General features: G+C 40.2%; 2 protein-coding genes across 2 annotated transcripts; one reads left to right on the plus strand and one right to left on the minus strand.

Annotated features, from left to right (window-relative positions):
• Positions 1-25,185: 25,185 nt before the first annotated feature.
• Positions 25,186-69,087, minus strand: hectd3 (HECT domain containing 3). The gene is made up of 22 exons (XM_052011404.1): positions 68,986-69,087; positions 66,013-66,336; positions 65,039-65,199; positions 59,937-60,029; positions 58,716-58,851; positions 57,418-57,533; positions 55,946-56,059; positions 55,340-55,422; positions 53,302-53,467; positions 51,701-51,782; positions 50,490-50,672; positions 47,729-47,781; positions 42,414-42,478; positions 41,746-41,849; positions 40,314-40,433; positions 39,267-39,356; positions 37,435-37,641; positions 36,888-37,017; positions 31,397-31,471; positions 30,261-30,342; positions 29,436-29,507; positions 25,186-27,473 (listed from the first exon to the last, which is right to left on the minus strand). The coding sequence occupies exons 2-22, from the start codon at positions 66,328-66,330 to the stop codon at positions 27,389-27,391; spliced, it is 2,535 nt and encodes an 844-aa protein (XP_051867364.1). The 5' UTR covers positions 66,331-66,336; positions 68,986-69,087; the 3' UTR covers positions 25,186-27,388.
• Positions 69,088-69,166: 79 nt separating this feature from the next.
• Positions 69,167-120,799, plus strand: urod (uroporphyrinogen decarboxylase). The gene is made up of 10 exons (XM_052012929.1): positions 69,167-69,271; positions 78,744-78,856; positions 85,590-85,669; positions 86,375-86,437; positions 87,223-87,420; positions 88,148-88,309; positions 90,877-91,014; positions 112,724-112,824; positions 120,352-120,418; positions 120,498-120,799. Exons 1-10 carry the CDS (start codon positions 69,249-69,251, stop codon positions 120,660-120,662), a joined length of 1,110 nt encoding a protein of 369 aa, XP_051868889.1. The 5' UTR covers positions 69,167-69,248; the 3' UTR covers positions 120,663-120,799.
• Positions 120,800-133,466: the final 12,667 nt, after the last annotated feature.

Raw genomic sequence — 133,466 nt, forward strand, 5'->3', positions numbered from 1 at the left:
TAATCACAGCTTCAAGGTAGGTATGATTATAAATAATTATCTTTTTTATTTGCTTATTTGAGTTCATGTACATTAACATACACAATCTTTGTCCACATCTTTCCTAATTGTAAGATTTCTCCAACGGGACAGTGAGTGGTTGGTGTAGTAGTTAGCCATGAAGGGAAGAATCGTTAAGGGACTCTGTGCTAAGTTCAGTAATTTTAGTTTAGGAATTTGTGACGTTCTACTATGGGGCCCAGTGTTCATCAGGTATGTAAGCTTAAAATATCAGCCAGTACTAGTTGCCTTTTTGGCCCTTAAGAAGGAAATCAGGAGGGCAAAAAGAGGACAAGAACAGAGAGACCTAGACGTACAGGTACATTGTCCCCTGAAAGCGGAGGTACAAGCAGATAAGGTAAAGGAGAAGCCTCAGAGATTCTACAAATATATTAAGAGCAAAGGGGTAACTAAGGAGAGAATAGGTCCTCTTAAGAATCAATGTGGTTGTCTATGTGTGGAGCCACAGGAGATGGGCAAAGTCTTACATGAATATTTCTCATCTGTATTTACTGTGGGGAAGGTCATGGAAGCTAGGGAACCAAGAGAAATGAATAGTGATGTCTTGGAACATATCCACAATCCAAAGAAGGAGGTGCAGGCAGTCTTAAAGCATATTAAGGTGGATAAATCCCCGGGGTCTGACCAAGTGTAGCCTAGGACATTATGGGAAGCTAGGGGAGAAATTACAGGGTTTCTGGCAGAGATATTTGCCTAGGGAAAGGTACCAGAAACTGAAATGTGGCAAATGTTGTGCCTTTATTTAAAAAGGGCTACAAAGACAAGCCAGGTGAGCCGAATATCAGTGGTGGGAGAGTTACTGGAGGAGATTTTGAGGTACAGGATCTACCAGCATCCAGAAAGGCAAGGACTGATTAAGGATAATCAGCATGGCTTTGTGCATGGGAAATAGTGCCTTACAAATCTGATTGAGTTGTTTGAAGAGATGACGAAGAGGATTGATGAGGGCAGGGTAGTGGATGTTGTCTACATGGACTTTAGAAGGCCTATGACAAGGTCCCACTTTGTAGGCTAGTCCGGAAGATTAGATCACATAGAATCCAGAGTGAGCTAGCCAACTGGATACAAAATTGGCTTGGTGGAAGGAGTCAGAGGGTGGTGGTAGAGGGTTGTTTTTCAGATTGGAGGCCTGTGACCAGTGGAGTACTGCAGGAATCAGTGCTGTTGTTTGTCATCTACATTAACGATTTGGATGAGAATGTAGTTGCATGGTAAGTTTGTGGAAGACACCAAAATTGGTGGTATAGTGGACAATGAAGAGGGTTATCTAAGATTACAACAGGATTTAGATCAACTAGACAAAGTGGGCCAAAGAATGACAGATGGAATTTAATTTGGATAAGTATGAAATGTTCTGTGGACTTAGACAGTAGATGGTAGAACAGAGAGACCGAGGTGTACAGGTACATAGTTCCTTGAAAGTGAAGATACAGGTAGACAGGGTGGTGAAAAAGGCATTCGGCATGCCTGCCTTCATTGGTCATGGCATTGAGCACAGGAGTTGGGACACCATGTTACAACTGGACAAGTCATTGGTGAGACCACATTTAGAGTATTGTGTGCAGTTCTGGTCACCCAGCTATAGCAAGGATGTCACTAAGCTGGAAAAGGTGCAGAAGAGATTCATGAGGATGTTGCCAAGTCTGGAGGGCTTGAGTTACGAGGAGAAGTTGGACAGGCTGGAACTTTTCTCCCTGGAGTATGGCAGGCTGAGGAGTGACCTTACAGAGGAATATAAAATCATGAGGGGCATAGATAAGGTGACTAGTTATAGTCCTTTTGGCAGGATAGGAGAACCTAAAACTAGATGTCATAGGTTTAAGGTGAAAGGGGAAAGATTTAAAAGGGACCTGTGAGGCAAGTTTTTCACGCAGAGGGTAGTGGGTATGTGGAATGAGCTGCCAGAGGGAGCTGTAGAGGCAGGTGCAATTGCAATGTTTAAAAGACATTCAGACAGGTATATGGAAAGGAAAAGTTTAGAGGGATATGTACCAAGTGCAGGCAAATGGGACTAGCTCATGTAGAAAACTTGGTCAGCATGGATGAGTTGGGCCATGCTGCATAATCCTGTGATTCTATGACTCTTTGGGACCCTCAATGTAAAGTGAGAGTGGAGTTTTGACTATTTTATCCACATGGTTATGTAACACCAACACTCACATACGCAAGTACACATGTGATGAATTGGGTACTTAGGAGAAAAGAAGGAAGTGGCACTTACATAGTTCCTTTCATGACCTTGGGACATCCCAAAATGCTTCACAAAATAACCACCATTTTAAAAAGAACAAGAATTCCAATTTCTAGGTTGTGAGATCCCCCAGGTAATGAATATAAGCAGTTTTAACAAGGTTGAGAGATAAGTGTCATCAAGAACATGAGAACATTTTACTCTTGTATAAAAAGTGCCATAAGATCTTTTACAGACTTGTAGTGCAAAAAAGCCTTCAGCTGAACATGCCATCAGCAAACCTACATTGTCAATAATGTGGCACCTTCTCAGTGCTGCCTAGATTACATGCTGATGCCTCTGGAGTGGGACTTGAACCTGGCATTTGTCAACCCATGTATATGCCGCCAAGGTCTAGTCTGATGTCATTGTATTGGTGGGAAACAAGTACCTGTGTTTTCTGGGAGAAGGAGAGAGAAAATAAATCCCACTTTTATGTTGAGTGTTGAGCCTGGACACTGACACCACATCAGACTTGAAATTCACAGCTAAAAATGACACTCCAAGCCCAGGTTAGGTTCCTCATTCAGCAACCCCCTCCCACCCCCCAGAACAGATGTCATCAACTGACCATGACCCTGGGGAAAGCACAACATATCCCACCTGCATTGCCTTGATGAATATTGCAACCTGTCTCAAGCACCAGGCCAAACCTAATGATGAGGCCTGCAAAACTATTCCAAGTCTGTGTGATATCCCTTGTGCATTCTCCATGGGTGGATGTCACCTCCTGACCATGACAATTAAATATGCACCTGTGAAACATGCCCCAACCATGGGCAAGGTTCCTCATCCAACCCCTTGATGGGTACCACAACCTACCTCTGCCAACTTGAAGCTGATGTCTAGGATTAGCTCCCTGAGCATGGGTGTAATTTCCTATTCACTCTGTTGCCAGATGTTACACCTTACCACCGTTAGTTGAACTCAACACCCAAAAATCACCCTCCTGTCCCAAGTCAAGTCCCTTGTCTGCTCCTTGGCAAAGTGTCTATCTAACAAAACCACTGCCCACTGACACGGAGTCAAACTAATCCAGATAAAATGCTGAGCCAAAATGACCCAACCCATATTTTTCAACGGAATATATACCCAACCTGAACCAATACAGATCAAAGGATCCATTCAGGCTCAGGTCAGGTAGCCTGGCTTTAGTCAGGTATATGGTGAGTGATTGATCCATTTCACCAATTTGCTCTCCTGTTAAAGCTGACAGATCCAGTAAATTATTTTTACTTCCTAAAATTTAAAAATGAAATGTTGCTTCCTTTGATATTCAACACACTTATGTTACAATTGAACCTTCAAAGACAAATAGAGCTCAGAATTCCAATGAGCAGCAAGGCATAGAATGCTACAGACCAAATGTAGGACTAGTATAGATAAATAGAATGGTTAGAATGGACATGGTGGGCCGAAGGGCCTGTTTTGTGCTCTACATCTCTATGAATCTATGAACAATATCATAAAAAAGATTCAAATCCAGTCATGGCTGCACGGTAGTGTAGCAGTTAGCGTAACGCTATTACAGTGCCAGCGACCCGGGTTCAATTCCCGCCGCTATCTGTAAGGAGTTTGTACGTTCTCCCCATGTGTCTGCGTGGGTTTCCTCTGGGTGCTCTGGTTTCCTCCCACATTCCAAAGACGTACAGCTTAGGAGCTGTGGGCATGCTATATTGGCGCCAGAAGAGTGGCGACACTTGCGGACTGCCTCCAGCATATTCTCAGTAACGCAAAAAGACACATTTCACTGTGTGTTTCGATGTACATGTGACTAATAAATAAATAAATACTATGTAATCATATTAATGTACATCTTGTTGGGCCTGTAAATTACAAAACAGTCACTTTTGCTTAACATGGATGATGTGACAATCTTAATTCAAGTCATAACAGTGGAATGGAAAAATCCTGACATGAGTATGTTGAGGCTTATGGTTCTTGGGGATGTCTATGTGCAATGTGATGTTAAAGGAATAAATTCTCCAATGGCATCCTCCTTAAAACCACAGTCTTCCCATAGGGGCTCCTCTTTTGAGAAGCACTTAGGAATAATCATGATTAACTTCAGCATCATGCCTTTGTGAAATACTGGTGAAGCAGAGGGATTCTTTTGTTTGAAATTGAAAGTTTAGCACTGACAACACTTTGGTAATGAAGTGCCTTGTGGGAGAAATAATCCTTTCAATGTGAGGCAATTCAAATTAATAGCAAATAAGACTATTAAATTAGGTAGCTGCAACAAATGTATCACTGAAATCTCTGTTCAGTCCTCTACTACTGAGGATTGCTTCCTCAGAGTTCACCATTTGAACCAAAATATCAAAAATAGTGCTGCAATAAAAGTAGGATTTATTTCTTTGGGATATATTATTTGGAGATATATATTTTTCAATGTTCACTAGTTTAACTGAGATGCAAGAATAAAGCAGAGAAGTTAATGAAATAGACACTATAGAAAATACCTATTGAATCGTAAGAAGAAAAAAGATAGGAGCAGAAATAGGCCACATGGTCCCCATGCCTGATCCAACATTCAATGATGTCTTGGCCTCAACTCTACTTTCCTGCCTTTCTCCATAAACCTTGACTCGCTTATAATCCAAAAATCTATCTCAGCCCTTTATATATTCAATGATGGACTCCGGAGCCCTTTGCAATTGAGAATTTCATAGCCCTCTGAGAGATTAAAAAACCCTCCTCCTTATTGTTATGACTTTGAATGAGCTACACGGTGATCAAAGCTGTAGATGTAAAAAGTCTTTAACCAGCAAATGCAGGCATTTAGGAGGAGAGTCTCTGAATAGAACCTCATAAAGAATCTCTATGAACTTAAAGTACATTGAGTTTTTATACTTTTTAAATATAAAAATAACAGCAGGTGAGTGGATTCAATTTCAAGAGTTTGCAATTGCATAGATCAGTTTAATACTTTGGGTATAGACAAGTAGTTCCATAGAGTTGGCCATTTACAATGGGAGAGCACCTTAACTGACAAGCCCAACTCTGAATACCTTTCTTGGGATGAAGTAGTTCACAGAGTTGGTGTAAAATCTTTGGAGAACAAAAACTCCAGATGCTCAGAATATCCTTCCTTTATCACAGCATTGTGAGGCTGACTCTCTGGGTACACAAATACCCCAAGTATTGATCGACAGAACAAATGTAACTATGACCACGTTTGATGTGCTAGATGGCAAACCAGCCAGTCTGGAAATAAAAAAATCTAAAACAAAAACAGAAAATACTGTAAATACTCATCAAGTCAGAGATCCTTTGAGACTTGAAACATTAACTCCATTTCGCTTCCCACAGATACGGCTTGATCTGCTGAGTATTTCCAGCATTTTCTGTTTTTAGCCAGTCTGGACGCTTCCTTGATCTCATTCTGGGCTTTCAATGTAAGCCAATTAATGTAGCTCCATGGTCTATACATTTTGGCACTGAAGAAATATGTTTCGGAAACTGATTTGCCCAATGTCTCATGGTCAAGTCAGTTTCCAAAGCATGTCTCTTAAGTGGCCTCCTGTTGTGAACTGGTAGCCAGCTCTCTTCAGACAATGGTGTTCATTTATGCATCTGTTATTTTAATTTCAAAACTGATTACTGTGTATGTTACACTTTGAAGTAGTTCATGAAGACTGGTTCTCCTTCGTATAGCTGCTATATCTTACATTTATACATTTTTTACATTTATTTTATACATTCTTTCTATGGCTGCTTCTTCCTAACACTTATCTCCGCATTAAGAGGACAACCTTTAGAATCCCCCTCTGAGCGTCTACCCTGCCATGCCCCTCAAAGTCACCTCTCATTCTTCTAAACTGCAGTGGGCAAAGGACCACCTGGTCAATTGTTCTTCATAAAACAATCCTTTCACATCAGAAATCAACCAATGGAATCTGCTCCACAGTAGCTGAATACAAATTAATTCCTTAAATAAAGTTACAAAAACTTTACCCAGTACTCCAGATATGGTATCTCCAAAACACAGTACAGTAGTAGCAAGAGTTCCTTACTTTTATATCACTACTACCTTGCAATAAAGGCCAGCATCGTATTTGCCTTTCTAATGACTTGCTGTACCTGCATGTCAACCATCTGCATTTCATGTACGAAGACGTGAAATGTTTTTCTCCTTAAGCCCATTCCTTGTTCAAAATGTCAGATTGCTATGAAATACTTAAGAGCACATCATGATGATTCTCCTTATTTTCCTTTCCTGTGAAGAACTGCCAGGATTCCATTTATCACCTCCGTGTGCGGCGGTGTATTAGCTGCTCCAGTACTCTTCAGGTATCAAAAGCCCAAATGGCTACTTGCTACATGAGGAAATTTCACTCAACTAATGAATCCCTACTCACACGTACGATATTTCCAGAAACTTGTACAGTTTTACTCCACTGAGCAAAAACTTATTCATACTGTTGCACAGCAACTGTGACTAGCATTTTAACTACTATCCTGTTGCACAGAGTGGGTAAAACTTGTGTTAATGACAAAGCAGTCCTTGTACCTACACAACAATATTAGAACTGATGCTTCCTGCTCTTCTAACAGAAAATCCCACAGTTATGGAATCATAGAAAATTAACAACATAATAGGAGACCATCTGATTGAAAAAGAGCAAAGCGGGCTAATCTTATCTTCCAGCACTAGGTCTGTAGCCCTGCAGGTCACAGCTTTACAAGAGGACATTTTTAAATGTGGTGATCGCTGGTTGAAAAAAAATCTTTTCCTCATTGATCTTCCTTGTCACCTCCACAAAAACACATTCAATTTATTCACACTGGACCTTACCTTAACAAATCCATTCTGACCAGTCAACAATCTCTGCTTTTGCAATTGAGGGTTTATAATGTCCCTTGGCAATCATTACCCTACTGGATAATAAATAGCAGTATGTAGTTGAATAACAACATTCTACAACCAGTACCCTTAATGAAAAACAAAATCTTTAAAAGCATTTCTTCAAGTTTGCAATTACTATAGACTAGCTCAGTAACAGTTTAACAAACCTATAGCTAATTCTTGAGTGTTAAAATGGGAGTATTGAAGATGCAATGAAAGACAACATTTTGTAAATAGTTTTTATAAATTAAAATATTTCTTAACATTAAGAGCATGAATATCACAACAAAAAAACTGCTGCAGTTTGAATGGCTTATTGTGACTTTTTTCCTTTCACTTTTATTATGAACTGAAAAGTTTACTAAAGAAGTGGAGAAATTAGGGATTTTAGAATTTGTTTAAAGTTAGATGGGCGAACATATGCTCGTACAATAAAATCAATCTACAAAAGTTTAAGTAATCTAACATATACCAGTTTATAACTGAACAAACAAAAGCAGTGAGGTCTGAGCTAATATTAAATGTGGATTTAATCAGTAAGTTTTTCTGGGGCTTTATAATTATAAACCCAAAATCAGTCATTTAATTCCCTGTTTGGGCTACTTTGCTTATTGATGGTGATACGACTTGGGTCAGGGCTTATGGGAGAGGCCGTAGAAATTATCCATGTGAAAACTCATTCAGACACCCAGGTGTTCATGCCAGTGAAATTTATTTGGAATTCAATATAAATCAGAAGCAAAGCAAGAATACTGAAATTAAGAATAGTTAACAAAAATAACATTCATTCCTGAGGACTGGATCAAATAGTTAATTACAATGAAATGAATAGTGTCATTTACTGAAGGGTTACTAAAGGACGTAATCAGTTTGAAGAATTAGTAAATACTTATTGTATCATCATTTTGTTCACCCCTGTTCTGTTTCTGGTTGCAAGTGAAATGAGGATATAGGTAAATTGATTTATTATTGTCACATGTACCAAGGTACAGTGAAAAACTTGTCTTGCATACCTTTCATACAGATTAATTCATTACACAGAGCATTGAGGTAGTACAAGGTAAAACAATACAGAATGCAGAATAAAGTGTTATAGTTCCAGAGAAAGTGCAGTGCAGGTATAAGGTGCAAGGTCATTACGAGGTAGATTGTGAAGTTACAAGTCCATTTTATCGTACTAGGGCACCATTCAATAGTCTTATAACAGGGGGATAGAGGCTGTCTCTGAGCCTGATGGTACATGCTTTCAGGCTGTTGTGTCTTCTGCCCAATGGGAGAGGGGAGAAGAGAGAATGTCGGGGGTGGGTGGGGTCTTTGATTATGCTGGCTGCTTTACTGAGGCGGAAGACTCAACTTACTTTTCATCCCTGAGAAGGTAGGGGTAATCCATACCTTTGGACCACTGAGATGATTGTGGCATTCCCAGGAACAATAAAGGGATGGGACTGAGGAGGGGAACCTGTTCTGCTGATTGCTTTTGCAGTATTACAGGTTGATGTTAGATTGACAGGTTGCTCTAGTGCATTTTGTAAATAGTTCAAACTGCAGCCATAGCATGCTATATGCTGATATTGGAGTGATGTACATCGAGTTCAGTGAGACAGTTATAATCAAATGCATTGTTTTATCTTGGATGGCACTGTACTGTATTGTGATTGGATCTACTCTGTTGTTGTGACCAGGTAAGTGTTTGGTTTATAGAAATCACAGTACATTTATAGTGACTGTTTCTCTTCTTTGAAGGGTATTAGAGAACCAATTGAGTTTATACATGAAGCTACAAGGAGCTATCCGCAAGGTGATACTATATTATTTCCTTTGAGGAAAGGATTATTTGGAATACATAAAGAAATCTGACATCCAATGCCAGTTGCTTGATTGAGGATGAGGGGAGTATTAATTCCCTCCATATTGATACCTTCTTCTTAAAAAGTGATTGAATCACGAAGGCAATGCATGAAGAAATCAAATTTGCTGAAGTAACTGGCTAACCAACCCCTCTGTACTGATACTGTTGCACCAGTAGCAAGATTTATTGGCAGTGGAACAGATTATTGGCTAAAAATCTAAGCTGGTTTACCTACAGTCCAAACACATCCATGTGTTCTTAATGGAGCTGGAGCCAGTTAACTGTCACAATGCCAATACGTCTGACTGCCGGTGAAATGGTAACAGGATTGATTATTAAGTCTGCTTGGTTTCATGATTTCCATGTGTATGTGGTTTTTAGAAAGCCCCTGAAAAGAGCTTAATTTATATAATTGTTGACTGTGTGTCGGTGGTTATGCATGTGTGTGGGTTGACCAGTTCTTGTCAATAAAATACTACTTAAGGAGATGATTAGAAGAAATCAGATTTTGATGTAAATATACCATAAAATCAATGTTATACCTATGGGTTTTATCACTGGGGTAGACAGTAAACTTAAGTAAAACCTCCACATCTACAGGTAAGAATAGCATAAATGCTTCCAGATTTAGAAAAGTAAACACAGATGATAAAGAATTTGATTCACCCAGTTTCTACTGCTCTCCACAAAATGAATGCTGCAAGATCATGAGGCGGGGGGTAGCACAATCATGTCAATCACAAGGAAAACCTTTCTCTGGAAGAGTTCGGTCAGAATGTCTACACTCTAGTCATGGGGAACTACATCAGTACTATTGCCCTTCTCCATGATAATCAATAATTTTGAGGAATGTATTGGATGAAGGATCCTTAAGTTTATGGATGGGATAAATGTAAAACGGATGACTAAGCCAAAGATGAAAAAAGATTTAAAGTTAATCTAGACACGATGATGGAATTGGTACATGTCTGTTGATGGAACCAATATGAGCTGGTTGCTTTTGGACTGACATAATTCCAAAGGGTGAAGATATCATGGAGTGATATTCAGGGTTTCCAAACAATAAGAATATCTAGAGGTTATATTACATGTGATACTGGAAGTACATGGCATGTTCCTGATCTAGAGTACTTGGGTCAATTTTGATTGCCTGACATGATGTAGGATATCAAAGCCTTAAAGAAGTTTCAGAGAACTACTTGATTGATGCCTCGTTTAAGGCACCTGATGAGACAAAGGACTGCAGATGCTGGAATCTAGATGAAAAACACTCTGATGCTGGAAGAATTCAGCAGGCCAGACAGCATCCGTGGAGAAAAGCAGGTGGTCAACGTTTTGTGTCAGGACCCTTCTTTGGGAGGCACCTGATATTTGGGTAGGCTAAAAGAAAGAGGACTTTTTACTTTGAGAGACAACAGTCTTGAAGGGGACATGATTGGGATCTTTAAATAATGAAGGGATTTGTTTGGATTTGTTATCTGAATAACATAGAGTAGAACAAAATGCCATCATTCAAGTTGGAGAAACAAAGAGCTGGGTTAGATGTTAATAAGCACTTATCACAGAGGTTCATCATCTTGGTATGAGTTGCCAGTAGTTGCAGTGACCATGGATTATTACAAATGTTCAAAAAGAGCAGTTGACAAGTTTCTGTAGCTGAAATCTTTGAGGGTCCATCATTAAGGACCCTCACCATCCTGGACATGCCCTCTTCATGGTACTACCATCGGGGAGGAGGTACAGGAGCCTGAAGACCCACACTCAATGTTTCAGGAACAGCTTCATCCCTCCGCCATCAGATTTCTGAATTCATGATTCCATGAACACTACCTCACTATTCCTCTTTTGCACTATTTATTTATTTTTGTAACTTATAGTAATTTTTACGTTTTGCTCTGTACTGCTGCCACAAAACAACAAATTTCAGGACATATGTTGGTGATAATAAACATGATTCTGATTATTCCCATTAATTTATCTATGGAAGGCCATTGACCTGAAATGTTAACTCTGTTTCTCTTTCCACAGATATTGCCTGACATAGTGTTTCCAGCATTTTCTGTAAAGAATTTTTTAAACCTCTCTTGGGAAATTGAATGACAGCAAGGAGTAGAGGCAAAGTCATGGAGTGGACACAATGGATTAACGATTAGCTGCTCGCAATCAGAGTATGTTGAAAGATATCTAAGAATTTGCTGATTCACAGAGTTAAGCATACGGCAAATCTGATAAAGTGGTGTACATTGCTAAACATATAGGCAATAGTAAATTGGTAAGAGTAAGAATTTGGTGCAATGTAATTTAAATCAGGAACCAAGAGTAAATATAAAATCAGAGTACGTAATTAGATCTGAAGAGATAAGACTAAAATGGACTTAGAATTATGCAAACAATAAGAGGATTTAAGAAGTTTTGAATATAAATCTGGTATATATGAATAATAATTAGGAGTAAATTGGTAAATCAGTTTATTATTGTCACATGTACCGAGGTACAGTGAAACACTTTGTTTTGCATGCCATCCCTACAGATCATTTCATCATATCAGTGCATTAAGGTAGTACAAGAGAAAAATAATAACAGAATGTAGAATAAAGTGTTACATTTACAAAGAAAGTGCAGTGCAAGTAGACAAAAAGGTGCAAGGCCAAACGCGGTAGATTGTGAGGTCAAGAATCCATCTTATCATACTAGAGGACCGTTCAATAGTCTTATACCAATGTAAGGGATTAACAAACTCAAAACATATATGACAGAAGTAGATGGAGTCTTAATCAAAATGATGGGATAGCCAAGATGCCTGCAATTTCCGTGCCATGTGGGAATTTCAGGATGCTTTGCATAATTTGTTTAAGAACGTATGCAAGAAATGCTTCCAGGATTAAGTTTAAAACATGAAGTAATGCAAAGAATTGATATGTATATGGACTTTCAAAAGGCCTTTGATAAAGTACCTTAGCAAAATTAAAGTCCATGACATTAAATGGATGTGGCAAACTGCAGACAAAATGGGTTAACAGAATGGAGGTGAATAGTCACTTCTCAGACTATAAGGAGGTGAAATATTATATTTGCCAAAGGTCTGCATTAGTGTCATTGTTTTTCGTTAGGCACGAATAATCTGGACTTGGATATATAGGATATAACTTTAAAGTTTGTAGAGAACAAGAAACCAAACTGTAGTAGGCAATGAGGAAGTTTATAACAAACTTCAGAACACAGTCAGACTGGTAAAGTTGTCAGACACACAGCAGTTGAAATTTAATGCAGTCAAGTGTGGAATGATATGTTTTAGCAGTTGCGATGAGGATAGACAATGTCAATCAACCTGGTATAATTTAAAGGGGAAGGGGGCAGGAGCAGAGAGACGGAGGGGGGGGGGGGCATGTGTATACAACTCTATGATTGCTGGAGGACAAGCCGAAGGGCTGTTAAAAAAAAGTATGGGATCCTTGGTTTTATTAATAGATACAAAGTCCAAGAGAAAAAACATCATCTCAAGCATTTTAAAAGCCTAGTCATGACTTAACTTCAGTATTCGGTCCAATTCAGGCACCAGGCTTGAAGGACTTCAGTTACATGGGAAGCTTGGTGAAGCTGGAGTTGCTCATGTTAGAACAGAGAAAGTGAAAGGTACATTTGAAAGATGTATTCAAATCCATAAATGGTTTTGACAGAATAATTAATAACAGTTTCCAGCAGTAGAAGACTTAGGGGAAAGGATACATATTTAAGGTAAAGGATGAAAGAAGGTAAGGAGAAAAAACTATGCAGGAAGTTGCTATGATCCGGAATGCACTTCTGAAAAACGAATGAAAGATAAAAAAAGTAATTTTCAAAAGGAAATCAGTTAAATACTGGAGGGGGACAATTTTGCAGTGTTATGATATAGGAACAGGAAAGAGGAACTAAATGAATATCTCTTTCAAAGAGTCACACAGGCATAAAGGATTGAATGGTCTCCTTTGTGCCATATCTTTCTATGATTCTCCTTATGTTTCATGGATATTGGAATCAGAGTGCTCTTTCATTGAAACAACTTCATTTTTATTCATTTAAAAAAGACTAATAACTGGTTGAGCCTTGTGGTTTTAATTTTATATTTACTTTGAGAATATGGGTGGAGGACTAAAGCCCATCATGCAGGACCACCAATATTGAAAAAGACTAGGAGGGATGACAAAATACACCAAGTGGTTTGGGTTTTTACCAAATTTTAAAACCTTGCAGATTATAGGGAGGAAACAAGGCAGAAGCATGAGGAGTTCCACAGCTCTGAAGTCCAGAGAAAGTGAAAATTACAACAAGAATCAATGATATGAAGATGAAGGAAGAGTATGAATTGCATCTTACAAGGTAAAGCCAGAGAGAAGAACGTGTTGAAAATTAGGGAAAGACAAAAAGGTCTTGATTATTAAGACATCTTTTTCTGCAATAGAGTCACAGAATTATACAGCATGGAAACAGGCCCTTCGGCCCAACTCATCTATGCCAACCAGAGTGCCTTCCTGAACGAGTCCCATTTGCCTGCATTTGGCCCATATCCTTCTGAACCTTTTCTATCCATGAACCAATCTAAATGCCTTTCAAATGTTGTAATTTTATTCATCACTTTTATATTTTATATACCACTTCCTCTGGCAGCTCGTTCCATATACCCACCACCCTCTGTGTGAAAAAGTATCCCCTCAAGTCCCCTTAAATCTTTCGATTCTCACCTTAAACCTATGCCCTCTAGTTTTGGACTCCCCTACACTCGGCAAAAGATTGCAACCATCCACTTATCTATACCCCTCATGATTTTATAAGCCTCCATAAGGTCACCTCTCAGCATCCTCTGCTCCAGGGAAAACAGCCCCAGCCTATCCAGCCTCTCTTTCTAACTCAAGCCCTCCAGTCCTGGCAACTTCCTAGTGAATCTTTTCTGCACCTTCTCTAGCTTAATCACAATCTTCCTATGGTATGGTGACAAGAAATGCACACAGTATTCCAGGTGCAGTCTCACCAGCGTCATGTACAGCTGTAACATAATATCCCAACTCTTGTACTCAATGCCCGTCTGATGAAGGCAAGTGTGCCATACACCTTCTTCACCAACTTGTCTACTTGTATTACCACTTTCAGGGAACTATGTACTTGTACCCTTTGTTCTCTAGGTGTTAAATTTTATCTGCAATTCCTTTGTCCACTTTCTCAGTTGATCTAGATCCTGTTGTAACCTTAGATAATCTTCTTTACTACCACCAATTTTGTTGTCATCTGCAAACTTAATAATCAGGCCACCCACGTTCTCATCTAAGTCATTAATATACAAGATCACAAGACAAAGGAGCAGAAGTAGGCCATTCAGCCCATTGAGTCTGCTCTGCTACCTCACCATGAGCTAAACTATTCCCATCTAGCCCCAATTTCTGGCCTTTTCCCCATATCCCTTGATACCTTGACTAATTAGATACCTATCAATCTCCTCCTTAAACACCCCCAGTGATTGGGCCTCCACAGCTGTACGTGGCAAAGAATTCCATAATTTCACTGCCCTCTGGCTAAAGAAATTTCTCCTCATTTCTGTTTTAAACTGGTACCCTCTAATTCTAAGATTGTGCCCTCTAGTCCTGGACCCACCCATCAAGAGAAACAGCTTAGCCACATCTACCCTGTCCAGTCCTTTCAATATTCTAAATGTTTCTATGAGGTCCCCTCTCATTCTTCTGTACTCCAGTGAGTACAGTCCAAGAGCGGACAAACACTCATCATAAGTAAGCCCTTTCATTCCGGGAATCACCCTCATACATCTTTCCTGAACCCTCTCCAACATCAGTACATCCTTCCTAAGATAAGGGGCTCATTGAAGATCAAAATTATTACCTGCAGTCTCCACCATAAACTTTGTCTGCTTTCCCTTTCTGTGCAAAACCTTGGGGCTGTATCATACGTGATGCAGAGAAAAGCTCCTAACATATCTGCTCCATCAATCAGAACACCCATTTATAACTCCATAACAGTACCCAACTACCCCTGTTTCATCTTATTTGCTGCTGAAATAGCTTCATTAACTCTAGACTTGACGACTTCATTGTGTCATTGGCAGATGTCCCATATTATACCCCGTAAACTTAAGATCATTCAAAAGTCTACAGCTTTTAGTCAACCTTGCATCAAATTTCATTCACTCATTACTGTACACCAATTACTAGGAAACAATGTCTTAATTCTTGTTCTGATTTTTAATTCCCTCTATTGCTTGGCCCGTCCTTTCACCAGAATCCCCTCCACTCTTACAATGCTCTAGTGTATCTGTGTTCCTCTATTCCTCTTGAGAAATTAATCCTCCCAATGGTGGTCATACGTTCAGATGTTAAGGCCTCAAGTTCTCGAATCCCTTCTCAAACTTCTCTGCAGATTTTTCCTCCTAATATAGATGACAAACAACAGGGACCCAGCACTCTGTGGCACAGTACTGGACACAGGCCTCCGATCTGGAAAACAACCCTCCACCACTACCCTATGACTCTTTCTGCTGCTAATTTTGCATCCAATTGGTTAGCTCACCCTGGATCCTAAGCAATCTCACCCTGGATCCTAAGCAATCTCACCTTCCAGACTAGTCTACAATGCAGGACCTTGTCAAAACACTTGCTAAAGTCCACATAGACAATGTCTGTCACCCTTCCCTCGTCAATCCTCTTGGTCACCTCTTCAAAAATCTCAATTAAATTCATGAGACATGATTTCCTATGCACAGAGCCATGCTATCCTTAATCAGTCCTTTCCTTTCCAAATGTAAATAGATTCCGTCTCTCAGAATCCCCTCCAGTAACTTTCCCACCACTGATGTTAGGCTCAGTAGCCTGTAGTTCCCTGGTTTGTCCTTGCAGCCCTTCTTAAATAAAGGCACAACATTAGCCACTTTTCTGGTACCTTACCTGTGGCTAAGGAAGATACAAATATCTCTTTCAGGGTCCCAGCAATTTCTTCCTTTGCTTCCCACAACCTCCTTTGATCTATCCAGCTTCATGTGCCTCAAGACTGCCAACACCTCCTCTTTGATAATATTGATGTTTCAGAACATCACTGCTCTCTTCCCTGAATTCCTCAGCTTCCGTGATCTTCTCCACAGTAAATACAAATGAGAAGTATTCATTTTAAACCTCACCCATCTCCTTTGGCACCACACTTAGATGACCACACTGATCCTTAAGGGGACCTATTCTCTCCCTAGTTACCCTGTTGCTCTTAATATACTTACAGAACCTCTTAGGATTGTCCTTTACCTTATCGGCCAGGGATATCTCATGTCCCTATTTTGCCCTCCTGATTTCCTTCTTGAGCATATGCCTCAACCCTTACATATATATATGTAATGTGCATTATATTGTGCAGAAAACCATTTGATAGGTGGTACAAATAAAATGAATGATAAGGCAAAGGAGAAATAACAAGGAGTGACCTAAAGCGAGTTTAATACAGTATGCTGTAAGAACAGCGATAGGTATAAAATAGTTCAGAAAGGGAGAATGGGCCCAAGGCAATTGTACTCACTGCTAACAAAGGTGGTGCAAAAGGATGGGGTGTTGCACAAGTTATCGGATGAACTCAATGTTTAGAGGATAGGTTTGTATGTCTGAGGTGGTTTCAGAAATATGGAGCAGTTAAACCATGGGTGGATTTAAATGCAAAAAATAACAACTTGAAATTTGAGGCATTGGGACCTAACTTTGGACAATGCAGTGATGAACAATTGAAATATGGCCATAGTTTTAAATAATCTGAAATTTTTTGAAGAGTATAAAATCGTAAGTCAATTAGGAGAAATTTGGAATAATCATTCAGAGATTAAAAGGAATGATAAGACTGTCAGTGAATGCTGAGACAATAATGGTCAGAAGCAAGAAATATGTTGCTGTAAGTGAGTCCAGATGAAGGGTCTCAACCCAAAATGTCCATTATCCATTTCCCTCCTCAGATGCTTTCTGACCAACTGAGTTCCTCCAGTTTTTTTTGATCATCTTCAAAGATCAATTCCAATGTCAGGAGTAGCCCAGACCCACACTGGTACACTATTCAGCCTGGGATTGCGGCAAATCTGTGCTGCATGTGATTCTGAAAGGCTGCAGTCTACATTAATCCCATTTTCCTGCATTACATAAAACAGTACAGCACAGTAACAGGCCTTTCAGCCTACCATGTCTGTGCCAACCACGATGCCAAATTAAACTAACCCCATCTGCCTGCACATGATCTATATCCCTACATTCCCTGCCTGTTCATGTGCCTATCTAAATGCCGCTTAGATCCAATCAAATTCATGTGTTAGGATCTCCCCCACCTGATTAGCCTCTTCCTTTCCAAATCTACACAAATCCTATCCCTTAGGCTTTGCTCCAATAATTTCCCTACCACTGACGCAAGGATCACCAGCCTATAGTTTCCTGGCTTTTCCCTGCTGCCCTTCTTAAATAAAGAAACAGCATTAGTAATCCTCCAGACTTCTGGCACCTCACCTGTAGCTGACAAAGATGCAACAATGTGTCAGGGGTCCAGCTATCTCCTTCCTTGCTTCTCATACCAACTTGGGCTAGATCTCAACCAGCCCTGGAGTTTTATCAACATTTATGTGATCCAGGATATCTAATATCTTCTCCTTTTTACGACTGACCTGCACCAGATTATCCATGTACTAGCTTCCATGTCCTTCTCCTTGGTGAATACAGATGAAAAATATTCACTTAGAACCTCACCCCACACATAGATTACCCTTTTTGTCCCTAAGCAGACCCACTGTTTCCCTGGCTACCTCTTACTCCTGATATAGAATGTCTTGGGATTCTCCTTAATCAACCTTACCAAGGATATTTCATAACCCCTTTTTGCCCTCCGAATTTCTTTCTTAAATTCTCTCCTACACATTCGACATTCCTCAAAAGACTCCCTCGATCCCAGTTATCTACACCTGCCATGTTTCCTTTTTGTCCCCCCTGGACAAACCTTCAATAATCCTTTGTCATCCAAGGTTCCCTAATCTTGCCATCTTTACCCTTCAGCCTTACTGGAACATACTGGCCCCAAATGCTTACCAACTCCTACTTGTCAGCTGTTGTTTTACCGGCAAGCGTTTGTTCCCAATCTATTTTATCCCAATCTACTGTTGGAACCCTTTAAATCCCAGCTGATTTACTGAGGCTTTTGTACTTTCTTTAATATCATTTAAGAAGAGCGAGTTATAAATGAAGGTGAGAGTATGTGTATTGCTTTAATTTGTCAGTAAGGCACAGATGTGTGATGTGATTAAAACATGCATTAAACTGTTTTACATGTGATTTGCACATTAAAAAATGGTGGAAACACGATCTAATTTCTACATTTAAATTTATTACATGACATTAAATAACTGACATTGTAGGATTTAAACTCATATTTTCAGATTAATAGTTCAGGTTTTTGGATATCAGTCCAGTGACTTATCCATCACAGTGCTATATCACATGCACATTGAGAAGGAAGTGCATTAGTAGAGATGACAAGGCTCTCTCTTTACAGCTGAAAGCAGATACAAAAAGACAGTCACATAGAGCTATACTACAGAGAGGAAGTTGTGATCATAATGACTGATCAAACCTTTAATTTCCTTTGTCATCCAAATTTCCCTAAAAATACAGTCTAAGAAGAATAAGATGCCAAAACATCATCTAGTTCTCAATTGTGAATTTCCCTGGTTGCTCTTCATTACAATATGGTCTAGTTGTTTCTCTAAGACCTTATCATAGCATAAAATAGTGAGTTTAACATATGGAAACAGACTGACTTCTGATTTAAAATGAGCTTGTACGTACCCATGGAAAATACTCCATGGGTATGTACAATTGTTCCTAGATTGTATTTTTTCTGAAACTTTAGTGTCAGAGGAACACCTCTGCCAATGCTGAAGTTCACCTTTGGTGGCAGACAACAGCATCCATCTATTTAATAATGAGATACTTCACAAAATGTAACACCAGTTAAGGGAGAATATGGGATTATATTCAAGAATAAGGCACACACATTACAACAGGTTCAAGTACGAAGGCCAGGAACTGTCTCAATATTAACATAGCCTTATTCCTTTCTCTTTCTCTCTGGGGGAGAAAAAGAATTGGAAACAGATTTGATCTTTCTGACAAAAATGTTCTAAATATTGGCAATACTTCACTCTTTTTGTTGACTATTTGGCCTCTGGACTCCTCTTTAGTCTTACATCATTGCATACCATTCCTGCATTCCGCATGAGGAAGTGACAGATAGGGTGCTAATTGCAATATCAGTGAGGGTCAAGGGGAGAAGGGTAAATGGAGTTAATGTATAACACATGGTGCTGCTGGCAACATGGGAAGATGACATTGTCATCTGGGTGAAGGTGCTAGTTTGAATCCAGAATTAAAGACTAGTAATCATTTGGCTGTCTGCTTTGTAATTGAGCTAGATGAGCTGGCCTGAGGGAGGAGGACGAGGCAGTGAAGGAGGAAGAAGTGAAGCGAAAGGGAAGTCTGTGAAGCAGGTAATACCACACACAGAGATTGAGGCCTAAACTGTGCACACAGGAAACAGTTGCAGTAGGCCTCACGCTGAGATCAGTTCTTATGGCTGTTGCGGCCATCTGTTTTATTTTTTATCTTTTAGGGAGGGGGAGGGGAGGAAAAATTTTAAATGGACTCAAATATTGAAGCCTTCTACCTACAAAATGCATTTAAAAATGTTAATGTACTCACACACTTATAAAACTGCAAACAAATTAGAGTTCTTCAAACTGCATTGCTCCTCACCCCCACAACCTTTGTGAAAGGCCAAAAGGCTTTAATTACTGGGCCGATCAATTATACAGACCAAAGGCTTAAATTAACAGTGTACAATATAATCCTAAATTGTGAATATTACATCGTAGCATGTTAATTATATGGAAACAAATGTTTTTGAGTAATTTGATATTTTCCAGCATGCTACTCCTACCATGTTCTATAATTTCCACTAATTATAAAGAATGTACAATTCCCAGTTCTAATTTATTTCTTCTGATGAGCTATTACAGCCTTAATTTTTATTGTATTCATTCTTGTATTACAAGGATGGGTGACAAGACCAGGATTTATTGCCCATCCGTAACTGGCCTTGAGGGGGTGGTGGTAAGATCACATCTTGAGCATATGGTGGAAGTACTCCCTCTATTGGCCAGGTCCCTAGATACTCTTACCTTTCTTCCTCACAAACAGATCCCCCTTGGACTCATCGAATTCTCTGTACCTGAGCCACTGATTCCATCAACCTGCCTAGCCATAGTCTTAGACTGTTTGCAAATATAGCACCCTATTTGGTCCTCATTTGAGTTTCCAATCAAATACCCTCTTCATCACAAAGACTGTGCCTTCAGACAAAAAGCCTTAATTTCAACAGCAAGGATACAATGGTGCATTGGAACAGCGAATTTAAAGATAGCAAACAGAATAAGGATATACAGAATACTCAAGTGCAAAATCATCCTGGTGTTGCATGTAAATAAACAAACAAACAATCAGCAAGTTCCACCAATCTATTGCCAAATGACATCTGGAGATTTTAATCAGTTCCTACGAAATCTGGTCTTATCCAGCATTTCCTATTTGTTTTGTTGAATTAATGATTAACAAGCTGCAGTAGACAGCTTTGCCAGTTATCTTCTCTCTCAGGTTTATGGAATGCTTGAAGCAACTGGGCAATTTCTTGGCAAACCAGCTAGATTCCTATTGATGAGAAGCAAAATGCTGGCCCTTGTTTATCCAAATAAAAAAGTTAGTGGCTATGATTGGGAAGGCTCTGTTACTCTGATTTTATCTGACAATTGCAAATTTACAATCAGTTTGCAAGGCTGCATTTATACTCAATAGCGACTTATATGACTGTCAAGGGGTTTTCATTTACTTCTACAGAATTTTTTTTATTTTAAAAAAGACAATTTAGATTTCAGCTCTCATCTCCTATAGCATTTACACAGTAAATTACAGAAAATTAATTTTCTTCTGGCTCTGTTGTCTTCATGTTGCATCATCTCTCTTTGGCTCTATATTTGATGCAAAAGGCATGACAATCTAAGATGGGTAGATCAATGATCAAATATGAAGAGGTGAATGTTGCTGTTAGAGATGCAGTACTCAGCTAGTGACTTCCTGAAAACAGTATCTCACTACTTCGCTCCTACTTCTTCACACAGAAGGTTGTAAATCTTGGGAATACTCTATCCAGAGAGTTCTAGATGCAAACTCATTAAGAACACTCAGAGCTGAGACAGATTTCTGGACTATTGTGAAACTGAAGGTTTATAGGGAACAGGTGGGAAAGTGGAGTGATGGCCAAGAATAAGATCAGCCTGGATCTTATTCGGTTTTGGAGCAGGGTCATGACACTATATGGCCCAATCCTATTCACTTCCTTACTCAAATCTGTTTAATATAATGAAATAATACAAGGAAGAGGGTTTGAAAGCAGCCCCTTGAGCCTGAATCACTAACCAATAACATCTAGGCTGATCCTGCACGTAAAATCTACTACCATACTTAATCTCATATCCTTTGAATTCATTAGCTTTCAATAATCTATAGCAATCCATATCTTGAATATATTCAAATGACTGAGAAGCCACAACCCTCTGAGAATACCAAAGATTAAAACCCTTTACTTGAAGAATTCTCATCTCAGATCTAAATGCCAACCTCGCAAAACTTACATGTTCAGCTAGAGAAAGCAGCCCCTCAGCTTCTGTTAATGCTTCTCAGAATCTTCTGTCTCAATGAAGTGACTATATTTGCACTTTAGCTATGGAACAAATTTAGCACAAAAGTCATTTATGTCAAAGTACTATAAAAATGACTGTTTTTTTTCATCCAGCAGTCCATTTCTCTGATGCTGAAAATGAACTACTATAAATGTGGAATCTCATCCCTTCAAGTTTTAATTGTTGTTGAAGTTTAAGAGTTTTGTTTTTTTATTCTAGTCTTTGATATTAACTTCACTATTCTAATTGTACTTCCCAAACTACAATTCTTCAATCTGTTTCTCAATATATTTTGCATGGCTTTTTGCTAGTAAAATGACACACAAAATATTATGGAGATTAAACAGGTGAATTTAAGTCTAACAAACTGCAGTTGCCATATGATGGCTGATTATATGAATATTTGTGCGCAAGTGTCTATTCCTTTGGTACTATCTTTTTTCAGCTTCAATTTTTTTGATTTTGCTTTGCAGTAATATTTTCCTCATATTCCCCTTCTGGTGGAAGTGCAGTGATAGGAAAAATGAGGCAACAATGTCAAAAGTAGTCAAAATGAAGTCTATTTTGCTGCCTTCTCTATTTAGATGAAACTTTTTCTCAAGAAAGGGATCTAAAACTTATCCCGTAATGTTTAATGCAATAATCAGGAGGAATAACTGCTCAGAAATGCTGAAAATTAAATCAAAACAACTAAGGATACAGCTGACAGAATAATGCTGTTGAATTCAGTTACATTGCAGGTCCCTAGATTTAAATTCAGCTCAAAGCTTAGGTGATGAAGCTTTCAAGTAAAAACAAAATTATGTGAAGTAATTAACAAACATAAAATGGCTATTTCACCAGATAAGTTCAATTATGTTATCGTGAGATATATTTGGCTTATTACATTATACCCTTATTGGATATTGGAGATTTTATTTAAAGAGAAGAAATGCAACATTTCAGAAAGCCTCAAGAGTAATTTGAGTGAAAAGACAGATGGGGGAGTGACGAAGGGGTGGTGGAGAGAGATAACAGGGGGTGTCACCAGGGAGTCATGGAATGCAATAGTAAAGTACTTCACTTCCTAGGTTATCTTTTTTTTTAAACAACTAGAATCCATCTAAGAAAATGGTGACGGAAAAAATATTTGGGTAAGTATAATAAATAAATTTGACAACAGGAAGTTTTGTAGACAGGAAGTGAGTGCAGATAAGCCTTTTAGTAAAGAAGTGTAGATAAATTAATTAGTAAGTATTCCTCCATATTCTATAGCTTCATGGCTTCTCTCCAGGATGGGACTAATGTGGAATAAGTGCGACAGGGTTGCCTCATTTAATTTGTTTTCTCATTTATACCTGATTTTTCCAAATAGTCATCTCTGGATATCCCATTTTTGGTCACTCCATCTTGCCAACTCTCTGCCTATGCTCAAAAGACTCCATAAAGCCAATTTACTTTGATCTCTTTCATACAATCTTAATTTTCCCTCTTCTTTCACACAGCATCCATTGTCTGCCCTCTCCACTGCACTGGACTTTCAGAGATTATTCTGTACGGAAGAAGATACTCATGTGAGGACTCTCTTTCACCAAATAACTCAGGACATTCAAAGGAGTATTCTGTATCACAGTATTATAAAAAATATTATTAAATCATGATGGTTTGATTTCAGTATTCCATAATTGCCTATAATTTATTTGACAAGCATTCTGTATGCCATTATCCTTAACTTTTATGCAACAGCTGTCATTCAGAGTTGCCCCTGAAAGTATCTGTAACTTAACAGTTGTGCACAGAAGCAAGAGTTAGCAATACCTCCTTCCCAACTTGGGGTGTTTAGAGGAATCGCATTATTACTAAATCTCAATTCAAGCACACAAGTACATAGACAAGAAGGGGCAACCTTCATTGTATGTCAATGCACAATAAATCACTTACTGGAGGCTGCTATATATTCATTATAAAGGCATCCACTATGTCTGCATTCCAAAATAAAAATGAGTATTTCTGGTTAGCTCCACAGATCAAGCTGTGACTATTAACTGCTGTATTTCAGGAAATTATTTGGATCTTTTCAACAGAAATATTGGAGAAGAGTTATAATTAACTTCTGGCTTTTAAAGCAAATACATTTAAAACAAAACAGACATAATGTGAAGAAAACACGCATGGATTTGATAGTTCCAAAACAATAAGCAATTTGTCAACCTGGCTCAATAGTTAAGAAACTAGGTGTGTGGGGAAGTTCCTAGTCCCAAGCTCTCAGCTGCAGTTGTTTGGCAGAGGGCCTCAGCTAAGCTTGGAAACCCAGGGAAATAAAAATGGAAAGAGAAATATATACTGCCAAATTTAAAAAAAATCTATAGGGACAAACTTTCACGATGTTCAGACAGTTAAGGCAGTTGGAAGTTATTCTGTTTAATGAAGCAGGCGGATCCACTGACATGAGCGATGTCACGTGTTTGCTATGTAGTTTCATTGTGCAAAGACAAGTTGTTCTGACTAAGTTGAGCACGTTGATAGCTCTGAGCAGTCATTAACCTGCATGATCATAATTCTGAGGTCATTAAACCGAATCTTAATAGTCCATCTCTTCAAAGATACTGACCGACCCCATGAATACCCTCAAATTCCTGTTTTATTGCAGTTTTGCAAGAGCCACAGTTTTTTGCTACTGAATGAACATAATTGTTACTCTGAAAGTTTGTTAGCTTTCAAACTCCAGTTCTTCTTGCGTCCATCCACCTAAGTAACTGATACGATGGACAGATTGGGATCTTGCCAAAGCCAATTCACAAAACGTGCCTGACCTACTTTCAATATGTGATGGTGTTCCATGTATGTCTCTTCCTGTAATCAAGGGTCTTAGACACTGTAATGCAGTCCCATCCCACCATATCAGCTCTTGACTGGTAGACTTGAGTAAGGAGATAGTTTATGACATTCCAGAAGGTCCACTTCTCCTTTGCCCCCACAGAGAGCTGTTCAGTTGGTCCAACATTTGTGCTAACACGTTGTCAAGGCCCATAAGTCATGCCTACTCAGTTCCTCAGTACCGCAGAAACATCCATCCCAAGCTCTTCAAAGCTTTTTTGAATGTCAATCCTGTTGTTGCCATTCACTGAATGAACCAACCTCGGACTCTGCTATCCGTGTTTTTTATTAATCCTCGAACATTTAGTGCACATCCACAGGACAAAAATAGACGACACAGCAAACAGTTAAACCAATGAGCCAGGTTAATGAACATTATCCACAGAAATAATTCTTTTCTTCAATTTTGAGAGCAAATTACTTATGATGCCAGGAACTGAGATGAGGCTGGCTAAGTCATTTTACTAAAAACACTTCTCACTGCTATAGAATTCTGAACCTACCAAGGGATTCTTAATGCAGTTTCACTGAGCATATATATTGACAAAATATCGTTTCACAACTTAAGTTTTTAACATTTTAATGTAGTATTAAACATCTTAAATTACATATTTCACTGAACAAGCAATTTGTGAAGATGAACTGTACAAACTAGGAGATCATACCTAACTAGGTATTAAATAGGTAGAAAGAAGTAGGTCACATGAACTTCACATTTAAGTAGACCGATTAACTTGTATTTCCTTCCATTAGGTCTCATTGGCATTACCTATAATAGCAACAATTATTTCAGCAGGAAGGTGGGGGGGGGGGGGGCGATGGTCAAGATTATCATCACTTACACAAACTGTCGATTTTTTTCTCACCATGAACAGGACTTCTCCTGCTGGATTTTGCTCATAGTTGAGACTCCCAATGCTGTACTCCCATCTACTGGTCTATCTGAGAGATAGCAAAACACACTGAACGAAAAGATTCTGAAATGCAGTGCTCTCCAGGCTCAAAGGGAGTGGACAACACACGATTCTTCAACCCAAGTTTCTTTATAATGTGGGTTGCCACTGCAAATACAGGAGCTACAATATTTTTTCTGGGTAACAATGCATATTTTGAAATGGTTTAGGCAAATTTTAGCAGAAAAAACAAATGTCATCTTGGATGATTACTTAAACTGTACAGAATATATTTAATACATTTTCAGACACTGGACACATTGCATTCATACTTGAATTCTTGCATGATCTAGGATTAGTACTTAGACAAAAAGGTGGCGATACATTCTCACACAAGGCCAGAGTCTTAGTAGCAAAGTGCATGAAGTTCCATTACTCTAGGGAGACAAATACTCAAAATCTAATTACCTATGCAGTAAAATCCAGGTATCTGGCACTTCATTAACTGGTATTTCATTGGGGCAGCACTGAAGGAGCAGTCTGGTAGACATTGGGGCAACACCGGCTAATTGACAGTATATTTGACATGTAAAGTCCAGTACATGCCAGGTAACTGAGCTTTTACTATATCTCTAGCAATGGAAAAGTTCCAACCATTTCTGCCATTTCAGTTCATCTACCCTACAGGAAGGATATTCAGATAAAAGGCTGATGGAATCTATCTATTCACATTATGGATCAGGAGTGACTAGATTACCTTGCCAATTCATCATTTGTGAACTCTGAAGCCATCCTGTCACATATACCATAGAACATCAGTTTCAGTATGATCACTTAAATTATATAACATGTTTATCAATCCAACTCATATAAGATTACAATATTCACTCTCCTCCAAGTGGAGCACAGCATTTGCTGCTGTTTATTTGTTAGAATGCATTGTTCTGCAGTAACATATTTTAGTCATGTATTTTCCCTGTGTATAATTCAAGCAAATATTCCTTTAAAAATGCCGTTCTGGAACAGGTTGCAAACAGAAGCGTATTTCTATTTCAGATGGCTGAGGGCTCAAGACTCATTGATTAGGCATGAGTAAATAAGGACTTGGTGGAGTAATGTTTGCAGTGAGCCATGGCTATGACACATATTTTCCAGACATTTAAATTAAATAATGGAAAGTCAGGTGACCAGATGCACAATTTCCTGGCCAACAACTTGTGCAAGATCTAACATCAGCCCTATAGCATGGATTGATAGTAGTTTGCAGCATGGAGGAAGCATGGCCTTTCCAGTGATTCAAGTGAACCTTAAAATATCTCAATTAACACCAAAAAAAACATTTTCTAGTTATTCATCTCCTGTGATGTCGTGGAACACTGTGCATAAACTGATTGCCAAAGTTACACACAGAATAACAGTGATGACACTTCAAATACAATTCATTGGCTATAAAGCAGGTTATACATGCAAGTTGTTTCTATAGGCTTAGCCAAGAACAAAGTGTTCATTTTACATTTTCTGCAAAGAATTGCCCTACCCCCAGGCTTAAGAAAATATTTTTCTCCATCTAAAGCAGTGATCTCAGGAATACAAGCCTTGCAACCACATTGCTCTAAATGAAAACCACTGCAGCATTGGAGAGCTTCATTGGTCATTTTGTGACTCACACATGAAAGCTTTTTTGTTCCAATTGGTTAAAGTGAATCACCATGGAAACCCAAATATGGGTTAAAAAGAGAAGAAAATAAAAAGGTAAATTGCCAAATCTCAAGGAATCAGCATAGACAACATAAAACTTTAAGGCAACTGTAAGTGGACCACAGATTCTTTCACCAGCCACAATGTTCTATCCAAATGCAGCAGATATCTGGTGTCACTCTTCCCAGGGTACCATGTCGGTGTCTATAGCTACGCAGTTATAGGCTGCATATCGTAACTTCTCTTCGCAAAGCTTCGCACTACAAAAGAAAGTGGAGGTTTTAAAAATAAATTAGAACATACTTACAGATGTGTAGAACAGTATACATCTATTAGGCCTACATTTTTGCTATTATTTAGGAATCTTAAAACTTTGAGTGCTTTACAGATTACTCCTGCTGACCACATAATAAATGTACTTTGTTTATAAAGGAAAATAACTCCTGGCCAAAATAGAGCAGGCGAGTTCAAGAAGATGTTGTGGCAGTTTCAAAGGGAAGGTCTCCTCAGATTAATTGTTCAGAACAGATGTACGTATATATTTATAATGTCAAAGTCAAAGTCAAAGTCAAAGAGCCATTTTAATTGACATACAGAAAACTCAATTCATTGAAAAAGTTACAAAGAGTCAAATTACCCAATGCATTGAAATTTCTTGTTTTATTTAAATTCATATTTTTTGTTTAACAATGCTTCCCTCCAAATTCATATGCAGCAAAGTTGGGGAACAAAGATTTTCCTTTTGGGACACGCTGTCAGCATCACAGCAATAAAATACAGGTGGCTACATGCCTCAGTGCTAACACTAAGACAGCAGCTCTGAGTGCAACAGTGGCCCATTTCATACTGGCCTACCACCCACTGGATTACAGGAAGGATGTGGAGGCTTTGGAGAGGGTGCAGAAGAGATTAACCAGGATGCTGCGTGGTTTAGAGGGTATTAGCTATAAGGAGAGGTTGGATTGTTTTTTTCTGGAGTGTCAGAGGCCAAGGTGTAACTCAACACAGGTATATAAAATTATGAGAGGCATAGATAGAGTAGATAGAGTCGTTCACCAACGCACCCCCACCCCCCCAAGGTGGAAATGTCAAATACTAGAGAGCAGGTGAGAGGGGGAAAGTTTAAAGGAGATTTCTGAGGCAAGTGCTTTTCTCCCCCCCCACAATGTAGTAGGTGCCTGGAACATGCTGCCAGGGGAAGTGGTGGAAGTAAAAGCAATAGTAACATTTAAGTGGCATTTAGACAAGCACTTGAACAGACAGGGAATGGAGGGATATGGATCATGTGCAGGCAGATGGCATTAGTCAAAATTGGCATGGTCAGCACAGACGTCATGGGCCGAAGGGCCTACTCCTGTGCTGTATTGTTCTATGTTCCAAAGTTTAAGGGTGAATGATAAGGGGGAACAGGGTTAAGATGACTAGTAAAAGAACCCGAGTACTTAGAGGAAAAACGTTAAGGCAATGACTTGGATTTGGAATGAGTGGCTTGAAAGGATGGTGAAAATAAATTCAACAACTGCTTTTACAAATGAATTGGATAAATATACAAAGGTGAAAAATATTCAGCAATATTGAACTGACTAAATTGCTGTTCAAGACAATTGGTGCAGTCTCAATGGGCTAAATCACGTGCCTCTGTATTAAGCCATCATATAATTTTATTATCATGGATGATCAGATCATTGCAAAAATAAATGGCAGAATCAACCCTCTCCCCCATACAACTGTACCTCAAAAGGCACTAAGAAAATGCAAATTGCTGCAGTTATTGAATCATATGGCTCTGCTCCTACATAGGTCACCACTTGGGGAGACAGTAGATTGCCCACAGACACAAAATTAGATCTCATGCATGGATTATCACACAGGAGAAGAAACTGAAAAATGTCACTCACCAAACTACAATAAGTGTTGTTATAACTGAAGTACCACATTTTAATTGAAGCAGCAGATGGGCACTACAGTTCCACAAGAATAGATAGGGCTTCTGAACGGTGTCTTGTTACTCTGGAGAATTCATGTACAGACCTCAAGGGAGTAGTACTTTGGGTTTGACCGTAATGTGCCAAAAGTTTGTTGATACTGCAGATTTACTATCAAGTGAATATTTAAGCAATGCATGCAAGGACTGGCAATATGCTTCGAAGTAAAAGAGTTAACACCTCCAGAAAACAAAAGGGAGAAATATAAGAGAAACTAATTTGGAAAAAGCAACTGACCTGGAATAATTTGGTAGAAAAAGTGTACTGGAACACGTGGAGGATTCTGGGAGTGCATCTGTTTTCTCTGATCTGTTAAAGAAATAAAACAACCAAATTTCTGCAGTAAATGTTTTAAATTATAGTATCTTAAAATGGATATTTGCTATACGAAATAAAAGAAACATCTGCAACTTATTTCTCTCTAAAGTGACATCTGGACCATCTAGATAAAACAGTCTAACAAGAAAAAGAGACTGTTAATATCCTGTCTAGGAACAAAATTAGTCTGGGAATTATGACGGGACGTGTCTTAAAGTCATGTGGATTATCAAGATAAGGTACTTCCTCACTGCTCCACCCCTTCCCCACCAATATACATCTCAGGTTTCGGTCTCAGTCTAAGTTGGGCTAAAGGAAAGCAGATAAACTCATTCAGTTGTTACATTTCTCTCGTGAGACCGTATGCTACACATTGCTGTTCTGCCCCTTTCACTTTTTTCAGATTCTTCTTATGACAGTTTTTACTTCTGGTATCAGATACCAAAGGACAAGCTCCTTAGCTAGGCTCGACAAGGAACAAGAGCACTTTCCAGAGATTGTTTCATTCTTATGCATCCAACTGTGAATTAGCATTTAGTGTCAGTTGTCTCCAAACAAGTGGCATTGAGATGATTAAGAATTTCTACAACGGCCAACTACTGGTCTAAGGCATGTTTATGAATTTTTTCCACCTATGAATTTTAGTTTGCCCCCAGTATGAAAGTTGGAGTTGTGGTTTTTTACCATTTGATGTACATTTTTCATCTTCCAGGGGAATCACCAACCAAAATCCAAGCCACTTACCCTGACTTGTCTGGGTAGATGAAAATAGGGGCTGGCAAACGGCTTCTGCCTGTAACAAACCTCAAGAATCGGCTACGATCCTCTGAAAGGCAAAGAAGAAATTAAAAAGAAAATACCAATACATGTTCCTTGTCTTCTTACCCCACCTGAACATTTAAACCAAACAATATTGAGTTGTATGTATTGTTTGCTCTAAGACAATGGCTGTTACCTCACAAATCATTATCTTATATTATGCACACGAACTAAAACAAAGAATAAACAAGATCATCTGAGGGCTGGTTTAAGTGGATTTGCTAGTTGTGGGATTGGGACAAGATTCACCAATGCCTTAACTATAGGTGGAAAAAAATCATTTTATATCCTTGCATGCAACTCTTCCTGTATTAATCTGATGGGAATAACCATTCTCTGATTAATTAGTCTGACAGTTAATTAGGGCAACCAAGAATCTCGCTGCACAAGTAGCCCAGTTCACATGCATCAACCAGCCAAATGCACTGGTGTAAAAGCAAAGAGCATCTTATTAATGGCAGGTTACTGTCGAGGTCTCACATAAAGAACCAACTGAAACTGTCTCAAACTTACTTCATTTCAGATTCAAGCCAACAGAAGGAATTCATCTGTATAATTGAATTCATCTGTGTTGGCCATATTTAAAAAAAATCTTTGGAACATCTTTCACACCCTTAGAATTCCCCAAAGTGACTTACAGCTAATGATGGACTTGCAGAATCTTACCACAAACAACAAGATAATATGTTAAATGATTTATTTTGAAGTGATGATGATTGCAGGATAAATATTGGCCAGGACACCCTGGCAACCCCCTGATTTTCACTCATATGGTATTATGCTTTTAGACAGAGCAAAATCAAACTAATGTTATCATCGCCTTTTGTGGATTTAGAGAAATTTCAATCATTTAGAAATGGCAGAAGTATTTCAATGCCCCATGGCTGACAGATAGTCTAAAGATCATTGTCAAATTGTCTAGAAATGGAATTATATGTTTTAAATACAAGAGCAAAGGATATCATAAAATAATTTCTCATTTAGGATTCATGCAAAAATTCATGGGCACTCGTGTAGATGGTTTAATAAGTCTACTGACGGCAGCCAATAAAGTCACTTACCATTAGTGAAATTTGTGAGTGCTTCCCAAAGATATTTGACTCTGGTATCAGACTGCTCCAAATCTTCAAATCGAGCTTAAAAAGCAAAATGTAGTCAAATGAAATGTACTGACAGACAAAGTCTAAGCACCTTGTTTTTTTGACAACTGACTCCAAATTTTCACATGAAACATAGGTGTTGCTGGCAAGGCCAGCATTGATTTGTTCATTCCAAATAGCCCTAAACAAAACTAGTCCAAATAGTCCAAAACAGTCAAAAATAGTCCAAAACAAAACTAAAGAGCTGGTCATTGACTTCAGGAAAGGGGGTGGTTGTACATACACCTGTCTACATCAATGGTGCTGAGGTCGAGAGCTTCAAGTTCCTGGGTGTGAACATCACCAACAGCCTGTCCTGGTCAAATCATGTAGATGCCATGGCCAAGAAAGCTCACTAGTGCCTCTACTTCCTTAGGAGGCTACAGAAATTTGGTTTGTCCCCTTTGACTCTCACCAACTTTTACCGATACACCATAGAAAGCATCCTATCTGGATGTATCACAGCTTGGTACGGCAACTGCTCTGCCCAGGACTGCAAGAAGCTGTGTCCGCAAGAAGTTGTGTCCGCAAGAAGTTGTGGACACAGCCCAGCGCATCACAGACACCAGCCTCCACTCTTTGGACTCTGTCTTTACCTCTCATTGTCTTGGTGAAGCAGCCAGCATAATCAAAGACCCCACCCACCCGGGATATTCTCTCTTCTCGCCTCTTCCATCGGGTAGAAGATACAGGAGCGTGAGGGCACATACCACCAGACTTAAGGACAGCTTCTACCCCACTGTGATAAGACTATTGAACAGTTCCCTTATACAATGAGATGAACTATGACCTATGACCTCACGATCTACCTTGTTCTTACCTTGCACCTTATTGCACTGCACTTTCTCTGTAGCTGCGACACTTTACTCTGTACTGTTATTGGGTTTTTTTTTTTTACCTGTACTACATCAATGCACTCTGTACTAACTTGATGTAACTGCACTATGTAATGAATTGACCTGTAAGATCGGTTTGTAAGACAAGTTTTTCACTGTACCTTGGTGCAAGTGACAATAATAAACCAATACTAATACCCTGGTAAGGTGGTGGTTTGCTACTTTCTTGAACAACTGCTATCCATGTACCTTAACTTCAACTGAAATAATCCCCAATCTCCTTAGTTTACATGTAGTACCACTAGTGGGTCAGTAAATATATATATTTACTGCCCTCACTTAAGCCAGAGGAAATGTCAAGTGTAGACTTGACAGCTCAAAACTGGGATGGGAGGAAGAAATACCTGAGGTTAAAAAAAACTCTGCACCACTCTTGCACATGTCCTAAGACAATGCTTGAGAACTAGGGGCAGGTCACTCTCACACACTTACTTGTAAATAAGATACATTGTTTAAGGATACCTAAAATGGTAAGCATAGGTAGTAGATTTCATGTTTCACTATCAATGCTGGAGAATATTCAGCGGAAAAAATTCATACATAAATTCGAATGACTTCATGACCCTAAAACGAACAAATGCCCATGGAAATAAGAAAATAGAAAGCAGAAGCATAAGTAACTCATTTACATTTGTTAAGATTCTACATTCTTTATCTATGCATAAGTTTTCATCAATAGAGGTTTATAAAATCATGAGGGTCATAGATAAGGTGAATGGTCACAGTCTTTTTCCCAGGGTAGAGGAGTCTAAACTAGAGGGCAAAGTTTTAAGGTGAGAGGGGAAAGGTTTAAAAGGGACCCGAGGGACATTTTTCACACAGAGGATGGTGATTATATTGAATGAGTTGCCAGAGGAAGTGGTAGAGATGTGCAATGTTTAAAAGACATTTAGACAGGTACTTAGATAGCTGGTTTAGAGGGATATGGGTCAAACACAGGTAATTAGGACTAGCTCAGGTAGACAACTTGGTCGGCACAGACAAGTTGGGTTAAAGACCTGTTTCTGTGCTGTAAAAGTTTATGACTCTAAGGCTCCAGTATTGCCATTATCAAACACAGTACTATTTATTGCCAGTAGATGACAGTGCTACACTGCTTAACTGATGCACAAAAGCATATGATTGGCGACTTTAACAATTTAGCAATTACTTCTTACAAACATCCAGCATTAATTTGCCTTTGTGATTATATGCCAGACAACCTGAGGAGCTAAAAACTAATGCAACATTAAATCAAAACTGAGAAGTGAACTGACAGCCAACAACTTGGATTCATGGGGTAATGTTTGAAGAATCTTCACTGGAATGTAACCAGACATTGATGTTTAAACAAAGGAAAAGCTATTAGAGTGAGAGAATTCAAGACTGGTCAGAAAGCTAAAGAAATAGGAAATGGAGAGCCAGAGATGTTTGCGCAAAGAATTCCAGAGTTTAAGAGCCCATCTGTGATATCAGTGCCATTGTACAATACTGCACAGGACAGCGACTTTCAACTCACCGAGCCTGTGCTGGTTGAAAAAGTGTTATTCAACTAAGATAAGTTGAATAACACTTTTTCAACCAGCACGGGCTCGGTTCCTTCCTAATAGCCCCATAATTTAGTCAATATACAACTCCAAATTTAGATTTTTTAAACAATGCAAGATTAATAAATACATTCTACCTCATTTATTTAAGGGTCTTATTTCTTACTGATACTGGACAATTTATTTATATAGGATCATGTCTGAAAATATTCCATGTGCAAATAATTACTTCTGAAGAGCATGCACTGCAATTTTATAAAAAGATTTGCATTTGTTTAGCCTTTTATATCCACTTCAGGACAACTCGGAGTACTTTAGAACCAAGGAAGTTAGGTTTTGAACTGTACTCAACATGGTAACATTGATAACAGAACAAATTTCACTCAAGCTCCCAAAAGCATCAATGCAATAATGACCACATAACATATTTATCTTTTAGCAACAAATATAGATAATTTTCTATCTCTAACTTCCCTCATTAAACTATCAACCTTCATTCCTACTGCAACCCTGGTCTCACCCTATCAGAGATAATCCTTTTGTCCTATGCACTCACCCCCTCTGTAACTTAAAACTAACTAATTTTCTATCTTACCCAGTTCTGATGAAGAGTCTTCAACCTGAAACATTAGCATTGTTACTCTTTCTGCGGATGCTGCCTGACCTACTGAGTGTTTCCAGCATTCTTCATTTTTGTTTAAGATTTCCAGCATGATAATCAAGGGATCAGGATATTGAGGATAACTTCCCTAGCCTTCTTCAAAACTCTCCCAAGGAACCTTCAAAATCCACCCGAGTGGGCAACAAACAATCTGCTGGAGGAACTCAGCAGGTCATGCAGCATCTGTGGGAGGAAACGAATTGTCAACGTTGCAGGGTTTTCACCCGGCAGGTCGACAATTCCTTACCTCCCACAGATGCTGCATGACCCGCTGAGTTCCTCCAGCAGATTGTTTGTTCCTCCAGATTCCAGCATCTGCAGTCTCTTGTGTCTCTGAGTACAGTGGACCACTGCTAACATCTCATTTAAAAGAAACCAGCGCTGACAGTGCAGCACAGTTTCGTTACTGTGTTCAAGATCACACAAATGTAAGGTGTTACAAGTCGTTGGAGACTTGAGCACATTTCCAAATGGGCCACAGCTAATTCCACAGCATAAAGACAACTGTTTTGAACGTAGCAAACTGCTCAAATGGTTTTGAGATGAACATCCAACTCATTGATTTTGTAATGATAGTTGAGGGAAGAACTCTGGCTAGCATAGCTGCAAAAGTTCTTGATCTTTATTGGTTTGTGCCAAAGCAGTTCAAAGCTATGGAGCAGTCCGAACCCAAGAATGAGACTGTTAAATTCCAGGGTGTTGGTGGACTGGGAACCTTTGTACAGGGGGGATGTGATGAATGAGCTGGACTTGATAATGTACTATTAGAAAATGGGCTGTAGGGTTTTAAATGAACTCAGGTTTATGGAGAGTTCAAGATGGAACAGCCAGGAAAACACTGGAATACTGAATGTGGATGAAAGTTCCAGATGAAAGGAATATCTCTGATGGGCTACAAAAACCTCATCCGGTGATACAAGACCAAAAGAGATACCAAACCTCCAGTTCTGATGAAAGGTCATCACCCTGAAACATTAACTGTTTCTCTCTCCACAGATGCTGCCTGACCTGCTGAACATTTCTAGCATTTGATGACTTTATACCAAAGTTTCCATTTTCTTACATGCATTTCTTGAATATTCAACTATTTATATTAGAACCAGTTGCTAAAGACAAAACTAAAAAGCCAAGACTTATCCAGTGATGGAACACTGCAATTTTGTTTGCAGATTTTCACAAGATCACTAGAGTCCAAAGCCAGCTCTGGGTTAATACAGACCCCCTACATCACAACTATAGGGGATGATGCAGGCAGGTTAAGACAGGAGAAGCAAAGCTTGCCACCCTAGCTCCTCATTTCTTCCTTTTTGTCTTGGAAAATCCCAATTAATGTTGGGATACAATTCCACAAGTTGTGGGCATCAGCAGACTATTCATTGACAGGAATAAGACAAAATTCAGCCTACCACAATACTTATAGGGATGTTGTTATTCTTGAAGCACCTACCCCATCTACTCTTATTCAGGTGATGAAGGTAATTAATGATATCGCTACTATCACATCTCAACTAGCTTACACAACCAAAGCCATGAACCAAGCCTACGATTTCCTTCATTCGAATGGTTCTGACCTACCAGGCATATGCCTTTAACAACTGTATTATCAAGCAAAATAGGTGATACATAATGCTGGAAGTCCACGCGTACACTTTCAGTACATGGGCCATTGCTGTTTCATTGTTACATTCTGTGGCAATTTAAGAAGTCTGCGTAAAATACCAGCAGTGAAGCTTCATTCAATATTCCCTGGCCTGTGAGACTTCCAACAAAAATGTGCAGTGCCCCACAGCAGCAGCTCCTATAGGTGGAGTTCAACCACAGCTAGTCATCATCGACTGAAATAGATTGCTGAATCATGTACAGGATTGCGGGAAGCTGTTGCTCAATGGTTCTTCAAAGTCATTTCTGTGCTTCCAGCTGGCACCAGGGTCACAACTGAGAGGTATCATCCTCATTTGTTATATCACTTACCATACAAAACATTAGTAAGTACAAAATGGTATACCTCCATGATGCAAGTTCTCCTGCAACTACAATACTGAAGCATCAGATACACAGTCATAATTAGGCTCTCAAGGGATGCTCTATTTTTGGTGGCATCCATTTAGAAGCTTCCCTGACTGCCATATTTTGCTACCTTGTGGGGACAAAAGAAATCTTCGAGTTACAAAGTAAGAAGGGAATTTTTCCTCTGTGATTTTTTTCAATGCTGTAGATGATATAATTGTTTATCCAGAACCGTGGCTATCTATCACTCATCACATTCAGGTGTAAAGCAAAAATGAAAAAAAATAACTATAGATTGGAAGAGAGGAACTTTTATTACTCACTTAAACGTTTCAGAGCTTCCACTGTAATTTCAGGGTCACCGCAGACTCTCTTCTCCAGTTCCTGCCAGGTCAGCAAATCAAGAACAGCTTGGGGAACCACCTTCAGTAAGCCAACCCTCATTGATTGAATCTGAGAGACATGCAAGCACAGGCACCAGTCAGAGATTTTATAAGCTGTGCCTATTTGGGTGCTGATAAAGAAGCCAAATATATTGAAAGTAAGAATTAATTTAGTTATATCTGCCATGTATTTGCCATCCAAGGTAAGGAGCAATAGATCATGCTTTCTTCAGCAAAGGATGCAAGAAAAATGAAACAAATTAAGCCAGAGCACATTTTGAATATCCTTCAGTAAAATTTCCCTCTATTAGTAGCAGCTCTCAATGGGCTGAAACTAGGTTACCTGTTAGCATGGAATATGGTGCATCAGACATTTGTTAATAAAAGTATAAATAAATTATATGAAACAGTTTTTCCAGCAATTCTACATCATAACCCCCTCTATTCCAGTTCTTTCCTTTTCTCCCCCATTGTGAACTCCGTTTACCTGCTCCTTGTTCTCTTCCAGTTTTGCTTTCTGTACCAGTTGAATGAACTCCATCCGATTCTCATATTGAACGACAGTGTTACTGCCATCAGGCTTCAGATCTACTACAGAGTGATCACTGAGTACAGTGGTATAAGTTAGCTCATTCCCAAACTTAAATTCAAATGTCTCTTTGTCCATTGTTTCCATGGCTTCCAATAGTTTCACCTGCACAGAAGAAATGGGACAGGCCGTGTTTCAAACTATACAAGTAATTTATGCAGCCTTGCTCTATGTAAAAAAATATAGATACTTCGAAGAGGAATGGGCCATCAAATAGAGTGCTTATTCCCATCAACAACTTGTACCATATTACATTTAAAAAGTGACAATAAAATAGTAGTAGTTATCTGCAGCCAGATTATTGCCCTTTAAAAATCCTGAGTAGTCTGCATATCCACATTTCCACCAGAAGGCGGTCCACTTTTTTCTTTTCTGGGTAGTGTACACTAGCGAGCATTGACATTACAAGGTACATGAGCAAACGCGTGAGCGTATATAAGAAACACCGGCATTATGAACAATTTGCATGCACCACAAATGTGATGGGCTTCAAAGTGACCACTATTTTGAATTTAAACTACCAAAAAGTGCAAGTATTACTTTTGTTAATCCAATGTGGTTACAAATTTAGTTAGCCAGGCTATTGAGGGCTGATGGGTCATCTATTTGTCCTATTTTTGCAGTTCATAGGACACAACTATTACAGTTGTATAGGTTATGGGGGTGGGAGGGACGGGTGGTGGCAACTTTTAACTTTCTGAAACACTCATGGGTGGGTAGTAGAGGCATATACTCTCATAATGTTTAAGAAGTATGTAGGTGAGCACTTGAAAGGCTGTGGCTTAGAATGCCACAGGTTGAGAAATGGGAAATGGATCAGTAGAGATGGGTAATGGCTGGCATGGGCATGGTGGGCTGAAGGGCCTGTGTTCATGCTGTATGACTGTTATTCTATTTTGCTGATAGGCCTGGTAGACTTTGACCAAGAGTAAATAACACCAATTGTCCTTGCTGCCTTCTCTTTCTCCTTTCATTTCCCAGATTCTCTGTACAGCTTTTACATTCCATTGATGTTCATATTTTCCTTATTCCTCTCTGCTTCCCATGCTGAGAATCCATCACTTTTTCTTCCTTTTTGGAGCAGTGCAAAATAATGTAGAACTGTCAAAATAATTAATAAGGTAGTACTGAAAAGAGAAAATGTTTAGCCTGAAGAGGCTTCAGAAAGACAGCAACTGTAATGATCCCATGCTTTTAAGAAACTATTATCTGAACAAAATGTTACTACTGCCTTTAGAGGGGGTATAGTACAGATTTTCCAGATGATACTGATCTCTTCTTCACCCTTTAAGATGATTATTAGAACCTCCCACTTTGACCAAATGTTTGGTCAACTGCACTGATTTCTTATGTAGTTTGGAGTTCAGTTCAATATGGTAACAGTCAGTAAATCATCCAAAATAATTTGTATCTTATTAGGTGCTAAACAAGTGCAAGCTATTGTTGAAACTGTCCTTAACTCCATTCACATTGATCATCACAGCCAGAGGGAAAAAACAATTAAGACCATTTATAACAATGTCAAGATTCAAAGCAAAGATTCAGAAACAAAGTGCATAATTTATGTACATATTGGCACCAGAGTTGCAGTGTGTGTTGTGGACTAAAGTGGGAGAATTGAAACAGTACCAAATATTTTCCATAAAAGCAAGCTTTCTACATCCACCCCTCAATAAATTGCACACCAATCAAGAGAATGTAGGCCAACTTTCAAAATGTCAGCAACTCACCAAGACAGAGTCCACTGCAGGAAAGTCCTTGGACCATTTCACCTCCTCCCCTGCTAGTTGTTTCCATACAATTCCAGGAAGAGCCAGCACCTGACAAACATGTGATATTCTCATTAGCCTAGATTTGGTGTGCATCTTCAGGTTTGAGATTACTGCAGGCCAAATTCATTACCGGCAATCCATGAACACTGTGCATTGGTCTAGAGTCTGCTGGGTACATTGATTGACGTCATTTGTATATAATTCTATCATGAACACCTGGCCTACGAAGCAGGTTTAAATCACAGACTTGAAGCCCGTTTTGGTATTAGATAAAGGATTCAACCCTATATATCTCTATTTGAGACAGTCCAACATGTCCATCCATCTCCATGTTGGTGCTTTCTTTCCACAGCTACTGATCGTCACGCCCAATCCTAACCAACTCCCTTGCTGGTAACTATCTTCCCATTAACCAATCCTAATCTCTGCTTGATCACCCTCATCAGCACCAGCAACCCCCAGTATCTGCCTGAACCAACCTCTATGAACCATGAACCTCTTTCTATCTCATGATCCTCTCCAGACACTCTGAAAGGGTGAGTGATCATGGGGCATAGGTCTATCAAAATAATTGGCTTAATGACTTATTGGTATTCCAGAAAATGTAGTTTCCTGTTTCTTCATCTCCTTGCCCAGAAATACAATGGTACAAGAAATGAAAATCAAAGAACTGCAGATGTTGGTCTTATGCTCTTGGAAATCTGAAATAAAAACAGGAAACACACAGGTCAGGCAGCATCTACAGAAAAAGAATCAGAGTTAACATTTCAGGTTAAAGTCTTTGACCTGAAACATTAACTCTGTTTTGCTTTCCACCAATGCTGCCTGACCTACTGAATGCTTCCAGCATTTTCTGTTTTTACTACAATGGTACAATGTGGGAAATGACATACTTAAAAACTTAATTCTCCAAAGCTTGCCTTATGATGATAACACACATCAAAAATCCTTTGATAAAATGCCAAGGGTTTACCATAGAAAAAACAAAAAAAAGGAAATGATTACCAAAAGCTCTCGCCCTCGTAATGCTGCCCCCATCAGCTGGCCTATCCATTCATACTTCCCAAATTCTTTGCAGGATGGGTTAGGAACATATACATCTCTTGCTTCTCCAGTTCTGTTGCCCTATTGCAAGAATAATAAGCAAGAAATAAAACATATTTATATTACCTCCATTTTCAGCAATCCCAGTTATACAATTGTGATCTCCAAAGGTAACCTTTCCAACTGCCTTCCATTTATACAGCCAAGTCCCTACAAGTGCACACAGTAATTGTTGGTACACAAAGGGATTGAAGGAATCATCACTGCAACTGTCCAACTTATTTCATAGTGTGCTTTTATTGTTGCAAATTCTGTACTATTTAAAGCATTCTTAGCAGGGATGAATATTGGTTCCAATTTCTTACTGTTCTTTGAAAGAAAAATGCTTTGGAGATCTCTCACAACCACCTGGGCAGATTGTTACTCATCTTATATGAACAACAGCACTCTCATGCACTACTGCCCTTGTACTTCAAGGTTGTAGAAGTCATGGGCTTGACAGGTGCTGTTGAAGAAGCATTTATAAGTATTTGCAGTGCACTTTGTAAATAGTATACACTTGAAGACTCTGTTTACTGGTGGTAGAGGGAGTGAATGCATGGGCTGAAGAGGAGGCGCAAATCAGGTAGCCTGCTTTACCCTGGACGGCATTGGATAAGTAGAGAGCATTTCATCACCCTCCTGGTGTGCCTTATAAGTATTGGAAAGGCTTTAGGGAAATCAGGAGGAGGGTTCCTCATCATAGGATACTCAGCCTGTCCTCGTGGCTGGTCCAGTTAAGTTTTTGGTCTGGTATTGTGATGGTTGACCAAATACGACGCTTTATAAAAGCGTAGTGACACAGCACAGAAACAGCTCTTCTTCCACACTGACCATTGAGCGCCCATGTATTCTAATCTCATTTTATTCTCATATTCTCATCAACCCCCTGCCCCCTCACCCCCAACCCAGATTCAACCACTTATGTACACACTAGGGGTAATTTACAGAGGCCAATTTCGGGTATGGGTAGATAACAGGGCACCCAGAGGAAACCCACATATTCACAGGAAGAAGTTGCAAATGCCACATAGTCAGCACTGCAGGTGAGGCAGTGGCTCCACTACCTGCAACACCATGGAGGGTACAACTCTGTGTTGAGGACTGTATAGTGCACAATGAAATATTCCATCATTCCTCCCACGCCACATTTTTCTTTTTGCTCGAGTGTATTCTGCAATCCCTCAAGTAGGTTTGTTCATTTAGTGTCATGTGTTAAAAATTTTAGTTTAATTTTTGTCAGAAGTTTGAGGACCAGAGAAACATACAAGTCCATTCCTTTAAAAGATGAAAAAAAAATGAAAATCAAAAGAAACCCAAAATATTAATTTCTCTGAACATCTTTGCAACAAACCTGATTGGATGTTCTTACAAAAAAGGGCAAAGGCACAGGACTGTCTCCAGAACTTGGGCAAAGTTCTTCGGAGATATCAGAGAGACTGTCTCGGAATCCACCACCTGTTGGTTTAAATAGATGGTCCATTTAAAAAGTCTTGTCTAATTTTTAAATAATTACCAGTGTTGAAACATAATATCTGTCATTGTTACAAAACAGTTTATGCATTGATTTGCCTATTTTCCAATGTCAACTGGAGATAATTATTTTGCATTGGATCACAATTATTCAATGACAGTATTATGAGTTACAAGGTGGCAAAATATGAAATAAAGTTCTACTTAAGGCAGCATATAAATTATCAAAAAAACATTCACAGGGATACCCATCATGGATGGCCTGGTTCCTTCAAGGCTTATGATCTCAGTCAAACTGTTGATTAAGATTGCTATCTTCTAATTATTATTCAGTATTCTTTCTTTTCTGCATAGCTCACTGGTTTATCTTTTTAAGATTATATGTTATAGGTACCACTGAGATACAGTATATTTAGAAAAACATTTAGAAAACTTATAAATGAATCAGCAGATGCTGCAAATCTGAACTATAAATACACAGTTGGAAATACTCAACCTAATCTGCTTCTGTGGGGAGAAGTGACATGTTACTGATTGCACAAAGCTTACCTTGATCAATGATTCCTTCAGAGATAAATTTACATTCCCACCACTGGTCGTAGCGTGCTGGCCACCTTCAGATAAATAAATGTTAAAACTGCTTAAGATTATTTTTGGAAAGTGAGTTTGCATTTCAAAATCAGCCCTAAGACCATAAGAAAAAGAAACAGGTGATCATTCAGTCCCTTGTGCCTGCTCTACCATTCAAAAGGATAATGGCTGATCTGACATTCCTCAAGTCCACTTTCTTATCCTTTTCCCACACACTCAATTCCCTTACTGATTAGAAATCCATCCATCTCAGCCTTAGATACGTCTAAGGACTCTGCACCCTCTGCTCTTTGTAGAAAGGAGTTCCAAAGACTCACAATCTAAGGGAAGAAATTCTTCCTAACCTCAATATTAAATGGATGCCCATACTCTGAGAACATTTCTGGTTCTGTACTCTGCCATGATGAGGAACATCTCTATACCTGGGATAATCTGAGTGAATTTTATCTGAACTGCCTCCAACGAAATAATACCTTTCCTTAAATAGAGGGACCAAAATTGTTCTAGGCATGGTGTCACTGCAACTGTACAAGGCACTAAAAGACTTCCCTACTTTTATACCCAATCCCCCTTGAAATATGGGCTAATATTCCATTAGTCTTCTCATTAGCTGCCACAGTTGTGTCTCTACTTTTTGCTTCATGTACAAGGACCATCCAAATCCCTTGTCAAGCAACTTTTCTCCATTTGAATAATAATCCTCTTTTGTTCTTTCTTCTAAAGTAAACAACTTTAGATTTTCGTATTTCATACTCTGCTAACATTTTGCTCACTCACTTAACCTAATAATATTCCTCTATAAACTCTCTGTATCCTCCTCAAAACTTGCCTTTCCGCCTAGTTTTGTGTGGTATGGAAATTTCACAATGGTTCATTTGCTTCCTTCCTCCAAGTCATTAACATATATTGTAAACAGTTGTAGTCCCAGCACTGATCCCAGTGGTACCCCACCTATCAAAGGTTGCAACCTGTAAGTAAAGCCCTTATCCCCACTTGCTGCTTCCTGCCTGTGAGCCAATCCTCTATCCACGCCAAAGTTATCTATGAGAAAATGGGCACTTATCTATGACTTAACCTTTTGTGAAGTACCTGTCAAATGCCTTCTGGAAGTCCAAATATAATACATCCACAGAGTCCCCTCCATCCACTCTGGTCAAGTACCTGTCCCTTTTTAAATAAGGGCATGACGTTGGCAGCTTTTGAATCTTTTTACTCTTCTCCAGAAACTAAGGATCTTTGAAGTGCACCCACTACCTTGGTAGCCACTTGCTTTAGTATCTTGGGATGCAAACCATCTTGGCCAGGGGACTTAATAGCCCTTAGCCCAATGATGATGGTATTTAGTTCCTCCCCACAATTATTCAGTATTAAAGGCATGTTTGCAGTATCTTCTATCATAATAACTCCTACAAAATACCTGTTTAACTCTTCTGCCATTTTCTTGCTTAATTATTTACCACAAGACATAGGAACAGAATTAGGCCATTCGGCCCATTGAGTCTGCTCTGCCATTCGATCATGGCTGATTTATTTTTCCCTCTCAACCCCATTCTCCTGCCTTCTCCCTGTAACCTTTGACACCCTTACTAATCAAGAACCTATCAACCTCTGCTTTAAATATACCCAATGACTTGGTCTCCACAGCCATCTGTGACAATGAATTCCACAGATTCACCACCCTCTGGCTAAAGAAATTCCCCCTCATCTCTGTTCTAAAGGATGTCCCTCTATTCTGAGGCTGTGCCCTCTTGTCCTAGACTCTCCCACTACTGGAAACATCCTCTCCACGTCCACTCTATCCAGGCCTTTCAATATTCAGAAGGTTTCAATGAGATCCCTCCCCTATCCTTCTAAACTCCAGCGAGTCCAGGCCCAGAGCCATCAAACACTCCTTGTATGTTAACCCTTTCATTCCCAGGATCATTCTTGTAAATCTCCTCTGGACCCTCTCCAATGCCAGCACATCCTTCCTTAGATACGAGGCCTAAAACTGCTCACAATACTCCAAATGTGGTCTGGCCAACGCCTTATAAAGCCTCAGCATTATGTCCTTGCTTTTATATACTAGTCCTCTTGAAATGAATGCTAACATTGCATTTGCCTTCCTTACCACAGACTCAAACTGCAAGTTAACCTTTAGCGAATTCTGCACTAGGACTCCAAAGTTCCTTTGCACCTCCAATTTCGGAATTCGCTCCCCATTTAGAAAATAGTCTATGCCTTTATTCCTTCTACCAAAGTGCATGACCATACACTTCCATACGCTGTATTCCATCTGCCACTTCTTTGCCCATTCTCCCAACCTGTCCATGTCCTTCTGCAGACTCCCTGCTTCTTCAACACTACCTGGCCCTCCACTTACCTTTGTATCATTTGCAAACTTGGCCACAAAGCCATCAATTCCGTCATCCAGACCATTAACATATAACGTGAAAAGTAGCGGACCCAACACCAACCCCTACAGTACACCAGTCACCCGCAGCCAACCAGAAAAGGCCCCCTTTATTCCCACTCTGTCTTCTGCCAGTCAGCCAATCTTCTATCCATGCAAGTACCTTTCCTGTAATACCATGGGCTCCTATCTTGTTTAGCAGCCTCGTGTGCGGCACCTTGTCAAAGGCCCTCTGAAAATCTAAGTAAACAACATCCACTGACTCTCCTTTGTCTCTCCTGCCTGTTACTTCCTCAAAGACTTACAACAGATTTGTCAGCAAGATCTCCCCTTACGGAAACCATGCTGACTTCGGCCCATTTTATCATGGGCTTCCAAGTACCTGAAACCTCATCCTTAATAATGGACTCTAACACATTACCAACTACTGAAGTCAGGCTAACTGGCCTATAATTTCCTGTCTTTTGCCTCCTTCCCTTCTTAAAGGGTGGAGAGACATTTGCAATTTCCCAGTCTTCCAGAAACATTCCTAACTCTAGTGATTCTTGAAAGATCACTACTAATGCCTCCACAATCTCTTTGGCTACCCCTTTCAGAACCCTGGGGTGTAGTCTATCCGGTCCAGGTGACCTTTCAGTTTCCCAAGCACCTTCTCCTTAGTAATAGCGACTACACTCACTTCTGCCCCCTGACTCTCTCAAATTTCTGGCATGTTGCTGGTGTCTTCCACAGTGAAGACTGAAGCAAACTACATATTCAGTTTGTCCGCCATTTCTTTGTTCCCCATTACTATCTCTCCAGTGTCATTTTCCAGCGATCTGATGTCCACTTCTGCAGCCTCATTCTCTAATGGGCCTATAATGTTTACTTGGACCTCCCTCATGCACCTCCTTTTCATGTACTTACAGAAACTCCTACTATGTTTTTATATTCCTCACTAGTCTACCTTCAGTTTATTTTCTCTATTATCTTTTTTAGTCCTCATTGACTGGATTCTGAATTTATCGCATCAACAGACCTCCTGCTAATATTTGCCTTCTTATTGACTTTTTCTTTCAAAATACTACCCTCTTAACCATGACTGATTCATCTCTTTCTTAGAATCTTTCCTCCTTAGTGGGAGAATGAGTGTCATTTTGCTGAATGTCATAAATAACCTTCTCAATAGCTGCCACTGTTTGCTTACTGTCTTCTCTGCTGATCTATTAGCCCAGTCCACTTTAGTCAACTCTAACCTCATGACATTGCAATTCCCTTTACTTTGTTAAACAGAGTTGTTTCCAGTCTAAGTTTCTCCCTCACAAACTGAAGACAAATTTTTATTATACTATGATCATTCTCATTTGTCAATTTATACCCTTTTCTACAGTGTGGCCACTGTTGGGGGCCTATACACGGATCCTTTCAGTGTCTTCTTTTACTAGCCCTTTTAAAAATTTCCACCCAAATGGACCCAACATATTCTAAGCCTAGATAGTCTCTCATAAATATAATTATTTCATTTCAAGTTAACCGTGCTACCACATCACCTGTTCCTACCTGCCTGTCCTTCATAAAAGTCAAATAGCATTGAATATCAAGTTCTCAGCTTTGATCCCCTTTCAACCACATCTCTGTAAATGCTATCAGCTAATACCAATTCACTTCTATTTGTGCTGATCACTCGTCCACCTTATTATAAATGCTTTGTGCAAAGAGTTCAGGCTTGCCTTTTAGCCATTTATATACAGCTTGCATGTTTTTGTTCCATGGCCCTATTTGCCTCTTGCCTTTGATTTCTGCATCTTCTGCTTTTGTGTTCTACTGTTATTTCTTTCATTTGTCCTTGTTTCTCTCTCCCTAGACTTCCTTTTTAGGTTCCTATTCACATGCCATTCTAGTTTAAAGCCTCCCAAACAGCACCCAATAAACACCTAGCTTGATAATGGGAAGGAGGCACTCTCTGTATTAATATGTTAGTGAGATGAATTTCTTCACTTAACATCACAAAAACTTGATCAGTTAAATCCAACACTATTAACAAAAATTAAATAGTTGAACTGCCATCACTGTAATAAAATGCCTTCTAATAAAGTTGAATGCAGAGATTCATTTACAGGGGACTAAGCTAAAGGAGTTTTAAAACAGATAGTTAATTAGATAGATAGCTCAGAAACTCCTCCAAGCCAGTTCCCATGCTAGCAGCACTCAGTATTGAAGCAAGCATACGGCTACCAAACTCTAAAAGCAAAACACAAATTTTAGTTATTTTAACTTCTCAGTGTTGTGTTTGCTTTAAAATTCTCTTTTTATATCCAATTTTTTTGATAAAACTGTTTTTCATTTAGTTGCTTAGAAATCTGCAGTCATCAAAAGCCACTGAGATTCTTTTTTTTTGCTCTCTTCTTTTCCTACTTTCATTTAATGATTCACCAATAAGAAAAGGGAGAAAGTTAAGGAGCAATGAGAAAGCAGAGTCCAAATCCTGAAGCTCCATTCCACAGCATAGTAATAAAATAAACAAGAAAAAAAATGCATTGCGTGCCTTCAGCATCCTTCAATAGAATATTTGATTTCAAGGCAGGAAACAAAATTAAATTGACCCATTTTGTCAGCTGAATCAACAAAGGCGATGGGTAGTAGTACATCTCTAGAGCACAATCTAAGAATAAAATGGGGAGGGATAAATTAAACAAAAATTGATGTCAGCAACTGTAATTTAAGATTATACTTTATCCTGCAGTTCTAAAGTACCCAAAGTATTGTGGTTTGGGATTATAGTGCATCAGCAGAATGATCAATTTATAATCAAAAAGCCAGAGAAGCAATGCTTTTTCCTTACCATTAGAAAAATCCTAGCCCCAGTTTAATTTTTGTAAATTCCCAAATTACCAAACCGTACCTGTAATCTAAAGGTTTCTCGCACTTGTCCGAAGGCTTCAGCCCCTCAAACATCTATAAAACAGACAGTGAATATATTGAAATTTAGTATAGGCTCAACAGACTGTATTCGGTATTGCTTGTACTGTAGTATTCATTAGTGGACAAAATAGGAAATCAAAACCAATTCAATTGTTAGCATGCTGCTTGAATCAGACATTTCACCCCTCACAGAGAACCATTTACAGATCTTCATATTGTGTCCCGAACTGTACTCTTTAGACTTTATGTAATAGAAATGCAATTGCACGGGTCACAACCTTAATCTCCTGGTGTCCTCACCACTTGCCAAAGGGGATCAGACACACACCTTCACATACCCACCGGCCAGGTTCCAGCCACTGTTGCACATTCTGCGCAAGTTTTGGATGATTGCCTTTGGGGAGACAAACCAAAATGCTGGCATAGGATTTATGGACTCTTAAATGGCATATCCAGCATGGATTAACTAAAATTTTTGAATAGCTGCAGGCAGTAAGGCCTCTAACTTCACTTTATTTTCAACTCATTTTCAACTCAACATAAAAGAAGAGTATTATCTGGTACTTGGGAAAGGAGCATCTTATGTCATATAGAGGGTATAATGAATGGATGGAGCTGGAACAGTATGTACCACCTCCAAAAGCACCAAATCAGCAAGACCAAGATAAAAGATATTTAATAAGCAATATGGTTCAACCTTTCTAAATCATATGACTCACTTGTTTTCATGACACAAACAATGAATGTGCTGTCCTGAAAAATAAAAAAACTGCAGAAGACTGGAAAAAAAAGAACAGAAAATGCTAAAAATACTCAGCAGGTCAGGCAGCATCTGTGGAAAGAGAAACAGAGTTAACATTTCAGGATCTTTTGAAGGGTCTTTGACTAAAACAGTAACTCCACTTCTCTTACAGATGCTGCCTGACCTGCTGAGTTTCCAGCACTTCCTGGGTTGTCTGTGCTGCAGGTACTGCCAATAACAAGCATCCATCCTTGCATACACTGCCCTTCAAAACCCTTCCAGAAATCTTGTAATCACTAACAACCCATTTACTACCAACCAAAGCTTCCAATGTCAGCCCTCTTTTGAAGAACTCACATTCTATTAGTTTGCTTGTGAATCCAAATCTTTCCTGGTTTCCACAAGCTGAAAATATTATCAGTCGTCTCTCCTCAGATTCTTCCACTCCTTTTAAATCTGCCATAATCACCCTACTCCTCAATAACAATCTCAACCCTTCTTCCTTGCAGACTATACCATTTCCAACCTCCCTTTTCTCTTGAAAGGCCTTGAATATGCTATTGTCTCCCAAATCCATCTTTTCTGAAATGCTTAAATTCCACAAATCAAGTTGCTAGCTCACTAAAGCACAAAAATAGTTCTTAATGTCTCAAAATACATCCAATGTACTTATGACAAATGGCCTTCTTAACAAGTCTGGAGATTTTGGTGTGCTTGACCCTAGCATCTTCATCCAATGCCTTGGCACTGTCATCCAGCTGGATGGGACCACAGTAGCTTGCTATTATTCTTTTCATTCAGTCATTACTAGACCATAAACTGTGCTGCTTTCTTTATTCACCTCCCACCACTAGCTCTGCTACTCCCTGTTTTTCACCTGCACGCTATGCCCCTCAGCAATACTGTCCAAAAACACAGCCAAAGGTTCAAGCTCTCTCTCACCACCACAGTTCTCCACCTTGTTTCTTTATAGATTTGAAGATAGCTTGAATGGCATTCAGTACTGGATTTACATACGTTTCAATGGGAAGATCAAAATAATGACCTGCAGTCTCCACCATAAACCTTGTCTGCTTTCCCTTTCTGTGCAAAACATTGGGGCTGTATCATACGTGAGGCAGAGAAAAGCTCCTAACATATCTGCTCCACCAATAAGAACACCCATTTCTAACTCCATAACAATACCCAACTACCCCTGCTTCATCTTATTTGCTGCTGAAATAGCTTCATTAACTCTAGACTTGATGACTTCAATGTGCCATTGGCAGATGTCCCATATTATACCCCGTAAACTTAAGATCATTCAAAAGTCTACAGCTTTTAGTCAACCTTGCATCAAATTTCATTCACTCATTATTGTACACCAATTACTAGTAAACAATGTCTTAATTCTTGCTCTGATTTTTAAGTCCCTCTATTGCTTGGCCTGTCGTTTCACCAGAATCCCCTCCAGTCTTGCAATGCTCTGGTGCATCTGTGTTCCTCTATTCCTCTTGAGAACTTAATCCTTCTCCCAATGGTAGTCATACCTTCAGATGTTAAGGCCTCAAGTTCTCAAATCTCTTCTCAAACTTCCCTGGAGATCTTTTCTCCTTTAAGATAATAATTGTAGTCTCCTGCCCCAAAGTCTTCTAATGAAGCTCAATTACAAATTCTGTTTAACTTTACTTCTGTATCTAATGTGGCATTTTTACTTCATTTAAGGGGCTAAAGAAAACAAGTTGCCAGAACCTGAGACTTTTCAGCTCTGTATTGGACTATATGGGGGAATAAGAACAATAAGTTAGGTCTATTAGGAGCTGGTATAGACTGAAATGGCCAAACAGTCCCCTTCAGTGCTGAAACAATTCTATGCATATTGCATTACCACATCAAAAATCTTAGAAAATAAAATTAAAGTATTTCATTCCAACTGCCACAATTTCCTGAGGGACCACAACTCTAAATTTTCAAAATCCTTATACATGCAAGCAAATTGTTTTGGATTACTTTGACATACCTGTGTGAACACAGCATTCTTACAAGAGGGATCAAGGGAAGGGTTGTTTCGATGCTCCATGGCTACTCGCCGATTTATATAGAGTTTTGGCATGAAGTTGGGTTTGTTGGTTTCTGAATCCTTGAGGCATTGCGTAATGAGAGCTGTGCGCCGTTTTGAAAGCAGGAGGAACTGTTTGATGTGCTGGAAAGCAAAAGAGCACTTCTATCTATCTGTTGACCTGGATTTTACAGTCTCTGGTGGAGAAACGAATCTCATCATTCACACAAATCTTTGGAAGCCTTAGAATGGAGGCTTGCTCTAATTTCGTGCCTGACCCAACGCCGTGCTTCCTGGAGGGCATCTATGAGCAGTACAAGCAGTAGGGAAGCTCTTCAACCAATTATACCGAAGAATCCTCACTAAGATGTGCAGAATCTAAACCAGAAGCTATTAAGCAGGAAGTGTAAGTTTGGTATAAATCATACACAACAGGAGGGATAAAGATCAGGTAAGTGTATGGGATTTTGAGAGAAAAGGGGCAGGAATTTAAAAAACAATTTAAATCTGCAACACAATTAATTTTTGAAGGAATGAGACTCCAAATTAGCCAATTAGGTGGGTATCAATGTCTAAGTAAAAGATTGGATCAGAGGCATTGAATGAGGTATGCATGAGTGAAAGGAGTAGAAGTCAGATCAGATTTAAACGAAGGAGTGAGTGAAGTAGTGACAATGCATTGGAAAACAGTATTTCAAAATCAGGATCAGGTTTATTATCACTGACATATGTTGTGAAATTTCTTGTTTTGCAGCAGCAGTACAGTGCAAGACATAAAAATTACTATAAGTTACAAAAATAAATAAATAGTGCAAAACAAAAGGAATAACGAGGTAGTGTTCAAGGAACATTCAGAAATCTGATGGTGGAGGGAAAGAAGCTGGTCCTGAAACATTGAGTGTGGGTCTTCAGGCTCCTGTACCAGGGCCCTTAATGATGGATGCCGCCTTCTTGATGTCAGTTCTCCACAAGTTTGGCCGTGATTTTCTCAATTTTCAAGAATGACCTACTCCTGCTTTTATTTCTTATATCCTTATGGACAAATTATACCCGGAGTATTAAATTGTTTTAGGTAGTGAATCTCTTGAAAGATTTGGAGAGGGCACATTCATCAGAATTAGACCAAAATTGTGAAGACAGGTTTGTTTGTACTCCCAAGCTGATTAGCTCACCTTCAAGTGACCAAATGATCCCACTGTGTGGTCCCAGGCTGGCACTAGATAGTGAATAAGATTGTCCAGGAGTTTAAGGAATCTAGGCAACAGAATAATTCAATTAATATGGACAAAGTAGGTTGTCATGTTATTGTAATTAAGCTTCTTAAAGTTAAACACTCAAGCATAATAAAAAAACTGTAGAGCAGAATCCCCAAAATTATTCTATCCACTCTGTGTATCAATTAGATTTCTATTCAGTTTAATGCTATCCCAATTCTTATGCAGACTTTTATCTTTGGATATTCAGTCCTTCACTGTCAACAGTTTAAAAACTCCAATAATCCATTATCCGATGTCTGGAAATCCCAATGGTTTGGCATCTGGCTCACTCACTCAAGCACTCATCTTCTGCAGTCTTACTTTCAATAGATCCATGTACTTGCCTATTTATTACTGGGAGTGTGGCTAATTCGACTTACATTGTGGCCTTAATTGTAGTTGGAATTAGGAAGCTAAAGCCACTAAAGCATCCAAAACAGTTTACACCTTGTCACAGAGTCATGTATACAACACCACCCCAGACAGCAAATCAAATTTCAAATCTTGGACTGAGTTGTAAATAGTTCTGTGGCCTTAACCCATCTCACCTGTACAATTTTTACCAGCCTTCCATTCCCTCCCATAATGGCTTTCTGACTGTGGCATCCTGTGAATTCTCCCTCCTTTGTTCCACTTCTAGTGATGGATTCTTCAAGCTATCTCATCCCTGCACTTTGAAGCTGCCTTGCAATTCCTTCTCCCCCTTAATCCCCTTCTTCATCTTTAAATGCCTTCTGAACGCACATTTCCCCATCTGACTTTAATGATCATATCTCCAGCTCTTCTCTAAAAGTTAGGCAGCAAATCGTCATTTCCCTTGTGCAGTGTTATGGAATGCTTCACCACATTACAGATGCTATAGTAACAAAAGTTTCTGTCGGCCAATCATAATTTTTTGAGACTATTTGAGGTGCTCCGTGAAAGCAGACTGTGTAAAAGATTTTCAATAGTTCTATTTTCCATATAAATTAATGAATGCTATGATTAAAGGGAATATTACAGTTACATAAATGCTTACAATTTGTTGAATGCCACTTTTGAACTTTAGCTGCAGTATTAATAGATTATCTTTGAGGGAAAATAGGGGATACCAAAGCAACATTAAACAATGGTAACCTCATTAACAGATGATTAATTCTCTATTTTACTCAACTCTCAAAGTTACTCTGTATAAAAGACAGACTTTAAAAAAAAACTATCCACCTATTCCTATCAGACATATTACTTGCCCTACTTTATTTAGTTCTCACCTTACTCCCCAAGCAAGTTGGAGGTATTCTGTTCTTGGGTCTCTTTTAATGCTTGGTTAGAAATAATCTGAGGACTACTGCAAATGTGAACTATTTCTTACAATTAAATATATGCGTGGTCAAACAGTCTCTTCACAACCTATCCTAGCAAGATCATTGCTTTTTTCTAAATTTATTTGTAATCCAAATATAACATTGTAATTCCTTAACACCAAGACTGTACATCTGTGTGTTCTCCTATTTAGGAGAAAAAGTGCAGATATATACCTATGGATTACCACAGCTCTTCTATATAACATATCAGGATCATGTCCCTCGAGGCGTGGATACCGAACCAGATTTGCTGCTTGAAACATATCAATGTTTAATCCCAAGTCTCTCTCCCTTGAAGATCTGATCTTGAGGCCATGCAGTCGGACATCTATCCCTCCATCTGTTTGAAAATATTGAAGATGGTATCCTCTGAAGGAGATACAAACACTGACATCTACTTTACAGTGGAAGAAAGACTAAAGAGTCAATCATTTAAAATCTATTAAGTACAGTAAATAACAGAAACTACTTAATTAAATTGAACGAGGGTTTAGACAACTTTTGTGGACAAGGAAATGAACCTACAGTTCTGGTTTAAAATTAAAATTGAGCAAATAACATTGGTAGGGAGGGTTGGGTGAGGAAAGCATATGAAACTTGGTCTGACTTGTGGAAAAAGCTTCTCTTCTCCACTCTTTTACACTAATAATTCAAATAATGATGTATCACTCCAATTATGTGGGTTATCCAGGTAACTTAAATTTATCTTCAGAAAGACTTAAAACCTCATCTGTTTTACCATATGCTCTCAGTGATTGTATCACCTTATCAAGTGATACACTTGTTTGAATGATGAATACTATATAAATGTAGGCTGTTACAAATTGCAGGTATTGGTGCAATTAGCAACTGGAAATTGTATTACAGTGGTTCTACTTAGAGGAATGCTTGCACTTTATTTACTTGTTACAAATTTTCTCTCTGTCGCTCATCATCAATGAGGTCATGTCTTTCTTACCAATAAATAGCATGAACATCATGGGGACAACAAAATTTACATTTTACCATTTATAGCTAATTGATTTGAAAAGTAAAAATTTTATATTATTAAAAAAACATTCCTACTTTTAATCAGTTTTAATGACCTCTTAATTGCAGAAAAATTTACAATATCATTGTCTATGTTAAGTTGTTCTAATCACAAATAGTTCTGGAATCTGCTTTACTCCATTTCCTTCCCTTATTCTGCCAACAATCAGAGCATTATATTCCTGAGTTTACATGAGAAATGCCCACAGTTTTCTCTTCATTCCCTTTCTCCAGGTTACATAGGTATAAAAAAATTAATGGCAATTACCATTAATGCATCTTTCAGGTTCCAGAGATGACATTTAAACTGAATTTTGCCAGCCTTTCTTGACACAATATGGATTCTAAGGAGAACACTTGTAAATCCACCAAGGCAGGGCCTGAATTATATTGTGTTAGAATGCACTGACAACTAATTAGCAGGTTGGTAATGTGTTCTGGACATCTTGCACCTTTGTGCTGCAGCTTGTAACTTGAGAATGTGGTAGACTTCAGATGTGCATTCATCTGCCCTCTTGCTCTGTCCCTGGATGTACCATTGAGTCCAGGGGGATTCTATAAGTAGCTGAGCTGAGGGCTTAGGTACACTCTATGTCTGGCCCATCAGCTTTGCACGAGCCATAAATGCACATTACATATCCTGTGTGGCCCCATTCACTTGAATGGAGTTGCATATCTTTGCTTAAAAGACAAGTTATTTTATTTTTGTCTATTTCAATGTACATTTATGTTGTAAATAAATTAACAGCAGTATCATGTGCACTTAAATAAATATTTAAAAAAAATCTTTTAAATTATTTTAGCAAGCTTTTTGAAATGCCTTTGATCAAATGTCAAAAGTCCTTGGCAGCACATAGGGCTGCAATGACATTGCCAGCAGTGCAGTGGGAACCATATGGCCACAATGATTTAGTGTGGCTGCGGAATAGCACAGGCAGTGACCAGCAAAACCAGCCAACTACTTAGCGTGAGCCTGCTCAGATGTGATCCTGCTTGGATACATTTAAAACTTCCCTGACACCGTAACATCAGTCTGGCTGAGAAGAAGAACATTGCACTCGTAATATATTCTCTCATGAATTTCCCTCACATTAGAAACCCTTTCATCATCCAACGTATCAGTCTGAGAAGATAGTCGGCTACTACTGTCATTCCCTTCTCTTCACACGACTGAACAACTTACCAACGCATTCTATAATGCGAATTTCAATTACAGGAAGGTGTACCATCATGTCCTCTAGAACACACAGGTCACCAACTAAAGTTCTGGAAGAGAGGGGAAAAAAAAAATCACTAGCTGATACAAAGTTTCAGACTTGGATATTCCATTAGTTTACTTCCATTATCTTGAGTGATCTACAAAGTTGAAACAGCTGTCATTTCAACATGCAAGTGAGGTTACTAAAATAGGAAAGTTGGTCTCATTCTACAGAGGTCTTTACTAAAGATTTTCAAATAGTCTTAAAAGCACAATATATTTAATATAACATTTAACTTATATGTTTGGGTAAAATGTTAACTCTTCAACAGATTGACTTGGTATGCAACAATTTAGAAACCCCATATGCCAGTTAGCTCAAGTGGGAGAATGAAGCTTTCAGTATGACTGGAATACCCTAGAATGTGAGATATGATGGAGGTAGGGCGATGGGCAGGAACTAAACAGAAGACACAAGAAATATTGCAGGAGAAATGTGCTGCTATACCACAAATGTGCTAATTTTAAATGGTAGAAAATTTTAAAATTTATTGAGGAATCTCATTTTACATTACAATCTTCTATACTTACTCATCAACAGTGAGATCATTTAACTTCTTTAAATTATCACGTTCACCACCATATACTTGAATTTTTTTTGGCATGTAGTTGTCATCCGTTGCATCTACTGAGAGAAACAGCTTTCTACAAGAAAGATAGCAGATATATTCCATTAATTACACTAAGTAATCCCTTGGTATTTTACCCATGTAACAGCTGTTTAGGATAATTGAGTTACACAAAAGTGTCTATTTTGTAATTAACCTAAGCTGCATATTCAAATAGAGACTAATTTGCTTATATTAGCAATATGATGCTGATTAAATAATTAATTTATTTTCTGTACCTCCCAAAGTCTTTCCAAGATATGTATTTTCTCTACCTTCAAAAGATAAATGCTGACTGTCTTTCAATTTACCCATTTCTTCCCCATACTTTAAATGATAGAACAGCTCAAATTATGAACACCAAAGGATGATTCACACCATGATCACCACCAGGTTATTGAACAACAAACAAGATCAGATTAAAAACAATGATAATTCACAGACAAAAGCCCATTATTTATCAATTTGTGGGGAAATTCAATAGAGATAGAGCTGAAGTACATAGAAGATATTCATAGTCATTTTAAAAATAAACAAACATGATTTGGTCTAGCACAGGCTTGGACCTGGAAATGTTGGAGAGGGAGGTGCATAGAGAAAAAGAAAGCAAAGGTACCAACCACATAATTAATAAAATATGAGCACACTGTATCAAGGTACAAGTAACAAGATGCATAGTTAGCCGACTGCAAAAATGAAAGCAGGAAGCAATGTTGAAAGGTAGCTATTCAGACTGGCAGAGGCAAAAAGTGAAATATCACAAGGATCAGCACTTAGACCACTGTTATTCACATTTTATATTACGTTAGACTGTCAAATGAAAAACTATTTCTAAATTTGCAGATGTCAACAAGTTAGAAAAAAAATCTTCAAAAATAAGGACAACTGCAAGAAACGATATTAAAAAAAACTATAAATGTGTCAAATAGACATCCAATGGGTTCTCTGTGTTGTAGATTCAATAAATAGAGAAGGAAAAGAGAAATGTGAAGAGGGACAAAAATAAAAACATAGGAAATAAAAATTACTTGCAAACCTCAAATAGATTTTTTTTTACAGAATAACACAATGGACCTCAGAACAGCATACTCTCTTCCTTCTTTGAAAGGAACAGTGCAAAAATAATTGGGAACAGGAATTAATTAATAACATTTAAAACAAAACATTCATTTTCACTTCAGGTTTAATTTTGCTTCTGCATTCCTGACACTTAATCAGTGTTTTAATTCTTTTGATTGTAACAGACCCATAATATTAGCACTCTTTTCTATTAGGAATGATGCACATTCGATTACCTAACCTATAGCGCATTATACTGCATATTAGGCATGTAATTATTAGAACATGAAACTAGAATTATATCTAGAAGTCAACTTATCACTTGAATCTTCATACTTTATAATGATGCCTTTCTTCATGTGCAATCGAATCCAATGATGGCCCTGATTCCCCTCACTCTCCCAGAATGTGTCATTGTCTCCATCTGTCAAACACCACACATTGGCTTCATCCTGTAGGTATAAGAAAGTTGGACATAAAACTGTTAGAAAATAGAAACAGACAAGATGCTTTCATCCAGTCAGACCTTATTCAAACTTTATTTCAATAGCTGGGTATCAGCTCAAAATCTTCACCTTCAGTTCGTGAAAAAATTATTTTGAATGCAATTCACTATTTTGACTATTTTAATATTATGAAGAGCAACTATTCTCATATTGCGATGAATACTGTCAGAAGGTAGGCTATATTGAGCTGCATAAAATACTTTGTAAGTATGAAAACAATAATTTACTCAAAATAATTGAGGATCATGGTGTATGTAGTAAACTTCCTCTCTGCCTTCGCTCCCAAATGCCCAGCCTAACTAAAATTTCATTTTGCAATACACATGGTCTTTGTTTTACTTCTGACATATTCTCTTCTCCCTCACCACTCCACCTAAGTTTAAGCTTCCAAAAGACCCTTCTGCTTATGCTGTCCATCATTTATAAACACTTCTAAACAAGTAAATAACATTTACAGCATATGTAGAAAATAGTGGGAGTAGGTCACTCAGTCCTTTGAGTCTACTCTGCCATTCAATATGATCATCACTGATTAACTTTCTCAATACCATATTCTCACTTTGTCCCCATACTCCTAAATGCCTTTGGTGTTTAGAAATCTATCAAGATATCTCCTTCTTAAATCTTTTCAGTGACTTGGCTTCCATCACTTCCTGTGGTAAAGAATTCCACAAGCTACCTACCATCTGTTTAAATAAATTTCTCTTTATCTGAGTCCTAATATTTTACCCCACATCCCAAGACTGCGATCCCTCATTCTAAAGCCTACTAGCCCTTGCATCCAGTCTCTCTAGCCCTTCAGAATTTTGTAGGTTTCAATGAGATCCCAATGTTTTCCTCAAAATATATAGAAAATTGCATACCACAAATATGCTAATGTAAGCAATCACTTGCTTACATTTTAACTGTGGCATTTTCATTGGCATCTTAACACAGATTAGGTTAAACCATTAAAATTCACGACATTGTTGGCAAATATTGTTGGCAAAATTTTAAGTATTTGAAAAACAAACATAATGGTTTCACCAGAAAACACCATGGGGAGAAAAAGAATACCCTCGTGTAAAGTAATGACCTTAAAGATCATTTCCATGGGTGCTATACTATTCTACTAGAGCAAGAACTTACCGAGAAAGAAGAAGCATCTATGCTGTCAACAAGATGTTTGACACTGCCCAAGTTTTCATCCTCCTTCCCTATGCGGTCATAGAAGTAATGCACTAAGTCTTCATCACACTCAAATGTCCAGGTGGGGGGAACATACCTATGCCCAATTACACAATTAAAACTTCAAGGTCATCAATTCTATTACTACAAGAGCTTCCTACGTAAACAAAACAGTGTCAGTGTAGAGGAGCTTCTGCACACAAAACTCTCCACACAATACACCCTATCTCATCAGTAAATTGCAGACTGGCAGTGAGACGACACATGCCACTGGCAGGATGGGAAAAGCAATGAAATCTAAGGAGGTCACACTCCGTGGTGTTTTCACGAACCTTCTTGGGAGGCTGGCATAAACTTGGAAGCCAGCTCATGCTTTTGGTTTGAGATGGTGTAGCATCACAGGTGAAATGAAGGAAAGTAAGGAAAAAGGTAATAAAAGTAAACAAGCTAGAGAAGAATTTGATTGGATGGACTTCGGTCTAAGAACTAAAAACTCCTTTTACCACGTTAACCACCTGGGATCCAATGCATCCAGCAACGCTGTAACCAATAAGGATAATTTTGTGTTTACTCATCTTGTCCGACTCAGGGTAATGGGTGTGCAATCTGGCAGGGCCTAATGAATGCAATCAAATAAGCTTGGTGGAAACAGCACATCATTAGATTGCAAGCAGTACTGTACACACTCAGTCAATGAATCCTCAACTGCAATGGAAGGGCTTTAACCTTCATTGTGGAAAAGTCAGTGACTCTTTTCCATGAATAACACTATCTTGTTTCCATAGGACTCCACAGCTATAACCTGCGTGGGTACATGTTTCCACCCACATCCCAAAGATGTGTTGATAGATTAAATGACTACTGCAAAGACTCATTAGTGTGAGTAATCAGCAAAAGAGTCAAAAGTGATGGGCACATGAGGAAGAATGAGTTTCAAAGTCCCAGGGAAATAATAGCAAAGGTGGGACTAATGGGACTGCTCTGTCAGGAGCCAGCATAATCTCAATAAATAATAAACTGGAGTACGAGAGAGGTCAGAATCTCCCCTATATGTGATGCCGAAATTTAACATGTGTATCATGGTTTAAATCTGCATTCCAGCACACCATACTACAACAGCATTAAGAAAATATTAATTGTAACTTAGCAGAACACAAGTAAAAACACTGACCATATTCTCACCTTAGTTTATGTACTGCAGCATCATCCCTGGCAGCCACCTTGGGTTTTGCACCCAGATGTAGAGAATATTGTGCATCAACCACCTGCTCCCATCTAAATCAGAGAACAAAAATATCTAAATCAGAATAGCTGACTACAAGTATTATCATAGGTGATCATGAAATAGTTCACGAATATTGATTTATATGGAAGACAAGTTTAACACTCCATGAGTAATCATTTTAGGAATAGTTTCAATAACTTAAAAAATGTATAGGCTTTCATATTCACTGTTACCATTTGATCCAAGTTTGTTAGTAGATTATTGAAAACAATAACATGCACAAATTGAAGAGGATCAAATTTCCTTCACAGATATCCACAGACCCTTCATCCCCTCAGAACATCAGCAGATATTTAAATACAGCAGCATGGACCACACAACAGGGAATTCCTGTACATTGTTGTGAGGTTCACTGGTTGTAGACGAGAAGTGGAAGAAAAAACACGCATTCAAACACAACCTCGTATTTAAGTAATATTTTTAACATTATTTTGTTTCTAAATCTTCACAAATTTTGCATTAGATTTGGCAGATTTTAAAATATTGTACTTATAGAAGAAACCAGGTAACTGTATTAAATGTGTCCTCAAAGTGGAGTCAGTGGATCAGACCAAAGGCTGAGAAAGGAAATGGCTAAAAAGCTAGTTAAACAATGAAGCCTTAAAGTATAATCCTTACTTGGGATGAAAGTTAACTCATCAAAACACCAGACCTGACAATCGTTCTCCATGGGAGATAGGACCTGTATGAGATCATCTCAGAGAAAAGACAGAAAATCTAGAAATAAATTAACAAACTAGCATGTCCCCAAACAGGGCTTTATTGATTTTGGGAGGCAAGGACTACTGACATTGTCTCTCAATAGCAACAAAAGACATGAATACTTCCAAATTGTGATATCCAGATTGATCAATAAAATCTAAGAAGGTTTCTTTCAAGATTATGTATAAACTGTTATAAGCTTAAAGTGAAGGCCTACAGGAATACAGAATATGTAGACAGAGGTACTTAAAAAACATTGGTATTGGTTTATTATTGTCACTTGTACTGAGGTACAGTGAAAAACTTGTCTTGCATACCGATCGTACAGGTCAATTCATTACACAGTGCAGTTACATTGGGTTAGTACACAGTGCATTGATGTAGTACAGGTAAAAACAATAACAGTGCAGAGTAAAGTGTCACAGCTACAGAGAAAGTGCAGTGCAATAAGGTGCAAGGTCACAACAAGGTAGATCGTGAGGTCATAGTCCATCTCATTGTATAAGGAAACCGTTCGATAGTCTTATCACAGTGGGGAAGAAGCTGTCCGTAAGTCTAGTGGTACGTGCCCTCAGGCTCCTGTATCTTCTACCTGATGGGAGAGGAGAGAAGAGAGAATGACCCGGATGGGTGGGGTCTTTGATTATGCTGGCTGCTTCACCAAGACAGCGAGAGGTATAGACAGAATCCATGGTGGGGAGGCTGGTGTCTGTGATGCGCTGGGTTGTGTCCACAACTCTCTGCAGTTTCTTGTGGTCCTGGGCAGAGCAGTTGCTGTACCAAGCCGTGATGCATCCAGATAGGATGCTTTCTATGGTGCATCGATAAAAGTTGGTGAGAGTCAAAGGGGACAAACCAAATTTCTTTAGCCTTCTGAGGAAGTAGAGACGCTGGTGAGCTTTCTTGGCTGGGGCATCTACGTGATTTGACCAGTACAGGTTGTTGGTGATGTTCACTCCCAGGAACTTGAAGCTCTCAACCCTCTCGACCTCAGCACCGTTGACGTAGACAGGTGCATGTACACCGCCCCTTTTCCTGAAGTCAATGACCAACTCTTTTGTTTTGTTGACATTGAGGGAAAGGTTGTTGTCATGACACCATTCCACTAAGCTCTATCTCCTTCCTGTACTCCGACTCAGGACATGAAACGGCATTGGTATGCAAGATTAAGGAAAATGCCAATGTATTTTAAAAGTTGAGGTCTTAAATGATTCACTTTGGAGAAGTACAATGTAGTTGGACTAACAAGGAAGAAGACTGGAATTCTAGAACATATTGAACATAGAACATTACAGCACAGTACAGGCCCTTCAGCTCACTCTGACTGTGCCAACCATGATTCCATTTTAAACTAACCCCATCTGCCTGCACATGGTCTATATCCCTCCATCCCCTGCCTGTTCATGTACCTGTCTAAATGTCTCTTCAATGTTGCTATCATATCTGCTTCCACCACCTCTTCTGGCAGCGCGTTCCAGGCACTTACCACTCTCTGTGTAAAAAAAACTTGTCTCACAAATCTCCTTTAAACCCTCTCCCTCTCGCCTTAAAGTTATGCCCTATAGTATTTGACATTTCCATCCTGGGAAAAAAGACTCTATCTACCCTATGTAAGCCTCTCATAATTTAATACATTTCTATCAGCTTGCCTCTCAGCCTTCAAAGCTCCAGAGAAAACAATCCAAGTCCATTCAACCTCTCCTTGTAGCTAATATTCTGTAATCCAGGCAACATCCTGGTGAACCTCTTCTGTACTTTCTCCAAAGGCTCCACATCCTTTCTGTAATGCGGGGACCAGAACTGCATACACCATACTCCTAGTGTGCTCTAACCAACGTGTTATACAGCTGCAATGTGACTTGCCAACTTTTATACTCGGCACCCTGACTGATGAAGGCAAGTATGCTGTACGCCTTCTTTATAACCCTATCTACTTGTGTTGCCACTTTCAGGAAACTATGGACTCGCATCCCTCTGTACATCAATGCTCCCAAGGGCCGTACTATTTACTGTATACTGTCCTCTTACTTTTAACCTCCCAAAGTACATCTCACACTTATCCAGATTAAACTCCACCCGCCATTTCTCCACCCATATTTCCAACTGATCTACATCCCGCAGTATCCTTTGACAACTTTCCTCACTATCCGCAAATCCACCAATTTATGTGTCATCTGCAAACTTACTAATTAGTCCACCTACCTCTTGTTGAAATCATTTATACAGCGTGTGTCTCTATATATATATATAAAATCATTTATACAGTGTGTGTGTATATATATATATAAAATCATTTATACAGTGTGTATGTGTGTGTGTGTATATATATATATTATATATATATATATATATTATATATATATAGACACACACACATAGTATATATATTTATACAGTATTTATCACAAACAATAGAAATCCCAGCACTGATCCCTGTGGAATACCACTGGTCACAGACCTCCAGTCAGTAAAACACCCCTCCAATGGTAAGCGTAACGCTTTACGGCACCAACAACCCGGGTTCAATTCCGGCCGCTTTCTGTAAGGAGTTTGCACGTTCTCCCTGTGTCTACGTGGGTTCCCCCCCGGGTGCTCCGGTTTCCTCCCACATTCTAAAGACATACAGGTACATGTGACTAATAACGATATCATCATCATCATCTTCAGTGGCCAAGCCGATTTTGAATTCAACCTACCGAGTCTCCATGAATCACATGTGCCTTACTCTTCAGGATCAGTTTACCATGTTGAATACTTTACTAAAGTCTAGTAGACAATCTCCACTGCCCTACCCTCAATCATTTTCGTCACCTCTTCAAAACACTCAGTCATATTTGTAAGACATGACCAAATTGCCGTTAAAAAGTAGAAGGTATTATATGTCATAGCAGGGTATCACAGGAGGCAAGGGAAGAGGTTGCTGGGGCTTTGACAGAATTTCAAATCTTTTCTAACCACAGAAGAGCCAGATGACTGGAGAACAGCAAATATGGTATTTTTATTCACAAAAGGCAGTAGGGGTAAGCCAGGTGAGTCTAACATCAGTGGTAGTGAAATTAATGGAAAACCATTAAATGGACAGAATTAATCTGCACTTGGAGAGGCAGGAATTAATCAGGGATAATCAGTATGGCTTTGTTATGGGAAGGTCCTGCCTGACTAATTTAACTGAATGAGCGTAGTATGAACTGAATGCAACTGATGTAGTCTACATGGACTTCAGCAAGGCCTTTGACAAGGTCCCACATGAGAGACAGGTACAGAAGTTAAGAGACCATGGAATTCAGAGAGATGTAGAAAATTAGATCTGAAATTAACTTGATAGTAGGAGACAAAGGATGATGGTCAAGGGTTGTTTTTGGGATTGGAAGCCTGTAATCAGTGGTGTATCACAGGGATCTGTACTGGGACCCTTACTGTTCTAAACATTAACAATCGGGATGTGAATGCAGGAGATATGATTAGCAAGTTTGCAGATGGCAAGGAGATTGATGGTTGTGGATAGTGAAGCAGGTAATCCTGAGTCCCAAAACAAGACAGAGTAAAACAAAAATGGATTTATCTATCCATAATCGGCAAGTGTGGGATGGGCTCCATTGATAGTTCCCTCACACAAGTTAGAAAGCTCTGGATTCTGAATTTGATTATTTTGGATAATCACGTAACCCAGAGTTCCACTGTCACATCCTCTCCATCACTAAGACTAGTTAATTCCATCTCCACTGCCTCTATTCAGGCAGATGCATTGCCACATCCCTCATTTGAGCCTTAGTCACCGACTGCCAAGCCTGATAAAGGGTATTTGAGCTAAAATGTTAACACTGTTTCCCACTTATTCCTACATCTTATCTGCAAAATTCAGCTGATATCTCTGCTGCTTATATGCCCTTCCCAAAGCCCGTGCTCACAGACCTACAGCAGTTCTTGCCTTTAAATTAATTCATGGGCTTCCCCTCACTCATCCACCACAATAAAATAAATTTCTACTGTATTCCTTTTTCAGAATTCCCTCCCTTTGGACTGAAGACATGGTTTCAGCTGTCAAGTCCCACACTCTGGAATACCTCTCTGAATATTTGTGCCTATGTAGCTTCCTCTTTTTTTTAAGACTGTAAAACCTACTTCTTTCTCTCTCTGAATATGATTTATATTGTCCCAGAATTCATTTCAATTTGATTATACCTTAAGGAGCTTGGAATGGTTCTCTATATTAAATGCAAGTTGTTAATACACTCTGCAACATATATGAATTACACATATTTTATTTGGAAATTAATTTAATAACATCTCAATTTACCTGGTACATGGCCTGTAGTCATAGCCAAAAAGCTGCTGCTGTTTCTGAAGCCTTTCAGGTGTTTCTACTGGCACAAGTCGTTCACCACCTTCAGGCTGCTTACACAGAAGAATCCAGCCTTCTTTACTCTGACAGCTGCTGTTGTATTCCTGTATTTGCTCCTGAAGTATCATTGAGTCAATCCGTTATTATTCAAATGGATAGTTCATTCTTCAAAAGTATACATTATGTTACTGATTATTTGAGAGTTTCGGTGATGTGAGTAGCTATATTCACATTTTTTTTGTAACTTTGACATGGCTTCAAAATCACCACTATAACTGGAAGAATCGCTGTAAACTGGAAAGGTCTCAAGTAAAGTTATGCTAACCAAACATAATCCAATATTAACTGGTATTCTAGACTGTTAAAATAAGCCATTTGGTTCATTAAAAGATAAAGATAAGCAAACCTTTACAGCACGTTTAAAGTATGCTGCACCTGCAGTTCTCTAACCTCAGTAATTGATCATATTACTTCTTACTGCATTCCACAATCACACAGGTTCAAAGAATTGTTTTGTGTGGTTCAGTGCAGAACAATGCTATCATTCTAAAATCGAAATACAATGATTATTCTACTTATTGTTGACACAATAAGTTGTTAATTAATTAGTGAAATGATTTATAGGGCAAGAGAAGTGGAGGTACAGCACCAAAATTATGCTTTACTAAAAACCGATCAAGTCTGAGACAGTGAAACACACAAGAAAATAGAACTATTTTTCATTAACTGTTTTGTTGCTCAATCTTGTATGTTGCTATTAACACAAATCAATAAAACAATCTCACAACTGAAAAGTAAACTCAGAAGAAATGCACACCAAGGAAAAATGCCCCAACACAATTTCAAGATCATATTATTTAAACAATTAACCACAGTTATAAACAAATCAATTAAAAAAAAAATCAGTAAACAACTGGCAGAAAATTCACCTGATTCAGCTTCACCCAGAGACCATGGCTATTGCAGTATTCCTCGCCTGTGGCTTTGATGCAAGTTCCTCTCTTTAACTCAATATCAAAGAGTTTTTTGCGTTGAGACTGGGAGGCTAACTGCCAGACTGAAACAATGTACTGGGATCGCCCCAGTGATGCATTGGATAAGGTGGAATCTTTCCAAAACTTATACAAGACCTCTTTGGGGACATAACACAGAGCTTCTGGCAAAGGCTTGCTGTTCCTGAAGCAATCAATGCATTCAATGAGAAATCTGATCCTTCCCAAAATGTAGTGTGGATTTTCAGGATTCATCGTAGTCTAAATTAACAGAGTTAAAATTATCATTAATAATGTGAACATAATTTATACAAGTTCTGTTTCAATTGCATAACTGCATGAGTACTGACCCATAGCAACTTCTGAGTTCAATTCCCAACCATTCCCAGTGTTACAGAATTCCATTGAAGCAAGTCAATAACCTTCATTACTTACTCTGTTTAAAACAAGTAGAAGGGAAAAGTGTACAGGTGTACTCAAAATGAGGATATGAAATAAACTTGGTTCGCAGCCAAATACAGCACTATTATTGCAAATAGGCCAGCTGCAGAAATGCAAACAAAAGGTAACTTGATAGAGGTGTACATGATGAAAGGAGGCATAGATCGAGTGGACAGTCAGAGACTTTTTCCCAGGGCAAAAATGGCTAACACATGGGGACATAATTTTAAGGTGATTGGAGGAAGGCATAAGGGGGATGTCAGGGGTAAGTTTTTTTTTTAAAAACACAGAGAGTGGTGGATGCGAGGAACGCACTGCCGGCAGAGGTTGTGGAGGCAGATACATTAGGGACATTTAAGAGACTCTTAGATAGACACATGAATGAGGCTATATGGGAGGGAAGGGTTAGATAGATCTTAGAGCAGGATAAAATGTTGGCACAACATCGTGGGCTGAAGGGCCTGTACTGTGCTGTAATGTTCTATGTTCTAAAATACGAGGACATGCATGAAGATCTGTTGCATGAAGCTTTAAAGGTCTGTTGAAGATGCAAGATATTTTCAGTACAAATAAATTAAATTGTACTAGATAAACACCAAACAATACAAAATATATTATACCATATGAGCTGGTACACATTTTGGAGATGGAAAAAGGGGGAAAATCAGAGTAAAGTTTCAAGCTTTGTGGATTTATTGTTTACATTTCCAAATACCTCACCGTATGACTATTTTGTGAAACACTCTTTACCATGGATAACACAACAATGCATCCATATTACACCTATAATGCAGCAAAATATCCCAAGGCACTTCACAGTAGGATTATCTAACAAGATCTTACACTAGCACAAGGATGCATTAGGGCAGATGATCAAGAGGCACAGATGCTAATGGTGAAGCAGGGACTATGAAAGTGCCAGAAACACAGGAATTGGAAGATTGGAGGAAATTGCAGGTTTAGGGAAAGGTGAATCCATGGGGGGGGGGGGGGGGTGGGAAGGATTTAAAACAAAATGAAAAATTTAAAATGATGAAACTGGAAGGGAAAAAAAGGTCAAAAAACAAACTGCTGGAGCAACTCAGTAGATCAAGCAGCATCCGTGGAGGCAGATGAATGGTCGACATTCGGAGACCTGAAATGTCAACCATAATCAAAGACTCCATCCACCCGGGTCATTCTCTCTTCTCTCCTCTTCCATCAGGTAGGAGATACAGGAACCTGAGGGCACATACCACCAGGCTTAAGGACAGCTTCTATCCCACTGTGATAAGACTATTGAACGGTTCCCTTATACGATGAGACCTCATGATCTACCTTGTTGTGACCTTGCACCTAAATGTCTACCTACACTGCACTTCCTCTGTAGCTGTGACACTTTACTCTGTACTGATATTGTTTTTACCTGTACTACCTCAATGCACTCTGTACTAACTCAATGTAACTGCACTGTGCAATGAATTGGCCTGTACGATCGGTATGCAAGACAAGTTTTTCACTGTACCTCGGTAAAAGTGACAATAATAAACCAATACCAATCCCTCTGCCTCCACAGATGCTGCTGGACCCACTGAGTTCCTCTGGCAGTTTGTTCTTTTACTCCAGATTCCCATATCTGCAGTCTCTTATGTCTCCAAGAAAAAAAGGTCAGCAAGCACAGGGGTGATGGGTGAACTTTAGTATACTACCAGCAGAGTTTTGGACAACAAACATTTAGGGAGTATACCAAGGGTAGCCGGCCAGGAATGCATTGCAGTAGTCATTTCTGGAAGGTATCCACGGCATGGATGAGATGAGATGAAATTAGGGCGGGGTTGGGCAAAGTTATGAAAGTGGGAAAAAAATTAGTGGCCTTAGTACAGCACAAGCCTGAAGTTTTGCATGGCCAAACGCAAAATCAAGATTGTGAACAGTCTAGTGCAGTTTCAAAAACATGCAAGGAAGAAACATGAAGTGGGTGACTAGAGAACAATTCTCTTGGGAAAAATATACAAACTAGATAACGGAACAATTAATTGCCAAAGAATTATATTGATTATTCCCATGATCGGTCCAGGACCAACCCAGAGCAAAAGTGATCTCTTTTAAAAACCCAAGTTAGACATAAAAGCTCAGGAAGTGGTAGAGAAGGGTTTTCTGCGTCAGTCAGAGGGACGAAGTCACGCAACCAACTCTCCACAGATAGTTCAAGCTCAACAGCCGAGTCAAGGAAGGCCGTGGCTCCAACGTCAAGTACTGCACAGTGCCACTTACAATATTTACATTCCAGACCAGGGATGCAATGATTTTAAATGCGAGTTATTTCCCAAAACCTGACATTTCTGAGGAGGCTCCAAAATAATCAAAGCCCTCAAACTGGCCATTACACAAAACAAAGGCTGATCAGCTCTGTTCCATTGAATGTAATGGAAGTCCTGATTCCCACTGACAGTCACCACAGGCTGTGCTAACCTCAGCCGTGCCACTTACTTCACACGCAGCCTCCTCCTGCTCACAGACGCCGCAGACCGCCCCCTACCTTCGCCTTCCAGGGTCCTTCCGCAAGGCCGGGGGAGTCACGTGACCGACGCCGCTCTCCGACTGGGTGACCCTAATCATGTGGAGGGTGCGCCGAGGCGGGCAGCCATCCCTGGAAGCCGATTGGCTGAAATGGAGTCACGTGGCCAGGGGCTCCCTGTCAACATGGCAGTGCCCGGTTGGGAGGAGCGGTAGACGCAGGGACACTCACAGACATGGAGCACGGAGATCCCGCCAGGTAAGGGGGCAACTGTATATGGAAGTAGTTGTCGGGGTCGGAGGGTGGCGTGGGAAAGAGGGTCAGGAGACGTGTGGGCTTGGGGTGGGTAACGAGGAGGGCGGCCCGGAGCAGTGTCCTAGGACTGTGGTTTCAGTCAGCTACCGGTTACAATCAACTCCGCGGCTCCTTGAGATCTGAAGTTACTGGAGACCCTCGGCAGCCTCTGCGGTGGAAGCAGCCCGAACTGTTCGGCAAAGCGCTCTTCTTCTCATCGAAAAGTGGAGATTTGCTCAGCTCCCTGTCGGCTACTTCAAAAGCAACCCGCCGATTAGACGTATAAACTTGGAAGTCCCTCCTGTGTCTGCTAATGGCAAGTTTCCGACTTGTGAGATGTTACAAAAGCAATAAAGTTCACGGTTTATCATACCTGGGGTTTACTTTCACGATAGCGGTCAACAGCTGTGAAGCATTGATGCCTACATGTTGTATAATCACTGAGTTACCGGAGTTGTGTAACAAGACTCCATGCTGTGGTGTGTTGAGCACTCTACTCCGTTACTAGCGATAGGCGAAGTAGGTTGGCACAGTTTTATCCGTTAACGTTATAGCCTAAATGTAAGTTTTTAAAAATTGAGAACATTTTAATGTATTTGTTAATTCAATCCAATCTTGAAATTTTACAGGTAGGAGGTAATTCAACTCAATGAGTCCATACTAGCACCTTGTAAAGCAGTCTGGTTGATCTTGTTCCCTTAGCTCTTTTTAAGTTATTTTTCCTTCTGTTCTATACAACTCCCTTTGGAAATCTGATCCAGTTTCCACCTTTCTTACTGGCAGTGAATTTTATTAAAGGGAATTTACCTTGCATCCCCTCCTATATCTTTGAATTTTTGACCCTTGATCCTTGCAGCATCTGCAACAAGAACAGCTTTACACTATTCACTCTGTTGAAACCTGTCAGGATCTTGCACACCACTATCAAATCTCACAATTTTCTTCCTTGATTTTAGGAAGACTTCCAACTTCTCCAATCTATCCTTGAAGCTGAAACCTTTCATTCTAGAACCTTTCTAGTAAATCTTTCCTACACCATCTAGGACATGAGTGTATAGTTACCTGAAAATGGTGTCACAGGTAAACAGGGTGGTGAAGAAGGCATTTAGCACACTGGCTTTCAACAGTCAGGGCAGTGAGTATAGGAGTTGGGATGTTATGTTGCAGTTTACAAGACATTTGTGAGGCTGCACCAAGAGTATTGTGTACAGTTTGGTTATCCTGTTGTTGGAAGGACATCATTAAGCTGGAAGGAGTGCAAAGAAGATTTACAGAATGTTGCTAGGACATGAAGGCTCAAGTTATAGGGACAGGTAGGGCAGGCTGGGGCTTTATTCCTTGGCATGAGGGTTGACTTTGGAGGTGTATAAAAATTTTGAAGGGTGAATGTGCCCAGTCTTTTTCCCAGGGAAAAGTAATCAAAAACTAGAGGGCATAGGATTAAGGTGAGAGGGGAAAGATTGGGAAAAAGGACCTAAGGGGTGGCAACTCAACCACTTCCTCTGGCAGCTCATTCCATTCATGCATAGGGAGGTGCATATATGGAATGAGCTGCCAGAGGAAGTGGTTGAGGCATTAAAAAGATATTTGGACAGGCACATAGGAAAGGTTTAGAGGAATGTGGGACTAGCTTAGATGGGAATCTTGGTCAGCATGGACAAGCCTGATTCTGTGCTGTATGACTCTGACATCCTTCCTCAGATGTGGAGACCAGATTTGGAATCCGCCAATTCTGGCCTTACCAGTGTAGGCCTTACCAGTACCAGCCTTAAAGTTTCAGCATAATGTCCCTGCTGTTATACTCAGAGGAAACAAAGCCATTATGCTATATTGTCTGTAAGTTGTATGTAATGGTATTGTATTCAAAGGCCAGAACATGAAAATGCATGTCATGGCTGATTTATTCAACATTGAATATGTTGAAGCTGTTGCAATTAGGAGTTATCAGTGATTTGACCTAATAGAGTAATAGATCATTTCCTGAAATGAGTAGAAGTCAACAATTATAAGTGTCATCTGTATTCTCATGTCTATTCCCACCATTATATTTTAAAAAAATTTATGTGGAGGTTTGATTCAATTTTACACTTATTTGGAGCCACACGCTGGTGTTGACTAACTAGCTTGAGGAAATGGTGCATGTAGATATTAGTAGTGAAGGTAAGATTTAAGATATCTTTATTAGTCACATGTACATCGAAACACAGTGAAATACATCTTTTGCATAGAGTGTTCTGGGGGCAGCCCGCGAAGCTATGTAGTCTCTGGGTGTTTTTTTTTCCAGTTATTACCCTCCACAGTCCACTTCCCAGAATCGTGATTCTGCAGTTAACTGGCTTGCAACATGCTTTTTATCTGGGACAGAGGGTGTCCTCATTTTCTATCAGTATTGTACCAGTTGACTACTTTAGCAGATACAATCAGTTTGTTGTAAGCTGGGTACTCCTTCAGACAAAAGTTCACATTAATGCTGTTTTTCCCACTTTTTAAATTTCAATTTTTTCCCCAGTTTTTTTCAGTCGATGATGAAAGCTCCCAACCCTCTTACGTTTTCCTGCTTATCGCTCTTTTGGGTTCAGCAGACTTTAAATAATCAATTACAGTATAATTTTCTAAAGATGATCTGGATGAAAGAAGGTAGAACATAACTGGGCAGGCCATTCAGCCCATGATGTTGTGCTGACCTTGATGCCACTTTATATTAAATGTCATCCTCCTCCTGTGTATCATCCATATCCCTCCATTCCCTTCATATTCACGTATCTATCTAAAAGCTTCTTAAACTCCACCAAACTGCCTGCTTCCACTACTACCCCTGGTAACCTAGTCCAGGCACCTACTACTCTCTGCATTTATTTTAAAAAGAGAAAGAAACTTGCCCTTCACATTGCCTTTAAACTTTCCCCTTCTAACCTTAAAAGCATGTCCTCTGGTACTTGACATTTCTACTGTGGGAAAAGATTCTGACTGTCTACGCCTCTCATTTTAAAAACCTTTTATCAGGTCTCCCCTCAGCCTCCACTGTAAGGAGAACAACCCAAGTTTGCCTAACCTTTGCTTGTAGCTCATACCCTCTAAACCAGGCAGCATCCTGGTAAACTCTTCTGCACCCTTTCCATAGATTCCACATCTCCCTATAATGGGGTGACCAGAACTGCACACAATACTCCAAGTGTGGTCGTACTAAAGTTTTGTACAACTGCAGTGTGACTTCCTTACTCTTATTCTCAACACTGCTACCAATGAAGGTAAACATGCCATAATGCCTTCTTTACAGCCTTATCCACTTGCATAGCCACTTTCAGTGAACTGTGGACTTGGACCCCAAGATCCTTCTGTACTTCAATGATATTAAGGGGCCTACCATTAACTGTATACTTTCTTCTTTCATTTGACCTTCCAAAATGCAACACCTCACACTTGCCCGGATTAAACTCCATCTGCCACTTCTCAGTCCACATCTGTAACTGATCTATATCCTGCTGTATTCTTTGAAAGACTTTTACACTATCCACAACTCTGCCAATGTTGGTGTCATCTGCAAACTTGCTAATCCACCCATCTACATTTTCATCCAAGTTATTGATAGATCTCACAAACAAGAGATCCCAGCACCGATCCTTGCAGAATACCTCTGGTCACGAACCTCCAGCCAGAATAATAGCCTTCCAACCCACTCTGTCTTCTATGGGCAAGCCAGTTCCAAATCCAAACTTGCAATTCACCCTGGATCCCATACATCTTTATCTTCTGAATCAACCTACCATAAGGGACCATATCAAATGCCTTACTGAAGTCCATGTAGATAATGTCCACTTGCCTTACCCTCATCGTGCACCTTTGTCACCTGCTCGAAAAACTTAATCAAGTTTGAAAGGCATGACCTGCCCAGCACAAAGCCATGCTGACTGTCCCTAAGCAGGCCATGCCTTTCCAAATGTGCATAAATCCTTTCCCTAAGTATCCTCTCCAATACTTTCCCTACCACTGATGTGAGGCTCACTGGCCTTTAATTACCTGGGGTATCCTTATTTCCCTTCTTGTAGAAAGGCACAACATTTGCTATTTTCCAGTCCTCCAGGACTTTGCTTGTTGCTGGTGAAGACACAAAGATCTTTGTCAAAGCCCCAGCAATCTCCTCACTTGCTTCTTTCAATATTCTGGGTAATATGTCATCATGTCCTGGGGATTTATCCACCTTAATGCTTTTCAGAAGACCCAGCACCACCTCCTCCTTAATTTCAAAATGTCCCAGCACATTAGCACACCCCACTTTGTTTTCCCTGTCCTCCAAATCCTTCTTGGTAAGGACCAATGCAAAGTACTCATTTAGCACCTCAGCCACTTTCTCTGATTCCAAGCACAAATTCCCTCCTTTATCCCTGAGTGGACCCAGCTCTCCTTAGTTTTCCTCTTTCTTAATGTAAGTATAAAATACCTTGTGATTTTCCTTGATCCTGCTCACCAAGAACATTTCATCGCCCCTTTTGGCTTTCCTAATCACTTGCTTGAGCACTTTCCTACTATCGTTATATTCCACAAGGGCCCAGTCTGATTTAAGCTTCCTAAACCTTGTATATGCTTCCTTTTCCTTCCTGAATATAGGAACTCTCAGGTCATCCAAGGTTCCCTTGTCTTACCATTCTTGTCCTTGCTCCTCACTGGAACATGCCGATCCTGAACTCCAATCAGCTAGTCTCTAAACAATCCCACATGTCAGGCATGGACTTGTCTGACAGCTGCTGCTCCCAGTCAATGCCCCTTCGTTCCTGTCTTGTCTTGTCTTGTCCTCTCCTAATTTGCACTCCCCCAAGTTAGTACTTTCACAAAAGACACAATTTTATCTTTACTCATAACTATCTTAAAACAAGAGCTGTGGTCACCATTCCCAAAATGTTCACTCACTATCATGTCTGTCATCTGGCCTCACTCATTTCCCAAATCTAGGTCCAGTATGTTCTCTCCTTGTTGGAGTCTCCACATACTGTTTCAAGAATGCCTCTTGGGTGCATTAAAGAAATCCTGCCCCATCTAAGCTTGTACTAAGGAAGTTCCAATCAATACTGGGGAAGTTAGTCCAGCACTATGACAACCCTGTTGTCTCTGCGCCTTTCCAATAATCTGTCTACATATGTTCCTCCACATCTCGATGGCCTTTGGGGGGCCTGTAGTATAATCCCATCAGCATAATTGCACCTTTCTTATTTTTGAGCTCCATGCAAATTGCCTTTGTGGATGAGCCCTCCAGTATGTCCTCTCTGACAATCTCCCTTATTAGCAGTGCAACCTCTCCGCCTCTTTTACCTCCTTCTCTATCATGTCCAAAACAACAAAACCCTGGATCGTTGAGCTGCCAGTCCTGTCCCTCACCAACCAGGTCTCTGTAATGGCAACAACATCATAATTCCATGTACTGACCAAGGCTCTAAGTTCATCCTCCTTACCCATAATACTCCTGTTGTCGAAATAAACACATTTCAGTCCCACCATGTTTATTAGCCTGTCCCTTGCTGCCCTTCTTTTCAGTCTTGCTTGTCATACCATCTTTCTTGCCCTCAACTCTACCTCCTGTTGCCCTGCTCTCTGGTTCACATCCCTGTTCTTGGGTTACTAATTTATAATCATGATTCCATATGCAGTCACTTGTGCACCCTGTTCTCTTGGTGGGGGTGGGCCAATGTCTGCCCAGCATGATAACATTGTGGCCTAGAAGCCTCTCCTGCTAACCAAGAGGAAACCATGAAACAAAATTACAGAAGAGGAAAACTCCTACAACAATCTGCAATAATGCTAGTAAGCTCATTACAGCTGAAAGGTTAGCTTGTTTCCACTTTCTAACAAATCCATTCATTTATAGTGTATTGCAGGCACAGCAGTGGTTAGTGTAATGTTATTACAGCGCCAGTGACCTGGGTTCAATTCCCGTGGCTATCTGTAAGGAGTTTGTATATTCTCCCCGTGTCTGCGTGGGTTTCCTCCCACATTTCAAATGTGTATGGGTTAGGGAGTTGTGGGCATGCTATGTTGGCGCCGGAAGCATGGTGACACTTGCGGGCTGACCCCAGAACACTATGCAAAAGATACATTGAAACACAGTGAAATGCATGTGTGACCAATAAAGGTATTTTATCTTATAATTTTTATAAATAAAAGGACAGCAATGCATTTTGCTCTGAGCTGTGTGCTGTATGTTTTTGTTTACCATTATTTATTTTGAAGAATGGAAGCATTTGAGGAATTGCCTATTGGTGGGGAGGAGGAAGTCATTTTTAAAGATTATTACTTTAGGAAAATTTATTTCTGGATTTAATCCTAGAAATATGAATGATGAATCAGTTTGAAGGTCAAATTGACACATTTCAGTCTGTGGTTGCCAGCCATACTCTATTTGCCTCCTAGGTTAGAACATAGGACACTACAGCACAGCACAGGCCCTTTGGCCCACAATGTTGTGCTGACATTTTATCCTGCTCTAAGATCTAGCTAACTCTTCCCTCCCACATAGCCCCCTATTTTTCTATCATTCATGTGTCTATCTAAGAGTTTCTTAAATGTCCCTAATGTATATGCCCCCACCACCTCTGCAGTCAGTGCGTTCCACGCACCCACCACTCTCTGTGTAAAAACAAAAACTTACACCTGACATCCCCCTTGTACCTTCCTCCCTCCAATCACATTAAAATTATGCCCCCTCGTGTTAGCCATTGTCGCACTGGGAAAAAGTCTCTGACTGTCCACTCGATCTATGCCTCCTATCATCTTGTACACCTCTATCAAGTCACTTCTCATCCTCCTTCTCTCCAAAGAGAAAAGCCCTAGCTCGCTCAACCTATCCTCATAAGACATGTTTTCCATTCCAGGAAGCCTCCTGGTAAATCTCCTCTGCACCCTCTCTAAAACTTCCACATCCTTCCTATAATTAGGTGACCTGAACTGAACACAATACTCCAAGTGTGGTCTGACCAGAGTTCTGTAGAGCTGCAATATCGCCTCGCAGCTCTTGAACCCCGACTAATGAAGGCCAACACTCCATACACCTTCTTAACAACCCTATCGACCTGCGTGGCAACCTTGAGGGATCTATGGACGTGGACCCCAAGATCCCTCTGTTCCTCCACGCTAAGAGTCCTGCCATTAAACTTGTATTCTGCCTTCAAATTCAATCTCCTGAAGTATATCACTTCACACTTATCCAGGTTGAACTCCATCTGCCACTTCTCAGCCCAGCTGTGCATTCTATCAATATCCTGTTGTAATCTACAGCAACCTTCTACACTATCCACAACACCACCAACCTTTGTATCATCAGCAAACTTACTAACCCACCCTTCCACATCCTCATCCAAGTCATTTATAAAAATCACAAAGAGCTGGGCTCCCAGAACAGATCCCTGCAGAACACCACTGGTCACCGACCTCCAGGCAGAATACACTCCATCTACCACCACCCTCTCTCTTCTATAAGCGAGCCAATTCTGAATCCACACAGCCAAGTTTCCCTGGATCCCACGTCCCCTGACTTTCTGAATAAGCCTTCCATGAGGAACCTTATCAAACACCTTACTAAAATCCATGTACACCACATCCACTGCTCTACTTTCATCAATATGCTTTGTCACATCCTCAAAGAATTCAATCAGGCTCGTGAGGCACGACCTGCCCCTCAAAAAGCCATGCTGACTGGCCCTAATCAACCTATGTTTCTCTAAATGCCCATAAATACTGTCTAAGAATCTTCAGTAATTTGCCCACCGCTGAAGTAAGACTCACTGATCTGTAATTCCCAGGGTTATCCCTACTCCCTTTCTTAAACAAAGGAACAACATTTGTCACCCTCCAATCATCTGGCACTACTCCTGTGGCTAGTGAGGATGCAAAGATCGTCACCAAAGTTGCATCAATCTCTTCCCTAGCTTCCCGTGAAAACCTTGGATATATCCCGTCTGGCCTCTGTGACTTATCTATCAAAAGGATCATGGCTGATCTTTTCCTTTACTAACCTCGTATCCTATCATTCCCTCTTTAGCCAAAAATCTGTCAATCTCTATCTTGAATATACTCAATTGAGCAGATTCTTCTTGCATAGGAGAATTCTAGAGATTCACTGTCCCCTGGGTGAAGAAATTTCTTCTCATCTCAGTTCTGAATGGACAGTCTCTTATTTTGGGACTGTGCCTCCTGGTTCTAGACATTCCATAATCCATCTTGTCAATTGAATGCAGTTAATTCAAGAGCATTTTAGCTTGTAAGTTACTTTTCAAACAATGTATTTATAAGCCATTGGTCTGTTACTTCTTTGAAGGCATTCACTCAATAAAGAGAACACCTCTGTTAGTATTGTGGATGGAGGATAGTGGATGATGGAACCAATGTGCAATGTATCTGAGTTTGGTGATACTAAACTGGGTGGCAATGTGGGTTGCAAGGAGAATGCAGATAAGTTTCTGGGAGATCTAGACAAGCCAAGTCAATAAATAAGGACACGGCCGATAGAATGTGAGGTCTAACTTTGGTAAGAGTTTTTTTTTAAACAAATGAGAAATGTTCAGAGAGACCTCTGTGTCCTGTAAATGAATCACATCAAGTTAACATGTAAGTACAGCATGCAATTGAGAAGGTAAACAGAATGTTGTCCTTTACTACAAGAGTTGAGACCTTTATTGCAATTATATTGGGCCCTAATGAGATTGTATCTGGAATACTATGCACAGATCTGCCTATCTAAGAAAGAATATACCTGTGATAGGAGAGCAGCAAAGCTTCACCAGATTTATTCTTGGGATGGTGGTTTGTCTATGTTCTCTTTAGTCTGGAAAACTGAGTGATGAACTCTTTGAAACGGACGCAATTGATAAGATGGATTATGGAATGTCTAGAACCAGGAGGCAGAGTCCCAAAATAAAAGACTGTCCATTCAGAACTGAGATGAGAAGAAATTTCTTCACCCAGGGAAAAGTGAATCTCTAGAATTCTCCAATGCAAGAAGGATCTACTCATTTGAGTCCATTCAAGATCGAGATTGACAGATTTTTGGCTAAAGAGGGAATGATAGGATACGAGGTTAGTAAAGGAAAAGATTAGCTGCGATTCTTTTGAATAGCCAAGCAGGAACAAGGACTGAATAGCCTTCTCCTACTTCTATTTCTTTTTATCATAAAAGAATGTCATACTCATTAGTTTGGTTCAAGGTTGGTTTCTGTAACTAAACAGGCCTGGATGCTCTAATATTTTTCCAACTAAAATGTGCACAACTTAATGTGATATTTTACACTGAAGATTTTGAGAGCTTAAGCAAATGTGATGGAGAATATTTTAGTGTAAAGTTGACTTTGTTATGAGCACTGAAAAAATTATTCATTAACAATTATTCATTATTAAAAATTTCAATTATTGTCCCCCAACTTCCATTATAACTTTTCATTGGTATGATTTTCAGCTCCACAGATTTTCCTGCCCTGAAAAATGATACATTCCTCAAAGCCGCATGGGGTGAGGTGACTGACTATGTCCCTGTCTGGTGTATGAGGCAAGCGGGAAGGTATCTGCCAGGTAAGGAATAGATCCATTACTCTAAGTTAGTAAGTGTTGGTCAGATCAGTGTCATTGAAATCTCCTCAGTATGCATTGTGATCTGCACAGTTACACCTTTGAGAAGTTGAATTTTTTTTAAGGCCTCATGTAAAGTTTAAAAATGCTTAGAGCCCCAGCTCAGTAACTGAGAAACACTTGTTCTGTAACTGTGAATCAGAGGATTGGGCATATAACAAACGGGGTAACTTTCAAGACTTGCTGAACCCAGGACCTCTCCCAAATGACACACTCAAATGAGTACCTCCTGCAGCCAACCACTAAAACCTTGAAGTGTGAGCCAGCTCTGAGCCAAGCAGCTTTTTAAAATCACTTTGTAATGTCTTCTGTGATGATTTCAGCAGACCTGTGACAGCAGGTATTTACCCACTCTGTTTTAATCCATTTTTTGGGATGTGAGTATCTCTGTCAGGACCAGTATTTACTGCTCATTCCCGTTGCCCTCAAAAATAGGCTGGTGAGTTACTTGAGCTGTTACTGCTTTTCCAGAGGTAGTGAGGATGAAAGGATGGTGTTATTTTTTCAGGTTGGGATTGTGTGTAATTTGGAGGGGAAACTGCAGGTGGCAGTGTTCCCATGAGCCTGCCACCCAGCCGAGTAACTGCAAGGCATTTTGTAGATGCTGTACATTGCAGCTGTGTGCAATGATGAATGGGTTGCCAATCCAGTGGGCTGCTTTGTTCTGGATGGTGTTGAGCTGCACTCATTCAGGCAAATGAAGCATACATCATAAGCCTGATTTGTTTTGTACACGGTGGAAAGGTCTCTTGTGTTAAGAGGTTGGCCATTTGCTGTAGGATGCACGGCCTTGGACCTTTTGTAGCAACAGTATCCATATGACCGATCAGTTGAGTTGCTGGTGAATTGCCACTTATTAACCGATGGCTAAATGTTGTCTGGATCTTGCTGTATGCAGGCATGGACTATTTCATTTTCTTAGGAGTTTTGGATGGAATTGAACATCTTGCAATCATCAGCAAACATTCCTACATCTAATTGTATGATAGAAGGAAGATCATTGACAAAGTAGCTGAAGGTGGCTGTGGTTAGGACTCTGTCCTGAAGAACCTCTACATTGTCTTGTGGCTGAGCTAGCTGTCCCCCAACATCCAGAACCATTTTGTTTTTTGAGTGGTATGACTCCAGCCATTGCAGTGTTTCCTCTTCATATCTATTGACTTCAATTTTACCAGAGCTCCTTGATGGCATAATCGATTAAATGTTGCCTTGATCACCTTTTGGAATTTGGCTGTTTGGATCATGGCTCTACCATGCCATGAGGATGGGGCTGCTAACATAGAACATAACAGCACAGTACAGGCCCTTCAGCCCAGGATGTTGTGCTGACATTTTATCCTGCTCTATCTATCTAACCCTTCCCTCCCACATAGCCCACCACTTCTCTGTCATTCACGTGTCTATCTAAGAGTCTCTTAAATGTCCCTAATGTATCTGCCCCCACAACCTTTGCCGGCAGTGTGTTCCACGCACCCATCACTCTGTGTTTTTTAAAAAAAACACTTACCTCTGACATCCCCCTTGTATCTTCCTCCAATCACCTTAAAATTATGCCCCCTTGTGTTAGCCATTTTCACCCTGGGGAAAAAGTCTCTGACTGTCCACTCAATCTATGCCTCCTATCATCTTGTACATGTCTATCAAATCACCTCCCATCCTCCTTCTCTCCAAAGAGAAAAGCCTTAGCTCATTCAACCTGTCCTCATAAGACATCCTCTATGGCAGAGGTTTTCAACCTGTGGTCTGAGAACCCCTGGGGGTCTGCAGCGGGTTGCAGGGGGGTATGCGAGCAAGCCAAGAAAAAATGGAAAAGTGACCTGTTACAAAGACGTAGTTTACTTGCTTGCTCCAGTTTTCCACTATTCAGAAAATCGGCCATATTTATTCTGTTATAGGCAACAATCTTGAGACTTAGACGGTGTTCCCTTCTGGTAAGCTGCCGCTTAATATTCGATTTGTGTAGTCAGTAGTGTTCACTACTATTCTGTTGTGCACTGTAGTGTTAGCAAGACTGAGTGATGTTGTTGGTGTGCCTTAATAATATTGCTTACTTACCGTGTATTTACGCCACAGTGATGTCACTGTTAAATGAAAAGTGCGCAAGCATGTAAATTTTAGATTAGTTTTGATAATTTTGTTTATCAGTAATAGTAATTAAACTGTCTAGTGTGTATTGCTGAGTATGGAGAAATTTCTGAAGAGAAAAGCTGACCAGAAACCAGAAGATTCTGATGACGAAGGGGATAAGGGTGACCGAAAGAGAAAACAACGCAAGTACGATCCAGAATACATTTCATATGGCTTCATCGCAGTGGGGACAAATGCGGACCAACCTCTGTGTTGTGTGTTTGCAAACACTGTCCAATGATGCAATGAAACCAGCGAAACTGAAGTGCCATTTAACAACAGTGCATCCAGATATTGCCAGTAAGCCGAAGGAATATTTTGAGCAGCAAAAGGAGCTGTACCTCAAGCAGAAAGGCAAAATGACAGCCTGCGCCACTGTAAATGAGAAGGCTCTTCACGCATCATATTTGGTAGCATTACAAATAGCACATTCCAGAAAGCCTCTCACAGTTGGAGAAGAGCTTATACTGCCTGCAACAGTAGATGTGCGAAGTTGTACTGGGAAAAGAATCCAGTCAAAAACTGAAAGCCATTCCACTGTCTGATAACACAGTAAGCAAAAGAATTGGCGATATGGCGGAAGATATATAGAGCCAGCTGATAACAAGTCAGATTTGCGATTCAGCTCGATAAAAGTACTGATGTTGCCAGTGCTGTGCAGTTGTTGGTTTATGTTTGATATTGCTTGAAAGGAGAGGCTTTGGAAGACTTGTTTTGCAAGGCACTCCCAGGGCGTACAACCAGTGAAGAACTTTTCTGTGTGCTTGACACTTTTTTTTTTGTACAATTGGCATGGACACAGTGTATTGGAGTATGCACGGATGGTGCTGCTGCAATGACTGGATGGAAGTCGGGTCTAGTCGCACAAGTGAAAGAAGTGGCTCCACATATAGCAGCAACCCACTGCATGATTCACCATGAGGCTTTGGCTGCAAAGGATATGGATGAAAATCTTGCAGATGTGTTTTCCACGAGCATTAAAATCATTAATTTTATCAAAGCCAGGCCACTCAATCATCATTTGTTTGAAAACATTCCGTGAAATGGAAGCCGAGCATAAGCATTTGTTGCTACATACAGAAGTCAGATGGCTGTCACAAGGCCGTGTTGTGCAGCGTGTATATGAATTGCAAGATGAACTGCTCATTTTTCTAAATGAGCATAACTGATCATTGGCACAGTTCTTGACAGATGAGACGTGATTTGCCAGATTAGTTTATTTTGCAGATATTTTCAACACCTTGAACAGCTTAAATCTATCATTGCAAGGACCTGGCTCAAATGTTCTGAAAACTCATGACAAAAATCAATGCCTTCTAGAAAAAACTCCGTATCTGGAAGGGAAGATCCGAGCAAGGCGTCTATGATACGTTTCTGTTGCTGGCTGACTTTCCGACAGTGAACGAGACTAAGACAGAGGCCATTGTGAGCACCATTTTGAACCATATTCAACAGCTATCACATGAGTATTTCAGCGACAATGACATGAGCATGTTTGATTGGATTTGAAATCCGTTTGAATGCATGCTTACTGATTTAACTGGACATGAACAAGAAGAATTGGCTGAACTGTCATCTGACAGGACTTTGCACTTGCAGTTCAACCGAATGTCACTGTTGTCGTTCTGGATAGCATGTTCCCAGGAGTATCCACTGCTGTCCGGCAAAGCCGTCAATGTTCTGTACCATTTGTAACCACTTGTGCGAAATAGCATTTTCTGCAGTCACTGCCATGAAAACTAAATACAGATTAAGACTGACTATTGAGGATGACATATGCATATGTTTGTGGCACATACCACCACGTTTGGACAAACTCTGCAATGCAAAACAGGCACAACCTTCACATTGAACTGAACACTGAAAGACACCGCTGGTAATTATCGGTGATTGAAATAGTCATTATTTCAATAGGGCCCATGTGCAGTAATTTAAGTGTTGTATGCATGAATTATCGATTGTTTGATTTTTGTGGGCTTTGGGGGTCCGCCATCTAACAAGGACATGTTTTGGGGGTCCGCAGCATGAAAAAGGTTGAAAACCACTGCTCTATGGACTTGGACCCCAAGATCCTTCTGTTCTTCCACACTGCTAAGAGTCCTGCCATTAACATTGTATTCTGCCTTCAAATTCAATCTCCCGAAGTGTATCACTTCACACTTTTCTGGGTTGAACTCCATCTGACACTTCTCAGCCCAGGTCTGCATTCCTGTTGTAATCTACAGCAACCTTCTACACTATCCACAACACCACCAACCTTTGTATCATCAGCAAACTTACTAACCCACCCTTCCACATCCTCATCCAAGTCATTTACAAAAATCACAAAGAGCAGGGCTTCCAGAACAGATCCCTGCGGAACACAACTGGTCACCGACCTCCAGGCAGAATACGCTCCATCTACCACCACCCTCTGTCTTCTATGGGCAAGCCAATTCTAAATCCACACAGCCAAGTTTCCCTGGATCCCATGCCTCCTGACTTTCTGAATGAGCTTTCCATGAGGAACCTTATCAAATGCCTTACTAAAATCCATGTACACCACATCCACTGCTGTACCTTCATCAATGTGCTTTGTCATATCATCAAAGAATTCAATCAGGCTCATGAGGCACAACCTGCCCCTCACAAAGCTATGCTTCTCCAGATGCCCATAAATCCTGTCTCTAAGAATCTTCTCTAGTCTAAGAATCTTCTTCTTAGAACATTCTTCCTCCTTTTGAGCTGTTCGGTTGTCCCGTATCATTCATGACCTAGATGTTGCAGAATTGCAGAGCTTTGATCTGATCCATTGATTGTGGGATTGTTTAGCCCTGCATGTTGCATGCTAATTACCATGATGGAGTTCTGTAGTGCAGCTTTACCAGTTGGCATCTCATTTAGGTATGCCAGTGCTGTTCATTGAACCAGACTTAATGCCTGTAATTGTGGTGCGAGGAGAGGCAGCTCATTGTCACCATCTCAAGGGCAGTTAAAGGTGAGCAATAATAAATTGCTGGTCTTACCAGTGTCACCCAGGTCCTGAAAATTAATATCACTCACTACCTGTCATGGGGCAAGTTTGACAGCAATGCCTTTCAGGACTCTGCTACCAAGTCACTCTTTGCGATGGATGTTGAAAACCCACCCCTCTGCCCCTGACATGAAGGCAGACACGGGTGCCGTCTTCTGTGTCCTTGCAACTTTCAGTGCTGCTTCCAAGTGTTGCTCATTATTATTGAATCTGTACTACTGCACAGATGGAGAAATGGTAAGCAGGTTTCCTTTGTTCATGTTTGATGCCATGGAACTTCATGGGGTCTGCATTCAACATTAAGGGCCCACAGAGCTATTCTCCAGCACCTGTACGTCACTGATCCACTCCCTCTGGAGGATCTGGCCATTTGAGGGGATTATGTGTTCCCAGGGATTATGATGGAAGAGTTTAACACATTGTATCATTGTGAGGACAACTGTCAGGCTGTTGTTTGACTAGACTGTGGGATGGCTCTCCTGATTTGGACACCAGTCTGCAGATGTTGTGAGGAGTGCTGTCAAAGTCAACCTGGCTGGGAGTTACTTGACTATAGCTGAATTGTATACATGGGTTGATGCTATGGGTCCAATTTTATTTTTTTCCTGTGTAAACACTATGGTTATAGTACATCTGAGTGGATTGCTCAGAGGACAGTTAAAAGGCAATTGCATTCCTGAGAGTCTGAAATCACTAATAGGTTGGAGCAAGTAAAGGTGGCAAATATCCTCCCCTGAAGGACCTTGATAAACCAGACAGGTTTTTTGTGATCATCGTTGCTAAGACTAGTTGTGAAGGGGAAAGCAAATCCCATTGTTTATGGTGCTGGGAATTAGCATGTGCTCAGGTGAGGAACAATGCTATTTGTCAGCAGAATACAACAAGGAAATTTTAAATACAAAGTTTTTTTTAATTTTCTTGTTCACTTTGTCCATATTTCAATTAACCTATGGTCAGACTCCCCTTGAAGCCCCCGTTATTAATGTAGCTAAATTTATATTCTCCTTGTTTGTTCATATGCAGTTGCTTTTAACTTGGACCATGGTGGCTGCTGATTCTTTGCAGTCCTAGCCATCTGTTTGGTGATGGCTCTTTACCTTAGCACCAAGTAGGATATAAACTCTTTTGGTTTGTCATTTGTCACTGTCAAGGATGTTGCTTATTCCCCTAATTACCCAAATCTTGCATCATTCTTTCTATTCTGCTCCTCAACCTTGGGTAGTCTGTCCAGGTGTTCATTGCCTTCCCCAAGCTGAGCACAAGGTGGAATGCAGGGGTAGTTAGCATTCCCTGAACAACGCAATACAAGTTGGGGACTGTCTGTGAAGGGAATTGCAAACACAAGGCCATTTCTAACTCATTTTATCTCCCCATAACTCTTCAACAGCTATTAAAATTAAGAATTGAAATGTTAGGCCATAATATATTGAGAGATTTTTGTTATTTCCTGGTGACTGAGTCCCTGTACCTTACAATGGATTCTAATACACTGGCCGCCTCTTTAGTAGATGAGCTCACTTCTGTCCCTTCTCACAGAATTCCGAGAGACACGAGCGACTCAGGATTTCTTCACAACCTGTCGCACTCCAGCAATCTGCTGTGAGTTGACATTGCAGGTGAGTTAGTCAAACACATAGAACCTTGTATGTAATAAGAAATTGGAGACTTTAAACTCCAGTTATCCAGAAAAGAAGGTATTGGATTGAAAGGAGAAACTCCTTCACGCTCACTTTATATAACTGTGTCAAATGCAGAGACACTTTCCAGATAGAAAATGTGCAAGTTGAAAAACAAATCATTGGAACCAAGGGTTGAACTAAGTTTAATAACAATCTCTTAAAATATTTTTTTGACTGCTGTATTTGTATCTTGAAGAGTAGAGATTTGTCACCATTATGGGCTTCATCTTTGAGCCAGAGGTCGTAAATCAATGCCCACTCCAGAGTTTCACAAAATCTAGGCTAACATTACAAATGCAAGTTTTCATTTTAAAACCCCTTCATCCTTCTGAATGTGCATTTCTATTTATTTGTTCATAGAGGAGAGGGTACAAGTGAGATAATCATGTTCTAACTGTGCTACCTGGGTTCATGTGACTTCCTAGTTTGTGTTGGCAGTTTTCTGTCAGCACAACAGATCTGAACAGGTAAAAATTATTTAATGTACAGAGGCATTTCCTCTAAACAGGTTTGTATGTCTTAATAAAAAATTCCACTCTTGGAGAACAATCTGATATTAATGTGCTCACCCTTTTAAATTCAGATTCTGTGCAGTATTAGACCATCTGTAATCAGAGTTTCTTTCCCATTTGTTATTTTTAGCCCCTCAGGCGGTTCCCATTAGATGCTGCTATCATTTTCTCTGACATCCTAGTGATTCCTCAGGTAAGTCACACAAGTAAAATTATGTTTTGTTACCATGACCAGTGTATACATTTGTTGAAAAAGTGACCATGATGAGCTGAAGTTTTCGGATGATAGTGAGTGTGTCTTACTTGTGAGAGGTCTGATTCTGCCACAGTTTAGACACTGTCTAAATGAACCATGGTAGGCTGTTACCCACAGTATGTAGCACAACAAATTATCCCATCCATGTATGATTTATTGTCTGGCCACCTATAATTCAGTATACTTGCATGAGGGAGATTTTTACATGTGGACAATGAGGTTTGATTTCATTTAATAGTCCTGCTTGCACGTACAGATCAAAGAACTGTTTTCACCCTGCTAGGGTGCATGGTTGTACATTGCCATCATTCTTGCTGCAGATTAAAAGCTGCTTATTTACCAAACATTGGTTTGACCTTTTGTCAAGAATATGAGTGACAACCATTAATACATTGCCACTGAAGTGAGACATCAGACAATTTATGAACAGGAGACCAAGTATGATAACTATTTGGGTCATGTGTGTGACTGTCAAGTGACACTTTAACCCAAGGCAAGTTTTGAGTCTTCAAATAACTGCTAGAATAAATTTCTAGAGTTTGCTTATAATTACTAAGATCATACAAAGTGAATGTGAATGCTTTTTTAAAAACTCATTTTCAGATGTAGACCTAAGTGCTTAGGCCAGTATCCATTGCCATCCCAAACGTGTGATATCAGCAAACCCAATTGAAGCTTTTGTGTTACATTGGAACTGTTTTTCCCTTATTCTAAATTTTAAGGCACTGGGGATGGAGGTGACCATGGTTCCAGGAAAAGGTCCTACGTTTCCAGAGCCACTGAATGAACCTGTGGATCTTCAGAAATTGAATGAGAACGTAGATGTAACTCAGAAGCTGGCATATGTGTTCCAAGCTATAACACTGACTCGCCACAAGCTGAAGGGAGAAGTCCCTCTTATCGGCTTCTCAGGAGCCCCGGTATGTTGGAAAAACATTATGATCATACAGTGAACAGCACAAGCATTATAAATTAAACAACATAAAGTAGTTTTGATGTTGCATTATGTACGTAGAATAAGCTATTCAAGTAAAGCTTATGAACAAGGTTATTTGGGTAATGTAGTAGCTAAGCTTTATAAATTGAAGGCACTTTTATTGCTATAAGAAATTTCTCTCACTTTCTTCTACTCTATATGTTTAAACCTGTTATTGTTCTCACAATGTGAGCTAATAGCAATGTGAAGTAGATTTTTTCCCAACTATTTCGGTAGGTATTCAGCCGCTACTTTTGAAAACTAAACTCTGTTTATGATCTGGAGACATAAGAGACAGCAGATGCTGGAATCTAGAGCAAAAAATAAACTGCTGGGTATTCAGCGAGTCAAGCAGCATCTGTGGACGCAAAGGGATGGTCGACACCCTCAGTCCTGATGCATGTCTTGACCCGAAACATTTGCCTCCACAGATGCTGCTTGACCTGCTGAGTTGTTACAGCAGTTTATATTTTTCTTTTGCTCAATATATTATATATCAGATTGATATAATATACACTCCAGTGCCTAGTTCTAATCATACTACTATAGGGGGAGATTCCATTCCATCTGCATAGCCTTTTTGAGTGTTTCAGGACAGTTGGGCAGTAATTAATTGTTTTTTATCCCCCCTCTTCACTAATGATGAATTTCATTTTATTTTCTTCTCATAGTGGACTTTGATGGCTTACATGATAGAAGGAGGTGGCTCAAAAACAATGTCAAAAGCAAAACGCTGGCTATATCAGTACCCTCTGGCCTGTCATAAACTTCTGAAAATTCTCACTAATGTTATCATTGACTATCTGGTGGGACAAGTATCAGCAGGAGCTCAGGTAAGTGACAATTCCATCTGTTTAATCAAATCCCTTCAGGATCAACATTTACATTTTTCTGTAATAATCCTGTTTTTAAAGATGGGATGAGAGTGCTCTGGAGTATGTTATCCTTGCTCAAGAATTGATAGATGCTTCAAATAGGAAGCTGGTGTTCTCTTGCTTCCAAACTGAAAGTTGGGAACAATCATTCTTAACTGTCGTGGACTTCCCACTTTAAGCTTCATCTGGATAGGACTGGCATTATCACAAAACACCACTGGATGGCGGCACATTCACATGGTCTTGAATACTGTGGAAACTTTCAGCAATTAAGTGAGAAACAATGCTGCACTTGAGAGGTTTTAGATGGCCTAAGATTATGTGACAATCTGTTGCGAAAACTAAAGAATTTCGGTCTCCATTTGTGTTAAGTATCAATGGAGTTTTCATGGTTCCTTCATAATCCTCAATGAATTAATTAATTTTCTTTGGAGACATGAGACTGTGGATGCTTGAATCTGGAGCAAAAAAAAACAAACTAGTGGAGGAACCTAGCAGGTCGAGCAGCATCGGTGGGGGAGGGAAAGGAATTGTTGACTTTCTTATTGCTTAAAGTTTGGTACCAGACCATTATTGGACACCTTTACTTAAAATTTTATGCTGTGACCATGTACAGGGACAATAACCTCAGTCCATTTCACTATTCTCCTTGAGAGACCTGATGGTTGAGATGCTTAATCCCACTGTTGCTATGCTGTGAAACAGTCCCATTTGGAACATGAGAGAAAAATGCTGTATGCATTCTGCAAATCCTCTAAGAAGCTATGTGTTATTTGGAACAGTCAATAGTACTGTGATCCTGTCAACAACAATCTTATTCATGCATTGTTGATGTAATAGATTTATGTTTGATGTGGGTATTGTTTATGGAGTAAATGTGGTGCTATGTACTTCATTCAAATAACGAAAGCGAACTTTGCATAGCTGCATGTGGATTGCCCAAGAGACTGGTTTAGCAACTGTTATTGGTTTTTATTATTGCCCATCTGTGAGAGTGATTTGATGTCTTTTGAATCTTTTTGGCTATGTTGTCATGAGTCCTATGGGCAAGTGAATTGATGGATGTAACTCTCTCGTTACCTGGGCTTCATGGCACCATTGTCAATCTACTTGTCAGTCTCTGGCAATGGATCAAAACTGAAATAAGATTTAGAAGAATATCTCCTGCTTCATTGACAGCAAGTGCCTTTTTTAGTTTTTTTGGTTTGGACTGTTTTCAAGAAGTTGTTATGGAGGTGTTAACTAAGGAATTGTCTTGACACTTACTTTTATAAAACATTGGCCACAACTGGAAGTTTGCATCCAATTCTTGGGTGCTGCACTTTGGCAAAGATATGAAGACTTAAGAGAAGCTGCAGAAAGGATTTTGGAAAATGATTCCAAGGATGAGGGTCTTTGCGGATAGACTGGAGAAACTGAGTTGTCCTTTGTACAGAGGAGGTTGAGGAGCTCTGATGGAGGTGGCAAAAGTAATGAGGGGGAATAGATGGGCTTAATGGAGAGAAACCACTCCCATTGGCAGAGAGTTCAACACATGGGACATGAGTAAAAGCACCAAGGAGACATGTTTTGTGACAAGTGATTTAGTGTCTGGAATACACTGGGGAGTGATTGAATTGCAGCATTCAAAAGGGAGCTGCAGAAGTATCTGAGAGGAAAGAATTGTTAGGGCTATGAGAAAGAAGTAGGGGAGTGAGGCTAGCTGTATTGATTTTGCATAGAACCAGTTTGGACTCTGACTGAAAGGCTTCCTTCCATGCTATAATAGTTCTGTGATTACCTACTGAGATGAATCGCAAGGCTGTGATTGGGAAGAGGCCTAGGAGTTTCCCTATATCTTGTATTTTAATCTGTATATTTGTGATAAAGATGTACTTCACAATTGGGAACCTACTGTATTTGCACAGTCGAGATGATTCGTACATGAGCAAACCAGCTGTCATAAGTTCAACCAACATGATAGCTTCATAAATACCTGGTTCAAGATTATCTTCACAATGGCAGCACCTGGAGCTTTTAAGAGCTAGCAGAATATGCTGGATTTGATCCCTTGTCAGTGCTATTAGTTGCTATCAGATGTGGTAGTGGTTCCTCAGAAGTTGCCCCCCATGCCTTCAGAGCATAGGGATAACAGTTAGCCATGACTTGTGCATCAAATTTGTACTGGTGATTCCTGCAGGAAAGTGCATGTCTGTGAACATCCAGATAAGAACAAAACTGGGCTTGACTGTGCCACGTGCTAGAGTATAAGAGGCAGGATTAGAAGTGGGCCAATCAGCCCCTCAAGCCTGTCCCACCACTCAACAAGATCATGTTGCTCTTTGGAAGCAGAATGGAAAATCTGTAGTTGATGTATTTAAAATGAGATTGAATATGGATTGGTCAAGTTGGGTGACCTTATCTTGGATATAATTATGAATAAAATGATGCCATGCCTTTCATAAAAGATAACCAGAATCATCAGAGTTCCTGATGTGTTTTGTTTTCTCTTTACCTTGAAATGTCTTCTCTTTTTTGTTTTACAGGCACTGCAAGTGTTTGAATCTCACGCTGGTCATTTGGGATATGAGCAGTTTAGTGAGTTTTCACTCCCATACCTCAGAGAGATTGCCCAACAAGTGAAAGAAAAGCTGAAGGCGTCAGGAATAGATCAAGTGCCAATGGTAAGGCTCTCGTCTTTCTTGCAGTATCTGTGAAAGGTGTTTATTTGGCATTCTTTTTTTTTCTTGACACCTTATTAAAAGCTCTATCCAGTTTTAAACACGTCACTGTATTTACTTTGTACTTTTGTTTAGAAAACATTTACTTTTTTATTTTGGGTGTATATCAGACAAAGTCTCAGTGTGATTTCATGGTCTCATCACCTTCCCCTGTCTTATTTTTGGAAGCTCCTTCAGTCATTCTACACAACTGCACTTGTCAAAGCTTATTTTCTTACCCTGATCTTAGTTTTAGCATTTGATCTTCAGTACATTGTAGATTATAATGGTCTGTAGTAGTTGATCATTAATTCAATCTCCCGTGAGCCATTTGGTACACAACATAAATCATGGCATTGAAGTCAACATGTGTATTAATTAACCCACCCTCCCCCGTTTGGTCTGTTTGGAATGAAAGATGGGAATGAGAATGGAGAACGGAGAACAGAGTTGCTCATCTGCATTATTGTTACCTTACTAACTTAATGGGCCACCATGCAGAAACCAAAATTTTAAAGCACTTTACTGGGGTGCACTATTAAAACGAAAGGTTCAGTTATGAATGCTTAAATCTGCTCTTGTCTCTTTTTGCCTAGACAGCTACTTTTTATTTCATTTAAATTTATAAAACACTATTAGTTAATCCCATGAGACAATGCAGAGTAATCTATCTTCTTGATTTGAAATTCCTCAGTAGTCGGCTTTTTTTTTCCACCCTTCTATCATATCTTTACATATACATAAGGTGACCCCTGCACCCTTTAAAAGAGTTTGGAGTTCCTCATTTAAATGAGAGCACCAGCATAAAAGTCTTAACAATATCAGAATCTCATCTGCACAGATGTGCTGTCACAGAAAAAACAGCTGACACAACACTTCATGGAATTAAAAGTAAGTTTTTATTTTAAATGAGGAAGGGAATATGCTCTCATGTAATAGAAAATAGGATTAAATTTGTATCTTAACATTAAATTCATATATGAAAGACTTAATGAACAGATCTGCAGAGCTGTAAATTCTCTGGATTGACGAGCAACTGGAGCACTGGGCAAGCCTGCAGACTCGACAGGATTTCATGATGGGAAAGGAATTTTTAAAACTGCATTATGAAGACTTGAGACAGCAGAAAAAATTCAGACTTCAATATCTTTATTTTTACTATCTGTGTTATGTAGCATAATTTTTAAAAGCTGAAAATATTAGTTTTAATTTCCCCTTTGCTAAATGTGTAAAGTATTTGATGATTTTTCTTGTATTCTTACCTCTGTCTATATACATTTTGACTTTATTTTTCATATCTGCACAGAAATGTCAGAACATTGAGAGAAAACGGCTGAGAAATTTGGAGATGCAGCACCCCAGAGATTTTAATCTTATTCTAGCCTTTGTTTAATCCTGCTCCACTTTCCATGCATCATTCCCTCTGCTAAGACAAGCTCCTTGCTCCAACCTTGGCATCTTTGTATCTATGGACAGAGGTGCACAAGTTGAAGGAGAAGTAGATGAATGGTGAAAGGAGTCTGAATTGAGTGCAATGTTGTTTCTTCTCGTGATCTTGTGAATGCCTGGAGATCTTGTTATTTTGGCAGTTTTTTTGTTTTGTTGGATTTTTTCATGGTTTTTCTCTGCCATTTGACTTTTTCTGCATCCTGTTGTTCTGTTTGTTGCACATTATATATCCGTTACTTTCCAGTGACCCCAGTTTGCTGGTAACAGCACATTAATTTATTGTGAATGGATTTTGTTTTTTAATTGAGGGAATTGGGATTACCACAGGAAAGTGCTGCTGGATATATAAAATATGAATATTAGAGCAGGCATGGGAGGCCAAATAGCCTCCCCTTGCATGCATTCTTTGTTTTCTGAGACTTCATTTGAACCTGTGGTTTCTTTCCTTGATTTTTATTTCTTTATTTTACTTATCGAATTATACCTAGTTTGTTTCTTCTCACAAGTTGTTGGACCTGATATTAATTTCCAGCTTTCTGTTTTATTTGTAGAGTGTTTATTTGCCTTTTTCTGGATTTGTGAAAGGCAAATCATATCTAATCAATTTATTTGGAGTTCTTTTAAAGAATTTGCATATTGAGGATAAATAGGATCTGGTAGATGTACTAAGATTTCTAGAAGGCATTTGAGAAGAGGTCACATCAACGGATATTACAGAAATTGAAAGCTCATTGAGGTGACATTTTGGCAAGGATGGAAGATTGTTTGGCTAATAGGAAAAAGTGTACATAAATAGGTCATTTTTGCAAGACATTAACAAGGGGTGTGCCACAGGAATTGGTGCTGGTGATTCAGTTTATATCAATTTATGTAAATGGATTGGATGAAAGCACATAAGTGATAATTGCTAAATTTGCTGATGACATGAGGCTACAAAGGGATACAGATAGGTTAAGTAGGTGTACAAAGAACTGACAAAGCAAACACAATGTGGAAAATGTAAATTGTTCATTTTGGCAAGAAAAATTTAAATGAAGCACTTTTAAATTGCAGAGCTCTGAAATGCAGAGGAATCAGTGTTTTGTAGCATGATTCACAAAAAACTAGTATATAGGTACAGCAAGTAATTACGAAAGCTAATTATTGCTTGGGGAATTGAACACAAGTAGAAAGGTTATGTTTCAGCAGCATAGGGCATTGGTGAGACCACATCTTAAGTACTGTGCACAGCTTTGGTCTCCTTATTTAAGGAAGGAATTTTAATGTACTGGAGACAGTTCATAGGTTTGTTAGACTAATCCTGGAAGGGGCAAATTGTATTTGAGGAAAGATTGAACAGGCTAGACTTTATTGACTAGAATTTAAAGAAATGGCTTGATTCAAACATATGGGATCCTGAAAGGTCTTGACATAGGTGGATGCATAGAGGATGTTTCCTCTTGTGCTAGAATTGGAGGTCACTGTTCAAAAGTGGAGGCATGAGTTTTTGGTATTCTCAAAAGGTGGTTGAAGCAGAGTCTGACTATTTAAGTCAGTAGATATTTGTTAGGTAAGGGAATGAAGGTTACCACATCGAGGTTACAGTCAGATTGACCATGCTTTAATTCGATGGCAGAGCAAGCTGGAAGGGCCAAGTAGTCTTACTCCTGCTAATTATGGTTTTTGTGACAGTTTACCCAGTCTGCTAAACTTGCCTGATAAGGTTTTGGAAACTGATTTAATGGGCATCTTCAAAAGTGAATTGGATAAATGCTATAAGGAGAGAACTGCAGGAAGAGAAGACAATTGAGTGGATGGATCTGGAGTACTTGGAAATAGTCTTGATGGAGCAAATAGCCTCTGCATTTTGTGCTGTGCTGTTCTATGAATGGTTGGCTGGTTATTGACGGGCCGGGGAGAACATTTGGAATTAGACAGGGTAAATATTGCTTTAATCTGTGTTTGTCTCATCTTGCACAGGTCTCGGCTGAATAAACTGCAAAGGCCCAGACTTTTTTTGAAATGGTGGATTTTTTGGGACAAGATAATGATTAGATTTTCCTTACTCTTGATCTTGCTGTAATCTCACACGTACTCCTTGACCTTCAATGGCTGACAGAAATACATTGCACAATAGGAGCATCCCTCTGAGACATGGTTGTAAATCCAGCAGGCATTTCAAGAGAAGGAAAAAATCTGCCAAAGGGAGTTGATCAATTGAAATGGTTGAAAGTTATGTGGTGAGCTCTTCAAACATTGCCTGGTGATTTTTGTTTTTGTGTGTATGTGCCAAACAACTGGCTTTTCTGCTGCTTTCATTTGAAAGCTCCTTTGAGGACCATTGTTGTATATTTGAACCAAAAATAAAATCAAACACTAGTTTTAGAAACCTTTAGGATGTATTCCACTGTAGAATTTCCGAGTAATCCAGCCTACAGAATGTTTTCAGTGTTTGCTGCAGTGACTTGCTGAATTGTTATTCTTCATCATGATTATAGATCAGCAAAGTATCTGTTGACATCTGGTTCAATGAATGAAGAGTGTTCATTACCACAAAGTGAACAATAGTAACCCTTCCCCAATCACCTCACTTATGTCCAAGTATGATTAACTTGAGTTTAAGCTAGTTCTAAGCATTCAAGATTTCCTTCAGCAATTGGAGATAGTCTGAGCTTCCCAGCTAGAGACTTGAATTTGGTCAGATTCATTATTCTGTGTGTATATACAGTCATAGAGCTACACAGCACTTAAACAGGCCCTACAGCCCAACTAGTCCATGCTGACAAAGCTGCCTTCCTGAGTTAGTCCCATTTGGTCCATGTCCCTCTAAATCTTTCCTATCCATAAACCTGTCCAAATGTCTTTTAAACATTGTAATTGTACCAGTCTCTACCACTTCCTCTGGCAGCTCATTCCATATATCTGCCACCCCCTGTGTGGAATAACTTGCCCCTCAGGTCTCCTTTAAATCTCCCCCCCCCCCCCCCCCCCTCACCTTAAACCAATGTCCTCTAGTTTTGGATTCCCCGACTCCGAGAAAAAGACTAACCGTCCACCTTATCTATGCCCCTCATGATTTTATAAACCTCTACACAATGTAAAGTCTTCCTGTGATCATCTGGAAAAACTAAGTTTTAAACCAGCAGTAGTATTTTGAATCCCCTTGGATATTTGTCATTGCATATTAAGGAGACAGAATGCATAAATGAGATTCCCCTTGACAGCTACTGCAAGCACTTGCACAAATTTAAAACCAAGTTTAAGAATAATGCACATAAGATTGGAGACGGTACACAGTATTAATCTACAAATCTAGGTTAATGGCAGGATTCTTGGTGTGGAGGAACAGAGGGATCTTGGGGTCCAAGTCCATAGATCCCTCAGGGTTGCCAGGCAAGTTGATAGGGTGGTTAAGAAAGTGTATGGTGTGCTGGCCTTCATTAGTCGGGACATTGAGTTCAAGAGCTGCAAGGTAATGTTGCAGCTCTATAAAACTCTGGAAACACCACACTTGGACTATTGTGTTCAGTTCTGGTCACCTCATTATAGGAAGCATGTGGAAGCTTTGGAGTGGGTGCTGAGGAGATTTACTGGGATGCTGCCTGGATTAGAGAACATTTCTTGTAAGGAAAGGTTGAGCGAGCTAAGGCTTTTCTCTTTGGAGCGACGCAGGATAAGAGGCGACTTGATAGAGGTGTATAAGATTGAAGGACATAGAGTAGACAGCCAGTACCTTTTCCCCAGGGTGGCAATGGCCAATGCCAGAGGATGTCAATTTAAGGTCAGAGGAGGAAAGTTTGGGGAAGACGTCAGAAGTAGTTTTTTTTTCACGGAGTGGTGGGTGCCTGGAATGCGCTGCTGGGGGTGGTGGTAGAGGCTGATACAATAGTGACACTTAAAAGACTCATAGATAGGCACATGGATGTAAGAAAAATGGAGGGTTATGGGCTGTGTAGGAGGGAAGGTTTAGATTGATCATGGAGCAGGTGTTTGTATAGGTCAGCACAACATCGTAGGCCGAAGAGCCTGTACTGTGCTGTACTGTTCTATGCCCTAAATGCAGGGTTAAGGTGTCATTCCTTTTTTTAAAAAAAAAGAAAGAATATTGCCCTTTATAGTTCAGAATGTCAGTTGGACTCACTCAATTTGTTGCTTTGAAATTATTTCAGATTTCTATTCTGGATGAAGTTCACCTGAAGTGAATACAATTTAAGAACTTTAAAACTCGGTGTCATCATTTCTTTAGCATTGTAATTTCACAAAGAAAAGTTTGTTAAAGTGAAGGGATGCAACCACTACGTAGAACAGATTGATGTAATATAGTACAGTGCAGTACCATTATCTATGGAGCATAACACTTGTCCTGCAGAAAGTTGTACTGCAAGTTATTTGCATTTTCTGGGAAGGGTGACTCAAGATTTTAAGGGCATCCAGGTTGTTACTGAAGCAAACAAGTGAACCTCTTGTGGTATTATGCATCTCTAATGTTGCTTTGCAGTCAATCAAGAGAATACTTTCCATGTTCCCATAATAAATGTTTTGGGAGAAGGGACATGTGTTCAATATTATTCATTTGAATGTTAGTACAACATAATTTAACTGTTTCACATTTGCCCTGTTTCAATCCCCATTTTTATTTGTACTTTGATCAGAAGCAGTGACAACGATGTCTGCAGAAGATAATTTAAAATGTTTGAATTTCCCCCACTGTGTTTCAGGGATTTCTCATTTTAATTGCCCCCCCCCCCCCCCCCCCCCCCCCCCCCCCCCACGGGACATAATACTTGTCCCGCAAGTAAACACCAGATTCTCTTCCATTCCCATCCAGTTATTGGCATTTTCTGTTAGAAACATGGTATAAAAAGGAGGTATGTGGCTCATCTTTGAGTTGACCTTCTGTCAGAACAGTCTGAAATGAGAGTCTTGTACTGGATGTACCACTGCACTTTATCCTTGCTTAAAATATAAAATAGCAAGATTCTGGCTTTGTTCTAGAAGTTATTTTTGTCACTTGTCTATTAAAATGAAACCATGTGCACAACACTGTTTATATCTTTCATACCTACTTTAAGATTTCTTCAACCCACTATCCTAATTGTTTTGCTTTTACTGTGTTTTTTATATTTTCTTAACTTCCACTCTTTCTAAATCCCCTCTTCACTTCATCAGTATTTCTTGCACTCTTTTTAATATTGCTACAGCTAGATTAGCACAAGGCTTGCTTTTTTGGAGTAGAAATGTGGACTAAGTGTTCATTTGGAGCAACTTCTGCTCTGGCATTGTAGCTACAAAAAGGATTTAAAAAAATGATCTTAAATTGGTGCTCATGGGGAGGGGTAGAGAATCTTAATTGGTGCTGACTAGGATGAGGGTCAGATTTGGTTGGCAGGAACTGAAGGTCATAGTCATAGATTCATAAAGCACTGCAGCACAAAAATAGGCCCTTTGGCCCATCTAGTCCATGTCAGCCTGGTTTTCTGCCAAGTTCCATCTACCTGCACCCAGACCCTAGCCTTCCATACCCCTCCCATCCATGTACCTATTCCAAACTTCTTTTAACATTACAATTGAACCCACATCCACCACTTCCGCTGGCAGCTCATTCCAGTCTCACCACTCTCCGAGTGAAGTAGTTCCCCCTCAGATTCCCCTTAAAGATTTCACCTTTCACCCTAAACCTATTACCTTTAGTTCTAGTCTTGCCCAACCTGAGGGGAAAAAAAGCCTACATCCATTCACCCTATCTATACCCCTCATAATTTTGTATACCTCTAAGATCTCCCCTCATTCTCTTGCGCTCCAGGGAATAAAGTCCTAACCTATTCAACCTTTCCCTATAACTCAAGTCCTAGCAACGTCTGTGTAAATTTTCTCCGCACTCTTTCAAGTTTATTTATATCTTTCCTGTAGGTAGGTGACCAGAACTGCACACGATACTCTAAATTCGGCCTCACCAACTTCAACATAGCATTCCAACTCCTGTACTCAATGCCCTGATTTATGAAGAAGGAAGTGCCAAAAGTTCTTTACGACCCTATCTACCTGTGACGCCACTTTCAAGGAATTATGGATCTGTATTCCCAGGTCTCTTTTGTTGTACTGCACACCTCAGTGCCCTACCATTCACTATAAGTCTTATCCTGGTTTGTCCTCCCAAAGTGCATCACCTCACACCTGTCTGCATAAAATTCCATCTGCCATTTTTCAGCCCATTTTCCCAGCTGGTCCAGATCAATTTGCAAGCTTAAATAGCCTTCCTCGCTGTCCACTATGCCCCCAATCTTGGCAAGTTTGCTGATCCAGTTTACCACACTATCTAAATCAATATAGATGATAAACAACAACTGATCCAGCACCGATCCCTGCGGCACACCACTAGTCACGCCTCCAATCAGAGAGACAACCATCTACTACCATTCTCTGGCTACAACATTGAATCCAATTGACTACTTCATCCTAAATGCCAAGTGACTTAAAGTTCTGGACCAGTCTTGCATGTGGGACTTTGTCAAAGGCCTTCCCTTGATCAACCTTTCTGGTGACCTCCTCGAAAAACTCTTAAGATTGGTTAGACATGATCTGTCATATACAAAGCCATGTTGACTATCCCTAATCAGGCCCTGTCTATCCAAATACTTATGTATCTTGTCTCTCAGAATACCTTCTGATAATTTACCCACGACTGACCTCGGGCTCAGCCTATAAATTCCTGGCTTATTCTTAGAGCCTTTCTTAAACAACGGAACATCATTAGCTATCTTCCAGTGCTCTGGTACCTCACCTGGGTATCACATGTTATTGACCAAATGTGAATAATTAATTAATATCAAATAATGATGGCCTAATCTAGCTACTACAAGACTGTACTAGGCAAGGCAAATGGAAACCAGATTCCAGCTTCCAAAAAGGAAATGCAGTTTCCTTTTCCCAGTGTTGAATTGGAATTTATGCCTTATGGCAAAGGAAGAAAATGATGAACATTTTTTTCGAGCATTAGTACTGTGGTGAAGGACTGAGTAGTCTATTCTCAACTCTAACAGGCAAGCAGTGGACATTCTTGTCTAATTTTCTAGTACAAAGAAAGTCTTAAAGGTTCCATCTTGTATTGTTGCTGCTTGCACCACTAGATGGATCTGAAGAAATTTTGTATCGTGTTTGCAATTAAAGTTGTGAGATAGTGTTTCGTAAAAGGCACAGTCAGGCAAGTATGTGGTTTGATGCGCTTTCTGCTTCTTAGGGTAGATTTATTTTCCTTGTCCACTCTATTCAGTTTGGAAACCTGGTGTAACATTTCTTGCAAAACATGTTTTTCACAGTTACAATGCCCCTTTAATGTGAACACAAGCCCTTTGTTTAGTGCAAGATTAAACAAACATTTTGTTCCATTTGAACAAAAGTGCTCATTAATGGTTTTCAACTGTGCTGATAGCATTGCTGTAGTTTAGATCTGACATGTAATCTTGTTCCTCAAGTAAATATTTAGTTTTTAGAAGATCCTGCAGTTGAGGCCCTTGATTTGTAAGTTATTGCTCCTTAGGTTACAGAAATTACAATGACTTCAAGCTATTTCGAATGTCAGATTGTTCTGCAGTACACACAGACATGCATCTCCCACCCCGGTGAAGACTTTCATGGTTTCTTAGTGCAAATAGTTGTTTGCATGTATATTTCCTCACATGATTGTTTTGAGTCATCACCTCCCAAAGGGTGAATAGTTCAGATTCCTAACTCTTACCGAACATTTTCCTTACCTCAACTTTTTCCTGTATTTATGGGCCATGGCATTTGGTTTCCCTTTAATTAAAAATTGTGCAATTGACCATAATTAGGTATCCACTATCACAATTCTAATGGACTTGTATTTTTTTTAAACTTTAAGTGGAAAAGGTTTGTAACCTCACTAAGTTTGACAATAAATCGATTCACAAAACTGAGAGAGATCATCTATAATCTGCATAAATACAATGGCTTTTAGACAATTCCAAGAGTCTGCTCATGGTAAGATTTATGCCTTCGCAGCCTGACCATCTCCAATCTCCCAGAAATTTTACTTCCAGTGAGCTGCTACTGAAAATTAACCAATAAGCCTCCAAGCTTATTGAATTTTTTTTAAAAAAAGGAAGCTGTGATACAGATAAACTAGAATCTGGGGTTTATACTGTATTGTAGTTTTGATAATTGATGCAATAATTTTTTAACAAATGGGCTTTGTTTTGGAAAAAGGTCATTGTAGTTTTATCTTGTAGATTGTATCTATAGGGGAGGGAATAGTACAAAATATGACTGAGTTATGCGGAGGATGCAGAGACTTCAGTGAAATAGAGCCAGGATAAATAAATGGACAAGGACATGGCAGATGGAATATGGAGGGTGGTGAAATGTAAAATCACCCCCTTCTGTTTCTTTTAAAAAAAACAAAAGCAGAATAACTGGAAATGATGAAAGTTTTGAAAACTGGTGGTGTTCAGAGGCACCAGATTGCCCTTTGATATGAATCAAAGTTAGCAAAGAGTCAGGAAGGCAAACTGTGTATGTTGGCCTATATTTCAACAAGATTCAAGTACAAGCATAAATGTCTTGCTGCAACTATAAAGGGTCCTGGTGAAACTACACCATGAATATTATGTACAAGTCTGGTCTCTACTTAATGGAAGATTCCTGCAATGGAGGGAGTACAGCTAAGGTACACCAGATTGATTCCAAATATGGGGGAATTATCCTGCAAGACATTAAGCAGACAGGACCCATACTCTTGAGTTTAGAAGAATGATCTCATTGAAACATGCAAAATTCTTCTGCAGCTTGACGGGATAAATGCTGGGATGATGTTTCCCATGTGTCATTTTGTTACTTTAATTTCCAGGATTTTTAAAAAGTGTTAGCATTTTCCATAGCTTTTCACTGCATTTGTCTACAAATTGTTAATTAGGATTATTGCACCTTATCCATCAGGTTTACATCTTTTACCAAAGACTCTGTTTGTTAGTAATTTAACACATCAACTTGTCCTTGTGAAAAGGTTCTGTTTCCTAGGACTTCATTTTCACCAGCTGTTTCCTTCCCTCTTTTGTTCATCTTTAACTTTACCTTCTAGTTTTGTATCCAAGAAGCAGTTGCAGCTGTTATTATTAATTTCCATCAATGTTTTATTTTTAAGATCTGGTTAGAAGTCAATCTCACACTCTGCTTGCCTTCCACTTAATCTACCTATGCAGTGCATATAATTTTTAGCCAGGTTCTGATTTGAGGAACAGTTGATGCAGTAGATTGGTCCTGTCTCTTGCACAGCTTTGGTTTGTTAACCAATAGATGAATTGTCATCTTCAGCTATTGATAAAATGGTTTTGGGTTGAGTCTTAATAGTGTCTCAATTTTACCAGCAATAATGTTGTAAGGCAACATCAGAAAAAAATTAATGCAACAAGTTGTTCAGATTTGGAATGCTGCATGGTAGAGCGATGGAAGCAGATGGAATATGAGCTTTCAAAATGTAAGTGGATACATTCTTGGAGTAGAAACTTCAGGGATGGAGCAAGAGTAATGAAGTGAATTGAACTGGGTCACTAAAGAGCCAATGTAAATTCTGGGCTGAGTGCTGTGCTTGCTTAATCTATTCTAAAATGTAATTCAACTTTTAAAAAGATGTGGCAGCTTCTGTTGCTAGTCATATTTCAAAAGATGCTTTCCTCCTCAAGTTGCCCTGATGTAGGACACTCATCCCAAGCTGTAAGATTGACTCTTGATGCCCTCAGTTCAACCAGGGAAGGGCGAGAAACAACCTTGAATTGCCCACAGTTCAGTAATAAATAAATTTAATTTTAATGTTCTTTGTATTAGGATGGAGATTAGTTTTAGCAAGTGTAATGCTTTACATTTTGCCATACATCATCACCAAGCACTCATTAGGTGTAGAATGTTTAGTTGCAACATAGAATATTTACAGTCCAGATGAGGGGTCTCAACCCAAATCATCGACTGTCCATTTCCCTCCACAGGTGCTGCCTGACCCACTCAGTTCTTCCAATAGCTTATTTCTTCCTCCTAGATTCCAGCATCTTCAGTCTCTTGTCTCCCTTAGAGTTTGCTGTTTTGTTTCCAATAATATGCATCAACTTAAATCTCAGAGGCATCATACCAGCCCCTGTAAGTAGGCCCATTAATTGGCAAACCCAGAAATAGGAATGAAACTAATTTCACTGAGAACTTGCATGAGCAAACAGCAAGGATTTCATCCTGTCAGTTTAGGCTGAGCTGAATCCTTAGGTGAGAGGTGAGTGGGTAACCCAGATTTTATTTTGTAAATATTTTTTTTTAATTACACAGCAGATGTTGAATTACCCAAATTCAATCTGTTATTTTAAATCTGATTTAGCAGCTTAAATCCCAATATCATGTTTTTATTTTGCAGTGACTAGTTGAAGGGGTTGCTTTCCTGGTTCTAATAATGGTTTACTTTAGAAACATAGAAAACTACAGCACAATTCAGGCCCTTCAGCCCACAAAGCTGTGCCGAACATGTCCCTACCCTAGAAATTACTAGGCTTACCCATAGCCCTCTATTTTTCTCAGCTCCATGTATCTACCCAACAGTCTCTTAAAAGGCCCTATCATATCCATCTCCACCACCGTTGCTGGCAGCCCATTCCATGCACTCACCACTCTGAGTAAAAATCTTACCCCTGACGTCTCCTCTATACCTACTCCCCAGCACCTTAAACCTATGTCTTCTTGTGGCCACCACTTCAGCCCTAGGGAAAAGCCTCTGACTATCTACCCGATCAATACCTCTCGTCATCTCATATACCTCTTTCAGGTCCCCCCCTCATCCTCCATTGCTCCAAGGAGAAAAGGCTGCGTTCCCTCAACCTGCCTTAAGGCATGCTCCACATTCCAGGCAGCATCCTTGTAAATCTCCTCTGCACCCTTTCTATGGCTTCCACATCCTTCCTGTAGTGGGTGACCAGAACTGAGCACGGTACTCCAGGTGGGGTCTGACCAGGGACCTATATAGCTGCAACAATACCTCCTCGGCTCCTAAATTCAATTCCCCAGTTGATGAAGGACAATATGCCATATGCCTTCTTAACCACAGAGTCAACCTGTGCAGTTGCTTTGAACATCCTATGGACTCAGACCCCAAGATGCCTCTGATCCTCCACACTGCCAAGAGTCCTACCATTAATACTATATTCTGCCATCAAATTTGACCTACCAAAATGAACCACTTCACACTTATCTGGGTTGAACTGCATCTGCCACTTCTCAGCCCAACTTTGCATCCTATCTATGTCCCGCTGTAACCTCTGACAGCTCTCCACACTATCCACAACACCCCCAATCTTTGTGTCATCAGCAAACTTACTAACCCATCCCTCCACTTCCTCATCCAGGTCCTTTATAAAAATCACAAAGAGCAAGGGTCCCAGTACAGATCCCTGAGGTACACCACTGGTCACCGACCTCCACGCAGAATACGACCCTTCAACAACCACTCTTTGCCTTCTGTGGGCCAGCCAGTTCTGGATCCACACTGCAATGTCCCCTTGGATCCCATGCCTCCTTACTTTCTCAATAAGCCTTGCATGAGGTACTTTATCAAATGCCTTGCTGAAATCCATATACACTACATCTACTGCTCTCCCTTCATCGATGTGTTTAGTCACATCCTCAAAAAATTCAATCAGGCTCGTAAGGCAGGACCTGCCTTGCCAAAGCCATGCTGACTATTCCTAATCATATTATACCTCTCCAAATGTTCATAAATCCTGCCTCTCAGGATCTTCTCCATTAGCTTACCAACCGCTGAGGTAAGATTCACTGGTCTATAATTCCCTGGGCTATCCCTACTCCCTTTCTTGAATAAGGGAACAACATCCGCAACCCTCTAATCTTCCGGAACCTCTCCCATCTCCATTGATGATGCAAAGATCATCATCAGAGGCTTTGCAATCTCTTCCCTCGCCTCCCACAGCAGCCTGGGGTACATCTCATCTGGTGCTGGCGACTTATCCAACTTGATGCTTTCCAAAAGTTTCAGCAACTCCTCTTTCCTAATATCTACATGCTCAAGCTTTTCAGCACGCTGCAAGTCCCCACTACAATCCCCCAGATCTTTTTCCGTAGTGAATACTGACGTAAAGTATTCATTAAGTACCTCCGCTATTTCTTCCAGATCCATACACACTTTCCCACTGCTGCACTTGATAGGCCCTATTCTTTCGCATCTTATCCTCTTGCTCTTCACGTACTTGTAGAATGCCTTGGTTTTCCTTAATCCTGCCTGCCAAGGCCTTCTCATGTCCCCTTCTGGCTCTCTTAATCTCCTTCTTAAGCTCCTTCCTATTAGCCTTATACTCTTCCAGATCTCTAACATTACCTAGCTCTCTGTACCTTTTGTAAGCTTTTCTTTTCCTTTTGACTAGATTTATTATAGCCTTTACAACACGGTTCTCGTGACTCCCCTGTCTCATTGGTACATGCCTATGCAGAACTCCACACAAATATCCCCTGAATATTTGCCACATTTCTTCCATACTTTTCCCTGAGAACATCTGTTTCCAATTTCATCTTCCAATTTCCTGTCTGAGAGCCTCATAATTCCCTTTACTCCAAGTAAACGCCTTTCTAGTCTGTCTGTTCCTATCTCTCTCCAGTGCTAACATAAAGGAGATAGAATTATGATCACTATCACCAAAATGTTCACCCACTGAGAGATCTGACACCTGACCAGGTTCATTTCCCAATACCAAATCAAGCACAGCCTATCTACATATTGTGTCAAGAATCCTTCCTGAACACACTTAACAAACGCCACCCCATCTAAACCTCTCACTGTCTGGAGATGCTAATCAATGTTTGGGAAATTAAAATCCCCTATCACAACAACTCTATTCTCACACCTTTCTAGGATCTGCTTCCCTATCTGCTCCTCAATATCCCTGTTACTATTGGGCAGCCTATATATTTAAAAAAAAACACCCAGTAAAGTTATTGACCCCTTCCTGTTCCTAACCTCCACCCACAGAGACTCCATAGTCAGTCCCTCCACGATGTCCACCTTTTCCACAGCCATGACACTATTTCTGATCAACAGTGCCACTCCCCTACTCTTTTGCCTCCCTCCCTGTCCTTTCTGAAACATCTAAAACCCGGCCCTTGAAGCAACCATTCCAGTCCCTGAGCCTTCCAAGTCTCCGTAATGGCCACCACATCATAGCTCCAAGTATTGATCCAAGCTTTAAACTCATCTGCCTTGTTCACAATACTCCTTGCATTTAAAATAGACACATCTCAAACATGTCTGAGCACGTCCCTTCTCTATCACCTGCCTATCATACCTACTACTAGCTTTATCTATTTGAGAGCCAAACACCTCTTCCCCAGTCTCTCCAGTTCGGATCCCACACCCAACAATTCTAGTTTAAACTCTCCCCAGTAGCCTTAGCAAGCCTCCCTGCCAGGATATTGGTCCCCCTGGGATTCAAGTGCAACCTGTCCTCTTTGAACAGGTCATACCTGCCCCAAGAGGCCCCAATGATCCAGAAATCTGAATCCTTACTCCAATCCCTCAGCCATGCATTTAACCTCCTCCTCATTCTGTTCCTATACCCACTGTCACTTAGCACAGGCAGTAATCTGGAAGTTACTACCTTAGAGGTCCTGCTCCTCAACTTCCTTCCTAATTTTCTATAGTCTTTTTACAGGACCTCATTCCTTTCCCTACCTATGTTGTTGGTACCAATATATACCACGACCTCTGGCTGTTCTCCCTCCCCCTTCAGGGTATCTTGGACACGATCTGAAACATCCCGGACCCTGGCGCCTGGGAGGCAAACTACCTTCAGAGTGTCTTTCCTGCATCCACAGAATCGCTTGTCTGCCCACCTAACTATAGAGTCCCCTATCACTAGTGCCCTCCTCTCTCCTTCCCTACCCTTCTGAGCCACAGGGCTGGACTCTGTGCCAGAGACACTGCCACTGTTGCTTCCCCCAGGTAGGCTGTCTCCCCCAACAGTACTCCAGCAGGAGTACTTATTGTCAAGGAGTACAGCCACAGGGGTACTCTCTGGCACCTGACTCTTCCCCTTCCTCCTCCTGACTGTGACCCACTTGCCTGACTCCTGTGGTTCTGGTGTGACCACCTGCCTATAACTCCTTTCTATCACCTCCTCATTCTCCATATTCATACCTCCTTAGACATTCTGATGACTGCTTTGATTCCAGTTTTAATTAGACATTTTAATACATCTGCGTGTTTTATAGAGATCAAAGATTATATTGACCTCACCTGATTGGAGTATGTGCCTATGTATTTTAGTGTACCATAATTGTGATATTCAGAATTGTATATACTTTGGTCTTCAGGCCAATACATGCTGAAAGGGAAATCAAATTTGTTGCATAAATAGCTGCACAATCTCAGTCTGTTTCCTATAATCAAAGTGTAATTTACCAAGGAATTTCCCTTCTCTTGTACTAGTAATTGACTGCATATTTGTAGCCATGCACATCTTCCATACTATTCACTAGTTTAGATCTCTCTTCTGTGAACTGGTTTAGTTCCAACTGGTGCCCAATGCCACCATGAAGAGAGAGAGAGGTCATTCTCCCATATGGAGGTTGATGAACCCTGGTTCATGATATTGAGGTATAATTTAAATGGACTAACCATCTTAGCCAAAAAAGTAATTTGATAGGCTTAAACAGTTAAATACGGAAGATCTTTTGTTCCTCCCCATTATCTATAATTCCCATCATTTCTGTCTCAACCTCTTCATTTCTCTAACTAGCTTCTTCTGCATTCTCCCTCCTTGCCCCATAATGCCATCAGCTACATGGGCTAGAGTGTGGGGAGGACAGATTTCCTCCCCAGAATCTGCTGGTCCTCCATCATTAAGGCCTGTTTGTAATGAAGTGCCATACAAATGCAAATGGTGGCAAAAGAAAAGCAGCTGCTGGAGGAACTCAGCGGGTCAGGCAACATCTGTGGGGGGGAAATGGACAGGCAATGTTTTGGGTCGAGACTTTTCATCTGGACAGTCCAGATGAAGGATTTCAGTGGTCCATTTCCCTCCAGAGATGCTGCCTGACCTGCTGAGTTATTCCAGCAGCTTGTTTGGTTTTTTTTTGCTCCAGATTCCAGTTTCTTATCTCCAAATTGTGGTAGTATAGCTATCCTTTCATCTCAATGGATGGGAGAATCTGACAAACTAACTTCACAGGTGATAGAAAATAACTTTTACACTAGCCTTTGGATCCATTCACAGAAACCTTTATCCACATTTTAAAGGGAGAAAATTGTATGCCTAGTTATCTTGCATAAATGGGCCTTCATTTTCAATCTATCTACCTTCGAAAGTCATCTTAGGATTGCTTTTCCAGCTGTAACTTTGATTTTTTTTTCCTTTCCAATTCTCCAAGATTCTGGTCAGTGCTGACTTTTTGAAAAGCTACATTAACAAAGAAGTTTGAGTTATTTAGCCCATATTTTAAGTCTTGAATCTGCCACTCAAACTAACAAACATTAGATTAAGGTATTACTGAATAACAATATAACCTTAAATTTTAAAGTTTGTATGTGTGCAGGGATCAATTTAAAATGAGGAATAGTATCAAACAGTCATTTGTTTCTTCTGAATGGAAGTGGAGCTCTTATTTTTTTTCCCATGACATGGGCCATCGAGTCCAAATGGAGAGACAGCAGCTTTCATCACATTCAACTGGAGGCCGTGGAAGACACAGTCTGGGTGATGTGTCAACATGTGGAGCAGGTGCTGCCAAAGCCAGAAACGGCCTGCACTCACCCTGCCAGCCAGGGTGCAGCCCCAAGCCACATCTTGGTGCTGAGCAGCTGCTTTTTTCACCCCTGCCTGCCTAACACTAGCCCTGTTCCCCTCAGTAACAAGTTTTCTGCCTTGGAAGCTGTTGAGGGGGGTGACCTGCAGGAGCCTAGCTGCACTTACCAGGTCTCTGGCACTGGGACTGGTACTGCTGCTCAGAAGGGAAGGGTGGGAAAGAGACATGCAGTAGTGATAGGGGACTCGATAGTCAGGGAAACAGATAGGAGGTTCTGTGGCAGTGAGCATGAATCTCAGATGGTATGTTGCCTCCCAGGTGCCAGGGTCTGTGATGTCACTGATCGGGTCCACAGGATTCTTGAGCGGGAGGGAGACCAGCCAGAAGTTATGGTCCATGTTGGCACCAACGACATAGGTAGGAAGGGGGATGAGGTCCTGAAGAGTGAGTTCAGGGAGCTAGGCAGAAAATTGAGGAACAGGACCTCAAGGGTAACAATCTCGGGATTGCTGCTGGTGCCACGCGATAGTGAAGGCAGGAATAGGAGGGGGTGGCAGATAAATGCGTGGCTGAGAAGTTGGTGCAGGAGGGAGGGTTTCAGATTACTGGATCATTGGGATCTCTTCTTGGGAAGGTGGGACCTGTACAAAGAGGACGGGTTACACCCGAACCAGAAGGGGGCCAATATCCTTGCGGCGAGATTTGCTAGGGTGGTTCGGGAGGGTTTAAACTAGTTTGTGAGGGGGAAGGGAACCGGAGGAGTAGGTCAGAGGAAGAAGGGGATGGGGAAAAGTTAGATCAAACAGGTAGAGAGGCTTTGGGGAAGGAGAAGCAGAATACAGGCTAGAAAAGTAGTAAGGTAGATGGACTGAAGTGTGTTTACTTAAATGCAAGAAGTGTCAGGAATAAGGGGGATGAACTGAGGGCTTGGATAAGTATGGGGGACTATGATATCGTGGCTATTACTGAGACGTGGCTGACGTCAGGAGAGGAGTGGATATTGAATATTCCTGGTTTTCGGTGTCCTAAGAGGGATAGGGAAGGGGGGAGAAGAGGAGAAGGGGTGGCGATACTGGTCAGGGACACTGTTACGGCTGTGGAAAAGATGGATGTTGTAGAAGGATCATCTCTAGAGTCCGTATGGGTGGAATTAAGGAACAAGAAAGGAGCAGTTACTCTACTAGGAGTATTCTATAGGCCCCCCGGTAGCAGTAGAGATATAGAGGAGCAGATTGGCAGACAGTGTTTGGAGAGAAGCAAAAATAACAGGGATGTTATAATGGGAGAGTTCAACTTCCCAAATATAGACTGGAACCTGCTTAGTCCCAAAGGTTTAGATGGGACGGAATTTGTTAAATGTGTCCAGGAGAGATTCCTGACGCAGTATGTTGACAGGCCTACTAGAGGGAATGCCATGTTAGATCTAGTTTTAGGAAATGAACCGGGACAGGTGAAGGATCTATTGGTGGGTGAGCATTTGGGGGACAGTGACCATTGCTCCATAACCTTTAAAATTGTCATGGACAGGTGCAGAGAGGACAAGAGGATTTTTAATTGGGGAAGGGCGAACTATGAGGCTATAAGGAGAGAACTTGGGAGTGTAAATTGGGATGTCCTTTTTGAAAGAAAATGTACCATGGAGATGTGGTTGATGTTCAGGGACCTTTTGCAGGATGTTAGGGATAAATACGTCCCGGTGAGGCAGAGAAGGAATGGCAGGGTGAAGGAACCGTGGGTGACGAGAGAGGTGGAACAACTTGTTAGGGAGAAGGTAGCATACATGAGTTACAAGCAGCAAGGTTCAGACAGGGCCCGTGAGGAATATAGGGTAGCGAGGAAGGAACTTAAGAAAGGGCTGAGGAGAGCTAGAAGGGGACATGAAAAGGCATTGGCTAGTAGGGTTAAGGAAAATCCCAAGGCCTTTTTCAAGTACATGAAGGGTAGGAGGATGGCTAGGGTAAAGGTAGGTCCGATTAAGGACAAAGGTGGGAGAATTTGCCTGGAGGTGGCGGAAGTGGGAGAAGTTCTCAATGAGTACTTCTCTTCGGTATTCACCAGGGAGAGGGGTCTTGATTACGCGGAAGGGAGTGCTGGTAGGGGTAATGTTCTCGAGGTTGTAGATATCAAGAGAGAGGATGTGTTGAAGTTGTTAAATAATATTAAGACAGATAAATCTCCGGGGCCTGACGGGATTTTCCCCAGGCTGCTTCGAGAGGCTAGGGAGGAGATTGTTGAACCGCTGGTAAGGATCTTTGAGTCCTCGTTGTCCACGGGGATGGTGCCAGAGGATTGGAGGGTTGCGAATGTTGTCCCCTTGTTCAAAAAAGGTAATAGGGATAGACCAGGGAATTATAGACCGGTGAGTCTCACGTCTGTGGTGGGTAAGCTGTTAGAAAGGATTCTAAGGGATAGGATTTATGAACACCTAGAGAATCATGGACTGATTAGGGACAGGCAGCATGGCTTTGTGAAGGGAAGATCTTGCCTCACAAGCCTGATAGAGTTCTTTGAGGAGGTGACCAGGAAGATTGATGAGGGCAGTGTGGTGGATGTGGTTTACATGGATTTTAGTAAGGCGTTTGATAAGGCTCCTCATGGTAGGCTTCTTCAGAAGGTCAGAGGCCAAGGGATCCAAGGAAGCTTGGCTGTGTGGATTAGGAATTGGCTTGCATATAGAAAGCAGAGGGTTGTGGTGGAAGGAGTGCCCTCGGATTGGAGGGCAGTGACTAGTGTCCCGCAGGGATCGGTTCTGGGACCTCTACTTTTTGTGATATTTATAGATGACTTAGATGAGGGGGTGGAGGGCTGGGTTAGTAAGTTTGCGGACGAAACTAAGATCGGCGGTGTTGTGGATAGTGTGGAGGGCTGTCGGAGCTTACAGAGGGATATTGATAGGATGCAGAGCTAGGCTGACAAGTGGCAGATGGAGTTCAATCCGGAGAAGTGTGAGGTGGTACACTTTGGAAGAACAAACTCCAGGGCAGAGTACTGGGTAAATGGCAAGGTACTTGGCAGTGTGGAGGAGCAGAGTGATCTGGGGGTTCATATTCACAGTTCATTGAAAGATGCCTCACAGGTGGAAAGAGCAGTTAAGAAGGCCAATGGGATGTTGGCTTTCATAAATCGCGGGATTGAGTTTAAGAGCCGCGAGGTGATGATGCAGCTTTACAAAACTCTAGTTAGGCCACACTTAGAGTACTGTGTTCAGTTCTGGTCGCCTCATTATAGGAAGGATGTGGAGGCGTTGGAGAGGGTGCAGAGGAGATTTACCAGGATGCTGCCTGGATTAGAGTGTATTGAATATGAGGAAAGGCTTAAGGTGCTAGGGCTTTATTCACTGGAAAGGAGGAGGATGAGAGGAGACATGATAGAGGTATATAAAATATTGAGAGGAATAGATAGACAGTCAGTGCCTCCTTCCCAGGGCACCAATGCTCAAGACGAGAGGGCATGGCTTTAAGGTTATGGGTGGGAGGTTCAGGGGAGATGTCAGGGGGAGGTTTTTCACCCAGAGAGTGGTTGGTGCATGGAATGCACTGCCTGGGGTGGTGGTGGAGGCAGATATATTGGACAGGTTCAAGAGCTCGTTGGATAGGCATATGGAGGAGTGTGGGATGGGGGGATATGTGGGAAGAAGGGGTTAGGTAGTTTGAGGGTGGTTTGATGGACGGCACAACATGGTGGGCCGAAGGGCCTGTTTTGTGCTGTATGGTTCTATGGTTCTTCTATGGTTTGCAGGCAGTTTCTCCATACTAGGCCAGGGGTGAGTCATTACAAGAGGAGCACCATTGGAAAGTAGGGATTATGCCAGGTTCCCAGTACATAATCAGAGCAGATGAGTTCTTTTAAAAATAAAGGGGGGGGGGGGGTATAAACGTGAGTTTTGATTGGATGACCAAGAGCACTGTAATGAATCAGCACGTTGTGGTGTAGCACCAAGCCTGATGCCAGTGTATTTCTGTCATGTGTACAACTTTAAGTGCAAAGCAAGTTTCTTTTTCTTGCATTCCTTTTAAGTTGAGACCGGATCCTTCATTTGATACAAGAGCCCCCAGGAGAGAGAGGATTATATACTAGAGCAACTGGTCCAAAATAACACTTCATTCAGAACCAAAATTGTTGAGCTCATGGGCCAGAAAATCCAATTGGAATTCAAAGCAAGGCCAATTTGTTAAGCAAAATAATGCAACTGTAGAGAATTTTTTTTGCAACTGAGGCAAAATAATCATGTACAATTCATTTCCACCTTGCCTGTGGTGGAGAAAAGTAGAAATGATGTACCTGTTTTCTATATAGTGATTTAAATGGAAATAGAGCTGCAGTCCATGTGATTATGCCTTTGAAATAATTTCCTGTACAACTTGGCTGAGAGAGTTCCCAAAGTTTATTCCTCAAATATGAGGTTTGCTCATTTTCCAAATGACATGGGTCAGTATGTTTTTTTTTCCAGATTGTGTTTGCAAAGGATGCCCATTATGCCTTGGAAGACATTTCGGATTCTGGGTATGAAGTGGTGGGGCTAGACTGGACTATTCGGCCTAAAATTGCACGGTAAGCAGAGCAGCAATTAAACCAGCTTTTGAAAGGATATAATTTGCCAGACAAACTACTATCATAAAAGATTCAAATAGTGGGGATTTAAAAGTCACTGAGCACAGCAATACTATTTTTGCACTCTTAACCACCACCTGCCACTCCAAAAATTGCAAGAATGAAAGTTCTACAATTAAGTTTAAAAATTTTAAATAAATTTGTATGCTGTGCAATTCAAATGTTAAGATCCAAGTTTTCAATGGTGCAGACTTACTCAGACACCACTTTCACGACTTTCTTTGGGCCCTGATCTGCACATCACATGAGAAGGTGGAACATCATTAGCCTGATATTACTCAAGACTAAACAAGTTGTATGCCACATGCACTCCATTATGTACCCCTCTGAACTTGTTGAATCAAAGCTGAGGCAATAACAGGATGGATGGTACAGGAGATAATAAATACACTGGCATTGGTTGAGCAATGGTGGTGGATGGAAATCCAAAACCATTTTGAAGTTTGAATGTAGTTGTAAATAACTAGTTTTTGTAGAGGCAGAAATTAGGGTTTTATTCCTTTCCGTTAACATTGTTCTACCCACACACCCATTCCAACTTCTCATTCCTTTGCTTCCCTTTTGGCTGGTTAATTTTGGAAGCTTCAATTTCTCCCTTTGTGCCACCTCCCTGTCCCTACCCTCCTATTCTGAGCAGTGAATCCCTCCATGTTTGGGTTTTCTTTACTGCCTTATAACTTTTCAGTCTTTGATTAGCAGAGAAGAGGGTGTGGGAATTTCCAATGAGCAATCTTCATACGCCTCTGGTTCCAGATTAGCATTGACATAGGCCTGGAGTGCAGATCACACACCCAATGCAAATGTGAGCCAGGAAAATGAGTGTAAAGAGTAAGCAAACATGGGGGCGAAAATAATAGATTAAACAAAACACAAAGAGCAATAAAATAGCTTTGTTTTTGAAGCTTAGTGAGCATTTTAATTATTCAGTTTAACAAGAAAACAGACCACTAAACATCAAGGGGTTCTTTGAGGAATGGGTCTTGTATATATTTGGGGGTGGGGGGAAGCAAACTTGAATTACAGCAGAATAGTCTTTCTGCTTTGTTAGATAAGTGGCTTGTATTCAGAAAACAAAGATAAGACATCCATATAAATAAACAAAAATATTTATTCAGCATTTAACCCATTCAGGATCCAAACTTTGAACAGGTATCAGCTATCTTCAGTAACAGCAATAATGTGGGAAATTAAAGTGCTCTTTCATCAATGTTAGATTGTTGTGATTAAATCCTTTTGATAATTATTAACCTACAAATAGAAGCAATAGCAGCAAATGATACATTGAAAGGCAGAGCAAAGGTAGCCACTCTTTGCACTGAACTCAACCAAAACTATATGCAAGCAAAAAAAGAAACTGCTAGAGAAACTCAGCAGGTCAGGCAGCATCTGTGGAGGCAAAGGGATGATGAATGTTTCAGTTGAAGCCCTGCATCAGGACTGGTATCTGATAAGAAATATATACCTTGTCCCTTTTTGAATATAAAATGGAACCTGCACATTTAAAAGCAACTCCCGTTTGGGGAAAGAGGAATGAAATTGTCATATGCTGGTTCAGGTAGGATAATATCATCTGAACTCTTAGTTAGATAATTATAACTTGTGGAGTATGCAGGATTGTCCTCTGGTTTCTCCTGGCTGGTCCTGTTGTATCTCTTGACTTGTTTCTTACCATCCTCGCACAGGAAGTAATACTCCACAGGAAATTAAACAGTCATGATAGCAGCAATTAGCAGTAGTAACATAACAGCTGCTAATACTTAAGTGACACCTTTAACATAGCAGAATTTGAGGTGTTTCATGGAGAAGTAACTAATATAAAATAATATGAGCTAAACCAGTAGCAAGGAAGGAATCTGGGGGAAGATGTAAGAGGTGTGGTAGATCTAGGGATAAATGGCAGAGGTAGATGGGAAGTTCAATTTAAAAAAAAATCAAAAGAAGCTGGAATTGTTCTACGTTCTGGCCAACATTCATCATAATCCAACACCTAGCTTGGCCATTTATCTTGCTGCTTTCTATTTTGGACATAGTTGCTTACAAACTGTCACATTTGTCTATAAACCAACAACACTTTAAAAAGGCACAGGTTAATCGTTTAGTCTGCTTTAAATAATAATCCCTTTGGATGTATGTAAATGGCAATAAGAATGCAAGTCTTTCACCTCTTAACCATATTCATCAGGGACACTCAGATAAGATATCTTTATTAGCCACATGTACATCGAAACAAGTGAAATGCATCTTATTTGCGTCGTGTTCTAGGAGCAGCCCGCAAGTGTTGCTATGCTTCTGGTGTCAACATAACATTCCCATAACTTCCTAACCCATACATCTTTAGAATGTGGGAGAAAACAGGAGCACCCAGAGGAAACCCATGCAGACACAGGGAGAACGTACAAACTCCTTACAGACAGCGGCCGGAATTGAACCCGGGTTGCTGGCGCTGTAATAGCATTGTGCTAACTGCTACACTACCATGCTGTATTTGATATTTTACAACCACTTGTGCTAGAGATTGCCCAAAAAGTTGAAAGCTACCATATACTGAATGGTACATGCATGCTAAGAAACTGGTTTCAGCTCCTCCCAATTTATTCCACTTAGGAATTTTATAATTGAGATAGAAAAATGTCATTGTTTGTAGGGGCTGAATTTGAATCCAAGCTCCAGATATTTAGACTGCAATTCCTTCAATAATGAGGTTGCTTTAATAAGTACTGTAAAGTATAATAAATTCCTGATCAAGTGGGAATTTAACAGGGAGTTACTGTAATGTGTGGTGGAGCATCCTGCACAATTCCCTTTGTCCTTCACTACCTTTTTAAAGCCCTTTTGTGCTGTTGTGGCCTTTGGGTCCTAGCTGTAAAATGTTGTTTTTAAAAAGGCATAACTAAAATATGTCACTAGTACTAGTAGTCTTAATGGGTTTGGGAACCATTACTGAGCAAATTAAATTTTTTGTAAATAATTACTTCCTGCCAAATGCACCTCTGGGAAGGTGTGGCTGCCAACAAACCAAGCACCTGTCCAACCTTATGGCTAGTAATTCCACAGAGCCTCCAGTCAAAGTCTGTTTCAGTTCTTGTGGTAGCGGGGTAAGGTTGTGGAGAAGTTATTGTGGGCTATCTTTCAGGACTGTGAAAGAACTCCAGCATTGTGCATGCAAGATCAATAGCATTTGCTTGGTGCTGAAAGCTTCTGAACCAAGTTAGATCTTTAGCTGTAAATATTTGAAAGAAGAAACCAACTTTGAAATTAATTACTGCTAGAAACAACAAAGGTCTTCAATTCCATATTTGATGATTTCACAGTTCAGTGGTTAACCAAAATAAGGAATGGGTTAAAGAATCGGTGCTGTGCAACCTCTCCATGGCATGCATTTTCTAATATGGATCTGGTAATAAGGTAGCTAATTTGATCAAAATATTTCCTTTAAATGTTTGTTTTCCTTGCTGAGCAAGCAGTGGGAATTTCGAACTGTATATAATTCAACCAGGATGTGACAGTGCAGAAAGATCTGTTAGGCAATCCTCATTTTTACTGTTCAATATCTAATCTAAACTTCTAGAGGAGCAACAGAAGATCCAATTGTGGGAGAGTCTTGTATTATTCCATAGGAGAATATCAGAAGTAGAGCTAGGGCTTGTAATCATTTCCAGAAGCAGATATCTCTTAACCGAAGCTTGTACATGAATGAATAGCATGAAAGGATGATGTTACAGGTGAAAAGTATCCTTTGAGCTAGAGTGTACATCTACAATAATAATGACCTACTTTTTTATACAGCATCTCAGCAAGCTGATGTGTCAAAGCTCTTCACAAGGAGCCTAGTCTGATTTGAAAATTGGCATCCTATCATTAGGACAGGTAACCAAACAGAAAGTAGAATTTAAGTGTTTAAGGAAAAGTGATAGGAAAGTTCAGAGAAAATTCCACTGTTTGGCCACCAGTCACTGAATGAAGGCAGTTAGATGCACAAAGGACAAATTGAACAACCGACTGCTTGTAGATCTGGAGGAGCCGAGAGGTGGGGAGGGATTTGAGCACAATAATAACCATTTTAAATCTGAGTTAAGGGCCAAATAATCCCCAAGTAAAACATGAGAATGGGTGAACTAGTGCAAGTCAGGATACATTCAGTAGAATTTACAGAAAGTGGAAGATACAGGTAGGTCATGAGAATACAGAAGTCAATGTAGGATACCCACTTTATTTGGGCAAAAATAAAATTCTGTACATTATGAAACTAGTAGATGTTTTCAACTGAGATAATTGCATAGAAACAAAGTTTCAAAAAGTGACGGTACAAATATTTAGAAAACAAAACTAATTAAAATATTTCCTAGACCCTTGATACAGATCAATAATTGGCAAGGTATTTGAGGAAACCGTTGCATTAACTTGCTGAGTGATATTTGTATGTGGGTGAGGTGATAATCTTGCTTACCACATTTTGTGTCAATTTCGGAAACAGAGCTGAAAACTGAATTAGTTTTGGGGGGAGGAGGAGGAAATTGGTTAACTTAAAGCAACCTATAGTCTGAAGAGATAACAATCACAGGCAAACTCAATACATAAGAGTGCATTTATGTAACATGGCTATTCACAACTTTATCTATTAATAATCTAGCCAAACATATTTAATTAACAAGTGGGTCTAAACTTGGGTTCTTTCATCTGCAGATGAAAGAACTCATCTTTCTCGCAGGCTGCTGAGCTCCTGTTTCCATTTTTGAATTTAAAAAAAAGTTTGTATTTACTGTATTTAAAAAAAAAACATTGTACTTGCCCTGGCATATCTAGGTCAATTGTAGAAACAAGTGAAGAAAACATTTCTTTAATGCAGGACTGAAGTGTTTTTTTATCACTGGTGCAACCTCATGAGGCCAATTGCTCCATTTAATTAGGCATATAAACATCAGTAATTTCCCTACACTGCCAGCCATATTGTGCTTCATTTCAATCTGTTCACCTGTGCCTTGACCTCCTTTTGGGCCAGCAGCTTTTTAGTATCCCACCTTATTATAGCTATCTTTCACTATTTTTTAACTTGTTTAGCAGCACTGCTTCAAGTTCACTTAGCCCACTGATGTGCCTCCAGTATGAGGTGTGGATCCTTTCCCATTTGATGCATTTAATATATTGATTATTTAACAATAATGCTGCAGAATGCAGTGTCTGTTCATCATACCCCCCACAACTGAGCACACTAACTGGATTAAGTCAGATCTTTGTTTTGGCTTTTCCAATTAAAAATCCAGTATATCTGATGATGACTTGATCCAGTTATGGAAATTGAAGTTTCCGAAATGTCACTTACTCAGGCAGTTATGAAAAGTTGGGCAGGACATTTTATTACTGTATGGAAAAAGATAATTTGACTCCTGTTTTGTAATGACTCGGTGATAGGCCTACTTAAGAAAAACTGATGCCTAAATATAATCATGAGGCTTGTTGTTAAGAGTTGACTGCAAGGTAAACAATGGTTACTTGAACTAGCCCTGAAATTCCCTGAGGCTTGGTATTAATTTAGTACCCCTCTTCTTAAATGTTGAGTTAATACAACTGGGATGCAATGGTAAAAGAAGCTGAAAGAACTTGGTGGGTTAGGCAGCATCTGTGGGGGGGAAATGGACGGTCAACATTTCAGGTTCAGACCCTTCACCTGGACTGAGAGTACAGGAAAAGTAGCTGGTATAAAGAGGTGAGGGGGTGGAGCAAGAGCTAGCAAGCAATAGGTGGATCCAGGAGCAGAGGGGCAACAGGCAGATGGAGGTGGGAAGAGCGGAAATAGTGACAGAGACCGGGAGGGCCTCAGCCCAAAATGTCAACTGTCCATTCCCCTCCAAGTTTCTCCAGCTTCTTGTTTGTTGCTCCAGCTACCAGCAGCTGCAGTCTCTTGTGTCTCCATAATGGTAAGAGGAAACTGATATACAGAGCTGAATTAGAATATTTCTCCTCCATTTCATTTGGCAAAGGTAGCACAGACCAATTACACACCTCATTCACTTGTGTAGATTTTGAACTCAAGTAATAGCAGACCAAAAAGATGATTTACAATAATGGAAACCACCTAGAAATTACAGCTTCCATGTAAGCGGGGCTTTATTTTTATTAAAGTAAAAAGGCATAGAGGTGACCTAGTAAAATACTTTTTAAAAATAGACTGGTCCACTTGTAGCAGAGCTAAAACTAGGGACCATGAATGAAAAACTGTTACTAATAAGAAATCTGCTTTTCAGCAGTTAGAATAGCGGACTTGTTGCTAAAGTCAGTCATTAAAGCACATAGGTTAGATACTTTCCCAAGAATACTTGATGAATCTGTGAGAGAGCACTGAAAAGCAGTGATAATGTTAATGGAATGTGAGGAAAGTGTTGGAGCAAAATATCAGCACAGACTAGTTGCTTCCACTGTATAATCATATGTAATCTTATCTGTGTTAACAAATCTCCATCAGGCCAAGTCAGTGGTCTTGGGAGTAATGAAGGTGGGGGAGAAATGGCCAAAATTCCAATTTATTGTCACTCATTGACCCTGGTGGAAAAGAACATGGGATCAGGTTCGGTGATACACAAAGAATGCCAGCTGACTTTGTTTTTACTGTAAAGTGAAACAAAACTTAAGAGCATAAAAGGGCCTAAAACGTGTATCAAAGTTTCTGTTGGTTTTAACCAAGATAGATCTTCAGGGAAAAATGCAGAGAGGGGATATCACCTCTAGACACTTCCACCATTGAAAGCCTGCAAGGACATCACCTCTGGCAAATGCAGAAGCGTGAAATAGATTCACCTAATAGTGTCATGAAGCAGACATGAGGGAAATGGGCTGAAAACCTGATCTGCCTGTATTTATCAGGGTGTAACAGGGAAGAGACAGCCAGTGGAATAGAAGAAAGGGAAGGATTCAGGCGTTTTTACTCATTTCTACTGCTGCAAGATAAAATGCTGGAAAATCCACACGAAAATTCAGTAATGAAATGGAGGATTTAGCTGTACTAAAATTTAAAGAAAGTTGCATGAAAGCATTTACCAACTATTGCAGTTAGTCTGTAATTGCACCCAAGATCCCAGCAACCTCCCAGAATCCAAATGGTTATTTAGAAGGCAAACAAATTAAGGATTAGTTTTCATATGAGCAGTTAATCCAAGAAAACATTGTTTTACAATGAATCATTTTACAGAATTATCGCAAAAGCCAATTAGAAAACAATATTCCTTTGTCTGAATTGCTGGGATTTTAAAGGTTATTTTCCCATTAACAGCAGGAGTCATAAATCACAATTTCATCTCGCTGTCCTATTCATCCTGAAAGAAACATCTTCTCAATCACTGGTGCTTAAAGATAACACTTTAACAGAGCCAGTCATTTCTGAATCACACCTGCCTCTGACAGTATTTTCCATATTGCAACATGAAGCAGAAGCATGTGGAAATGTAATAATTGTATTTGCTGCTTCTCTTTCAGTGAAAAAACAGGAAGAAAAGTGACCCTCCAAGGTAACATGGATCCCTGTGCACTATATGCACCCAAGGTAAGAAGCAGACCTCTACATTTCAGTTGTGGGGGATACATTTTGAACTCAAATCACAGTGTCTTCTGTTTAAATTTAGGATAAAATAAATGAGATTGTGAAGAAGATGATTGAAGAGTTTGGTACACAGCGCTACATTGCAAATTTGGGGCACGGCATGTATCCTGATATGGATCCTGAACATGTGGCCACGTTTGTGGAGTCTGTACATACATACTCAAGAGAAAAATGCAAGAATGAATAAAACACTTTTAGTATGCAATAAAGTGGAATGGATTCAACATAAACACAAGGAACAAGAAAAAGTTGCACTGAGAAACAGTTGAATGTTAACTGTTGGTTCATCAGGAGAATAGTTTTGACGTGAAATAAACATGTTATTTCAACTAAATATGTTATTTTCTTGGTTACAAAGGGATGGTGATTCTTCTCCATCTGAGTGCGAACAAGACTGTGGAGGAGAGACAGCCAGCCAGAGTTGGCCTCCAAATGGGGACTGCACTTTTGTTACAGAGCAGAAAAATCAGCCCCACCACATCTGTGCTGACCATCAACTACCCATCTATACTAATCTCATTTTTTAGTACTTGGACCACAGCTTTCTATGCCTTGGCAATTTGTGTGCTTGTCCATATATGTGTGTGTCTCTGACTCCACCACCCACTGTATTCCAGATTGCAACCATCCGCTGAGTGGGAAAAAAAACTTCCTCCTCAGGTTCTCTCCGAACCTCTTGCCCCTTATGCTGAATCTTTGCCTCTGGTTTTAGACCCCATTGTTAGGGGGGGAAAGTTTCCTACCATCTACACCCCTCAATTTTGTACACCTCTCATTTTCGCACAAAGTCACCAACCAGATTTTGAAAGAAAATTAATTTCCTTTTGCTAGCCATACATTTGCCCGGGTACTTTGGAAAATCTTTGAAGTTCCTGACAGAGTGAATTAATGATTCAAAAAACTATTTTTGAAAATTATTGCCTTTCCAGTTTCATCACATATGTACCATATGATTTTTCTTTTAAACAACTAATCTGCAATGCATTAGCATTTGAACATCTGGCTGCTTCCTACAATCCATTTCTGTTGGTATTTGGGATAAACTGTGACACTGTTTTAAACAAAATCCTTCACCTCACCCTTATCAAAAGATGAAGGAACATAAGAAATAGGAGCAAGAGTGGGCCATCCAGCTCTTTGAACCAGCTCTGCCTTTCATTAAGATCATGGCTGTTTTTCTACCTCAAGCACTATTCCTATATCCCCCAACTCCCCTAATGTCCAGAAATCGAACCATGTTTTGAATTGGCATAATGAGTGAGCTGTCTGGAGAATTCCAGAGGTTTGTGACTGAGTGAGGGAAATTTATCCTCATCTCAGTCCTAAATAACTTACCCCTTATTCTGAAACCGTAACCTATGGTCTGAGACTATTCCATCAGGGGAAACATCCTCGCTACCTGTACATAGAACAGCACAGAACAGGGCCTTCGGCCTACAATGTTGTGCCAACATAGCTAATCCCTCCTACCTACAGAATGCCCACATCCCTCCATTTGCCTCTCATTCATGTGCCCATCCAAGCCCCTCATGAATTTACCTCCACCACCCTATCAGGCAACGCATTCCAGGCATCCACCACTCTGAGTAAAAAAACGTACCCCTGATGTCTGTTCTGATCCTACCCCCTCTCACCTTAAATGCATGCCCTCTGGTATTGGATTGCTCAATAATGGGAAAAAGATATTGCTTGTCCACCCTATCTATGCCCCTCATTATTTTATACACGTCCAACATATCACCCCTCAGCCTCTGCCGCTCCAGAGAAAAAGAGCCCAAATTTGTCCAGCCTCTCCTGATAGCACATGCCCTCTCATCCAGGCAGCATCCTAGTAAACCTCCTCTGCATCCTCTCTAAAGCTGTGACATCCTTCCTATAGTGAGGTGACCAGAATTGTATGCAATGCTCTAAATGCAGCCTAACCAGAGTTCTATAGAGATGCATCATAACTTCCTGACTCCTATACTCACTACCTCGATTAATGGAAGCAAGCATTCCATAAGCCTTCTTAACCACCCTATCTACCTATGTAGCCACCTTCAATGAGCCATGGACTTGCACCCCAAGGTCTCTCTGCTCTTCAACACTGTTAAGGGTCCTGCCCTTAAGAGTGTACTGCCTCTTACATTAATCCTGCCAAGGTGCAACACCTCACACTTATCCGGGTTAAACTCGCCATTTCTCTGCCCACATCTGCAACTGATCTATATCACGCTGTATCCATTGGCAGTCTTCTACACTATTCACAATTCCACCAGTCTTGGTATCATCTGCAAACTTACTAACCCACCCATCAACATACTCTTCCAGGTCATTTATGTACATCACAAACAGCAGAGGTCCCAGTACAGATCCCTGCGGAACACTACTGCTCACAGGCCGAGTGGTGTTCTGCATGTAGTCTGTCCTTTAAGAATTTTGTAAGTTTCAATATGACCCGCTCTCATTCATCTAAACTCTGGAGAATGCAGTCCCAGCCTACTCAATCTCTCATCAGGGTGTAAACCAGCCATCCCTAGAACCAGTCTGGTGAAGCTTTGCTGCACTCCTTCTAAGGCAAGTACATCCTTTCTAAGTGAGGAGAACAAAACCATAGACAATACTTCAGGTACAGTCTCACCAAGGCTTTATACAATTGCAAAAAGAGTTCCTTGCTCTTGTATTCAAATCCTGTTGTGATGCAGGCAAACATAGTAATTGCCCTCTTAATTGCCTGCAGCACCTGGATGTTAGTCTTCAATGACTTGGGTGCAGGTATACCTGGGTCCCTTTAAACATTAACGTTCCGGATCTCTTACCAGTTCATAAATGATCCGCTTTTCTGTTATGTGCACCAAAGAGGATAACCCTACATTATCTTCCATCCGCCTTGTCCTAGCACACACCCTCAGTTTATCCATATCCCCTTGCAGCCCTTTACATTCTCCCATGTTCTCAATCTCATCTCGTTTGATATTTTGGGCCTCCCAGCCAAATTGTTGATATGGACTCAGAGAGTAATGCAGCATGGAAACAGGCCCTGCAGCCCGACCAAGGTTCCCATCTAAGCTACTCCAATTTGCCCACATTTGGACCTTATCCCTCTAAACGTTTCCTATTCATGTACTTACCCAAATATCTTTTAAATGTTATTATACCTGCCTCAACCACTTCCTCTGGCACCTTGTTCTATATACCCACCACCCTTTGCGTGAAGAAGTTGCCCCCTCGGGCCCCTTTTAAATCTTTCCCCTCTCACCTGAAACCAAGTTTTTGATTCCTCTCCATGGGAAAAAGACTGTGTGCATTCACCCTGTCTTTACCCTTCATGATTTTATTCACCTCTAAGGTCACCCCTCAGAATAAAGTCCTAGCCTGCCCAACATCTCCCTACAACTCAGGCCCTTGAGTCCTGACAACAATCTCATAAATCTTTGCACTCCTTCCAGTTTAATGATTTCTTTCCTATAACAGGGTGACCAAATTACAGACCGTGAAAAGCTGGGGCCCGAGCACTGATCCCTGCAGTACCCAACTAATCACCACCTGCCATTAATCTGTATATTCCCACTCTTTTTGTCCAATAACCGACTCGTATCCATGTCAGTATATTAACTACAAGTCCACATGCTTCAGCCTTGCTGCTCAACCTCAACCTCAACATCAAGCATCCTCTAAAAATACAAATACACTGACTGTGAGGCTAACAGGTCAGTTAATCCTGATTTCCTCTCCACCCTTTCTTAAATAGGGCAGGCATATTTGCTACCCTCAATCCACTGGAATAATTACAGAATGTTTAGAAGTCTGGAAGCTTATAACTAGAACATGCACTCTCTCTAAAACCACCTCAGGAATATAAATCATTGGGATTTATCAGCCGCCAAACTTGCCAACTTCAGTACAATTTTTTTGACTAGTAGTTCCTTCACTTCCTCATTCATGCTAGAACCTTGAATCTCTAATATATATGGCAGGTTTTGTGCATCTTCCATGAAGGCAAATATTAAGTAATTGTTTAATTCCCCTGCCATTTTTTTATTCCCAATTATATATTTTCCTGCCTTTGTTTGTTAGGGGCTCACACTCGCCCTCACTAGTCTATTCCTTTTTGCATACTTAAAAGCTCTTAAGAGTTTTTACGTTTCTTGTACATTCCATCTTGCCTTTCTTGATCGTCCATTTCTGAGTTCTAAAATGTTCTCAATTCTTAAGCCTACTGTAATTACTGCCAACTTTGTATGCTTTTCTTTGGACTTAACACTTTGATTTCCCTTGTCAGCTACTTTTTAAGATATGTTTCCTGATGGGGCTTTTGTACCTTAAAGAAATTTATATTCTTAGCAATTTATTCATAATCACATGTCTATGATCATTCCTTCCAATGTGTTTTCCCTATCAACCACTGCCAACTATTTGCATGCCTTCATATTTTTCTTTGAATGGATTTATGACTTCATTTTGCATTGAAATACATCACTTTCAAAATTAATGCCTAATTCTATTGTGGTCACTCTTCCCCAGGGGCTGCTTGACAATTTTATTAATTAACCCTTTCTCATTTGCACAAAACGAGATCTAAAATAGCCTTTTCTCTAGGTGACTCCTCAACATATTAATCTAGAAAACATCTGACATGTATTCCACGAGGTCTGTGTGTGTTCAATTTCATTCACAGCTCCTCCACAAATGAAGCAGCCCATGCCTGCCCGCAGGAGTTCTAAACAATATTCAGGCTCAGGCTGATAAATGAAAGGTAACACTTGTGCCATAAAAGTGCCAGGCAATGATGATTTCCAACAACAGAGTCTAACCACTTATCCTTGGTGACGGTAATGCCATTGCATGTTGATCCCCCAGCATCGATGTCCCGATGATCACCATCGACCAGAAGTTTATCTGGACCAGCCACGTAAGCATCATGGCTGCAAGAGCAAGACCAGAGGCTGGGATTCCTGGGGTGAGTGATTCATCTCCTGACATCTTTTCTATCATTTACAAGGTACTTGTCAGGAGTATAATGAACACCACCCACTTGCCTGGATGAGTGCAGTGCCAACAGCTCTCAAGAAACTCAACAGCAAAGCAGCCTCCGTGATTGGCACTCCATCAAAAGTCCTAAATTTTCATTTCATCCACTAATGTGTACAGTGGCTGCAGTGTGTACAATTTACAAAATGAACTGCAGTTACTCACTGTGGCTACACCAATAACACCTCCCAAACATACAAACGCTACTAACAAGGACAAGTGCAGCACGTGCATGGGAACACACCACCCGCACGTTCCCCTCTGAGTCACACACCATCCTGACTTGGAAATACGTCACCAGTCCTTTGTCGTCATTAGGTGTAAGTCCTGGAACTCTTCCTAACAGCACTGTGGAAGTACCTACACCAGAAGGAATACCACGGTTCAAGAAGTTGGTTCAACATGATTTTCTCAAGATTAGTTAGAAATGGGCGATAAAACTGGCCCACTCAGCAATCCCCAGATCCGGAAAATGAATGACAAAAGTGAGCTAGTTTGCAACTATTACCCACTTGCATGCCCTGTCCAGCGGTCAAAATGCCAATCACAAGCTTTGCCCCAGACCTTCCTTACCCTCTCATCTGAGAGGTAGTCCAGTTGGTCTTTTTAATCCTGAGAAGGACCCCAAGGCAAAATAATAGTCAAGTTCTGATATAACAATCCTCACACCCAATTGCAACACAGAGGAACAATGGAAGTAAAGTGATGGGGCAAGTTTGTGCTGGCTTGGAACAGCTTGTATTTAACCGCTGCTAGTCAGGGAACTTGCAGAGAGCCGCCGTAGGTCCAGGACATGCTGAGTGACAGATGTTGGTGCATCTGCCACTCTTCTCCATTACACTGGGGGATCCACCTCTTCAATCCCATGCCAGTCAAATGTGGCCTAGGAACAGAGTCCATATTCAGTTGAATGGAGATTCTTAGCCTGGAGATTAGAAGAAAAAAGTCAGTTATTTACTTCTAACTTATTTTCTTTCTTTTAATGGTTTTAATTATTTCTTTGTGCGTTAATGTGTCTTTAATCGACTTTCAAAGCATTATTTTGCAGCAATTTTAAGTTAATTTAAAAGCTGTCAACAAAGCCTTGACAGCTTTGACAGGAGCCAAAACTTCATTCCAGCATTGCCTGCTGACAAAGACTGACAGGGAGTTTCAGCGGCCGAGCCTCAGCACTACACCCAGACTCCAAACAGTCGCTTCCTGCAAGTTCGATCAATCCTGTGCACAGGGCCCAGGTACTCACAGGTGGTAGGAACTGTGGACGATGAGCCAAACCCAGCTCTATTCAGCTCAAAGCAAATGAGCCCAAGAAATTCAAAAGGAATGGAAAAATGTACAGATAATGTGGTGAGAATAAGACTAATCCAGATAACAGGGTTAAGGATGGATAGATTGTGGGATCAATGGGCTTGTTACAAATTCCCCCAATATCAAAAGTTGGAGAAAAGTCATCCAAAATGGGAAGTTCAAAGTGACTGGAAATAACACACTAAGTTTTCCACTGCAATAACAGCAATCCTCAATGAACAATTCATATCTTAAGGAATTGAGCACACTTAAAGTCTTATCTTTCTATTAGGAATACACCATTTGACCAACAGACAAACTTGATTTTTTTGTAGCTTTTCTCTTTATAATATTTCTTTATAATATTGTTCATTGAGTCATCTGTTACATCATGTGGTCTTCATTAAGCAACTGTGACTCAGCTGTCAGACTTGGTTGTCCTTCAGACCCTGCTGTTCTGGAAGTGATTTGTTCAATCCGTAAACTGCCAAAACCAATGAAAGGTTCCACCCTTTCCTGGCGTGTTATTCCTTTTGTGCCAAATGTTTATAAAACATTAGGTTTGTCCTCCATTTTGATTAATGGGTAATATCTTTTCAGTAGCTCTCAGACTGTCAGGATGCATTTCACAAAACTCAAAATAGGATTTGGAAATTTGGGAGACTGGGAAGAATTCCACAAGCTTGCCTTCCTAATTCTGAGAAGATATGTTGAGACCAACGAAAACTGGGAAAGAATGAACTTAAACAAGTGTTTATAAACAAAAACAAAATCCTGTTGAATTTAAACTTCCTACTTCCTTAAGCACCCTCTTACACCAGACACACAAAAAGAGCAAGGCTTTTTATATTATGTAAAATTTAAAGAAGCCAGAGACACAAAAAACAGGTGATTAACCTTTCAACTCACAGAATCCTGGTTCAAATGCATTTTAAATCAACTAGTGTGTCCTCTGCTAGCTGTAAATATTCTATGTGAAATGTGTTTGGACCATTTCAATACACTTTTTAAGATGTCATGGTTGACAACAAAATCTGTCCCCAATTTGGTGAAAGTTATCATTTAGCAAAGCTATTAAGGGTGGCTTTGTGTTTTAGGAAATGGAAAAAGGTCACATTGCTACAGAATGCTTTGAGACTGCTGTGGACACGTGTTGACGGTTAGATGAAATGGAGCTATAGTTAGGTTTATGCTGTCCTCTATCTAACCACTACTACTTGCAATAGGAAATGTTCCATTTCCCAGGCTGACACGAGGAGAGAAAGGGTCGACCAGCCTGTAACCATTAGAGTTTAAAAGAATAAGAGGAGATCTCATTGAAACGTACAAAATGTTGACAGGACTTGACATGCTGTGAGGACAATTCCCCTGGCTGGGAGTCAAAAAGCAGGGCTCACAGTCTTAGGATATAGAATAAGAATTTAGGACTGAAAGGAGAAGAAATTACTTTACTCAGAGGGTTGTGAAATTGTGAAATTTTCTTCCAATGGAAGGTGGTGGAGACCAAATCACTGGATAAATTTAAGAAGAAAGATAGATTTCTAGACACAAAAGGCAACAAGGCGAATGTAGAAAAGAAAGGAGGAATATGGTATTAAGATGGATGATCAGCCATGACTGTATTGAATGGTGGAGCAAGCTCAAAGGGTTGCAGGACCTACTCGTGTTCCTCTTTCTCCATGTTTCAATGACATCTCCTGTTTTATTAAGAATAAAAATTAAATAAACATAAAAGGGGGAATAATCAAGGTAGAACAGGTTTAAAGTTCCTTGTATCTTAATCAAGTGACAGCCTGGTCTAGTAGTAATCATGGAATGATAGCTTACAGACAGTGCAGCAAACTCCCCTGGCACTGGGCACGTTCTCTCCTGCTGGCAAGAGAGATTCACAGAAGAGGATGGATAAGTGATATATAGGTAGGAGGGAGCAAGCCTGGAGGTCCTTAACACTGACTCTAGGTTTCATAATGTCTCATGGCATCAGCATGGAAAGAAGCAATGAGGGCAAAGTTTTACTATTTGCGGAGGACTTAAATGTCCCTCAACAAAAGTTGCTTGTAGCCCCCCACCCTGAAAGGCACAGCTTCAAGGCCAAGTTTGCAGTGGGTAGTGAGCACATCAACATGAGGGATAAATCTCCTTGACCTCATCCTCACTAATCTGCCTTCTGCAGATGCATTTGCCCATGACAGCATTAGCAGGGGGTGACCAGCAGACAGTCCCCGTGGAGACAAAGTCCAGCAGCAGAAGTGTATATCTCCACAAAGTACACCACCACAATCAACAACCTCACGGTCTGTTATACTCCTCACTCTACCACTACAATCAAGCCAGTGAAACAGCCCTGGTTCAATGAGTGGAGAAAGACAGGCCAGGAGCATCAGAGAAACATGGGCAAGGGAATGAGATGCCAACTTGGCAGAGTTGTAACACCAGACCACATGCACACAAAACTACATGCAATAGGCAGGGCCAAGTGATCTCACAACAAATGGATCAGATCAAAACCCTGTAACCCTCCTCATCTGATTGCGAGTGATAGTCAACAATTAAACTGCAACCGAGGAAAATAGCCCCATCCTCAACAATAGTAGGGTCAACCATGTGATAGCTGAAGATAAGATTGAAGTGTTTGTAACTATTTTCAGCCAGAAGTACCAAACAGATGATCCATCTCAGCTTCCTCCCGTGTTTCCTACCATAACAGAGCTAGACTAAATCAAATTTGTTTCACTCCACAAGATATCAAGAGACAGATGAGAGTAAAGGCTATGGGACTACTGAATGAACCCTACCACTAGCAAAGTGGTTCCAGTACAGTTGCAATGATTGCACAGGTCTGTCCTGCCCACAATAAAGCAGAGCCTATCTAATGCTGTTGATTAGTACTCTATCTATTTCCTTGGCAGAGTGATTGAAGGTGTTGTTGATAGTACTATCAATGCTCAGTTTGAGTTCTTCCAGGACCATGCATCTCCAGATTCAAGAGATGAACCAAGAAATTCTGCCCTTGGCATCAAGGCAACTTTTAATTGACTGTGACATCAAGGAGTCTTGGTAAAACTGAACTAACCGGACATCAAGAGAAAACACTCCAAAGGTTGGAATCATACTTTGCGCTATGATCATTAGAATTCAACCACTCAGGATTTCTTCTGCAGTGTCCTAGGCCCAACCAGCTGACTTCCAGGAATGTGATTGTTCACTGATAATTGTGATATTTAATTTCATTTGCATTTCCTCAGCAGCCCATGCCTGCACACAAGACCGGGACAACATTCAGGCAGGAACTGATAATTGGCAAGTAACATTTCTGCTGCACAAGGATCAGGTAATGACATTCTTCATCAATGGAGATTCACCACCTACTCTTAGCATTCAGTGGTATTATCATCACCAAGTTCCCCACCATTAACACTGAGGGGTCACCATTGACCAGAAACTCAGCTGAACCAGCAGCATAAATACTGTGCCAACAAGAACAAGTAAGAGGCCAGGTATCCCATGGGAAGTGATTCACACCCCAAATCCTTCCATCACCCATCTAAAACAATCAGGATGTGGTGAAACACTCTCCACTTGACTGGATGAGTAAAGTTCCAACAACACTCAAGAAGCTGAGCATCATCTAGGACAAAGCAGCCTGCTTGGTTGACACTCCATCCACCACTAGTGCAGTGGCTGCAGAGTATGCACTCGACAAAATGCACCATCAAGAAGTCAACATCCATCATCATAGACCCCCACCATCCGGGCCATGCCATCTTTTCACAGCCACCATCAGGCAGGAGGTACAGAAGCCTGAAGATTCACACCACCAGGTTCAGGAACAGCTACTTCCCTTCAACCATTCGGTTCTTGAACCAACTGACACAACCCCAATCACTACAGTTTAGCAACACAAAGGCCACTTTAATCACTTTGCACTAAAATGGACTTTGTTTTTCTTTTGCTCTAATTGTGTTCTTGCTTGTAAAAATTGTATATAATTTATGTTTAATATATGTTTTTTCTTGTGAATGCTGCTTATGTGATGCTACGTGCCTGTGATGCTGCCGCAAGTTTTTCATTGCATCTGTGCATACATGTACTTGTGTATATGACAATAAACTTGACTTTGACTGCAGCTACTTGCCTCGGCCACTCTGACAGCACCTCCAAACCCACAACATCTATCACAAAAAGGACAAGACCAGCTGGTGCATAAGAACGTCACCACCCGCAGGTTTCCCTCCAAGTCCTCACTTCGGCCCAACAATGATGTTGTTCCTTCATCACTGCAGGTGCTAAGCCATGGAAATTCCTACTCAACAGCATTATAAATGTACCTCGCCAGAAAGACAGCAAACATTCAAGAATTTGGCTCAAGAGCTTCTCAAGAAGAATTATGGTTAGGTAATAAATGCTTCCATGCCTGGGATGTAGAAATAACTAAAAATGAATACATTTTTTAAAAAAATCCGTCATTGTATTGGCCACCTTGAAATTACTTTCCAGCCATGATTGCTTATACCTGCCCACTTTATAACAGGGTTGCCTGAAGCAATCAGGCACAAGGTACTAATACAGCAGAGGGATCTCTCTTAATAGAACTGAATTCTTTTTAAATTGGGCCTCCAGTGAAATTTTCTTTGTCCTCACTTTTCCACTTTTGCCAAGAGTTTTAAAGCACAATGACTGCATTGGTAGCAACTCTGCAATCAGATTTTCTTCAAACAGCAAGTAAAATGCTCTGGTAAGGACTGAGCAGATCAACTCAATCTGCCTGGAGAAGAGCTACATCACAGCTATATCCTATTCACAGCCTCAAGTGGTGTAAAATCCACAGGCCTTTTCATGTGCCATCTGCTGCCAGGTATAATCGCCAATCACGGTATCACTAATTTTCATTATGTAGATTAGGCAGAATGTAAAGCAGTGAGCATTGTGTTAAGTTGCCTTCATTACAATATTGCTGTCATGTGGGGGATGGGTGGCAGAGACAATGTATTTTTCCTCTCTCCTGTACCTAAAGCAAATTGGGATTGCAATGTGCAATAAAAAGATTGTATATCATCTGTCATTACATATTCGGTTGGTCTTTCATCAGATTTGTGGTTCTGGCTGTGTCTAAACTGTAATTGATTTGCATATTAACTCTTTGGATTGAGACGCAAAGCCTAATCCTTTCTGCTTATTGAAAAGGATTTGGATGTTGTTCATTGTAAAATGTGAAACATATCAACTGTCAAGAATTTCCTTAAGTAAGTCTGTGCTCAGTCACAATTAGATAGAATTTCACTGGCTATCTTGCAAGTCACTTACACTGTGGAGGCAATAAACATTTCCAACAAAAAATTCATTCCTGGTTGATTGCATAGGATGTGCTATGTAGTCACCTCAGTGCATTGGACTCTGCATTTGAAATTCATTCCACCAGAGTCCTAGAGCACAGAAACAGGCCCTTCGGCCTAACTTGTCCTTGCAGACTAAGGAGCCTTCCTGAGCTTGACCCATTTGCCTGCATTTGGCCCATATCCCTTTAAGCCTTTCCTAATCATGAACTTGTCCAAATATCTCTTAAACATTGTAACTGTACCCACCTCTACCACTTCCTCTGGCAGCTCGTTCCATATACCCACCACCCTCTGTGTGGAAAAATTTGCCCCTCAGGACCCCTTTAAGTCTTTTTCCTCTCACCTTAAACTTATGCCCTCTAGTTTTAGACTCCCCTACCCTCAAAAAAAGACAGTGACCATCCACATTATCCATGCTCCTCATGATTTTAAAACTCTACAAGGCACACTTTAGCCTCCTTTGCTCCAGGAAAAACAGTCCCTGCCTATCCAGACTCTCCTGATAGCTCAAGTCCTCCAATCCCGGCAACTTTCTTGTGAATCTTTTCTGCACCCTCTCTACCTTAAACACATCCTTCTTATGCAACACAATACCTCAAGTGCAGTCTCACCACTGTCTTGTACGGCTGTAACATGACGTCCCTACTCTTGTACTCAATGTCCCATCTAATGAAGGCAAATACACCTTCTTCTCTACCTGTGTTGCCACTTTCAGAGAACTACATACTTGTACCCCCAGGTCTCTCTGTTCTACAACACTCCCCAGAGCCCTGTATATCCTGCCCTGGTTTAACTTCCCAAAAGTTGAATTCCATCTGCCATTCCTTTGCCCACTTTTCCAAGTGGATCTAGATCCTATTGCAAGCTTAGACAATCTTCACGGTCCACTACAACACCAATTTTGGTGTTATCTGCAAAGTTACTAAGCATGCCATCTTTTTCACTGTATTTCGGTAATAATAAACCAATGACATGCTCATCCCAATCGTTAATATCCGTGACAAACAACATGGGAACCAGCGCCGATCCCTGTGGCACACCACTGGTCACAGATTTCCAATCTGAAAGACTACTCTCCACTCCCGCAAAGCCAATTTTGTATTCAATTGGCTGGCTCACCCTGGATCCCATGTGATCTCACCTTCAGGATCAGCCTACCAGGTGAGACCCTGTCAAAGGACCTGCTGGAGCCCATGTAGACAACATCTACCACCCTGCTCTCATCAATCCTCTTAGTCACCTCTTCAAAATTAAACTCAGTCAAATTTGTGAGACACCAATGCACAAAGCCATGCTGACTACCCTTAATCAGTTCTTGCCTTTCCAAATGCAGATAGATCCCATCTCTCAGAATCCCC

This window comes from Pristis pectinata, chromosome 3 (assembly GCF_009764475.1).
Source record: "Pristis pectinata isolate sPriPec2 chromosome 3, sPriPec2.1.pri, whole genome shotgun sequence".
Taxonomy (NCBI): Eukaryota; Metazoa; Chordata; class Chondrichthyes; order Rhinopristiformes; family Pristidae; genus Pristis; species Pristis pectinata.

Coding starts and splice junctions, on each gene's coding strand:
- urod (XM_052012929.1), top strand. CDS start 69,249: ATGGAGCACGGAGATCCCGCCAG. Junction 112,825..120,351: donor ATTCGGCCTAAAATTGCACG/GTAAGCAGAGCA, acceptor CTTCTCTTTCAG/TGAAAAAACAGGAAGAAAAG. Junction 120,419..120,497: donor GTGCACTATATGCACCCAAG/GTAAGAAGCAGA, acceptor GTTTAAATTTAG/GATAAAATAAATGAGATTGT.
- hectd3 (XM_052011404.1), bottom strand. CDS start 66,330: ATGAATCCTGAAAATCCACACTACATTTTGGGAAGGATCAGATTTCTC. Junction 58,852..59,936: donor GCTGCAGTACATAAACTAAG/GTGAGAATATGG, acceptor AATTGGGCATAG/GTATGTTCCCCCCACCTGGA. Junction 47,782..50,489: donor AGAATGCTGTGTTCACACAG/GTATGTCAAAGT, acceptor TCTGTTTTATAG/ATGTTTGAGGGGCTGAAGCC.